We start from the raw sequence: 144,179 nt of genomic DNA on the forward strand, positions 1-144,179 counted from the left end.
TGACTTTAATAAGCATCTATACTGAGCTGAAAGTTGAACCTTGAATTGAAACCTTGGCATGTGAGTAACTGAGACTTTAAAAGCATGAATTTACAGTTTGTCAAAATATCAAGGAGATGCTGCTGATGAAACAACATCTATTCTGTGTACTAAATCATAATACACTTAGTGAAACACAGTGTCTCTTGAAAGAAAAGACCTATTGAAAACTAGCCACATGTTGAACAAGGGTCATCCATTTGCACAGATTTTAATAGTGGCCACTTACACCTGAACAGCTGGAAGATGACAGAATTCAAAATGCTTGCGGCAAATGCCACTGAAGGAACATACAGTCAAATCAGCGCTCACTGCAAAAGAGGCATCTGTGTCTATACACTGATTGATGGAGCTGATGGAGAGGGAGCAAAATGATGAGCTGAGGAGATGCGGTGACTAAAGTATAACTGATGAGAGGTCAAATAAGATTTAAAAAAAAGGAAAAGAATAGCACTAATGTCAGCTGTCACAAAAAAAAGAAAAATGAACAAGCAGGTGTAATGAGAAAATAGCCATGTTGCAATTAACAGAATTTGAACAATCTGAAGTTGATCAGACCATTGTGGAGAAAAATCATAGACAGGGTACCAGGGAAGACTTTCTTCTTTGTTTCCTCTCAAAACTTAAATTTTACAGATCTACTGTCTTCAAGATTTTATTCTTGGTCCAGTGTTCTTAAATATGTGCATTAATTGCACCTCAGTTACCTTTGAATTTTTCACTAGCCTAATTACTCTTAGATTTTTGCTCATGTTTAGCCTAAACTTCTCCTTCCTTTGCTTATGGCCATTACTTCTTTTTCTCTTTTCTTCTGAGACTTGGTGTAATTTCCTTCCTTCATTTACATTCCTACCTTGAAGCTATTTACAAGCTGTGTTCATTTCTCTCCTGAGGTTTCTGTTTTCCCGTGTGTTGCTCTCTTCTGTTCCGTTCTTTTTTCTTCTCCTTCCCTAAATTGTATGCTCCCCATCTTTTTTTTTAATCACCAGTACAGCTAATAATTTCGACTAATTTTACATGTAATCTTGTTCTCATATGTTTAAGACTAGTAGTTAAGTAGCAGAACTGACCTTAAAATGCTAAGGGACATTTCCACCAAAATACTGCATAATATTCTCTCTTATAGCACACTGTTTTGTGCTTTTGATGTCCATCAGCAGCAAACATCTGTATTGCTAAGCCAGCTGCTGCAGTTATGCAAAAAAAAAAAAAACAACAAAACAAAAACAACACAACAAACTATTGCCTTCATTTTTTTTCAAGTAGGACTTTATATTCCCATTGCTTTAATTTCTCACTGGTGCATATCTTATTTGCAAGCTGCCCAGACTTCTGCATAAAGTGTGGCAGATGTACGAGTCTGGGCCGTGCATTTGAACAAGCAGGCAGAGTCTGTGCTCCCCAATTAAAACTCAAGAACGGCATTCGGTGTGCATGTCCTGCTTTGGATACTTTTCCATTTAAGAAAGGTTTACAGCTATATTTACGCACATTGACCTGCATGTAAATGTCTAGTAGGATTTTCAGAAGTGACTAGGCAGGCTGGGTTCCTAATCCTTAATTTCATTATTTTACCAGTTTACAGCTGAACTGCTTTGGACATCTGCTACCTGTGTTTGGTAAGTTTGCTGGGGTGGGAACTGCCATTTTCTCCGTGCAGTGCGAAGAATAGCAGAGCCCTGCCCTTACCAGTTCCTCAGCAGTACCAACCTGAAAACGCCTGACAGCAGCAAAACAAAACCAGAGTGATGCCAAGGGGTCGTGCAGTGGGAATTAATATGAAGTAGAAGGAGCCAAGCAAAAAGACACCATGTGATCAGTTCATCTGACGATGAGAGAGTGAAGAACTGGCGATCAGAAACATCTGGCTTAACAACTCAAGATCAGGCATTGACTTTCCCTTCTTTGCAAACAGACTGATTAAAAATACTCCCAAATAAAGAAATAGGTTGGATGTATAAAAAGTGCAAGAATATACTTTTCCTTGCAATCTCTGGCCTTGTATTTGTTTATAAAGATGATCTAATAGTGGGACAGCTGCCATCTGAGAATGTGCCTGTGCTGGCAATATGCTTCCAGGGAATGGGAATCTCGAGTCTGTCAGAAAAAGGGACATGTATAGCAACCTCCAAGCTCAAGAAGACGAAGCTCCTTCACCCTGAAGCCCCTGTAGTCAGTGGCTGCTGTCAGCCAAAGGGTTTGGTTTCAATGTTGTGAGAAACCTTAGGCAATCTCACACAATGCAAGTGGGAAAATGACAGCCCTCTGATGATGCAGCCAGTTTTCCCGATCAGCGTGATTGTGTGAGAGTGCTGTACTTAGTTATATTGATTTGTCTCTGAGAGCTCTTTCTGCCACATAAATCTCATCGAAAATCTTTAAAGATCTTGCCCCAGAAGGCCACTATGTTTTCTTTCTCAGTAAAAAGAAGCAGAGCCAGGAATTAATTTCTCAAAGTTTCAACTAGAATGGTCCATTTATGAGGCAGGTCTGAATGCCTCTCTATTTTACATTTTGAAACATTTAAAACCAGCACTGCACTTTATGATTAAATTTTGCATCTAAGCAGTACTACAAAGAGCTGTATCTATCTCCTCTCCCTTTCTTTCTTAGTTTGAGAGGCTTGGATAAAGAAAATTACCTTTCTTTTAGATGTGGGAATTTGAAAGAACATTGTGCTTATTGTAGCTCAAGCCTTAAGTACAATAGGCAACGTATTATATTATTTGTGACACTCTAGTTAAAAAGACTGATAGTTCTTCCCTGATTAAATTTTTCTTTTGTAGTAACTAAGATGAATTTTAAAAATAAATAAATATTTTAAATTAAGAATCAAATCTTTCAACTCAGCCAGAGCTAAGGAAGCACAAAATGCGAATTCATACTAATTCTCCATAGAATTATCAACAAGTCTGAGTCATCAAGTGTGTCTTTATGTCTGGCAGAATCATTTCTTCTGGCACAAACAGAAGTAAATATAAGAAAACACAAGAAGTTTGATCCTTTTTTTCCCTGACAAAAATACTTTTTTTTTAAAAAAAAGTGATTATTGAATCTGAGTTTTCTGTGACACATAAAGAACTTCTTTATGTAAACATACACGTGTGTGAGTTTTAGGCTGTTCAGGTGCAGAATAGCTTTGATGATGTGGCTATAAATGTCTTAGTAACACTAAATATGTGGTAACATCATTATTTTTTCCTCTTTAATAGCCTGGTAAATTATTCCTTGGCTTGCTCTGTCACTCTGCACAAAGGCGGGGGTCTGTCCACATGTTGTAATAGGACACTGGAAACTTCACTTCCTTCTTTTTTTTTCTTCTAAACAAACTTAACTCCAAGACCTTTTACAACGAACATATGCCACAATGTCATTTATTCATTTAAACTGTGCAGCCCAGTGCAACTTAAATATAATTGCTGCACAGCAGAACAAAGCTGACTTCATAAAACAAGGACAAGCAGTCTCCTACAGGTGCAGAACAAAGGAGGGTATTGTATTAATCCAGGATTCAACAGGAAATTAAACAGGTCATCATTTCGTCACTTATTGCAGAGGGATACACCAGGACATTTGTATGGAGATGATTTCAAAGAAATGAGCACTGTAGCCATCCCCTCAAATGGAGCAAGTTTGTGAGCATGGCACTAATTGTGTTAATGAACCCTGGCCTAGAGTGTATTCACATGTTTGAGAGTTTTCTCCAAAGCTTCTTTGTGTACCTATTCTTATTCTGACTTCATGGGAAATGAAGTTGCTACAACAAATGGATGAGAAATCTAATGCAGGGAAGCAGCATGGTTTTTAAGGACTGGAACGGACATTGCCTAGCAGTACATGTGATAATTTTGTCATGAGTATAAACTCTCATACCTGCAGCGTATCAACATCTCTTCACAAGTGTGGAAGAGTTTTTTTTTTTTTCAAATAACAGTTTGGACTTATTAGAGGTTGAATCCTTGTCCCAGACTTGAAGAAAATAAGGCATAAATCTTGCCTCGATTTATGCATAATTTTGATTTTATGCACCAGAACTAGTGCCTTTGGTTTCAGTGAACTGACAGACTGAATAATCATAAAATAAAAAAAAAAAATCAAAGTCAGTTTCTGAGCCCCATCAGGTTCTAGAAGCCAACTCCATGTTTTCTGGAGCAGTCTTTGGATTTCTGGGTTCCTCTTGATCAGCTCCTGTGTGCCTGCGATGTCAATGGTTCAGGTTTATGGAAGACATGTAAATATGCCCATTAACCCTTTACAACAGTCCAAGTTATATTTCTGTCAGGAACAACGTTTCTCCATCTGACCCTCAGCACTCCTTTATGTTTCCTTCAGTGCCAATCCGTTTTGTCCTTAGGAGAGACAAATAGAGACTCTGGTCTCCCTTTCCCATGGTTGGTACTAAGGGGATGGAGAGGTAGGAAGAGAGCACTAGCTGGCCACTCTTTTCATAGGAAAAAGGGCTTCCTCAAGCTACTTTCTGGACCTTCCCTTCAGTGTTGGAGGAATTATATTTCTATCTCCCTTTCCTGTATTCAATGCCCCTCACACAAAACTAAAAGTGCATCTTATTTGCTAAGAGGCCTAGAAAGAGTTCTGGTGCCCTCTAACTCACTGCTGTCCCAAAGAGACTAAGCAGTGAAAAAGCAGTCTAAGTGGAAAGAGTTTTCCCTTGAGTGATCAAAATATCTTCTGGAGTTTTCATTTTCTCACTTAATCACAATACTAGCTCCAGCAATGACAGGAATGAATAACTTGCATGCTGGCAGTACCGCACTACAGAAAAGGTCTTTTGGACATTACCAAAGATTAAAAAGAACCTACTGAGTACCCAGAACTATGTGCATTGGTGAAGTGTGACTAGTCCATTCACGCTTGTAGGAGTAAACCAGAGTGTGCGCTGAGTACCCAGCAGGGTTTCAAAAGACAAGATGGAGTAAAATGATAAGACTGGGTAATTATTAGTGTAATAGCTTTATATGTATGTTGATAGTATATACTGCAAATGTTTGTGAATGTATGTAGGCTACCCAGAGGATAAAAGAAAGGAGGTGTAGAAACAAGAGCTGAATTAAGTAAATTTTGCTGTTCAGCTTTCGTCCAGCTGGCCTAGAGGCTGGGTATGCAGAAGGGGTGGCCAGAGCTGGCATGAAGCAAGCACTGCCTGCAGCAGGGACCTGACCTTCCAGCGGAGAGGAGTTGAGAGAGAGAGAGAGGAGACAGCTGACAGGATTTGATGATGTCTTAGCCGACACACAATGAGAGGGATTTTTTTTTGTTTTTGCAAGATAATTGATAATGGCCAATAAAATGAAATGCTGAAGTCTTTGCACAATAATTTACACATACTCCTGCCAGATAACTTTGTTCACATGTGGTTCTTTTATTTCATAGTCCTCAGGAGGAACATCTATAATCCGAGTCCCTTTGTCCTCTGCTGCTCTTTGTTCTGGTCATTGAACAGTTAACCTGTATTGGTTTTCAGGAGTCCCATTTCACTTCTGCCAGAATCAATGATAAAATTCTGGCTGCGCAAGCAAGCCCATGGGCCAGATGGATATTTGGTATCAAAACATTCGAAAGGCTCTTTCTGCAATAAAGAGCTATATGAAGTATTTGCTCTAAAGAAAAGAACCAATCTCTTGTCTCCAGGGCATTTGTAATCGATATTGTATTACAGGTTGATTAAATACCAAGATATTAGAACGGTGAATCTCAAAGTGTAGTTTTGACTTTTCTTTGTTACTCAAAAACAACTGTAAAAACTGTCTAGAGGAATGTTGACAATACCAGAAAACAACAAAATCAAAATAGCATCATAGTTACTATTCTGAACGTGTAAACTTGGCAAGGTGGAAACACAAGTCATTGGATTGGTCCCTGGCAGATGCTGTAGGTGGGCAGAATATTGCAACCCTGTGGGATAAATATTTTTAAATATTTTTATTGTGTGCTCTGTGCAAGTAGATAGAATGTGTGGCATAATTTCTATGCACCGCTTTTTAGGTTAGTATCCAGCATGTACATAAAAGGTAGGTGCCTCTCAAAAAGCTGGTGGTATCCATGGGAAGCCAAATAGAAATGTTGAAATCTGCTGCCTTCACAGATACGTAATAAGGGGTGTAACTAGTACAGGGAACTCTAGATTTGATACATTTAACACTGTGACAAAAAATAGGTAAGTAAGAGAAAGAAGGCCATGTGAAGAGGCGTGGCTAACCCAGACATAATTCAGAGCAGTAATGAGTGCTTTGCCCTTTTGTCACTGGTTTCCCTCTGTCCCTTTAGCCTTTCTGTCTTTGGCAATTGGTATTAGGTTCATGTCCATCTGAACATGAGTGATAAAGTCTGGTACTGGTGTGAGAAGGAAAAGGATTCATACTCTATGAAAAAGTTGGGCCATTAAAAATGTCCAACAGTGGCAAAACAAAGGTGCACCTAGCTCTGTTTTTTGATTCTGACAGGGACACCTTGGTACATGGAGCAGAAATGTACATGAAATGAGTAACAGGATGAACAGTGCACCCTCTGTGAGCCAACAGTAAACAGACTTACAGGAATGCTGTCAGAGGCTGAGCCAGTTGGACCCCCACTTTCTCCTGCTGTCCTTACACCAGCTTCCTCGCTCTTTTACTTACTAGAGCTCTTTTATCCAGTCTTCTTGAAAATTTTAAGTTTGTTCTTTGGGAGCCTTTTTGGTTTTATTTTATTTTGTTAAAGGAGATGTGCGAGTATGTTTATTCTAGTAAGCTGGAGCTGTAATTGGGAAATGGGTTAAGCTTGCTTCCAATTAAGATAATTGACGTGAAATACCCAATTGCATCCTCAGAGAGAGAGAAATAAGTTCCCCAGCCGAGTTGTAGAAGAGAGCAGCTTTATCTAATGATGTAGGTAGAAGCAGCTGTTTAGAAAAACATGTAAAAGCAATAGGGAGGGGATTTATTCATTTGTTTATTAATTAAGATGCATGCATGAGCAGACAGCCAGCAAAGTTCCAAGTTAAGAAAGGCAAAGTTCCAGCAGTGAGTAAAAGGAACAGGTGATTCTTGTTTTTGGGGTGGTGTGGTTTTGTCTTTTTGTGGTTTTTTTTAGAAAGGAGAAACCACTCCAAAGCTTTTTGCAAGATTCAGGCCAGCATGTCCCCTTGCATATAGTCTTCCTGAAGCTGTTCCCCTGACCCTAGTAAGCTTTTTCTCTTTTACTTAAATGAAGTAAGATACGTTATAAGGTCCTATCAGGTCATGAGTATCTCCACAGCTACTAAAAATATACATTTGTGCACTCTGTGGTTTGCCAAGGTTAAAAAAATGCATAATAGAATGATTCTGAAATAGTGAGTGACTGAGGACTTCTGATAACCATAGAATCATAGAATAGTTAGGGTTGAAAGGGACCTTTAAAGGTCATCTAGTCCAACCCCCCTGCAAGGAGCAGGGACATCCCCAAGTAGATCAGGTTGCACAGAGCCCCCTCCAGCCTGGCCTTGAATGTTTCCAGGGATGGGGCATCTACAACCTCTCTGGGCAACCTGTTCCAGTGTTTCACCACCCTCATTGCAAAAAAAAAATTTTCCTAATTTCCAATCTAAATCTACCCCCCTCTATTTTAAAACCATTACCCCTCATTCTATTGCAACAACCCCTGCTAAAAAGTTTTGCTCTGTTTTTCTTATAAGCCCCCTTAGGTAGTGGAAGGCCACTATAAGGTCTCCCCGGAGCCTCCTCTTCTCCAGGCTGAACAGCCCCAACTCTCTCAGCCTGTCCTCATAGGAAAGGTGCTCCAGCCCTCTGATCATCTTCATGGCCCTCCTCTGGACTCACTCCAACAGGTCCATGTCCTTTTTATGTTGGGGGCTCCAGAGCTGGACACAGTACTCCAGGTGGGGTCTTACAATAGCAGAGGAGAGAGGGAGAATCACCTCCCTCGACCTGTTGGCTACCCCTCTTTTGATGCAGCCCAGGATGCAGTTGGCTTTATGGGCTGCAAGCGCACATTCCTGGGTCATGTTGAGACTCTTGTCCACCAGCACTCCCAAGTCCTTCTCCTCAGGGCTGCTCTCAATCCATTCTCCACCCAGCCTGTATTTGTGCCTGGGATTGCCCTGACCCATGTGCCGGACCTTGCACTTCGCCTAGTTGAACTTCATGAGGTTTATACAGACCCACCTCTCCAGCCTGTCAAGGTCCCTCTGGATGGCATCCCTCCCTTCCAGCATGTTGACCGCACTACATAGCTTGGTGTCGTCAGTGAACTTGCTGAGGGTGCACTCTATCCCACTGTCCATGTCACTGACAAAGATGTTAACAGGGCTGGCCCCAATACCAACCCCTGAGGAACACCACTCGTGTGTCTCCACCTGGACATTGAGCCGTTGACCACAACTCTTTGAGTGTGGCCGTCCAGCCAATTCCTTATCTACTGAGTGATCTGTCCATCAAATCCATGTCCCTCCAGTTTAGAGACAAGGGTGTAATCTGGGATAGTGTCAAATGCTTTGCACAAGCCCAAGTAGATGACATCAGTTGGTTGTCCTCTGTCCACCGTTGTAGAAGGCCACCAAATTGGTCAGGCACGATCTGCCCTTAGTGAAGCCATGTTGGCTGTCACAAATCACCTCCTTATTTTCCATGCGCCTTAGCATAGTTTCCAGGAGAATCTGCTCCATGACCTTGCCAGGCACAGAGGTCAAACTCACTGGCCTGTTGTTCCTTGAGTATTCCTTGTTTCTCTTATTAAAAATGATGGTTATATTTGCCCTTTTCCAGTCAGTAGCAACCTCAAGAGACTGCCATGACTTCTCAAATATGATGGACAGCAGCTTGGCAACATTATCTACCAGTTCCCTCAGGACTTACGTATGCATCTCATCAGATCCCATGGACTTGTGCACCTTCAGGTTCCTTAGATCTTCCTGAACTTGCTGTTCTGCTACAGTGGGCAGTTCTTCATTCCTCCAGTCCCTGTTTTTGCCTTCTGCGACTTGGGTGATGTGGCTAGAGCCTGCACCGGTGAAGACTGAGGCAAAAAAGTCATGGAGTACCTCAGCCTTCTCCATATTCTGGATAGCCAAGTCTCCCGTTTCCTCCCCGAGAGAGGTCACATTCTCCCCGGTCTTCCTTTTATCTCCAACATAGCTAAATAAGCTTTTCTTGTTGCCCTTGACGTCCCTGGCCAGATTTAATTCTGTCGGAGCTTTAGCTTTCCTAACCTGATCCCTGACCGCTTGGAGAACATCTCCACAATATTACCAGGCTACTTGTCCTTGCTTTCACCCTCTGTAGATTTCCTTTTTTTTTTTTTTTTTTTTGGTTCATCCAGGAGCTCCTTGTCCATCCATCCATGGAGGAACAGATATGCTTGGGGATCTGATGTGGGGACAGACAGCTGCTGAGAACCTGTTAGTTGGTGTGGTCAGTTTGGAGAAAAGAAAATGTAGAGGGTGGGTAGCTGCTAGACAGCTGGCTGTGCTAAAAACTGAAAGATGTACTAGTGCTGGTAAGAAAGAGGAAAGGCTTCAAAGGCTTTGGATAAGAATATGTATTTTTTTTTTTAATGTCGGTACTTTATCCAACAAACTTGCATTTAATTTACAGCATCAAAAGTAACATTATCTGAGATTAAAATTGGAAGGACCAACACTGAATTCTCTTGGCTGCTCATATAAGTGATCATTCCTGCAATTTTTATGCAAGTACTAAAGCATCAGTTAAATATATTGCTCTTTTCTTTGGTTTCTTTATATGAGCTGTCCTTGAAATTCAACAAAGGCCAGTTAAACTTTTTTGAAGTAAGAGACTGTAGGCTTTAACGGATTGTCTAGCTAACTTGTCTCTGTCATTACTTTAGTATTATTAATGAAAGATGAACTCTGTATGTTTGCTTGTTGGGGGAGGGATATATAGATAAACCTGGTAAACTAATGTCTTTGTATGTTGCTTGTTGGGGGAGGAATATATAGATAAACCTGGTAAACTAATGTCTCAGAGTCAAACATGTTTTCTGGCTGAAACACTAGCCTTTAGTTGACATTTCTTAGAGATTGAGGTGTTCTTTGATTCAGTAAATCAAATAAGAGGCTAAGAAATACAGCAGATTCCTCTTTCACGTAAATAAAAGTGGTGGAGTCCTTCTGGTCTGCTTCTGGCACTCAGGGCCTCAGTACATGGGGAGGGTTGCAGAGCCTGGGCCACCTCTCGGCAGGTGGACAACCAGGATTCCTGCTGCTGGTAGTGTTTCTGTTTAGAAGATGAAAAGCTCAAGCTGATATTTTGTGAAGTCTTGTAGGGCTGCTCTAATGCAAAAAGTAAAAGCGCCAAGAGATGGGGTAACTGCAGCCTCTGTATGCTTGCACCTGCAAGTGTGCATTCTTACTGGAGGGTGTGGAGGGGAAGCAGATACATCCTCTGTGCACAGTGCAGTGCTCAGTTTCTGTGATTTGGTGTTCAGATAATGAGATAGTTAAAAATAAAAATAATCTCTTTTTATTACTATGTAGACCTATGTATTTATAGCCTTATGAACTATTATTGAGCATCTAAAAAAGCTGGTTTCTTGGGCTATTTATATAGAAGTTTTCTTCTGGAGGTCCATCAAAGATTGCAGATGGATGTTTAGGCTAATCCCTTCTCATCAGTTACAAAAGCAACGCAGTTCTTCCATAAACAACATACGGGTGTCAGTGTTAAACTGGTTGATTTTTGTGGTTCATTTTAACACTTTTGAAAAAGTACTGCTTTGCTATGAGCTTTCCCACTCTTTTCTTTGTCATTATATTTAGGAAGAAATTTAAACATGATGGAATTTCTGGAGATGTAGACAGATCTTTTATTAAGGAAGTGTCAAAATGAATAATTTTCTCTGGAGGTTGTTCTCCTTGTAAAAAGATGTTGCAAATGATATTTGGACTCTCCATAAGGGAACTAAGACTTTAAGTCTTTTTTTGGACCTCATACAATGAAAGGAAAATAACTCAACAGTGCTACTATAAATTCTATGATCTTTACATGCTTCAAGGAAGGTATTCCACATAGTTTAGTTGGGCAAAGCTCCTGCTGACTTCCTGGGAAACCTTGGCTAGTCAAAATTTGGCATGTGATCATAGACTAATATCCTTCTCATAGTAAGCATCACTAAATGATGACTTCTGAAATTATATCACTCTTTTGGGAGGCCTCACTGATCCCAGAATAGTGATCCTACTGCTTGTACAGCATGTTACAGGTCAGATGCTTACAAATGGCATTTGAAAAACTGAGCCAATTTACCCGTGTCTTCAAGTGATGGCAGAATCTTATCTTTATGATACCTTGTAAATATAAACCATAGGTTGAGAGAATTAGGAGGAAAAAAAAAAGCAACTTAGAAAAAACAATTTATTAAGTAGTATCATATAAATAACTTGTTACAAAAATCAATTTGCAAAAAGGCAAATCCACTCTATCTGTGAGAAATTGTTGTTCAAATTGGTTTCTCAGTAAATCCTTAAATTTCATTTCCCTCTGCCCCCCACCCCCAAAAAAGAAGCCAGCATGGTGAACAGGAAATATAAGGGAGAGAGTGAACACTTGCTATCTGATCGTAACAAATCGCCCATCCATGCTGCAGAAGAGATATTCATTCCAGCATGGGTCCCTTTGCAACATAGGAAAGCTTCTAGGTGTAAATCTCTTGGATGACAGAAGTCTTATCGCCTGTAAATGTCCCTCTGTGCTGAGCAGTGACCAGATCTGTACGATGCTGAGGGTCCCTTGGCACAACCAGGGGATGACATCGCGAGAGACTGTGTGGCTTGAGCATGCCAGCAAGTAAATCTTCCCAGGTGGTGGCATCAGTTTCAATTTATTCTTGGAAGTATTTTCAATTTAAAAAAAAATCGATGCTGAAAAGCATTTATTTTAAGGGTTTAAAATTACAAATTGCAATAGGATTTTTCCAGATTGATTTCGCTCAGTAACACAGTTACGATGCACATAGCATTTATTATAAGGCCTTTCTTTTAAGTTTAATTTTTCAAAGCAATGAAAGTAATCACAGAATTAAAACAGTACAGTGATTCCGAAGAGCTTTTTATGTGTCAAAATCCAAAACAATTTTGTGTTTGCAGTGTTGTTTCTTTGTTGTGTTCACCTGAATGCTTAATAATTCTATACATTTATTTCCTTAATAAACACTAAAGTAATAGATCGTAGAAAACTAAAAGCTTATAGAAAGTGTCTCCAGGTATATTTACATAAATAGTGCAGTCTCATAGGAAAGGTCAAAAGCCCATGGGAGTGGAAAGGATTTATCTATATGCTGGACTTATGCCTTACTTGTCAAATCAACTTTGTGGAAGGAAAAATTTGAAGTTAGTAGCTTCTTTTTTTTTTTCTTCCTTTTTTTTTAAAGAAAGTAAAAGACATATGCAAGGAAAAAAAAAAAAAAGCAGGTTCTGTAAAAGCTCCTTTGAAATCCAGTCACTCTATGCATAATATGACAGCTTTGTGGCTTTTAAGTGCCACGAGCCTTCCTTCCATATGACTGATTACCTACCCCCCCGCTTTCCCCCTCCCTGCTCCCTGCAATCCACTTTCTGTTCTTCTTCCTGAAACTCCCAGTTCTCTGCCTCTTGTACTCCCTGTAACCCCAGCCATGGCTTTTGGATACCTACTGCTGAATTTTACGAACTGCTCAGGAAAGTGTTCAGTTTACGACAAATACAACTCTGGGCTGAAAAGTGTAATACTGCAAAATGATGGGCCGGATAGAGATTGTCTGAGGTGTGCCTAAATAAAACTGCTGAGGGGAGAGACTAGCATTAGCCCATTGCATTGGCGCCTGTGTTTTTTCCCCTCCTTCTGGAGCAATGTGCGAGGCTGTAGATGTTAATATGCTTTTGTTCCTCTTCTTTCTTAAGTACAGAAAAAATCTCTAAGAAAACAAGTCTTTCTGAAGACTAAACTAAAAATAAAAACCATTGTGGCTTTGACATTCATTGGAGGAGGCTGCTGTTTCACAGGTCTAGAGGGGCTGGAAAAACACCCTGCCTTTCACAACTTACGACATAGTTCATACTCACTGGAAGTAGCGTAACGAGTGTTAATTTGTCAGCTCTCATTTGACAAGGGAGCTTGGACCGCTGTGTTAATTGAAACACAAAAGGGCAGGGGATGGCAGCATCCAGTTGGGACAGTGGTCTGCTGAAACACTTCAATACCACTTACAGCCAAGGGAAACATGAAGAGATTTAAAATAGATGGTGGCAGGAAGAGATAACAGTGGTGTTCACAGAGTTACCTGCTCAGACTCACTGTACATAATTCACCCTGCAGATAGATCTGCTGCAGAAATTTAACACGTTTTAATAATAATAATGAGAAAGGGACTTTCCTTGCTAGAGACTTGCATGGAAATGGCATGATTTTAGTTTGCTTGGTCTGAAAAAGATGATGTCTGTCTTCCTATCCATGCAAATCTCCCTCTGGCTGCTGTAGGAAATCTGGGAGTGTTAGAAGTGACTATGCACTATTGCCCTTGTTCGACATCGGTAGGTGTGATTTTGAAACATGGCCAGCTTCCAACGCTCCTTATTTCCCTTCTTTTTATTCATACTGTGCACGTGCAGACACACATTCCCTGCTGTACTTCTTTATGACCATTCTGCTTTTTGTGGTACTACAAACTTCCAGTTAGTTGGCTGTTGTGAGGGTTTTTGTTTGCTTTGTGACAGAGAAATGGAAACGTTATACTTTGTAATGTAGCCTGCCACTTCCAAAACTGGATCATTTGAAGGTTGCCTCTCCCACTCATATTTAACAGCTAGGAAATACCTGTCCATAAAATGAAATAAGACCTGACAACTAATGACTTAAAAAAAAAAAAGTCAGAAAAATATATCTGTTTCTTAGGACAAATTTAGAAAATATTGATGTTCATAAAAGTGAGGTGTTTCTCTTCTACTTCAAATTTTTCCCAGCATTTTTTTTTACAAGCAATAACTGAAATACACAGATAACTTGATTTTCTCATGGTTAGACAGCATATCTGTCACCATCAGGTTTGGGAACACATCCCAGTCCTGTGGTACTGCCAGTAGAGCACTGTGGAGACCCCTGAATTCCTTTCTTCAGAGCTCAATGGAAGTTTCTGCCTCAGATCCCTTCCAAGCACCTGTCTACATAGAACGTTGTCCTGCCACAACTGCAGTGGAGGCATGTGTTGCTGTGTCTCCCCACACTGTGGGACAGAATAATTTTTAACCCAAAATAATTATTCTTCTGGAGTAAAAAATCCTTTTTCTTGAATAAAGTGGCTGTTTTGGGAGCTGGGATGGAATAGCTTTACTAGAAACCGTACTCCATTTCAGGTGTAAAGATGTTATTGTTCTGCAGTGGCAAGGCTGGAAACGTCTCCCATGTAAGCACGCCTCTGTATCACGTGAACTCCACTGAAGTCCTTGGAATCTTTTAATAGGCCCCCTGTTCTTAAATCAGATGTTTTTCCACATTAAAAGCCCACTGCACTGCTCATCTCTCCAGCTGGCTTAGCTAAACTTCCTCATAATATTTCTTTTTCTCAAATAGGTGCAGTTGTAAGAAGAGCAGGCTTAAAACAGCCTTGAAACCCACTTCATAGCCCATGGTCTAACACTTGTTTATCTATAAACAGCAATTCTAGCATTGTGTGAAAGTATTGTTAAATACTCATTTTTATCATCTAGCACGCCGGCATGCAACAAGGTACAAAGAAATACTACTGAAAAGTTTTGTATTCACTGCAATATGGCACTTTAAATATTTAATATGCAGTACTGATTTTATAAATTGCACTTTGTGGTACTGCCAAACAAGAAGAAAAGACAGAATTGAAGTCTTCTTGCTGTGTGAGAGATGCTAAATCTGTTTAATTTGCAGGGAAAAAATAGACCTTAAAACCTAGATGCATAAATAATAATTTAGATGAGAGTTTGCCTTGAATAATCTTAGAACCATTTGCTATTCAGGCACCATATTTGTGGTGACATAACATAATTTTATATATAATATATTTACACAACAGGCACGAGTAGCCACTCTCTATTATTTACTGTGTCACTTAATGGACAAGATAAAACCAGCTTTCAATTCAGAGAAAGAAAAATATTTAAAAAAAAAAAAACTTGAGCTTGGATTGCTACTAACAATCACTAAATCAGACAAAATCACTGTACAGACGTAGGAAAGTAGTTATAAGATCAGTGATCCTCCTGTCTTGGTATTCCTCCCCAAGGAGTGCCTAATGCGAGCTGACCTGCAGGGTGCCCCAGCCCTTTTGGGGTGCAAGGTATGTCCTCAGCCAAGCGACAGTGAATCCCTCTTCCCTGTGAGCTGGGGACGGCTTGCAGGGCCAAATATGTATCTGATTTCACAGCCACCTCTGCCATCTCCTCTGTGAACAAATCTGTTTCCCTGGGGCCTGAGGGGGGAAGGAAGAGTTCACTGGCTCGCTTTGAGCACCCAGCTGGACTCGGAGCTTGAGGCAATTTGCACTCCATGCAGTGAAAGGTGATATACAGGTGCGTGGTAGCAGGCAATTTGAAAGAGCCCCCTGAGGGGTACACTGTCTTCATTGGCTGTATGAGGAGAGCTTCTCCAAGTGAGGGACCTGTGGCAGATGGTGCTGAGCATCTGCTGCTCCTCCATGTATCTGAAATCCAGCTGGCCCCTCCTGTGTGCCAGAGCCAGGTTTCGGACAGGTTGCCTCCTGGATGCTCTGATTTCAAGGAAGTAATGAAGGGCTAGACTTTCAAAGGCTTTTATCATCTTAAATTACTGAGGCACCCTCAGGAGGACATGAAAAAGGCCTAGTCATACCATTGCCATGGTGATGGGCACCACAGGCTCAGCCCCCTCTAAGCGATGGGGTTGGGGACCTCGCTCCGCTGGACCGAAGCACCGTGAGAGACCTCCATCAGTAAAACCAGGGACTCAGCTCCCTTTGAAACTCTGGGTTCCTCCACTCTGAAAACCCATCTGACCTATCTTGCTGGGCATCTGCAAGCCATTAGCTGCTCTACCCTGAACCTGTCAGCGCTCTGCACTGCAAAGAAGCCCTTGCCAGGCTGGGCTGTGCACCGCACTGTGGCTGCCTCCTCTTCTTCACTGTGAGCCAGTTCGCAAAACCTGAAATTGTGTCGTCGTGCTTGTAAAAGTCTAATACTTGGGAGTCCTACCACTCTCTTTATTTAACTCTCTAGGAGTAATGAATTCCAGGGATTAATTTTTAATCTCTTTTAATTTTCTGTTTATTAACTTTTCCCATTTTTCTCTTTATTTTTAGAGTAAACTGGAGATGTTGTTTGGTTTTCAAACTGACTCATTTAAGATTTGGGGGAGGGGGAAAACAGATCCAAGCCTGTAATTCTCATATTAAATACTGTTTCAAAATTAAATACATGAGATTACTTATGTATGAGGTATATTTAAAAAAAAAAAAATCCTTCTTTCCTTGGCACAGTGCCATGGGCTCTGTTCCTACTTTGGGATGAAGGGTAGCTTTTAGCTCCTGGTACTGGATATGTCCCATGGAAGCTCCTTAGGATTGTCTCCAGATAGCCTCTCCTAGATGGCTGGATTTGAAGAGCAGCAGCTGCATGCATTTGACAAACTAACAGAAATACTGAGTGGTGCACAAGCTGTAAAGAAAATTGTTTTGGCCTGAGACTATGGCATCTTCCCCTACCCCACCCCTGGACAAAAATTACTTAGCTTGGCAAAGCAGATATAAACACACACAGAGAGACTTGCAATTAAAATTTTACCTTTTGGTGAAGTCTTTAACAACCCCGTCTGAGTAGTTTATTTTAAAAAATGAGTTATAGCTGTAAACCCTACTTTTCAGGCCACTGGAATGGTAATTGATTCTCACTTACTTGTGCATTCAGGACTTGAATCTGGAGAAAAAAAAAAACAATGCAAAACAAAAAAAACCCAACTACCTAAAAGCATGAGAAATTACTTCCTCTGGCAGAATGCCAGCATTTTCCATCTCTAAAGCATTTTCCAAATGACTTATATAATTCTTGCAACATCCTGATGAGGTAGGCATTATTTCCCCACTTTACAGATAGCAGAACTGGGCAGAGAGTCAGCCAGGAAGCCACCCTGGGCATCCAGGCAGGGAAGGTCAGGACAAAACAAGCACTCTTTCCTCCTTTGCGCTTGCTTCTTTTGCCCCAGTGTGTGGCAGTCACCTTGAGGGTACTACTCCACTCCTGCACATGAGACCAGGCAGAAGGAGATGAATATGAAAAGCCTGACTCCCACTCCCCCAGCACAGTGGCCATCTGTGAACTGGAGAAAGTATGAAGAAAAGTACAGTTATGATCTGCTCCTTCCTCCAAGTCATGATCTAATCTGGAGTTGAATTAGATAACTTTCCCCATCACAAAGAAAGTCTGGGTTAGAACTGGGAAACTATCTAAGAATTAGATACTGGGGCTACTGACTGCACGCACATGCACGCACACACATCTCTCCAGCAAGGCCAGGTCAGAAGAATATATACATAGCAGTCAATGAACTATATAAATGTGTGTGTTAGTACGATTCAGTGCATTAGGGGCAATGGTGAGTTCTAGAAAAACACTTAGATTTAAATGACCGCCTTTTTACCCTCCTCATGAGTAAAATGCGTTTGATGTTTTTTTCTTGGCTGATTCTACTCATATAATAAACCTTCATTCCATCACCACTACTTTTGACTATAATACATAGGGTAAACTAGGGTACCTCATTACACTGGGATGTGCAATGCACAATTGACAGAACAGTTGTCTGAGCTGAATAGTTTGAATACAAGCAAAAAGAGCAAGTGAGCTTAAACAGTAATATACTCCAATTTACAATATAAGCAGAAGAAGTAAAAATATTGCTCCCCATCTGATCCTTTTTTTCCCCTCCACTACTGCTGTGCCTGTAAGACTGGCTTGGTAAACTGGATGCACTAAAAAATAAGAACTTTGCCTCTTGGAAGCTCATAAAATGATACCAGAAAAAGTTTTCTGACAGCTGATCCACACAGACTGCAGTCATTAGACAATTTGAATGGGTAGAATAGAGAACCCTTTCACACAGCTGTGGAGAAATAGAAAGAAATAGCCACTTCACATATCTCAATACTCTTTCTGAAAAATGAGGAAGGGAAAAAAAAAAAAAGAAAACCAAAAAAGGCAACATATTAAGAGTCTTTGTCACTGTCCATTGTGCCATACATATCTGCCAGCTTTTTAAACCGAGGTCCCCAGTCACTGAGGTAATCATAGTCCTGATCTCCATCCGTGGTCACCGACTCCAAGGAGCTGAGTGACTCGGCCACAGAACCATTACCTTCATACGCATAGGTTGCTAACGAGTCGTATGGGGGTGCTGTTGGATCTATATCATTTTCCTTTAACCTTTGGTTAATGAAATCTCTGACATCCGTGTTATCTCGTGCTGTTGCAGTCCGCCGTGGCATAAAAAGTGTTTCTGGCACAATGTCTCTGCGTAATTTATTATCGTCTATGGCTTCGGGATTCCTCAGCGTGCCGATATCAAACGCTTGGGTGTCTTCCTCTCCACCACCTTCATCATTATAACTGACAATGTTGTCTCTGATGTCTTCTTTGGAAATAATCAAAGGCTCTTTCTTCCGCTGCCGTCTCAGTGCTGCAAACAACACCACTGTAACTGGAAACAAAAATAACAGGGGAAGAGAAAGGGAAAGGTTAATCCCTGACTCCATTAAAACCCAGAAGAAATGCTCTGCCTGTGCTTGAACTCAAAGTTTTAAAAGATGTTTTACAAAACTGCAAATGCACACGTCAGATTTCCAGACTGTGCTTGCTCTGTTTGTGAGTACCTTGGGAGATGAAATGGCATGGATCCGCACTAGAATAAAGGAGACGTCAAGCTTGTAAGAAGCCAAGTGGAGTCTCTTCTTGTCAGTAGGCACATTTTTACCCAGAGTCATACAGCAATTTTATTGCCTTGAGAAGAGAACTAGTTTCATGAGAGTTGGGAAGGAAGAAACACTTTCTCCAAAATAACTAACATCAGGTGTTACTTACCTTGAACCCCTGGGACGAGATGCAACTCGTGCTACGAGCAAGACTAGTATCTACTGGGCTATGATAAAAGGTTAGTGTCGTAGTTCAGCCCTGATCGGACCAGACTACGCAGTCTCTCTCTCACTCCCCCCACACTCCGAGAGAACAGGGAGAGAAAATATAAGGAAAAACGGCTCAAGGTTTGAGATAAGGACAGGGAGAAATCCTTAAAGTTACCGTCACGGGCAAAACAGACTCGACTTGGGGAAAACTATTCATTTATTACTACAAACAGCAGGATAATGAGACAGAGAACAAGATAACCTCCATCCACCCCTCCCTCTTCCCAAGCTTAACATTATCTCTACTACCTTCCCCCCCCGAGCGGCACAGGGGGGAAGAGGGAATGGGGGTTGCAGTCAGTTCATCATATGTTGTTCTACGCCGCTGCTTCATGGTCGGGGGAAGAACTCCTCACATTCCTCCCCTGCTCCAGCGTGGGGTCCCTCCCACGGGCCACAGTCCTTCGTGGAACTGCTCTGGCGTGGGTCATCTCTTCCACGGGTGCAGTCCCTCTAGAACAGCTGTCCCAGCGGGCCCTCCACGGGCCACAGCTGCCTTCAGGCATCCACCTCCCCCGGTACGGGGTCCTTCACAGGCTCCAAGTGGATCTCTGCTCCTCCGTGGACCTCCATGGGCTGCAGGGGGACAACCTGCTCCACCATGGTCGTCACCACAGGCTGCAGGGGAATCTTGGCCAGGAGCCGCATTACTCCTCCCCCTCCTTCTGAACTGACCTTGGCGTCTGCAGCCGTTCCTCACAACAGGCTGGTAGATGTCTCTCAGGATCTTTTTTTACATCTTATTCACTTCTCATCTCCTTTCCACTTCTTGCAGCCGGGCCGGACCAAGTCGGGCCCAATCGGCTGCCTGGCGAGAGGCCAGAGGGTGAGGCCTGCAAGGCCCATGAGGCCTGCGCCTCCCCCTCTGCGCCTCTGCCCCCGCTCAGCTCCTTCACATCTTCTCTCCTCTCTCTTTTTTTCTGTTTTCCCATTCTTAAATACGTTATCGCAGAGGCGTTATCACGAGACATTCTGCTACCAATCGGCTCGGCCTTGGCCAGCAGTGGGTCTGCCCTAGGCCTGGCCAAGTCCCCTGAACAAAGGGGAGCGACTTCTAGCAGTTTCCTACAGAAGCTACCACCTTAGGCCCCCCCTCACTAAACAAAACCATGACAGTTAGCAAAGCTGCATTTCAAGATAAGTAAATCTATCCTCCTCTGGAAAAAAAGTTTGGAATATGGAGTGGATTTCAGCCACCACAAAGTCAAAGTTTTATTAAATTCCTTGTTTTTACAATGTACATCACCTTAAAAAAATACATGGCTTAAATCTTAGACTGATGAACTATGGTAATGGTATCATTTAATCTGCCAAAAGCATGAGATTTCTCAAATAGGTAATTTTATGCCTTTCTTTCCAAAGTGTATATATATGTGTGTATAAGTATATATGTATTTCATTTATTTGGAGGGCAGGAACTGTTTCCAAGGCCCTGACCCAAATTTAAATATTTTTACTCAACAATGATCCCCAGTACTGTTGGAGAAGTGGGCACAGAGAGTGGGAGATGATACGTTCAACACTTTATTTCCTTCAGAAGCTAATTTCAGATTTCTTAGCTGGATTCTTCCTTAAGATGGTAAATGACTGAGCAAGGAGCAGGGGTGTATTACTACTAGCACTGTTGCTTTCGTATCTGAGGTCCACAGGGCTCAGTTATTTCAGCTCTGCTGTGTAAACTCCAAGACACATCTTAATGTCTTTATAGTTCTTTCATAGCAAAGGAAATCAGAAAATGCCTAAACTCATTGATATGAGATGATAAGGTGGATCAAAATTATCTTTCATATCAGCTGTTTTTCTAAAATGGTATGTGAGTCAAAGTACAGTAACTGTTAAGCTGGAGAAAATTCCAGAGAACTTAAAAAGAACAGTGTTGATTTCGAATGGGCTTCCAGAATAGCGACCAGTAGAACGATCCAAGAAAGCAAAGGAATGATAGTTTTTATGTGTAAGGATACTTTGCTGAAGTATCTCATTAACAAAAAAAAAAAAAAAGATGTTATACAGAATATGCAAGGATCCAACTTGGACAATTATGTCACATCTCTGATACTTGGGTTTTCTTATTTTGTGCTGAACTTCTAGGCAAAAAAAACCCCATTAGATGTTACACGTTAAAGTATATCACCTTTATTTGCCTGTCAGTGTTTAGCAGTATCTGAGGCCTCCTGATAAGCTGCTAGCCTTTCTCAAACTGCAGATAAACCTAGCAATTTATAAGCAGTTCTTGTTGCCGCTAAATTTTAAGTTGTGGTTCGGGTCTGCTCAGAGTATTGTTTTTCACTCGGCAGTGGTTGCACATGCAAACCCTGCAACCAGCCTGAAAATAGAAAATTATATAGCTGAGTTAATTGAAAATCTGCTTATAGTGCATGGTGGTGTGAGCAGTAATTGACATAAAGTGCTGCTTAGCACACAGAATCAATTATTTTTGATTGACATAAAACAGGAAATCGTTTAATGTCAGATTGATATTAATGAGCACAGTTGCACTAACGAGTGGAAGACTATCTGCAGCACTAGATTTATTTTTCTGGTAAGGAACTTGATACAAAGTGAGCTCAGATTGAAAATGGGATAATGCTTATTTGGGCAACCCATTACTGTATTGTTAAAATCTGAGAATCACAACGTGGTCTTTGACTCATCACTGGAGCGGGAAATTTTTTTAATACTAAAGATGAGGATGATTCTGCAATGGTAATGAGTATGTCCAAGGGAGATACAAGTATGGTGGAAAGAAGTGGAATAACTGACGAAACATTTTCTCCCTTGTTTGACCCTACTGCTGTAAAATTGGTCTGACTCCCTTCTTTCCTGGGCAGATAATAAAGGTGACTAATAAAGTCTCCCTGAGAACTGCCTGTGTTGTATTGTACAGTTCTCCCTAGATGAATATACTATAACTATTGGCTGAGGGACCAATCGTCTCTGTTTTACAAGAGGAGTGGAACTTGAGTGAGAGGAATGTGAGAGACGTTGCAAGCTTTCCTTATTTTTATTAAAAAATACATATTGACCATCGGTAAGTGCTGTAGCCAGAGATCTCTACATCCTCCACACTCAGGATCCAACCTCTTAATATTCACAGGTGCCTGAAAGGGAGAACCCTGCAGCTTTTGAGAAAGTGCTTTAGTAGCCACTCCATTTCAGCATCTTTTTCCAAAGGAACAGAAGCACTGAGATTTGTTTCTTCTCCGTTTTCTTCCTCATGGGAAGTTCATTGCTTAAACCTAAGTTATCTGGCCTCCTCCTATGGTCAATAGAAAGACACAGACATCTGCAGAGGGTAATTAGTCTGGTGCACCTCAGATACCAATACGGGAATGCGATTAATGTCTTTCTAGAGGTGCCTGTCTCTTTCCATTGACCAGAGGGCGTAGCCCAGCTGCCCCTTCTAGCTTGGACATTGCTAACTTTTAGACAACTAAGATTAGATAGGATGGGTTCTATACACTGTATCTGTAGCAACCCTCAGAGGAGGAAATACAATAATATAAATGAAGGATAAGACAAAAATTGCTTTGCTTTGCTCTTGTCCTAGCCTTGGTATAATCACTTGCAGCAATGCAAAATAACCATGAAAGGAACAAAATGCCTGAGCTACTTACCGAGTAATATAATGATACAGAGAAGAATGGCAATAAGAGCCCCGGTGCTAAGACCAGTAGGATGAATCAAGGCTTCTGCATTACAAGACAGCATCTTTCCTCGATGGTCACAAGCACATACTCGAATAGTCACTGTTTCAGTGCTGCTCTGGATAGGGTAGTCATTGTCTGATATTACCACTGGCAAGAAGTAGGTACTCATTTCATGCCGGTTATATCTGGTTTTTCGGGTGAAAATCCCTGCTGTGTTGTCTGGAAACACAAAGCACGCATTAAAGCTTCATCTGAAGACTGAAAGCAAGAATGAGATAATAAAGAAAAATCTTCCTAGAAATTCACCTCTATTGTCCTGTAATGTAAAGTTCGAGCTGCTGGCTGCCTCCGGAGCTAAGGAGAATGAAAACTGATGTCCACTGTAAGAGTCATCTTTATCAACAGCACTTAATGTTTGTATCAGCTGAAACAATAAGAACAAAATTATCTTCAAAGTCAGTGGACCTTAAGCTTATTTATGTACTCTAGGATTGTAAAGCAATCTTACTGTATTTATTTTTTTCCTTCTGTTTTAAGGCAGCAGATGCTGCTATGGTAAGCCTAACAAAAGCAATCCATGTGCTGCCGATGCTGTTTAGGATCGCCATGCTACTATATCCCACAGCATTAGCCAGTAACATAATGAATTTGAAAGCTGGCAGGAAAATCATGTTGAATTCAAGAGCAGGCTTGGGTTGATGGCACTCCAGATGGGTAGGAAACCTTTGCATGTGACAAGCAACAGAGGTGAAAGGTGAGACAGTCCAAGCTGACTGTATATTTGTCTAACCAAATCTCATGTCACAGGAATTGCCTGGCTGAATCTTCCAAATTGTCTGCTCCTTTGAACCATTTACCAACAGAGCTGCTAGACGGAGAGTTATCTGGCAGGAAATAGTTACATCACAGACAGGACCTGTAACAGTTATGGACCTGAAATTGTTTTTGAGGGAGACAGTGGAGGTGCTTGAATAAAGCCAAGAATCACAGAATTAAAATGAATTATGAATAACAAGGTGCAGTACAGAAAACAGCAGTGTAAAACATACTGTCACATTAGCTGCAAGAATACTAAATGTAATCAGATACTGTGCAGCCACTGTTTAGTTTAATTTTGAAAAACTGACAGTCTGATGCAATGCGAAGTATACCTCTTGATGAGGTGATGCAAGAGTAGTAGTAAAACTCAATTAATTTGGAATATTTTCTTAGTACAAGCAGACAACACACCTGTTCTGCCTTCGCGTTTTCACAGACGAAGGTCTCGTAAAACATGGCAAACTCTGGAGCATTGTCATTTACATCCAAAACCTTAATGAACACTGGGACACGGCTGCTTTGCTTTGGGTTGTCTGAAATGATAAAGCCAGAAAGAACAGAGATTTTATTTAGCCTAGCTACTGACTCAGTGCAGTAGAAGAAAAGGACAGACTTAGGGGTTCATTGCCTTAATTCTCCTCACTCACAACACGCCACTTATATTCTGTTGATTCCTAGAGATTGCGTTATGGGGTGAATTCCACAAAATCATGCTGTGTTATCATTACTCTGATTCTGCATAAGCTATACAGTTAAGATGGGGTAGGGTCCAGGATTTACAAATTGCTTTGAACACTCCAAATTATGAATGATTATGAATGTATGTGTGATACATGTGTAATTATGTACATAAAAGTATAATACCAGAATTAAATTAAATATTTAGTCTAAGAGAAATATTAGCCTAAGTGATACAGTTTGGTGGCAACAAAGTTTCTAGAACATATTTCTTTCCTTAACTCTGAAACAGGAAGATTGAAGAGTCATGAAGACAGGATTGAATATTTTTTTCCTCTACACCTGTTATATATAATATTCTATCATCCCCTACGAATGTTGTGACACAGTTCCTTAAGCTACTGTGATTACTATTATGTTAAATAAGTAGTAACTGCAGCTATGATTTTCTAATCTGATGTGAATTGATTTGGCTGATATTCTAGACTTGAATCTAAAATGTATCAGTTGAAGAACATAAGCACTATATAGTATCTGCAGATCCCCATATGTAAACTTGTTTTTTTTTCCCTGTAAAGACTGTATAGTGCCAAGAGATTGAATTTGACAAAGATATTCCTGAGCATAAAATACTGATGAAAATATTGTTATCTTTCTAGATAGAAACGAAAACATGTGGAAATGCACCACATTGTATAGACTATTCCTTGTCCTGTTGGACTATTGATCCTGTTGGACTATTCCTCTTCATGTTGGAGGGAGAAAGGCTTTAGTCATGAAGATATACAAAATAAGGAAGAAAGACAACAGGCAGCAACCTTACTTACGAGCCATGACTGGTGAAATAGGCAAGATTCTAAGAGAAAAAGTCACATCATAACAACCGTTGACTCCTAAAAGGTAGAAGACCTGCCCCCAAACCAATTTGTCATCACCAATCAAAAGGAAACCAAGAGACATTGCCAGAACTTGGTCTGTGTCCTTTGTGCTCCTTATGACACAAAAGATGATCTAAGTCAGGTCACTCAGACAAACCCATCTCAGTGCCTGGGATTATGTGGGTGTGGGAATGAGAGAGAGTGAAATCTATGAGCAAATGAGTGTGACTGAGATGATTAGTTTCATTTAAAATAAATACCTTCCCCCTCCCTTTCATGAGGGCTCACACTGAGTTTTGCTACGTTAATTTCCTACCTGTGTTAATATAGTTTATGAATGCATTTTAACCTATGACTCAAGTGAAAAATATAGTGCAATAAAACGTAGCAGATCTAAGACTCTGTATGCTTCTATAAGCATTCATTATAGTAGCTCGTTGAGTTAGGCTTTAATAAAAGCCCTATTACTATGTTTATCATACTTTTATAAATTCGAAAGTGCATTCTCCAAAATTGGCAATGTATATTTTTATTACAGAGCTCAGTCATTTGCACAAAATACTGCGCTTTAAAGCTCCACAGTCCCATCGGAGTTAATATGATTCCATTAGGCATAAACCACTTTCTAATATGAACCATTGGGTTACATTCATTCAATGTATAAAATAGCAGGTTATGCATAGCATAGTCTAGGCTGAATTCCGTGCTAAAATACATCAATACAAATGTTGAATTTTTATAATAGGCTGAAATAAAAGGTACTCACTTGAAGTTGCAGAACTATTAGCAAGACTATTTTATAAGGGCATACCTTTCTAACAAATACATTCAAATATTGGCAAACATGTTTTTTTTCCTCTCAAGGAAATTGTTTTCTTTCCTGCTTTTTGAACGATTAACTATGTATTTTCACTTTACTTCTATGTAATTAAGATTCTTACAATTTAAAATGATACTGTAATAAACAGAAGCTTCATAAAAACGTTATGCTTTGTGGACATGGGCCTTTTTTTTCTGATTTAATGGAAATGTAAATTGAAAAATATGTATGCATCTTAAAGTATTTTATTGTAATCTTTCCAATTATTTTTGCAAATTAATTGGTATAAGTGAATTTGCATTATCCTTTAATTTGGACTCCATCTCCAAAAAAAGCTCCAGAGACTCAACGAACTGCTAAAATCTATTAACGTCTACAGTAGTATGTTTTCTGTTGAGCCAGCAATCAAACTGTTTTTTTTTTTTTCTGAATATAGCCTCAAAGTCCTGCCAATGTTTGATTTACCCTTAAGTATTAAGTAAAGAATACTTAAAAATACTCTGAGAATTCTGTCCAGTAAATAATCTGTAATTCTGCAGCTGTGAATCAGTAGCCATGTGCACTGAGTTTTACCGCCAGTTTGCCGTCTGACTATGGCAGATGTACTGACCCAGTGTTTCACCAACTATATGTTTGCAACACTCACAGCATGACTCCCCGGACTGCTGCACAACTGCAGCTTACACTGGTGAAAAAGAAGAACCTTCTAAAATTGAGCTATCTACACATACTGGCAGTTCTAGGCCATGAAAGGCAAAACAACTTCCATATTTTCATTATTTTTCTACTGTAAAATAAAATCAAGAAGAGTCATCACTGAAAGGTGTTTCTCTTTATGACTTTACCTTTTTTTTTAACTTTTTTTTTTATATCAAAGGAAACAGCCATCCATCTGAATGTGCATCCTGACTGTAACTTGACTGGATATTTCTTTTAGATTACTTTAGTGAAATATACGTTGAGTTTGATGTGATGGTAGGTCACTGAGAGATGATTAGCTGGAATTTAGTGGAACAGGACTTTAGCTAGCCTTGCTAGAAATGACTGGTTTTAGCTAGAAGCATTAAGCAGTCGTGCTTTACAGTCTAGCCTCTTGAGACTAAAATTAGAGAAGTAGCTTGGATCAGACCAAGGCTTGTTTCAACAATAGCTGCGTTTCATCCAAGAAAATTGCCTTTGGAAGGCATCTACCCCAGTTATGCCAAGCTCAGTCTAGGCTCAGCGAAGCACAGCCTGGGAAGTAGCTTGTTGCACCCTGGAAGGATTCAGACTAAAGAGGAATGGAAATTAAGACAGAAGCCTGTGTCAGACACAAAAGCTTTAGTTGAGAGCACCTGGCCCAATAGAAGGTCTGTCCTTAGGGGAGGAGGCAAAGAATTCAATGTGTATTTCATATAGATGCTAAGTTGGTTTTTAGACAGTATACAATTTTCTATACTGCATATTATTTCAGCTCTGCTAAGATGATGCAAGTGTGCTTCCTAAATGTTATTGCTATTCTTTCATTTTTAGGTGTTTATTTTTCCCCTTCTCCTCTACCCAGGAGCTCAGTCTGTAGCATACAACTCTTGACCTTAGATCATTCCTTCAAAGACTTAAGAGAAGCACAAACTTTGATTAACAGGCAGCCTAGATGCCAGTGTTTGGTATGCTGAAACCACATATTTAGAATTAAAAGTGCAAGTTTTCAAGAGAGGGAAAAAACTATTACGAAGCATCAGTACTCTAGGCTCTAGCCCACTACCCTTTTACATATACCCATCTGCTTGCCTCAATAGGACTGTTCCACCTCAGTTTTCAGTTTTAAAAATACCTATAGAACAAAAAGAAAACTGGAGTCAAGTACTCCTTAGTTATACTCTTCTCACCATTTAGCAGCTGCTTGAGCCATATACATATGCATGCAACATAAGAAAGCAGAGCTTATATTGTTTAAGATTTTATATATATATATATATATATATATAAAAGTCATTTAGCCTCTGAGTCGCACAAAGACTTTGTGATGGTCATAGAGCTGGTGTTTATATTAGATCTATCCACCATTCCACCATGCTTCACAATCACAGAGATTGTGACTCCGCAAAAGCAGAGTAGAGAATAGAATTGCATTCCCTAGTATTTGAGTATGTCACATGCTTATAGCTAACGTATTAAAATAAAGAGGATTATTTATTGACGTCACCTAGTATACACATCCTTATCTAGACCCCTGGCATTTCAGCTCCTAAGATGAACATGACTAGTATTATAACAAGATTACTTCTGCTGAGTAATCCTAAACTAAGTAACACACTGATCTGTAACTATGGCTTGCAATTTCAAAGGATATGAAAGAAGTAAAAAATGGAAATCCTTAAAACTGATTAAGATCTGGGGACCCAGTTCAGCCCAGCCACCTTAGCCTTACTTGAAAACATCCAGCTTGTGCTATATTCAGTCTGGATCAGACTGAATTCAGTCACAGAATGCAGCTTGGCTTTAAATCATCGTGCCTGCTGAACACCAATTTCAGAATTCAACAATCACTTTCAAAATTAAAAATGGCTGTTACTGATTAGAAAACGCAGAATTGGTACCTCCCCTCCCTGCTCAGCTAAGTTACCTCTTCGTGAACTGTATCCCCAGAAAACATAAAACTGCAGACCACCTCTTACAGAGTTTCCGCTTCTTCGTTAGTACTGAGTGGAGTATCCATACAGCCTGACATCTGTCCAGCCATGCTTTCCAGGCGCTCAGCTAGAATGCTAAATTCATTACATCAGGGACAGCAGTGGTATTTAGGTTTGACTTACTGATCTCTGCTGCTATTACTGTAATGTTGTGCCATAGCAGTGTTTCCCGGTCAAGGAGTTTTGAAGTAAATATCGACCCATTTCCTGAATTGATGTTGAATACTCTGTCCATGTCAGTGTGCCGATCTACAGAGTACCTGCAAATACAGAGGCAGGGGTTAGGAGAATGCTTTTAATTTCTGTGTTCTTAAACAGTTTTCTAAGATGAGACATCAAACAGCTAGTAAATGGAGTTGTCTTTTGTTTTCAGCAGAGACTTCAGAGTCTTTATATATTCACACAAAGAACTAGTTCTGAGCTACTGGATAATGACACATTGGAGGTTTGATTTCGAAGGTGGAGCATTGTCACTGAATAAATGAATTAGTGCAGAATTTACATACCTCTGAGAATCATCAAAGCTTTGTTTTTAGTGAGAAAAGTGAAGTCTGTGTCCTGAAAGATATGAAGTTTATTTTAAGGCTAAGTTGGCTTTCCCATTATAAAACCCTCTTTCTATGGTTTGATACCTCAACTGTTCCAAATAATTTCTGATATAAAATTTGACACCTGGGGTCCATTTCTGCCTTTCACTTCCCAGTGTTTAAAAAGACTACTCCCCAAAAACAAGTCAGCATGGAACAGAGATTCATTATTCCACGGTACATATCACATAAAGGTTTGCTGTAATTCATTAAAACTAACATGCTCAGCTCTGCTTGATAGTATCTAAATGTGAAAATGAATGCTAACAAGCTTAGGAGGAGCTCACAGTCTAAATTTGGATTCAAATTCTGAATCTGATCTTTTGCTTTTTCTGCTGAACCGAATTCAACTTCAAAAGCAGAACTCTCCAGTTCACAGGAGAGGATGCTACCACCGCAGTCTAAATGCTGTGACTCGGTTTTGTCTCTCATGAAGAGAAAATTCTTGCATAAATTATGGTGGTCTTAACGGAACTATGTCTCTGATGTTGCTAAAGCAAGAATACAATTGCATTATTCTGCTCATTTCAAGCCCAAATGTGTGCTCATGTGCAATCCAGGACAGACCCCTAGGAAGCCTAGTCTGCTCCCTTGTTCTCCTTGCAGCGTGCGTCAATGGAGACTAGGCAGCTACTGCTCTCCCTTGTGTCCAGGCAAGGATAAAGATATGGCTGACCTGATATGAAGTCAGATGAAAACCGGGCCAGGAGAATGACTGGCAGAGTTTACTGCCACTACAGAATTGAGGGCCATGCATGGGCTGAAGAAAAATTTCCGTTCCCTGCTCTGCCCTAGGAGCAGCTGTGCGACATGTCCTGCATTCTGCACCGATTTCCCAGTGCCTGTGCAGTGTCTCTTAACTTCTGAGCAAGATCTTGCATGGAAGAAGGAGTGAACAGAAGAGTCCAGTTGAAACATGTGATTTTGACAAAGGTTTAAAATGAACTAACTTGCTAACTATCTTGTAACTGCATTTTTTTTCCTTTTCAAGTTAAAAAAAAAAAAGGGGTATAATATCCACAGCAAATTAGTTCAGTCTTATTCTAAAATGAGAATTTTAGGGTAGCCTACCTTCCCAAAAAAAACTATAGCAAGTACTAATTGTTTGCAATAAACTGTTTTTGGTTTTCCACATTAAATTCCTGTGGAAACAACCAAATGGGTTTCCAAGGTACTTGCACAGCTAACTTTTTTTTTTGGTAGGACTTGCACAGGCACACCTTGCTAGTTTTTCAGGAGTTGATTTAGTATTTATTCCTTGCTATCGCTTGACTAACAGTACCACAATTTCAGCTGCATGAAGTCAGCTGTGGTGTCACTAACCTAGTTCCTTTATGGAGCATTGTAATGCTATCATCAGCTTGAAAAGAGTATGTGAGAAGGTATGTAAGAGGCAATGCTGACTGATAGGACAGCTCCAGCAAGCTGTGTTGTTTTGTCCAAATCTAAACAGTACATTTGAATTTATTGACTTAGCTGAAATGTTTGATGGAAACAAGTTTATACAAACTGGTCTGACTCTTATATTTTGACAAAGTAAGTACTTGATATGGTAAACCTTTCGTTTTAACTTTCATTCATTCAGGCTTTTATATGATATTATGTTGGTATTTTGTGAATTCAATTATTTTTCAGATATTGTGTAACTCATTTCCATATCTCTCAGCTGAAATACTTTGGTATTTCCATTTTGCAGTGAATCTACATTCTACATTCATATTTGAAATGAACTATCAGGATTTTCCATAGATTAACCGTTCTAGCCAACTGTAATATTATGTTTCAGGCTTTTACTCAGCAAGATATTTAAGTAAGCAACTAGCTTTAGGCATGAGTTGTCCATTTGTTGGGTTTTTTTCTTCAATTATGCTTTCACTCATGCTTCATATTATGAATGGACTTAAAATCTCTTACTGCCTTAGCATGTTTTACTGCCTTGATATATTGTAATCATTATCATTAATTCATAAGATTCCCCAGATTCAGTCGGTGGTACAGTATTTGAAAGAAATGAAAAAAAAAAATTCTCTAGACTTTTTCTAAGGTTACCAGAGCTGTAAATTTGAGGATTTCTTTAAGTAATTAAGAATTTTAAAATATAAGTCCTTGTAAAAGCATCTGTATGGTCAGTCATTTGTACAGTGGAAAGTTAAACTCACAAAAAAAAAAAAAAAAAATGAACCAGAGAACAACTTCTTAATGAAATGTTAATTTTATTTCATCATATTCAAAAGAAAATACATATAAGGTCAATGCAGTTAAAGTACTTTAATTACACCATTAACCTGGTCTAGAAGGATGATTTTAATAAGCTAGACTGTCACTTCTGTTTCTCAGTTTGTATAATCCACTCTTTTTTGATCAAGGACTATTAATTATGTTGAATCGGTGGTGATTCTGATTTATGGATCATAACCTAGTAAGAATTAAGCAGACAACATCAAGCTCCTTTTTACATTTATTTAATGAAATTACTGATGCGTGTTTATCAGATTTCAGGACTTCATCCCTTTCAAACCTTGAGGAATTGACAAACTAGGAAGTTAAAAGGTATCTATGTACATTCCAGTCTCTCCTTGTACATAAGAGGAAGAAGGGGAGGGTGAAAGAGAGAATCTAACACATGCAAATATGTTGTCAGTAAAATACACAAACAAAATTAAGCCTTACATTTGTTTGCAGATCATTTTCATCTGGGATACTTTAGTAAATCAAATCACAGCAGGGAGACAGTTCCAGTGACTGATGAACTTCATTATGCCTCTGAGGAGTTACTATAGCAAAAAAACTCAACTAGCAATTTAAAAAGATCTGATGTACAATACAGCAGTGCCAGTTGCAGTATTATTTTTTTTCAATATGCAGTGTTTCATAATATTTCTTTTTAGATGAAGCACAAGCAGAATGCAAATTTTTTTTTATTACATGGCCGGACAATGGAGTGTTACTCAGGAGTGTATTAATGTTGCTGCGCATGGATGCATATTCATATATAGCCAAACATCTATTTGTGTATTTTTGTATTTTCTTAATGTCATGTCACAGCAAATCTTATTTATAATGGCTGGACTGATGAAATGTAGCTCCACCAACACACAGGCAATGAACGATTATGCACTCTTACAACCAAGACAGATATCCGCTTCATATTTTGCTATTGCTTCATTGTCTTCTGATGTTCAGCAGCTTGCTGTATAATGTAACCGCAAGTCAGGAAGATTTGTGGGTCAGGAAGGGATGTGTGTGTGTGAATTTTTCATAATGCATTTTCATAATGATATTGTGAAGGTTTCCTTTAATGGAAGATCAAAGGGACTTTCATCTAACAGAGTTAGGGTTCAGTTTGTTTAAAAAGAGAAATCTTCACTCGAGTAGAGGAGAAAATGGAAGGTTTTCATTGTAATATCAAGTGTCTAAAGATCTTATTTTTAACTGTCAAGAAAAATTGACAAGCAAGTGACAAGTCATATATATATACAGTCTAATTGCATTTTCCCTGAAGCTCATAGTGAAAATCAGATTTAGCATCTCTATTGCATGATGGAAGAAAAAAATCACCCTGTCAAAAAGATGCAGACTCAACCCATGCCCCTAAATTCTAGGAGATATTCAAGATACTAGCACCATAAAATTACATTTATTACAAGCTAACATCTCTCAGGCTACTGCGCTCTGCTGATTTCCTTCCCCTGTTACTGATTTTCATGTTTTTTCTTGCTGTGTTTATTTCTGTTACTCTAACCTCTTCCTCATTTTTTCTTTTTCTTCTCCTTTTACCTTGATTGCTGCATGCTATTAGAGTATAAAGGAAACAAGTTTTCTGCTGCAATGTATCAATTTTGACATCTCTGCTAAATTTTGCTCAATAATTATCTGATACTTTAACACACAAGGTACCTATACTGTGTTAAAGAACTGCCCTTTGAAAGACAGGTAAGTTTTAGCACACACATTCAATTAATAGAAAAGAGCCAGTAGGCAGTACTCAACAATGAGCAGCATAATCCCTATCCACTGTAAATCACTTATAATTAGGAGTTAGTGCTGGTGTGAAATGCAAATGGTTGTAGTTATCACCACAGGGAAGCAGGGAATCACTCCCCTCACTTTCCAGTGCCATTAGACATAAAAAAAAGCAGGTTCATATGAAGACTGGAAGGGGCCTGAGTATCAGCCCAACCAATTTTTCATCTTTATGCTAGCATACCCATGAAGACATGATATAGAAGGTGTTTATTCTGTTCCTGGGCTTCACCAAACGCAAAGCAGTATGTTGCTGTGAGAGCTTAAAACTTACTCATGTCTCATAAACATTGTAAGATATCTTGATGAAAGATAGTTGTTTGCAGAAGTGCAAAGTATTGATGGATTAAGTTTTTATTAAATCTGCATTGTTCTATTTTGATCTTAAGACTGCTATTGCATTTCCAATGTGCCCAACCCAGAGACATGTTGAAAATTGACCTGGATTTCATATTGCAGTATTTTTAATTTCCTCCTTCTACTGCCTTGTCAGTAGCAATGAACTTTAATTAAAGCACACAACTACTTAAAAGTTCTTTTGTACTCTATCCAGTGTGACTTAAGTACTCCAGTATGCTTTCAAATGTACTGAAACAATGCACCTGTTAACTTACAAAAAACAAAGGCTTAGGTTTAGCTACTCCAACATTAACATTTCCTCCACTTCCTCTATGACTAGTTTATTGATTCACAGCAGGTGTTACTTATGAAATCCATGAGACTGATTCTTATCTTACTAACCTTACACTGATACAAGTGAGATCAGAGTCCGTAGGTGCACATGAGCTGCTTTAAACACATTTCTGCTTGCAGTTTAGAGAAGGTAACTGTGAACTCTGTCAAGCAGATCTGGACGGATGGGAGAATTAAGGGCTGCTGAATCACCTGCCTGTCATATAGGCAAGAGGATGCACCACACTGCACAGGAAAATGTTAAAGGAGGGAGGAGAACACTATCATGTTCTTAGTGCTCTTTTTGCAGTAAATTCTTCCATGGTGGAAATAACCACAAACAGAGCATAGGATGTAATTCAAGATGCAAAGATCATGCAAATACAGTCACATATACATAGATATGCCCACATGTGAGAGATCATTTACCACCTACAATACTTCATATTTAAGCACACCAGAACAATTTCACTGTTAAAAGTGATAATTTTTTTTTTGTGCTGACATGAATAAAGCAAAATCAAAGCTATAAATATTCACACACAAGCTGAAATAGTCTATGCTTACTTGACAGGGTTCTTGGCAGCATCTGGATCCTGAGCAGTTACTGTTCCTATTACACTGTTTATCGGAATATCTTCTTTCACTTCCATTATGTATGCTGGTCTGCTGAACACAGGGGGTTCATCTACATCCTCCACCTGAATTCTGACTGTCGCTGAGTCCTTGAATGGTCCCAGGTAGAGGAATCGAGGGTCCACATGAGTATTGGTAGCTTCCACTTTCAGAATATACAGGTTTTTGTTTTCGAAATCCAATGCCTGGGAAGAGGAAGAAAAAGTTTCAGAGGTCTGTGGGGACTGTTGTGGCTTGCAGACAGGTGAGCCAAATGAATGGAGAGATGTCATGGAGAGGCCTGTGCTAGATAACAGGAGGCTGAACTGGAATTAAAATGCCAGCAGAAAGAAGAAAGACAGGGCTCTATGCCAATGACGACACGGTACAGAAAAAGACACCTTTTCAGGGAATTCTATGCCTGGAACTCCTAAACATCAGTTAATTTTTCCTTCTGAAATAGACTTAGCTCTTCATTATTTTATTCTGTAATTTTTGGCATGCTGATGTTTTCTTGTCTATTCTTTGCCCCTAAGCACCACACTTGAAAGGGGGGAAGATTTTCCAGGAGTTGCTTTTTTAAATATTCCATTACTGAAATAAAACACACTGACATCTAGTGTCTGGACATCGAAGACCACCCATCAAGGAAAACACGATTTTATGACAGGCTATGACCATATCACACTCTATTAAAATTATGAAGAAGCAGTATTTAGCAACTTTTTGTTACAGTACTTAGAGAAACGTGGGGAGAGAGTAGTCACCCCGTTTTTCCATTATTCACAGCTTCTGTCAGCAACAGACGGAAACGCAAACAGAGTTAGACTGATATCATAAATAGCCCCTGGAAGGCATCTCCTAAAAAACAAGTAGTGACAGGTGTCGCACTGATATCAACAAGCAAGTGCATGTTTGGAAAATCTACAAAATGTCTATCTAGTGATGACTGAACTTGAACTGATGGAGGGTGATATCTGTAACCTTATCAAGCTTGCCTGATAACCCACTGTAAACAATATTTCGCAAACCTTTTCTGACAGCCAATGTGCAATATAGTAGATGATGTCCATTGTGATCTAGCAAGGTGCTGTGATATTTTTCTAAAGCAAACGCATGATGATGGATTTATTAATTACATTTTTACAAAATGTGAGTCAAAAGAAATTTCTCCATGTACTTTAAAACATCATAGCTATACAACTCAACATCTTCTTATAGTACAAAATAGGCAATGTGATACTGATTATTTCTGTGGTCTTCACACAGCATCTTCTAGTAAGTGAGCAAATCCTGTAAGCATCAGAGGCAGAAAACCACAGTTGGATGGTGGTGCCTCCTTGAATTATTCTGTGGATATGTTCAGACTGTAGAATTTTTTCTGAGTTCCTATCCCACTCCTTAGCTTATTTACTCTCTCAAGTCCTCCAAAGCATGTGCATTGGTTTAGTAAAGAAGGATGTAAGAAGAAGGACTCCAATTGCTTGTATAAAAGAAACTTTACACAGGTAATGTAGAGATTCCTAATAGATAGCATTCAAATTAATAAGCAACAAATGTTGCTCTAAAAATGGAAAACAAATATGTGCTAGATAAAGTTTTGACTGGTATTTCAGAGGCTGGAGTTAAGTGTGTTAAGATGGGTACCTTTTTGACAGTTATAATTCCTTCCTGTGTGTCCTTGTCTGTGATAATTCCAAACATGTCATATCCATCCCCCTCAATGATGCTGTATTCAATCTCTGCATTTTCATCCACGTCAGCATCATTAGCTTTTATCCTGCCAATAGGTGAGTCAGGTGGCGTAGACTCGGGAGCTCTGAATTGGTATGTGCCTACAGCAGAGAGAGAAGGATATTTTGTCAGTGAGTCTCACGTACTTTGGACACCATCTCTCAGCCCACTGTCCATGCTGGGCACACACAGATGACTTAGCAAGTTGCTGTGTCTTCAGGCCTTCTTGGGGCAACAGCCTTCAGCTTCTGCCTTAATTTCACGTGGATAAGAGTAACTTCTATTTCTATCTGTTTTCTAGTATGAAGAATAGGCATTTTGCTTTCCTGCATACATGTATCTTTAGCAACATATGTCCCTTTCCAGACATTATCAGGGTCTTGTTGGCCATATTGAAACTGTATATGAAAAATGTTTTGAGGCCAAAAGACAAATCTTAACAACTGCCAGAGGCCAATGCAGCTTAGTAACACTAAAACTAAATCCAGTCTAAATGCCTATTAATAATGTGCTACATCAAATTCTCCTCTGAAAAAAACTCTACTAGGGGAATGTTGGCATTATAAAGCTGGATCTTTGGCTTTTATATTGAAGACACTTACTTATGTCCAGAGATATATAATTAACTCATTGGAGGCAGAGTGTTATATTTTCTCTTAAGTTGTGCTAATTTAAATGGAAACACTTTGCCCACAGCTAAGAACAGACTTTGAACTTAAATGACAAGTTGCTTCCAATAACTTTCCCAGTGACTTAACCGCCAAAGCTTGCTGATTTGTCTGATAGTATCTGCAATTATTTTCTCTTAACAGCTGCTCTTGACTTTGACACACACTGACACTGTGATATACACACATCACCACAGAGCAGTGGTTAGACAAAGCAAAAAAAGAAGAAGAAGGGAGAGAGAAAGAAGGAAGAAAAGAAAGAAAGATAGAAGGAATGAAAGAGAGAGAAAGAGAAGTGGATGAAAACCAAATCACTTTGAATCATTTATGGCCATGAATGGTCATTAATAGAAATTACTGATTCCCTTAAATATCTCAAAGACATCTACCAAATGATCTGAGACAGGGGAAGGAAAATAGGCAGAAATATCTCAGATACTCACGTAAGTGCTTTTGTTTCTGTATGCAAAGAATATAGGAAAATCCATTGAGGGAAATGTTTCCTGGGTGCAAGTATTCATTTTGATAGAATGGGATCATTTTACATACTTAAATAAATGTTTCAAAACTTAAATCTGTTAGAAAAGATATCTTAAAATGCAGTCAACCACAAGGTCTGATAGAAATAATACTGATAAAGAAATACAGAATATATCAGTCAAAGCCATTTAATGGGTAGGAAAAATAATGTTTCTGTTTGTTAATTCACCTCTCAGAATATCTACTGCAATTGGAGCAAAAATATTAAATATATGTCCATTTTAATGTAAAGACATAGAATGTAAATGTTCCATACTCTGGGGGAAGCGAGGTGGATTGTCGTTTACATCAGTCAATGTGATGTTCACGGTGGTGGTTCCTGATAATCCGCCCATCTGGCCTCCCATGTCCTTAGCCTGGATGACCACTTGGTATTGTTCCCTGTTTTCACGGTCCATGTTTAGCAAAGCAGTTTTAATAATGCCTGAAAACATAAACATTAAAGAGAGGGAATTCACAAGTAAGGTACTGACTTTGATGGAAATTCTTGTTAAAAAATCCCCACAGCCTAAAGAACAAAACAATCTCTGTGTAATAACTAAACTTTGCCCAGTACAAATATTTACTGTTATGAGATGGCACATTAAATTACAGACTTGTCATATCATATCTCAGGTGCTGCCTATGTGACAGACACAATGTTAGTGGCATTCCCAGAAAGATGTTCTACATATTTGTGAGCAGTGTTATTTTTACATAACTATTAACCCCCTTTCAGTTCCACGCTAAAATCTCTCACTGAACTGGAAAAAGGCTCTTTGCTCATTATAATGTGCTCCATCTTTTCTCTCCTGTTCTGTCAATATTTTTATTTTGACAAACATGGTAAAAAAAAAAAAAAAAAGAGCTAACTTTAGCAAGACATCATTAAAGAGGCAGTACAACAACATTAAATGGGAGAAGAGAAATTAATTAAGAAAATTATGAGCATCCAAGCATGCCCAAGTATATCTATATTTCTATTTATACATTGATTGAATCTATATTGCCAGTCACTTCCTTCTTCAAAGGCACAAATATAAGTTATGAGGCCAACTCCTATTGAAATTCAATCATTCAGATTTACCATGAAGTAAAATGTTTGCATTCTCACTGTGCTAAGAACTGACTCCTTTGTAGGCAAAAGGGGTGAAATTCAAGTACTGAAATCCATGGCAGAATTCACAGCAGCTTTGACAGAGGCTTATTTCAGTCTAGGAGTTTTGCAATTGATTTCCAAGACAGGAAGATCAAGTCTGCGGTTTACCTTGCTTCACCTCTGTGCTCCATACAACTCTTTTGCTAAAAGATTATTACTGAGGAACTCCCAGCTACATTATCCATATTCTAATTCTAGATAGAAGAGCACATAGTGTACAGTCCAAGTCAGAATGAGTGCATCAGTGCAAAAATCCTTTCTTGCATTATCTAATACCTTATGCTTGAAGAGAAGCTCCCTTTGATCTTGGCTTTCTCTCATTTCAGAATTACGTACATTTTTTCACCTCTGGTTTGTCTTCAGGATATTTAATCTCTCCCTCCTTCTTCCTGCCTGAGTCTCTAAGATTTGTTTAAGAAACAATGCTAAAACCTAATTGTCTGAGGTAATCCATTCCTCAGGTAAGGATGCTGAGGAGAATCGATTTATCTAGCTTCCAGCAACCTATCACAGTGAATGTTCCCATTTAAGGAGTTTATTGAGATCCTTTGTTTCTTATTGGAGAATTTTGTTATAAATCTTGGGAAGAGACTATTTATGTAGTCAGATAGTCAACGGTATAGCAGATTCAGTCAGCTAGAATTCTGTGTTTTATGTGTACAGATTCCAAAGCTGCCTGTTATTTAGACCATAAAAAATTCCAGTCACTGTATATAATTTAAACATCTTCCAAAACTAGGACTCAGAAGTTTGAGATTCTATTTGTGATCTTCTAGTGTAGCGTAACAGCCAATTTTACCTCTTCTATCATTATTCTTAATTAAGATTTCTTTCGTAAAATTAGCATTAAAGTGATATGTTGCAGATGTACAGAAATTATAATTACTTTAAACAAGTTTTGAAGATGCAGAAGGAGGAAAAAAACCTACCTGAACAAACCCTCAGTCTTAATTTAGCCATTATGAAGATCTATGAGGATTAAACACTTCTTTCCACACCCACCTGTTTCCCATTTTCATCTAAAAGCCAACCTATTTGGTTTAATTTAAGCATCCATGGAAGTTGCTGTACCCACTGCTTGTTAAAAAATGATTGAAAACTGGTTCACATCCAGTACTAATTATATTTATTAGACTTTGCTGGTAAGATTAAAATAATGTAGGTGTCATGTTTACAGATGTATCACTCTATTAAGTTTGTCAGATTTTGCACCAAGTAAGATACGATCTCTTTGAAGTTTTTGTCTAATATGTCCTAGCTTGGCTTAGCAAGTAATTCTGAATTACAGACACAGTCACAGAATGACAGATGAGGTCCTCTGACCTGTCTCAGATTCGACAGAGAAATATGGTTGTCCCTGGAGAATGCTGTAGACAACTTTAGCACTGTTCCCATATGTAGGATCATCGGCATCAGTTGCGGTGACTTGCACAACAAAGGTTCCTGCAATGACAAATGAAAGAAAATAAAAATCCACACTTTTTTTTTTTTCATGGCCAAGACAGTTTATGATATAGAAAAAGCATCATTAATGTTCAGATCAAACTTGTGGCAAAAAGTTTGAGACATTATTATTTTGTAGAAATTTCTCTGTTCACAAAGAACATAGATAAAAAACCAAAATGATAGTTGGCTTTTTCTCAGGTCATTAAAATAAACAGTTATTGATTTGATATGTAGATCCTTCACCATATTTCTTATGAAGACATCAGAAATGCACCCTTCCCTAGATATTGAAGACATTCAGATTTTGAATCTAGGTCAAGAATATACTTTTGCAAATTTACTTATGCTTGTAAGGTATTTGACATAGGAATGTAAATCTGTTTTTTCATGCATCTTCTAGAGAAAGAAATGGTGTTGAATCCTAGGCAAACATCAAAAATGAGCTTAGGATTTGGCATTTAAAACAGATTTGTGAATAAAGTATTCACTTCACATATTGAAATGTGAATATTAGGTTCTCTCTTCACCAGATGAGGTTTCATCCATATGACAAGTCTCATGAATGAGAGGAGAGAGTACACCCCAAAGTCTTTACTTTCAAATTGCTTGAGCTTTATTTTAATCTCATTCTTGATTACGATTAATTAATGCCTCTCTCCCTGGATACAATTTCAGATTAGAAATATCCTTCTTACAGTTCAACCATCCATCGCTCTCTGACAAAGAAACCAAAATGACCTCCCTACGAATCAGAGACAAAGAATCAAAACCTGTCAACTTCTCTGGAAAAGATCCAGTCTTAAAATCATATTTCACGGAAGTTATTTTCTTTTCTTTTATTGATTGATTCTTAGTGCTTGATATATTTTAAATCAATAGAAAGATTTCAATGGACTTAATGGACTTTGGAGCTCTTTTATTTTGCATGAAAAGAGCAACAAAGGTCATAGGAAGCTAATGGCATATCTCAGAACCAGTGATAAGTTGACTCAGGTGATGGTTTTTGCTCCTGAAGTGTGTGCAACCACTTCTGCACCTGCCCTTTTCCAATTTTTTTACATTCCTCAAGTAAGATGGGTTGCTGAACAGATCCAGGAATGGTACGGACCACACATTTTGGTGACCATGGATTACTATATTATTACATTGCTACTAAATCATGTTAATAAAGCATATTAAACTCTTTAAAGGTGTCGTGTATCACAGCTTAGCTCAGCTCACTTTCCCAGTAAGCTAAACTAGATTGTATTAACTTGCATTTTTTTTTTTGTGTTACAACAGAGGGAGTGGACTTCACTCAGCTGACACCTCTGATTCTAGCAAACTGTTTTCACTATTTTCCTGAAGTTAGATATTTTTTTTTTAATATGGCTGAGGTGCCTTTACCTCAGACTTAAACAGCGGATGTCTGTATTCAGTGTCTGTAAACTTTGGGCCTTTCAATAACTTCACAAAAAGAACCCAGACCAGGCACTGAAATCAATCATTAGTTAGCACCTACCAACATCTGACATTTCAGGAATGCTGGCATTGTAAACGTCCTTTGTAAACATCGGCTCATTGTCATTGATATCATGGATCTTAATGATGAACTCAGATTCTGGTTCCACTGGTCTTCCAGTCCTCCTGTTTATAGCCTGGGCACGGAGTATGTATACAGGTTTTTCTTCTCTGTCTAGTCTCTTTGTGGCCTGGATGTCACCAGTGTTTTCATTGATAATGAAGAGGTCTCCTGCTCCATCTCCAGAAAGGATATACTTAAGTGATCCATCTCCTTTATCCTGGTCTGAATGCAGCTGGTGGTGAAATGGGGATTAAAAAAAAGGAAGGAAAATAAATAATTGTGATACAATTCTAGATACTTTAACTGATACCATGATCCATGCTTTACTGTTTTTACACCCAGTTACAAGACTGTACACTTTTTGGGAAACAAGATACTGATACCACAGTAGAAGCAATTAATTGATAGAGTTGTGTCTTGATGTTGGCATTGAAATAGTCTGCAATATTATAAGAAATTGCCTGAGGAAAACCACCAACTGAAGCTGCAGATCACTTTCTCAAGCTAGGCATACATCAATCAGATCTAAATGCTAGTGGCTTAGGTGGAATCCTAGGAATATGTAGGACAGTGAGATCCTACAATGGAAAAAACATTGGATTCAGGAATTGCAGTAAGCAAAGAATTAAAAAGTGGTCAGGCCAGCCACTTAAGTTTAAATTCTGGGTGCTCTGCTTTTACACCCCATGGACACTATGTAACATAACACACAGTGCACAACATAACAACATATTAAATACATTCATGAATAGCAGATAAATACATGTGTTCACAGATGTAGCAAACTAAGAGCAGAGGCAGGCAGGCAATACTAGACCACTACAGCACTGGCAATGAAGAGATCAGTTGCTTTATCCAAAGGGACACAGACCAAGGTGAAATACGGTGGGGGCAGGGGAAATAGGAGAATGACGGTAATTAACACACAAAACATGAGGTCCCTATACCATTATATTTTTTCCCAGGAGAGTTCCACGTCTCTTGAAATGCAAATACACAAAGTATGACCGATTAAATCACACACCCATGGCTGTTCCTTTGATAAAGGCTTATTTATACCCTCTGGCCTCAAAATCAAGGCTAATCCACTACAATTTATTTTGTTGTTACATTAAAGAAAATAAAAATTTAAAACATGAAACATTAAAATGGATTCTAAAGTCAGGGCATAGGTGATTAAATCAATGGGGGGAAAATGAATCTATTAGGTAGCAGATTCCTTTGATAAAGGCTTATTTATACCCTCTGGCCTCAAAATCAAGGCTAATCCACTACAATTTATTTTGTTGTTACATTAAAGAAAATAAAAATTTAAAAAATGAAACACTAAAATGGATTCTAAAGTCAGGGCATAGGTGATTAAATCAATGGGGGAAAAATATTAGGTAGCAGATTCCTAGAAATTGTTGATTTCATAGAAAAGACATATTTATGAGTCAGGAGAGCTGGACTTCCTCAACCAGCTCTTTGCTTCTCTTTTTCTGCATACAAATTAGAAAAAATAAAACAAAACAACAACCTAGATGTCTATGTGGCAAAGTACATAGCATTGCTGGATGGCATGTTGTGTAAAAGAGACAGATTTGTAGGAATAATACAAAAAATCTTTGCATAGTCTTTACCTATGCCTGACTATGCCCCTACCATGCTGAAAGGGCAGCCTCCAGCACAACCATATGGTCAATGTTTTGGGCTTCCTCCAAGTTTCTGCCCAGATCAGTCCTATGCTGGCAGCCCACAGACAACCCACTTGGTGGCACAGTGCTCCACAATGTGTGCTTATGCCTTTGGTCCCTAAGGAAAGCATGCTCCAATCAACAAGTCTGCCTTTAATGGCAAAACACAGATTCCAAAAGTGTCCAATAATACAAAATATGAGAACTGTGGCACGGTTAATTGTTAGTAGATGTGCTGAGGCACTCTTCTTAATTTTCTCTTTCAGGGAGAAAATGGGCATTCCATGTAATTTTGCAGAGAGCCCTTTCTCTTGATAATAAGAATACCAGTAAGTAGCTTGCTGCAGCATTTTTCATTAGTACATTTCAAAATCCTTCACAAAAGCAGCCAATACCATTTGATTTGGTTTTTAGATAACAAAGCATAGAAACTTGAAGTTTCCCAGAAGGCTAGTCTTGAAACTTGGAATAGAGTTCAGGACTCCTGAGTCCCATTCAGTTGGCCAATACACTCAGCCGTAGGGCCTAGAAGAATTACATGATTTACTAGATATAGTCTCAGCCTCTGATTAATATGTGTTAGACCTGGTTGTTAAGAAGTTAAACTACAAGTCTACTGCAGGAAGTAATTTCAATAGGTTATTTGAGTATAATTTTCCTCAAAGGCATTCTGCAACAGAAAAGGCATGAAAAGTATTTTGTCTTTAAAACTGTGTATTTTTTGAGTTTTTCACATCAAAAATTCAACTTTTGTTTGCCTTGACAGTCTCTTTAACTTTGTCTGTATCATACTGGAACAAAACCAGCCCTCAGTAACAGACTGTCATTAACTCATATGAATCATGGAACTGAACTCCCAAACTCATTTTTATCATCATTTTAATTAAATCTGGTTTCAACGAACAAGGTAGCAAAAAAGGTCACGCTAGAAAAGGTGTTGAAACCACTGAGAATTGTCTTCCATAATATTCTTTACCCAGCCCCAACCACCTAAAGAGCTAAAAATGGAAACGTGTGTGATTTTTTTTTCAAGTAAATTTTAAATGAAATTACCAGTCCTCTTCCACAATTAATCTATCTGTATAAGACCGACTGTGACTTTGGATATCAAGACAAAGTATATCGCAGTGTAATGACTCACCAATATTGAGAATGAGGTGGTCTTCATCAAAAGATCAATATCTAGCCCTTCAGCAAAAGAACTAACTTTTGAAAACAAATGTTCCCTCTGACAAGATCTTTTCTAATTTTAATACCTCCAGTTTTACAACTGTCCTAAGACATGACAGAACTAAGTGCTCAGTTGGCCAGGCAGTTAAGTGGATTATTTACTGTAATAGCAAGACCTGAGGGAGGTCATGTCCCATACACCAGTGTATACTATGTAGAGCTGAGGCTGGCTGAATGGCTGCTCTTCAAAGCAACAGCAATCATACAGGGTGTCACCATGTGTGGCCTCAAGACCCTGGTTCATGAAGAGTCTCAAAAGGTACAATCTCTTTGATTTCAGTAAACTAGAAGAGTTCTCTAACGGCTTGTCATCAGGGCTTTTGTGGGATAGGCCTGTATTACAACACCAGCATCAACTGCTTAATAGATGGTCCAAAATAGTTTGAATTTTGTTCCTTTTTTTTTTTTCCCACAAAAAAAAAAAAAAAGGTTTTATATATTAGAAAAAAAAAAGCAGATCTCTAGAAAAGCCTCTCATAGATGATAAATTTGTACCATTCACTTGTGGGGAAAATATCTGAAAAAATAATTTATTATTTTAGATTACGTTATCTGTCCTTGACCATTTCCTTGGCAGAAATGTTTTATCCAGGCAAAGACAATCAGCTGTTTTATTTTTTTTAAGTGTTAGTTTATCTTGGAAGCAATATTTTATCTGTCTGACCTATACGAAGGGGAAAATTGTTACTGTAATGAGGTTAAAAAAAAAGGGAATAAAATTAAAGGAGAAATAAATGGTGTAAGTTCAGGCCAAAAAAAAAAGGTCTGGAGAAAAGATCCACTTAAAAATACAGCTGATGTTTTTGTATATAAAAATTAACACCATTGTTAGGTTATGAGGACAAAATGAATAGTAATAACCACCTCCCCCTTTCCTTTCAAGCTGAAGCTATTTTTCACTACCCAGACATCTCACGGCAAAGGAATTTTGCTGTGGTGAGATATGCGTATAAATTACACTGCAGGTACATTTAGCAGGACCAATCCTAGACAATGCAAGATACTATAGTTTCACTCTGTGTGCTAACCCATGCTGTAAAAGAGTGTCCATTATCCTCTGCATAAAGTTGGTCATGGGACAGGTAAATGGGCCATGGCAGACAGTCATGATAGAGAATAAAATGTCTTGGGACATAGTGCTCATGTCAGCTGTGCTGTCTCGTATCACCATTCCTCAACACAAAGTTACTTCAGCCACAGGTTTTTAGGGCTCCACTCAAATGTAGATTTTTTTATTTCCTTAGAAACCCAGTGTCACTCAGTGGCATTCATTTCAATTGGTAACTGAACAGAGCAATACCCCAAAGGTAAGCAAAATTGCGAAGAAGAAAGTCTATGCAATAAAAAGTAAATGCATCAGCAATTGCACTGTATTAATATTATAGTAAATTGATTCATTTAGAATCTAATCTGAACACCTTTGTGAAATCGTCCATCAATCACTGGCTAAGTCTGAGGACAAACGACAAATGAAAGATTTTATTATGCCCTAGGCATACTTTTACTCATTTTACTTTAATACCACTGTTACGTGAACCATCTGGTTTGCTTTTAATGACTTACACTCAGATAAAAACTACCCAGCCTTTGTCTTTCTTCTCCCCTCCTCAAATATCCTGGCCTGAAAACAGGGAAGGCTTCATGCATCCAGGAAGAGGCATTTAAAATGCATGCAGGACTGCAGCTTTAGCTACTTGTATTTGACATTCTGCTTCTTGTCATATACATAATTACTTTAAAGAAGAGGATGTATTTTTTTTTTTCCCCAAAGTAGTCACAATCTGGAGTAGCCTCGTTCTCCGCAGTGTTGCTGGCAGAGCCCTCCGAAAGCACCAAGGGGGCGGCAATGGGATGTCTTCAGCAGGACGAAAAGGGAAAGGCAAATGAAAGCTGTGCTCAAAGTATTTGTGCCTTGAGCTTTTTTTTTTACCTGCCTCAAGTGAATATATTTACAGCATTTGTGGTCCCCTCCAATAGAAAGTATTGTTTCACTTTAAAACAACACTCCAGGAAAATGTCACCAAGGTTTTAAAAAGTGAGTTGGACCCATGCTGCACACAGATGAATTACTTCAGCAGAGAATGTGGGAAGAATGTAAGGGCATCTTTCATGTGCTTTTGCAATAGGACTATAAACTGATACAGCATGAAAACAGCAGATCTGACTGGCATTAAGTTGTACAATTCATAATTGTCCATCCCTAATATTATAAAGTCATGAGCTATCCTCCAAAATGCCGGCAGCACTTACGAAAGCAGCAGCGTCAGTGTGTTTGAACAGAAGCGAAGGACGGTGGCTCCCCAGGCGAGACATAGCAGGGCCTGGCAGCCAGGGCCCATCCCACTATGCCAGCAAGGAGCAGGGTAGCCAGGGGTACTGGGGCAGCCCCAGCATCAGGGGATAGGGAGCCCCGGGGGGCTGACATGGGGTCCCGGGCCGTAGGCAGGGTAGGGGGAGCCTCGGGGGCTGGGCTGGGACAGTGAGGGCTAGTGGTGCCTCAGGGCCCTTTTCTGACCATGCTAAATTCACCTTGATACAAAACTGTATGAAACAGCAGTACAAAAACTGTATAATGGAAGTGAGATCCCATATATTAGAACAGATTAAGGCTAAGCTCTAACTTCTTTGTATGTTTATTAGAGAGAAGGGGCTTTCTACCATGCATACTTGTAACAAGCTTGTACCGAAAATGTGCTTTCATAGCTGTGGTAATTAAATTCCAAAAAACTGAAATTGCAGGCTGTGGATATTCTCCAGAATGAAATAACATCCCTCCTCTACCTCACTCTGTAACACTAATTTAAATAGCATAGTTAATCTCATTTATGAAGTGGCTTTAGGTTATGCAAGACAGCTTTAAATTGCAGTTTAGCTCCCACTAATGTCATATTACTGGTTATGATACCTGGCAATTTGGTGGGTAAGATGGTTTTCCACTTACCCCGCAGACCAATTTCTGTTTCCTGTTGTGAATATAACACCCTACTCACTGAATTTCAGAGTGGTTACTGAACCTCTGCAAAGATCAAAGTCCGTTGACCTTGGGATGTACACACTGAGCCATCAACCTACAATTATCCAGAAATAAGCTGCCTGTTGCATCTTATTATTTGTTTGTATTTATAAGAGGAACTTGCTCTTCCGGGGTTGCTGTGGTCACATTTTTGTCTTCTAACACAATAATGAAATAGACACTAATTATCAAAGTAGTAAGTAGGTGGCTGGTAGGTAACTAACAAAGAGAATCATGGCTTACTCTTGGCAGTATTCATAGCACATGATTTCACTCCATATTGAATACATCCAAACAGCAGAGTCCTGTCTAGTAATGAAAAATTCAATCACATATATTGCTTGAGGTTGCATAGTGCAATGCTACAGCATTCAGAAAAACTAAAGCACTCAAAATGAAACTGCTAATACTATAATCTTGCACACAGTTTCTATTTCAGAATAGTAACAACCTTGCACACCTCCGTCTCTCTTCTGGTTCTCTCTATCCCCATAGCATCAACCAGCCTCCTCAATTAAAATCATAATCAACACCATTAATATTATCAAATAATCAGCACTAAAGTTTTTGCTCCACTTGGTGACTCTGTATTAAAAGGAAAATGGCATTGTTTTTGCATATTAGGTAATAACTATTTATGTATATTTTGCTGAAGTTTAAGTATAGACTTCTTCCTAATGCACAAAAAAATACTCCTAAAACACTATATATGTGTTCCATATACCTATATATACACATGCTGTCATCAGGGCAAATACCTACACAATTTATTTCAAGCCATAAAAGATCCTTTCTTCTAAAAAGATATCCCACAAGAACTGCAGAGAGATCCAGCATCACCAGAAATGACAGATTTCCTATGGACGCGTGTGCCATGTTCTTATGGCCTCAATTATGCTAAGCTCTGGTTCCTTTCATGGTCCACATAACCTCTTTGTCTGACTCACCCCTAAGGCAAATCATCCTGCTCTCTCTCATATCACTTAGCCTACTGCATGGTATTTTATATTTCCTTCTCCAGCCCATGTTCTCAAAACCTCTTGACTGTAAAATGCTGCTACTTCTTGTGTTCCCTAAATATTGAGTGGAGAAGAGATAGCATGGGCTGCAGCTGGTGGTAGCTTATATGTGTATTTATGAAACAACCAGCTGACCAAACAGGCAAGGCACAATGTAGGTTTATTTGCCTTATGCAAAGCTCTTCCAAATGGTACAAAACACATATGGTTTTGACACATTTATTCCTCTACAAAATTTAATTTAAAGCAGTTAATGGATTAAAAAAATTATTTAGAGGTGGCCAATGGAGAAAGATAGAGGCTAGAGCGCTGAAGCTAGTTATATGCTCAGGTCAGATATCTGGAAGGTAGGTCCCTAAGTCTTGACATAATCTTCCAGATATCCTTGGAATAACCACTATTTCAAAAATGTAGCTTAAATTTATGTTAAAAATGGGAGGATAGATGCTAAAAAAAGAGTTTGGAAGACCATAGGAGAAAGATGCTACAAAGCTTCAAACTTTTCTTGGTGTTTAGAGAAACTAGAAGAGGTGATTCCATTCTTATATAAAGTATTTTGAAGATTATATGAAGATTTATACTCCACATCCTCAAAACAGCTGAAGAGCCAGAGTTTGAACTAAGATTCAAGCACTGTCATTTTCAAAGAAAATAAAACAACAAAAAAATATTTTACAAGATTAAAAAAGAAACGCAAATAGACCACAGCACCATGATTCTAGATGTACAGCTGTCAGAAACAGCACTTCCACACAGGGGCTGTTAGACTGCCACAACAGGCACTTAAAGTAGATTCTGACTTTTTCATATCTCCTCACTAACCCAAGATCTGCTGTCTTAAGCAATCAGCAATCTTCATTGTTCATCACTTTCTTGAACTTATAAATGCCATAGTTTATAGAATACTTAAATTAGTTAACCATAGAAAGTGACTAGTTTACTATGGATAGTATAGTTACTGTACTATAGTTAATACACTAAAACTGAATATGGCTCAGTCTGATTGATTCCTAAGTGTTTCACTTTGTTACTGTAGTTTTAACTTGCTTGCTTCTAACTATGCCTAGCAAAGAAAAATGTGCAACAGGTACACAGTTGCTACTTGAAGAAATCACTGCTCTGGTGATTAGAAAGAATCTCATTTTCCAGATTAGATGTGCTGTTCTTGTGCCAGCATTGTTTTTCTGTTTAGAGAACCTCCTCCCACATACATACATTCTTCCTCACCCAACATTTATAGATAATAATCCCATATGCTCTCATTATTTTTCTTTGCTGGGCTACTAGTCTATATACAGTCTTTGCTTGCAAAATAGGCACTTCTGAGTCCTCAGCTGGAATCCTGTTTACAAGCCCAGTCGCTCGTTTTCAAGTCAAGTGGATTCCAAAAAAAGCCGGTGAAGAAAAGGCCAGATATGAAGGGCTGATGATCTTAGTCGTTTTTCTGTAATTTCCACGTCAATTGGCCTTCCTTCTGTATGAACGGACACAAGTCTTTGAACAATGATGTTAATATTTTCCTATCTCTATCAGAAATTAGTACAAACATTTGCCATTTTCATTGCCATATCAAACTATCTTCTTCCTGTCATCCCATGACTGACTAAAACACTTGCATTTTTCTCCTTTTCTTGCTGTTTCTAATTTATGACCATTCATTGTGTATTTAAAAAAAAAAAAAATCTCCTATCTCAAGAACATTGCATTTTTATCCTGTTTCTATTCCTTCCATTTTGAAGGGCATCCTTTCCTTCCTGTATGATATTCTGGTCAGCAGTAAAGGATAAGATTCAGTACTGAAATCAGGCATGTGAACATTAAATCTGTAGTAAATTAATGAAATAGAGCACTGAAGAATTACTGAGGTTATACGGGATTTCTGCATTTTGGAGTGTTGGTTTCTTCGGAGGTACTGGAAAATACAATATATGCTTACTTTTTGGGGTTTTGTCTATAAGAAGTTGTACAGCAGAATCTAAAGTACTTTAAACCCTGCTTATTCAGCTGTGGAATCCTATTAATTTAATATATAACAGGCTATGTTTTTATATAAAGTCCATACCGGCAAGCTACTTTTTCTAAGGAAAGTGTATCAGCTCTGATTGCATGGAATCGGGTATATTAGAAGAAAAATTCAGTAAAAAAAAATAAAAAAAAAATTAAAGGATACAGGGATTCAATACTTGGATTATTAAAATGCAAAATAAATGTTTTATTAAGATAACCACCTCAGGAGTACACCAGGGAAAGGGAAAAACAATAATGCCCCCTAAGGGCCTCCTTTAACCTAAGTACTGGTTCTTAGCTCTAACCCTGAGATTTTACAAAAAAAAAATTCCATGAGATTAAAAAAAAAATGAAAAAAAATGCTAACATTACACCCACTGCAAATGAAAAAAAAAAAAAAAAGCCAGATATCAGATAGAAGTGTTCAGTTACAGCAGCATCATCTGCAAAAAAAGGCTGTCCTGATATCAAGAACTATAGGAGGGAAAAAAAACACTTAGGAAAAAAAAAATACAAATACCAAAGTGATGCTATATTTCTATTTCTTGGGAGTATCAAAATGTCAGTGATCTTTCTTATTCTCTCTCAAAAGTAGGAGTGCCAATCTGTTCCCTGTAAATGAATGACACTAAGAGAAGCTAAAAACCAGGTTTGTGCTGCTGAACAACTTTAGGAAATGAATGGACTAAAAAGCACTAAGAACATTTCAATATTCAGAAGCAACCAGGTACTCAAAAGGCAAACTGAGAATAAAAGATGGTGGCATCTGATTTCAAAACAAACAAACAAAACACAGAAAAGGCACTATAATAACAGTAAAGGGTGCTGAAGTGAAAATAAAGGAGTAAGAAATAGAGTATAAAGAGCCCTGGAAATAAGAATTTGTCATTTGACCAGGAATTGGAGGAAAAGGGCTCTCATCTTGGACACTCCAAGCAAGCTGGAAGGCTCCCTTTCATTCTCTTTTTATGAGGGTTATACGTGAGGCTGCATGGCCTGAGATAGACAAGGACAACAGTTTGGCTGATGTTGTGATCCTTGGTTTACGGAACAGGCTGCCCAAACAGTAGTTGGGAACCTATTGTTCTATTTTAAACTTATGAAGCTAAGAATAAACATCCATACCTTGGTGACTCACACCTTTATTACACACCCTTCAAAATCACAAATGGGTTTTCTAACCTGAAGTGCAAACATGCAGCTGCAGCTAATCAGCTTTGGAAAAAATCAATTGGAAAGTGTCAATCCTTTCAACATTGCCTAGGGCCTATCACTTGGGTTCTTCAACTGCTGCTCTTCATTGTGACTAAACAGGGACAATGGCACAAGAGCTTTTGTCCGCACTGCAGTACCTTAAACTAGACAGGTCCCTTATTCTGTTGGCCCTTCTCTCTAGGGGCAACTGGTTATCAGATCTTAATGAATATTTAGCAAAGCTACAAACCAGGTAACGGTGTCTCCATGTTCTCCTGAGCTGAGCTCTGCTTAGCTCTTCCGTGGTAATGCAGTTTGATTTGTTCCTCTTCCTATTATCTCTAAGCACAATTATAGCAAGAATTTGCAAAGTTTGCCTTTACAAAGACAAACAGGTCTTTAATTTATAAGGCACAAGAGACTGTGGGATTTGATCTCTATATTTATGTGCCCTTGAATTTCATGTTCTTTTATCAAATTTCTTGCTTTTCTTTGAACTACTGTATAACAGTAAGAAAGATAGCCCATCTTCCATTTAGACTCTAAGGAACTCAAAACAATTCTGCCTCTGAGTAATAACTCACCTCTCACTTACAAAAAAAAAAAAAAAACAACAAACAAACCTTGGTTAGAAACTGAATTTTCACAGTTTTACTTACAGCTGGGTTTCATTATGCCTTTGTCTGAAAGATTAAAGAGCCCTCTCCAGCTGAACAGTAGTGATGGTAACAAGAGAGCATTGTACAGACTTCTGCAATTACCCTCACAAAAGCATAGAGATCTGGTTGTTCTCTGAAGGAAGGCCAAGGCAGTTAAAAAAAAAAAAAAACAACAAAAAAAACCCAACCAAACTTGTTTATGCTTTTTGGTCCATCTATTTCAGCATTTAGCATTTCTTTGTCATAGTGATCATCACCCCTTTTTGCCAGTGTTTTTAAACTGTGTGGTAGCAACAGTACCTGGTAGACATGAGGAATGGTTTTAGTTGAGGCATCATCACTCACTTACTAAAAAGCATAAAGGACTAAGCCACCCCTAGACTTGTCACACCCTAGCTCAGGTATGAAGAATACTCCCTTACATGAATATCTGAGCAGAAGATTAGGAGAGATTAAAAGTTATTTTCTTACCTAGTGCATACACTCCAGTGATCAGGAACGAAAACTGAAGCCTTTGAATGCTTGAAAGCCACAAAGAGCTGCACAAGTTATTTTGTTTCAGGCGACAAACTTTCTCATCACTGCAAATTTACCACCATAACTGAACAGTCAGTCACTGGATTCAAGTATGAGTCTTAAAGACTAAACAGGAAAATTAGTTTGAGGCATCACTCATGATTTCCTTGGTATAAAAAAAAAAAAAACAAACCCAAAAAACAAGGAGTGAAGCACATCAAAGCGTGTCTCTAACAAAACACAAGATATGCAAGGGGAAGATAGGCTTGTAGCTGCAAATACAGGACTGGCAGGTTTTAATATTGTCCCTGTCACAGTCCTCCTGTCTGATCTTGGATGGATCACTATTTGATGCTTCTACATTCTCCCCGCAGTAAAATGTGGGCTGTTAACAATGTCCAGTTATGTATGTAATGATTCTAACATGATTTGAGAGCCCTGGGTGTAATTTGTTCTCTGTTAGTTTGCAGAAAGACTGAAGATTTTTTAACTGGAGTAAAGATTAGCAATACTGTAGCTTTGCCACAGCCTGCTGCATTTAGAGGATGAGGAGATGTCCTATTCCTAATCCAGATGCAAAATTGCTCTCAGATGTTTGTTATTATCCACCACTGAAGGTTACTGTCACCACAGGGTAGGTAAGGGATGGGGTAGATCTGAGAGTTTCTGCACTCTGGGGCTGGCTCTCTTAGCTCAAATAACATTTGGAGGTATCTTAAGACTTTGTGGTAAAGTGAAAAGAAATATATGTGCCTTCACTTCTACTAGGTGAGTTGTGAGGTTAAGGAAAATTAAGTATCTAACTTGTATTTACTTTCAATGGGAATACAGTGAGTCTCTAAAGGGATGTGTGATTGCCTGGGAAATCTCTCCCCTAAACTCTCATTTTTTCAATGAGAATTGTGCATACAATTCAAGAGCACCTACTTTTCTTATAGCTTTTTACAAATCAGAGCAACGCAGTTCCAATATTCTGATATCCTTGTATCTAAAAGACAGGTATGTGCATAGAAAAAGGTACCTACAGCATAGTTAATGTACCTCCAATGTTTAAGCTTACTAATTAAGATATAAATTATGTCCCAATTTCCTTTCTGCAAGAAGAGATACTCACTGAGACAAAAGACCCAGATACATATCTCATCTTTTAAAAATTATGTTGGAAAAAAAACATCATATGAGGTTTTTTGTGTACCCAGACATTTTATGGCAGAATGCTTTTATAGGTTTGAGCTAAACATTTTTCAGTTAATTTGAAGGTCTCCGGCTGACTATAATGGGACTTCTGTCCTGTACTGCATTACTCAATCAAAAAGAGAACTCACATAGTAGTAATGACAGCAAGTATTCTACTGAGATTAGGAGAAAATATGTTTTTCAGAAAAGAGTACATTCAACAAACACACATTTCTGTAATTAATAATTTAGTATATGTCCCTTAATCTCTAAATCATGTAATGTGTATAGTTAGTTAAATCAATCTATACTATATGTCCAGCTTTGATTGCCTTTGATTTCTCGGGGAATTGACCCAGAGACAGTTGCTTACTCTTTATCAGTGGTCAGAATTATCCATTTCATCACTGAGAAAATGCTTTCTTTGGACTCATGAACTTTCAAAAATGCCTCAAAATTAAATGGTAGGCAAACACAGCACCTTAATTAAGGTATATAAACAAGTGCCTTTCTAATTCAGTGAAAATCTCTTCTCCAGTGGGGGTAGGGGAGAATATATCTTAAAGATGAACTAGGAAAAAAACATAAAAACAAAAGGAAACAAAAAACCTCTTAGCCTAATATGCAGAAATGTTTTTGCTGGGATATAGTTGAATAAAACATCAAGCTTCTTCAGCAAGTAACAGCTTCTGACTACTCCCTGATGGATGCGCTTGAAAGCAAATGCTCATCCTTTGCTTACTGACAAAGGTGACCCTTTGATATTCTGAGTACTTGATGCTGACAATCAAATCCTGAAATATGTGTATGAATTTTATATGCTATATGAAAGTGTGTGTGGCAGGGAGGAAAGCAGGCGGATAGAGAAGGGAGGATATAGACAAACAAGCAAATGAGAACCCATATTCAGATTTAAATGAAGACTTAACAAGAAGGAAATTAATTCATATCCACAGGTTCAGTTGAGTCTTTAATCCATTTGCATGCCTGCATCATCTAGTTCTACAGTTCAGAAGCTGGGGAAAGGAAAAATATCTCCCTGCTGTCACGTTCCCCAACTTTGTTTCTAAACAAAAGTTTGTGTTGTGTAAAAAGATAATCAAGGATTTATGTGAGACTGCAGGTACAATCTAAAAGGCTGCAGATTTAAATCTCAACAGGACCCTCTTGAGGAAGGCTGCTCAACGAAGAATATGTTTATGGGAAGCCTCAGCCAAGGCTACCACTGAGTAGATTCTTATTTCAAAAAAGTATTCCTCAAAGCGCATTACTCAGGATGTGAAGGGATAGCTCACATGATTTGAATGCTGCCACAGAAGGATGTAGGCCCTTTAGAAAGGTCAGGCCAGGAAGGCAATGAGGTGCATTAGCAAAAGATCAATTCTGGTAGATGTAGCTTTGCTTTCGAACAGATGACAAATCAGTCAAGAGCTTGTGAATAAGAGGACGGACCAACACAAGACATCACAGTAGGCATCTGCTACAGACTGCCTGCTCAAAGAGACAAAGTATGTGAAGCCCTCTTTAGATAGATTGAGGAAACTCTATGATTGCAGGCCATAGTATCATGGGGAACTTCAATCATTCTGGTGTCTTCTGGAAGGGCAATATGGCTGTGTGTAAGCAACCTAGGTTTCTACAGAACGTCATAAGACAATTTCTTGTCACAGGTGATTGATGAGTTGACCAGAGGATGTATTATGTTGGACTTATTACTCATGAATAAAGAAGCTATGTGAAAGTGCAATTTGCTCACAGGCCCCAAAGATCCTTGAGCCTAGCAGAAAATTCTAGCAGAGTGAAGCATTATCCACAGCAGACAAAAACCATAAATTAGAAGCCTTTTAAGTAAATTGGACAAACTCAGTTCCGCAGGACAATATTGGATGCATCCAAGGACGGTGACAGAATGTTTTCTGTCGATAATATCTGAAAAGTCATAGTCATTGGGGAAGGTTCTTAAATTCAGACAATAGGGAAAGTCACATCAATTCTAAACAAGGGCAGGAAGAAGTATCTGGAACTAGAGACTGGCCAGCTATACTTCAGTTGCATGGAAGGTTATGAAGCAAAGCTTCTTGGAAGTTAAATCTAGGCACATGAAGAAAAAGAAGGTGATTTGGAACAACTAATATGGATTTAGTACTGGAAAACCATGCTTAACTAACCTAATTGCCTTCCACAACGGTGTATATTGCATGAATTTAGCAAGGCCTTTGACACAGTCTCCCATAGCATCCTGATAGACAGATCAGTGAGATACGGACTGGATGAAGGTCCAAAAAGGTAGGTGGAAAATTGGCTGGATAGCTGAGCTCAAAGAGTTTTGATCTGTGGCATGAAATCTGACTGGTAGCTGATTACTAATGATTTGCACAGGCAAATACAACGTCCTGCATCTGTGCTTGAATAATCCCTTGCAGCCATATAGGCTGCATAGATAACCGTTTTGCAGCAAAGGATCCGAGCGTTCTGGTAGACAGGAAGTTGAACATGAATCAGAAATGTGTCCTTGCTGAGAAGAAAGCCAACTAGTTTGTTTTAGCAAAAGTATAGCCTGTTGATTGAGGGCATTGATCATTCTCCTCCATTCAGAGCTTGTGAGAACACAACTGGAGTACTGAATTTAGTTTTGCCCCTCCTCTGTACAAGAAAGACATCAAAGTATTGCAGTGAGTGTATAGAAGGGTCACCAAGAGGGTTAGGGAGGCTGGAGCATATGATGTGTGAGGAGAGGAGAGAGAAATGGTTTTGTTTAGATTTAAGAAGAGAAGGCTTATTGTTTTTTACATCTTCCTAATATGAGGGTGTAGAGAAAGCAGAGCTAGAGAAGACAATGACAAAGACAATGTCCTTGACTGGACACAGCCCCGAGCAACTTGCTTCAATCAGACCAGCTTTGAGCAGGGAATTGGAACAGATTGCCTCTAGAGATTTCTTCTTATGTCAATTATTACGTGATTCTATCTGGCAGGAGTGATATTCATTCCCAGGCTTCAGGTAATAGTTCCAAATCCAATGTTTCCTGTCTAGGAATGAGGGCTCATTTTGACTGGAAAGCCTGGAATTCTTTTGGTGAGAATATTTGTGCCTATGCTCTCCAAATTATATCGTATCTAGCATTTGTGAAACAAAATAATTCTTTCTGAAGCATATATAATTGCTATGATCCAATCAGTATAAATAATCTAAAAGCAATCTTAAGTAAAATATTTTCTGTAGGTGAAATAACAGATATTTGCATAAGATATAATGTGAATGATATAGATCCCAACAAACTTTGTTACTTGGAAGAAGCATGAGGCTCAAGCTCACATCAATTTAGGATTACCGTGAATATACATGCAAGAGGTTTCATGCACAGGGCATTAACTCTCGGCCCACAACCCCCTTGGCAGTTGTTTTTCCCTACATGTACAGGACATTCTTTGAGGAATTTCAGTGGCTGTAAGCAGCATTAACTCTGCTTTAAACAACTGACCTGAAAAGTGTAAAACCATAGAAAGAGCATGGAGTGGAAAGAAACTATGAATGCTCTGACACCTCTGTTTTCATGCCCTTTAAATCCTCTGCCGATACTCTGACCAGCTTGATTGCAAGAGCTGCTAAGCAGGAGGAAGCATGTCTTAGAGCCAAAAGTACAGTTCTATTGTTTAATTCCATCTTTTAGGGAGAACTAAAACTTCCATGAATGATAACATGATGCTAAACACAGAAGTTACACAAATGACTTGACTTAACTTGACATTGCCTTACAACATGAAGATATAGTATGGGCAAAGCTGAGAAACTTGCTCAAGATGACTGAATGTTCATTAAGTGAGCCTGTGTGGGACAGTAAAACCTTCCTTGTTCCAATAGACATCTAATGATGAAATATTTCTTGATGTTTCACAAAGAGACAAAGTAAGAAATAGTGCCAGATAGATTATATTCCTGTATAGAGAGGCCATTCCAGCTGAGCTCTTCTGAGGAACTCTCTGTACAACACAACATATGCAAGTTGGGGATAGAAGGGCTGCAGTCTTCTTTGGATTATATGACTCCAAAACAAACAACTCTGGAAAGAGAACACTGGGAATGACAGTTCCAGCATAAACATTTGCTGATCTGTTTTTCCCCTTCTCCTTTAATGTACATTTTAAACTCCCAGCTCACTCAGTGTTTTATTTCTTCACAGCCTTTGTTGTTGTGAGTTTTTCTTGTGAAATTAGAAGAGAAGCAAGAAAGGATTGATACTTTTATTTTCTTCGTTCCTTCATCTGCCAGCTCAGACTTTCACGATAACTACAAGCTTCACTGAACCCTTAAGTACTTGCAAGTGCATGCTGAGGTTTGTTTCACCCCATTAATGGTGAAAGCAAGCCACAGTCTGCATTAGCGCATACAGATCAACAGTAGCTCTTCACGTCACAACACATTTTCAGTTCGTGTTTTGAAATGTTACACTGACTGGCCACAACTCTCAGTCTGCTGCTGCCCCACTGCGAACCTGTGCTCACCAGTGAGGGAAACAGCAGCAAAAACAAGGGAGTCACAGACAATATGAGTTTAATTTAATAAAGAGATTTCTCTAAGCTTTATGGTTTAATATTTTTGGTGATCCTACTGTAAAACAACAAATGGTGGAATTAACAACAATTCTTTGTCTTGAGCCTGAAAGAGGGATTTTTTTTTTTTGCTGTTGCTAGCCTACCAGTTCTGTATTCATGACATTGCAGCTTTACAGTGAGGACTTTACCATGCTATAGAAAAAATAAGAAAATGGTAATCACGGCTCCAAAGACCAGTGATCTAAGTAACTTTCCTTAGGGAGGAAGATTAATGTGTTCAGCTATTTTTCTATAGCCAGAAGTCTAAGGGCACACAATTTAAGACATGGCTGACAAGGGCAGGACAAGATGATCTGTGAAAAGATGTGGCCCAAAATGCAAGCACTGGTCTGGGCAGGTTATTAGCATATGGAAAACAAAATTGTTTAGTTTGGGGCACAAAAAATGAAAAATAAGAATTAAGAGAAATATTAGCTTGAGAGTCCCAGGATTTGCCAGCTTCTGTAGGCAGAATGGGAAGAAGAGGAGGAGGTTATGTACCGTTACACTGTAAGTACCATCATGTGCCATAATGTAGGAAACGTGCTATGTTTGAAGCAGATGGTTGTAAGGCTCTTATATTGTGTAATATATTTGGGTACAAGGATGATGCCAAGTAGGCTCACGATTATGATGATCATAAACATTAACCATGCTATATTTCCTGCCTTTTAATTTTCTGAATAACATTCTTACCCATCCCACCCATTTCTCATTATCTCCTTTCTTAGCCCCCATATGACGGTTTAAAATCTGCAAGCTGTTTCTGGATTGTCGTCCCGGGCCTCTAACCTCTCAACTGTCCCTCATTTCAGAGTTATCTCTATTCCACAGAGACCGACAGTACAGAGAACTTCTATCAGCACCAGTAAATCTTTCAAAGAGGAATATAAGACAAGTGTGTGTATGTGTGTGCAATTCAATATAGGAATGAAGGGCAGTTGGGAAAGTCAAGTGGTGGAACATAAAATATGAATGATGGATGAGGAATAAAGGAAGTGCAGATGCGCCACGGCATTTGTTCTACCTTTTAAGAGAATGACAAGTATTCAGCCTATTGAAGCAGGAGGTAGGTGACCTAGTCATTTAAACAGGGGAAAAGGGGTGGAATGGGCTAAGAACTCTGATTTTTTTTTTTTTTTTAATCTAGGTTTAGAAATTTCTGACTTTTAGCTGTGCATAAAGTCATTTAACCTTCCTCTATGTCAGTTTAACCTCATCTGTAAAGGGCTGGTCTTAATGCTTCTTTCACCACAGAATTAAACAAATCATTGCCATTAACTAATATTGGTACACGTAAAGGACCTTGTGACTTTCTCATCAGGAACAAGGGCAGGACTGCCATAAATGGCCCACAAAAGCTCTATGCCCTGCTAAGAGAGAAGTTCCTCTGCAGAGAGTGGTGCAGACAGCCATTAGTGCTCCCCAAGGACCACAGCACCCCCACACAGATGGCATGCTAGAGGGAGCCTAAATCTGGAAAGGTGCAAAACTTTAGTCCTGCTCCTTCTGCATGGTAAAGGGTGCGGAGGTCCCCTGAGAGGCACAGTATAATGTCAAATTTCATGTGCACATTTAGCTGTGAGAGCAGACTGTTGAGGACTTGCCAGCAACAGGGGTCCAGCCCAAACCCTTGTGTACACCGTGGACAATGCTGCAACCCACAGAGCACCTCAGATTGACTGATGCAACTTAGGGATGACTGATAGCTGTCTTCAGTTTTGCTGTGAGCCACTTCAAGCCCAGGAATTGTTCAGGACTGAGAGGTCATTCAGACACTTAAAGGCTGGCTCTTGTGCAGCCAGTTCTCCTGGTAACAGAGTGCAGAATCTAGACCTGGAGAAAGGATATTCTCAGCATGAAAAATAAACTGAAAACTGTTTTGAGTAGACTCCCTGAATAAATATAAGTCACAAGTAGAACTTTTAATTTTAGGCCTCGTAAAGATAACAAATAGTCACTGTGTTTGGAACAGGAAGCTGAAGGCATCAGGTGTATATCACAGTGCAAGGTACAAGGTAAAGAAAACAAATACTGAGCAAGTGTTTGCTAATAAAACTGCATAAAGGACATTAAAAGTGCAGATGGAAAGAGTCATTTTAGCTAGACTTTTCACATTTTGCTTCTTTTGGGAATGAACATTTTGATGATAAATACAGAATGCTAGCATACTAAAGATCTGAGAAAATGAAGGTTTCTCTTGCTAGTTATCATGTCATCGGATCAAGATATGATACCTTTTAACCATTGGAGTAATGTGACCCATTACTGCCTCAAATGCTGAAAATGCACAGACTGTATTAAATGACAATAATTGTCCTTGTTTAAATAGCCCCCTGTGTGCGCTCACAGCCTGATATTTTTGTCTCAGTGTGTGACTTAGTCTCACTACTTGCAATGGTTTGGAGATATTCTACCTTTTGTTTGATTTGCTTCTGGTGAAACACACTGCAAGGGATGGCTCTGCTTGCCTTCAGAACAGTTGTAGCCCGAAGTAAAATCAGGCAAAAGAAAGAAAAACAGTACTGAAACTGTATTGTGATATCATTTAGTTCATCCCCTCCTCCTCCAAAGCAAGGTCAACTGTATCTTAAACCATTCCTGATAGAGGGGAATTTATCCTTCCTAGTGGTTCTTTCAACACCAAACAAAAGCATTCTGGCTTTGCCTAGAGTAATGCAGTATCCTTTCTGTTTTGCCAAGCCACATAGTAGCAGGACTTTGACTTCATCTTCCTTGAAAAACGGAGTTGTCAGCAGAGGATGATTGCTTATGATGGGTTGTACAGGTAGTAACATCAGATAGCTTCCAGGCGAGCATACTGCTTGAACTATATGAACAGCAATAAGACACAGCAAAAATGAAAAGTATGTCTGGAAGTTTCCTTTTAGTGGCAGACAGACAGAATGTGACAAAACTGTTCCACAGTTGTGCCTGTTGTTATCAGGAAAGCAAGTAGCTCCTTTCCACTGTAGGCTGCCAGAAGCTGTTTCTGGGTTAATGAATAAGATTTAAGACTTGTTCAGATCTTTCTTTAGCCTAAAAGAGAGAGGCATCCTATCCCTTTATGTAACAATGATTTGCAGGTTTGTGCTCTGACAAGACCACTCAGTGATGGATGCCAGTACATGGATTTTATGTAGCCAACGGGACAGCTGTGCTAAGCCATCAAGTGCATACAAATGGTAACTATACCTTTGAGTACAATCTTGGAACAGGGCAGATTTTTTTTTCACTCTTTTGCCCAGCAATATCTGAAAACCTTTATGGAACATAGCATCTATTTCTATATACAGCTGCACTACCGCTTCATCATTTACCTGTGGTTTAGGGATGCATTCACCCCAGCCCTTTAGAGTTGTACTAAGAAGCCACAGGTACAATGAGATCTCTTTCAAAACGGAACTCAAATGTGGCAGATTTTGGCTAGGTAGTAGTGCTGAGTACTTCTCTACTTAGATGCTCATGCAATCCTTTTATTTTATTTTGGGATTGAGTCCCTGCCATAATTTCTGAACCAGAAGAAAAGATATCTTCAGGTTAAAATGTCACTGTGCCCATCAATCACACTTCAATGAATGGCTGTAATTCACAAGTTATTCAGCAGTGCAATGAATAATTCCAGTCTAGAACTTTTCCGCAAGTTCCTTATATTATTCTGTCTGAGACTAACCAAGACTGGAGGTGTGAATTTCTACTCTTATTAAAAGTCTTTATTTAATTAATATACAGGACTGAAACTCCGGAATACTAGAACCAGATAACAAAATGGTGGATTTGGTGTCAGCACCACAGCATACAATCAGCTTGCATTGGTAATACTGGGAGCTTCTTGCTGGCAGCCGCATATTCTTGTCCAGTGCGATACAGCAGCATATTTAGGCAGACAGTAAAATGCGTACCATACAAAACTGGGGAACACTTTTCAACAGCTGACAGCATCCATAGGTACCAAAAAAGGGCTACTTTGTTTCGTATGTGCTTAGGCAATTACCTCCTAAAGGATGGAAAATACTTGGATTCACTGGATATAGAGTATACAGGGTATGGAGCACAGTAGTGCTCTGGTTCATCACTTGGATGATGCTTCAGCATTGTCTTCAGTTCTGTCTTGAGCTCTATCTTCAGAGAGATTACCTTTCTTTTTTTATTATCTCAAACCTGAATGCATTCCCCTTCACTTTTCTTCTCCTTCTCTCTAAAACTATTATGATATAAATGTGGATTTTTTAGTATAAACAGTTATAGGATTTTACAACTGTAATTCAGGCAGTTTATAGAAATAATATTTTTAGAATCTTTCACAACAGACTTCTTATATCTTAAATTCTGATGTAGAACTTGAATTAAACAGATGTTAACAAATGAAAAGACAAAAGTAAAACAGAGTAATTTTTTTTCTCATTACTTATATAATTTTTTGTAATTATGATGTTAATGTGCACCAGCTTTAACTACCAAACACACAAAAAAAACCAGAAGATCCAGGTCTGACTGCTTATACAGGAAGACATAAGCACAATTCCCCTTTACATGCATATATTCCTATTGTTTTAAAAGATTCTTCTGTTCACATTTCTTTATGATGTAAGAGAATAAAAAGACAATAACCAAATATTCTTACCATTTTATGTTCATGTTTAAGGTTAACATTTAGTCCTCAGAGAAAAAAAAACATGCTTCATAAATATCTTCATTATCTTCATTTGCCCACACCAATCAAGTTTAATTGCTCAGTTAAATTGCCTGGCTACCTCGATTTGGAGACATTCAGCTGTTTCTATCATTTATCCTCACACTAGTACTCAACTTTCTCTAATAATAAATGGCTGCTCTTCCATGCCTCTTGGCTAATTGTTCAATTACAAGGGTGTGAGCAGTTCTGGCATTTGAAAGACATGTGAAAGGCCACTTGTGAACAGCCTAGGGACACAGAATCAATGACATTTATACATTATGGGTCATTTCTATGCTGTGTATTAAAGTACAAACAGGCAGAACAACAACTTTTAAAAATAAAATCCTTTTTTTTTTTTCTCTTTCAATGACTCCAGCTCAAACTTCCTTCATTTTCTGGTCCAATTAGACCATTTTTAAACTGTCTCTCAGCAAACTTGTCCTGCAGGAATATTCACTCCCCCATCAGCCCCTCTGAAGCCAATAGCTTCTACTCAAATTCTGAAGTGGGGAGAATGGGAAACTTGAGGCTGAGCAAGTTTAATGTCAAAATTCATAGTGAAAATAACAAGCAGTAGGACTTACCTCAGCACCACATGATTTATCTTTGGAGAAAGAGATCCCCGTTACCCTGACCTGCCAAGTAGACTGTGAGACAGGACAGTGTGTGGAGGACTGCTGTCTTTTGTTTTCTTTTTCTTTTTTCCCCTTGATTCCATATTTCTTATCTGTTGTGGTTTTTTTTTTTCCTTCCTGTTTCATCTTCTGTTTTTATTTGTGCTCTCTTTAGGTAACCTTTTTCTCCCGACTCCTATCCTCTACCCCCATTTGATGTCCCTTTCCTCTCCTCTATCTTGATTTCTCTTTGTGAAGTTTCCTTTCCATCCACCTCTGTCTTTCTAGTTCTTCCCTCTTACTCTCTTCTGGCTTTTTTTCTTACCCTCTTATCTTCCCTCTCTACTTCTCTCTGAGGACTCTCTGCCTTTGGCTTTTTCCTGTAGATTGGACTCAATGGTACCCTTCATGAATGCTGATTATCCTGGTCGGAGCTCTCTGAGTATTACAGCAGCTAAGTAGCTCTTCATTTGAATCATGCCTTGCAGCCATTTAGCAGGAAAGGAGTGTCACATCCAGCTTTGACTGACAGCTGACTGGCAGGCGAGAAAAGCAGCCACCATTTCTCATGGGAATGCTCAGAAGCTTGCAGAGGGAGATAAAATGTCAAACCACTGTGATCTCCAGCCTTTGCTAAGAGGCTTGAGTGATCAGACTAGATCAGACACAGTCCCATTTTAGTTTGGAAAAGTAAACTGTGTTGTTTCTACTTTGAATGTCATCATCAATAGCATAATATCTGCATTCTGCAACAGTGACTCCTATAGACTATGGCACCTTGGGCAGCGTAGACTCTCTCTAGACTTACCACAGGTGCATTGGCTCTACAAGTCACATACAAGTTGTTACCCACATGGGGGTATGCTGCTCAGAGAGGTAGTCACTGTGATTTAAAAAAAAAAAATATTATTTTTTATAGATTCTTTTCTAACTGTCAGCATGCTTTGACTTAGAAATTTTCAGCTGCCTGTTGCTTCTTAGTACGTAAGAACAGTGTGCTTCAATTCTCTGTAACAGCTTGGCTTGTGGTGCTATGCTCATGTCACAGAGTCCTCAGTGGGACCACAAAACCTCATCAGAAGATGGCTGCAGCATTTCTGTGTACAGTGGGGAATAAAAAGGGAAATGGTTGCCTTTTGATGAGTGGGGAGAATCCTCATCAAAATACAGGTACTGTGAATCCTAAATATCTTGGACCAAAACCCCTTCTGGTTTATGTAGTTTGAGTCTAGCAAAATTAATGAGTATGAGGGAAAATGCAGATTACATTTTAAAGCTAAAAATCTGGCCTAGACAACCCTATAATTAAGCTGCACTATTTCCAGACAATAATAAAAAGGAAAATCTTTAATGTAATTGTGCATGATTGGCCTTGGGACTTGCTGGTTAAAAGAGGAACTTCCTGTTGCTGGTTACAATTTGAAGCCGAAGTGTTACTAACCTTTCCACTGAATTGCTCCTCAGCAGAAGCTGAGCAGACGGGAAGGTGTACTAAAAGTTGTAGCAGGCACTGTTCTTACCTACTTGCTATTGCTGGCTTTCTAGTGCTTCTAAAATCAAAACATAGATGCGTATGAAAGAATCTTACCTTGCCAACATACTGGTAGTCAGTTCCTGTGTATTCCTCCAATAAAAAGAACTGATTCCACATCCAGCTCCTTTTGGAACGATGGAGGTCTCGTCTGCTGTTTCCAGACAACACAAAAACCTTTTCCTTCTCTGGAAAACCACTAATCCTTTTGGATAATGGAGTCAAGAAACTTTGGTGGGGCTGACCAGCCCAAAACAGCAGCCAGAAGCAATGGTAAGTTCTCATCACGGCAACACAAGAAGGCCTAAATAATGACTTTTTTTCTTGTCCTCAAACTAACCTACTTTACTGCACTGAATCCAATCTCATGCTGTCTTCCTTCTTTAAATAGTCTTTGCAGTCTCAAAGGATATCTGAAAACAAAAATAACAACTTTTTAATCAAAGATACTTAATATTCATCACTACAACAAGTAAGTCTAAAAAGTAAAAGGGTAATAATGATTGTTGAAAACCTGGGCTATTTCTGGTTCAGAATGTTGCAAGTGGTCCTTCAAATAATCTGAGTGAATTTATACTGAGTAGGAGGAGGGAGTTCTGATGTTTGGGCTTGTGGAGGGTTTTTTCCCCCTTTAACTCCATTTACTTCCATTCATTGACTAAGGCGAACCAGGCTTTTATCTTTTTACTGCCTTAACTTTGGGATGTAACTGATTAGTTTCTGACTGGGGATCTTGATGAGGTTACCTTATTACATCGAAGAAGGGCTAGCAAGAGTGCATACTGTCTTCCCAGGAGGCATTCTGTTGCTATAGTTATGGGCTGAAGAGCCTGGATTTAGATAACTCCATGATTTTTCCCCCACATGTAAGGAGTTTTGCCTTTGAATTTATTTAGGAAGGGTCAGGTAAACAGGTTAGTGAAATATATGTGCACATTTGTCAGTATCTCCCACATACTAGACCTGTTTGATACTGCATAGGAAGTTAACTGGACATTAAGTGCATGGGGAAAAACTCTTCAGCAGGGCCTGTTGTGATAGGACAAGGGGTAATGGTTTAAAAATAGAGGGAGGTAGATTTAGATTAGATATTAGGAAACCATTTTGTACAATGAGGGTGGTAGAACACTGGAACAGGTTGCCCAGAGAGGTGGTGGATGCCCCATCCCTGGAAACATTCAAACCCAGGTTGGATGAGGCTCTGAGCAACCTGATCTAGTTGGGAGATGTCCCTGCTCCTTGCAGGGGGGTTGGACTAGAGGACCTTTAAAGGTCCCTTCCAACCCAAACTATTCTATGATTCTGCGATTCTGTGATTTTGGTTTCCTCAGTTACCTACCACCGGAGTTTTTTACTGAGTTTTGGATCTTCAAATACACAGTTAGATATGTAAATGCTTTGATTAATAAGTTCTAAAAATAATAATAAAAAAAATCAGCTAGTTCATCTCTACCTGTGGGTTCGTACTAGCTACTGCTTCCTACTATTATAAATACTAAACATATGTGCACCTACAAAATAATAATGAAAATGATCCCTATCTCTGAAGATTGCATGATTTTCATCATGAAAAAATGCTATACATACAGTACCACAGTGTAGTGTGGACAGTTCTTCTGCTTTTAAAAAAGTTGAAAGCTTCTGTTCGGGAAGAAGAAATGATACTATGTGTCTCAAGTAACCATTCATGTAAAATATCTAATGAACAACTTTGGAACATTTTAAAATCTGAAGAAATCAGAATTAGTTGACGGAAACATTCCACAACATATATTTTTCATAAACACTTTGTTAAATTTTTAGTCCGAACAAATCCATACTCTTAGAGAAGGATCATTTGATTTCAAATAGATGCTCTTTGGAAAAGTTATTTTTTCATTATCCTGATCAAAAAACCATAAATCATTCTGAACCAGTTCAAAATTCAACACAGCAGCTCTCAATATTTGTAAATAAAGATTGTGGAATGACGGTCTGACTACATTAAATTGAAAAGATCAATTTTTGTTTGTTTTATTTTGTAAGCATTTCACACAACACTGCTTGGATCGTATTCTGTATCAAAGGCCAATTTTTTCCTTATACTATGTCTGTTTGGTTTTTAAAGGCGTAAATCAGGCAGAATTTAGCCTTTGAGCTACACTGACGGAGTTAAAGCATTTACAATGCCTTAGGTTAGCCACTCTTCTGGTTGTCATTACTCTTAGTAATAAATTGTATAAAATAACCTCAAGTCTCTTACAGTTCCTCTTAGTAAATCATTTTCTATAAAGTAATACCACTTAGCTTTTAGATGGATAATAGGTAATGGAATAGGGTTGTTCAAACAATATTGTTTTACTGCTTCACAAAGTAAAATACCATAAAAAGGTAACTTCTGGGTGAGAAGCAGTCAGTTTTTTAGCATTTAGAGGAAGAATGGAAAAGGTACAATTAATTCTGAAGCACTGTAGTTTCCTCTGGAGAAGAGGGAAGATTTCTTGTTAGCTCTCATTAATGCCAGTGAACTTTATCTAGGTGAAAACAACTCTGTCCTGCAGGTCACAGGAGCTGTATCCTCCTAAGGCTTTGAGTGTTGTGAGATAGACATGAACACATAGGTGTATACATCCTCACATACATGTAAACATGCACACATATAACGCACACATATAACAGCAAGAACAGACCCTCTGCCCACCACAGGAAGTCCTTCACAGAGGAGAAACCAAAGAAAAACAGTGTGTCTGAGCTTTAGGATGTGTTCTGCAGTTGCCTTCAGTGCAATTCATGGAGCGCCGGCAAATAAATATGCAGGTCTCTAGAGGGGTACATGGGCAGATTCAGGCACCGGGCTAGGGAGAACTGAGGTGGCTTTAACACTACACCAGTTTTTCTAGTCTCTCTTCTCCTCCTCCTGTACTCTTCTGACCTGCGTAGGGTCTTGTCCTTTACAGCTCTCCCAACATCCACTCCTCTAAGCCCCAGATCTGAGTGGAGTCTGCTCTGGCAGGCATCTTCCCTGATGTGACATGAGAGAGGAGATTATCTCTCACACAATATTTTTTTACTTCCATTTCCTTGCCAGGTTTCTTTGCGGGGAGGCTGGGGCCTGCCCAGGTAAGTTAATTAGTGCCCCGGGGTAGCGAACAGCCCTGGCAAGCTGCCATGTAACGGCCCGCTGGTCGTGATCTCTGCTTGGAGCGCAGGCGTGAAAAGAGGGATGAGAGGATCGCTCTGGCTGTGCCCAAGCAGCCTGCCTTATCAGGGAGGCAGGGTCTGAGGTAGGGAGCACAGCACATGAGCAAACCTATTATTTTGTTATTAGCGAAGGCTGCATGGATTGCTGAGGTGTGAGGGAGTGAAAATAATCTCTTGACAGGCTCCCTTGGTGCTCATCTCATTATCCCTATGGCCAAATCCCACAGTGGGGCTCCATTCCTCTGCTCCTGCATGTGACGTTTCCTGAGCAGTGCTGCCTGGAGCAGTGTTACCTGGACAGGATTTGTGCCAGCCTTTTAAGGGATCAGTCCGTCAAATGTCAATTGCCAGGAAACAATTATTCCTGAGGGGGAATTTTCTGCACTCAAAGTCAGCTATATTTCACAGCTCTGATGTCATGGGAGAGCTTTTATAGCAGCTCATGCTGAAATATAGCTTACGAGAATGATATCATAGCTGTGAAATACAGCCTTTTACTCTTCTCTGCAAAGATGTGTCTAAAATGCTGAAATAAGGGTGTGATCCCATAATGCCCTTCTTGACTGGGTAGTCTTCATGAAGCAGCAGAGCAGCTAAGCCCAGGCAGCTACCCTGCAACTGGCAAGAGAGGAGACATCTTCACACAGCTCGGCGTAAGTGAGCAATTGGGGTAAGTACCAACTGAAGGCCAGGGCGTCTTTGCCCTATAGGTACTGATAACTATTTTACAGGTCATAATGATAAATTCAGTTGAGAGAGTGAAAAGAACAAGAGGACTATACTCTGAGCTAAGCCTTTACTAAAGGAGTGAGCTCCTGTGGCTCTTAAATGCCATTTTGTGCTCCAGTCCCAATGTCTCATGCTCCAGAGAGGTCTCTGCAATGTAACAGTTTTTCTCATACAATCTCCTTCCTTTATTTTGAAAACAAGTCATTCACCAGGGATATTTTATTTTCTTTAAATGGACACATGCAAATATAGCTGATGGGACCTTGGGAGGAAGGCTAAAATTTCTTAGTTTTCTTCACATCAGACAAAGACAGGCAATAAGACGACTGGGGTGCTTCAGACATGGTATTTCTCTCAACCATCAGCTGGTCAGCTGGTTGGGGAACTCGCTGTGTTAATCAACCATCAAGAGTGAAAAATTATTTTACTGTACAACAGCCTCAGACAACAACCTTAGCTCTGTCAGCCCAAATATATAGCAAATATGGGCTTTTTACAGGAGAACAAGGAATCTGCACACGCAAGCTTAAAAAAAGCCCCAGTCTAACTTTAGGTATGATGATTGTTAACATAAAAGCAATGTCACTTGCAGTCACAGAACTGTCTTCAGTGTGACAAGTCACAGATTTAAAGTTTATGTTCATCCCTCTTTGAAGGAACAAAACCTCAAACAATTCCTTAATCACTATAAATATCAACTTACTTTAAAATTATTTCCCCTAGGTGATGATATTAATAGTCAACCTTTATATTTACCCCCCCCCTTACCCCTGGCATCTCGTTAATGTAGGTAATGTGTTAATGCCAACAATGTGAGAATTCAGTGCAAATTTACACCCTTCCAGAGAAATACTTAATTATTTCCACTTTAAATCAAAGAGGAAGTGCATCCATTGGAGTCACTCCCATGACTCAGGGCGCTCTGCCCTGGAGATGCCTTTCTGGCACAGTGACAGGCATTGGCTGCAGGTTCTTGACATGAAGAACCCCAAAGAGGTTGCACCTCTGCTCCCATTCAGCAGTGTGGGTTATGCTGCTCATACTAGCTGGTGGTTAAATAAACCATACTAGCAAAGAGCCTTCCCACAAGAGGCATCAGCAAGGAGAGGAAAAACATTTTTTCTCCGTTCCTTTCTGTTCAGCCCCATAGTACTCCCCCCTCAGTAGACTCTCAAAGGAATACGCTTTATAAAGTGTCCTAGACTCTGGACTTGAGCATAATTTCTTTTCAGATCCCATGAATTCAATTACATTTCTGTATGTATTTATACATCTCAGACGTTATGAGCTGCTGATTATTAGATTTTAAATAGCCTCTAAATATGCCAGCAACCATCAGTGTCTCTAAAGTTTCTGATGTAACCTTTATTCAAACAGAACAGCTAGCATAATAGATCTTTTATTCCCTAGTCATCTAGGTACAGCTTCATTGTTTGAGGGTTGGGTACAAAGCTTCACACATTAGGATTAAGGTCCATTAGTACACTGGAATGAACATTAATTGTATTTTCAAGAATTGATAATGTACTGTTATTCTCACACCGAGACTGAATGAGGTGAAAGTTAATACATGATGCGGCATAGTAATTTAGGAAACTGAGCACTGGAAATTATACTGATATACCCTGGGTGAGTGTAATATGTATCTGAAAATTCAGCTAACAGGAATAGTTAGTTTTAGTGTCAGGTTTGGGGGTTTTTTTTTGTGTTTTTTTTTTTTTTTTTTTTTTTTTTTAATTTATGTGACACAATAAACTGCATCCATCCTCATGGAGATTGGGAAAAAATGCACAAAGGATGAGAACAGACCCTGCTCTTTCATTCTAGCAGATTACGCTATGAATGCACCAGTGTATGTGCCTTTACTGCCCCCAAATCAGATCTGATTTATGGCTGGTGATGGAAGGACACAGACTAGTCCCTGACTTTATCAACAGGGGTATTATATGGAGTGCCTACCACTGCCTTTGGAAGAAAATGAGGGTTCTGCCCTGGAAGTTTTAATTTATATTTAATTTTGTAGACGATATGGGGATATAATAAAAATATTCTGATACTTTATCTTCCAGATACCTTCCCAGCAAACTGACCATGCTTAAATCCCAAACAATTCTACAGAGCAAACTGCCAGCTACAGTAACTGGACAGCAGGCTTCAGCTTCAGTTTCCCTTTGCGGGAGAGTCAGTTGTGAGTCCTAGAGAGACCATGCAGTCAGAGATCCTCTCCGTACTCACATGGTCCTACTGGAAGGACCTTCCCCTAGCTCAAACATCAGCTGCAAGTGTTTAGTTCATCAACTCCGAGAGAGATGAAAACATCACCACTTCATTGTCAAAGCCTGAGGAAAGAAAGGTGGGGAAAGCATTAATGGGAGAGGAGGATAATGGCCAGCTAGGGAGTCCTGTGTTTGCTGTGTAAGGTGTGACAGTTTGTGGTTTTGAATGAGGCATGCTAGATAAGGATCTGGTGATTATTCCCTTGGATTTTACCTTGTTGCAAAGCCACAAAAAAGAATCAATGCCCAAGTCTTTAAAAGAACATGGATGACCCAGAGAAGGCAGGAAGCCAGGCTGTTGTTGGTGCTGTTCTCACAAATGTGAAGTATGTGGTTCTGCTACCCCTTAGGCAAGTCTGCAAGGAAAGGATTAAGGCTGTAAGGAAAAACCTGCAGAAAAAAATTACTTTCTCATCATGGGGTGGGGGAAAGGTTAAAATAGCAATAGCTGCACAAAGAAAGGAAAGTATTCCAGTGAACTTCAAAAAACAGAGGATTCAAAATTTATCATATTCAGTTCTTTTCAGCGTCATATATTAATATATTTAATATATCATATTGATGCATTTTTATATACAGCAAAGAATTCCTTTCTAGATATTTTCAGTAATAGTTAAGTTCCATACACTCAGAAGCTGTAACACTGCAGACTTTTGTCCATAATTGACTTGGACTTAAAAAGCAGTTGTTGAGTTTGAGCTTACTTTACAATTATGTCTCTCTTGTGACCAGTCAGATCTGAAAGTCTTCATCTAATAATTTTCTCAAGTGTGAATCAGATTTTACAGCTCTGAAATCCAAATGCCCTTTTTCCTTCATTGTCCATGAGGCATTCATTTGTAAATATCAGTCATAAACAGAAAAAAAAAGTCAAACTTCCAGTGTAAAGATAGCTGATGAAATTTTAATCTTCTCATGTCCTTTTTTTTTTTTTATATCTCTTTGTTATATAAAACTGTATGCTCTAGTGATCATTCCTGTAAATACACCTCTGAAATAACAAAACAGAACAGAGCCAAGAGAGAATTCAAACTGGAAGATTTGTGGTTTTAAACTAGAGGTACTTTCTGAAGACATCAAGTACACAAAGTAATTGCAGCCAGCAGTGGTTGATTATATTGTCTTTCAAAGTCTTTTTTTTTTTTATTCAGTTCTCTCAGCACGAAAAAAAAAAAGGTCCAGAACTATAAAAATAACTAAATGCAGCAGAAATGTTGATAGCTACTACCTCCATCCTGCATTGGGATCTATTAACATGGCCCTTTTGAACAATGCAACTGCCTTAACCCTAGTGAACCTGAATGCACACAAACACCAGCCTTCACAAAAGCACACATTGACAAAAGAGAGAAAGTGAGAAGTATATCTGCTTCTTTAGTTGATGAATGGTGGTGGCAGACAGCATGACTTTATTCAGTGGCTGGTGTGTGAATTGATGATGTTGTTTGTCTGCTATCAGATATTTTGATTTTTTTCCACCTGGTATTTGAAAAGAGCCTTAGTATCATCTTGTTTCAGAGATGCCCACTCTAGGTCTCTGCATTTAGCCACACTGGAAGCGTATCTTTTATCCACTATGGATAAACAGTCTCAACACACAAGACAGAGGAATGGCAGGCACAGAAAGGGAAATTTCTTTCCATTGTATGGTTGTGTTAAGTGATTTCTCTGTGGTCATTCAAGAATATCTGTGGCTGGGGCTAGAACCTAGACTTAGATTTCCTGAGTCATACAGCAGCATTTTAATCACAAGGTTATTCTTCCTCATTTCTGGTGGTGTGCCAATCCAGGGTGTAATATCTGTGCTTTAACCACCATGTGCACCTTTGCTGCATGTACCGGCTGGTGTATGCTGGAGGATGTGTGGACACTGTAGCTGGAGCACCTGGAAAAGGATCTGCTGTTCCCTGGGTGTGCAGGCAAGAGCAGCAACCTTATGTAGGTGTCACAGGCTAGTCACCTCTGCAAGCAGATATAAAGATGAGGAAGGACAGACCCAGCTCTAGCTGATCCTGTCCTCTTTGTGAGCTACCACTGTGTGGCATGAACAGGAAGCGAGAGCTGGTCTTGTGAAAGGCTTCTAGCTGCTTCTGCCTTTTGCAGGAGATGTAGGGACAGGCCTCTGTGGTATTTCATTGTCCCCCTGCGGAGGGAAGCATTCTGCTAATGCTGCATTATAATCTAAACCAGAGGACAGGTATGAGACTAGTAGTCACAATACAGAATAATACTGTAAATTATATTAAGTTGTTCTTTGATGGAGAGAAGACTAAAACAGTTAAGCAATCAACTACATTTAGTAGGAGAACAAAGCAGTAGCACTCCTGCTGTGCATATCCGGTGCATGGGTCTCTTATTCCTGACCAACACCTTAATGGCAGAGAGTAGCAGATGTACATGGAATCATAACCAAAGGGATTTCAGCAGCAACAAAAGTATCCTTGAAGCCATGAAAATGTTGTAGGAAAACCTTATTCCTTGTTGCAGCACTTGATGGAAGTCTGCAGGGTTGCCATCCTGTTGTGAAAGTTACTGTTGTTTTCAGACATGCAATAATAAGCTACTATCAAACTTACAGTTGCTTTTATGAAGTTGGGGTTTTCCCTAACCCTATTTATTTATTTATTTAAGGATAAGAAACTAGCAGGTTCTTCAAAGCAGGAGTGTCATCAAAAAGAAACTCAGTCTACCTTATGCACTGCAATTTGATGTCTGAAAAGAAGTGTAGTCTCCCTACCCAGTTAAGAGAAAGAGGAAGGCTCCTGGGTGACTTGAAGTGCTCAAGTTAAAGCATTTTGTCTCTCCACTGAAAAAGCTACATGGTTTAAATACCTCTTATTCTGTTTCTTTTTCAGATACTTGAAAGTCTTCTAGACAGGCTCTTAGAAGTGATCAGTGACTTCTTAGGCTTTTCGTTGTAAAGCAAAAATAGAGCTATTTTTAACAAGATTCCATTCTGAAGAAAGGTATTGAGATGCCACCACTGAAAAAATCTCTAGTAAGGGAAGTATACCAAATCTTGAGATGCATTAAAAAAAAAAACAACAAAAAAACCAAACAAAAACAAAAACAAAACAACAACAAAAAAAAACATACCAAAAAAACCCCCACCAAAAAACACCACAAAACCTGCTCAGCTTCTGCCCGGAAATTGTTTTCCTTAATATAAGTGAGATGTACACTCAGCCTACGATTTATTAGGCACCTACCTCCATGCCATCAGAGGAAAATTATCTCCAAGCTCCCATAAATGAGACAGAACCATAGACAGCAGATCCTTTCTGTGCTGATCAGCAATTACTCAAAGCCAAGGTGTCAGCGATACTCTCTAAACACAAGAGAAAACACTGGGCTGGCAGCTCTTTTAGTGTCATTGCTGTTCTCCCTCAAGTATTGCAGTGTGATAATGAAAGCAGAGGCTATACGGCCACACGCATAGCCAGGAATAAAAGAAAGGAGGAGGTAAGGTTTCTCTTTCAACAGGCATCAGCATATCTTCCCACCAAGGACTGACTATTTTTGACAGTAGTAATTAGGCAGTTCAATAACAGACACAAGAAAATTCTTTGACAGGAATGTTTTGCTTGTGCTTTGGGCAGTGTATATTGTTGTCAAACATGACATTAATTGCTAAAATCCTGATTTATTTCCTACAGAAGAAAGTCACAGACTGAGATAACAGAATTGTTATAGCAAGTGATGTAACTGAGGGCAAACAGGTAAGCAGAGTTCACCTGATTCTTATTTAGCTATATTAGAGCTTATGCACTTTTCATATGTACAAAAGAGATTGTTCTTTTTCTATTTTTTTATTTACAACTGTCTGTAACTTCACATTTCTAGGATAGCCACAATCCTACATGCGATTGTTACCAGATTTCTGCTTGTTTTTTTGGCAACCCTAAATCCCTTCTGCAGTTCCCCCCATACAGGGACTCTCCTCCCTACCCGCATTCCCAGCACGCCCCATTTCATCTGTGGGTAGAGCAAAGCAGTTGTCTGTCTTAGGCAGTTTTCCATTCACCAGCTGCTGTCTGCTTCTTTCTCTCTGCTAGAGGCTTAGCGCTCACTAGATTTTTCTTTACTTCTCTCCTGAAATGTATGCTAATTTCCCACTCTGAAGTTAGGCAAAAATAATCACTAGGTGAGACGTAAAGTACTGGACCTGGGGAGGACAGAAATAGCTAAACTTTGGCTTTGTATTTGATTGTCAAGGGCCTTCTTATTTCTCATAGACTTTCATGGCCATTTACCACCATGAAATGGATGCAGAGTGCTACAAAATCAGAAATGCCTGCAACGCTCAGCTTATTGTGGGCAAGTGAAGTCCATTTGTGCAAATATGCTCCAACAGGAGCAATCAACTGGAAAATAGAGGGATGCCCATTAAGACTCATTTCATTACGAATGTGCTATTAAAAGAACTGCAGATTAGTAGGTCATGTCTCTCTTTTGATGAGAAAGTCTATTATTTCTTTGATCGTGATAGTAACTGCCTATACTAAAACACTATAGCTTCTTTAAAAGCCTCTTAATGTTACGGCTATTAACTGCACAGCTTAAGAAGCTGTCGCAAAAGACAGGAGAGGAGCTACTGTAGATATGCTGGCCTCCCTTCTCAGTCCTCTTGATCCTACTTGAGAACCTCACGGAGGCTTACAGGAAAGACAGGGAGAGACTGTTCAGTAGGGCCTGTTGTGACAGGACTAGGGGTAATGGTTTCAAAATAGAGCGAGGTAGATTTAGATTAGGTATTAGGAAAAAGTTTTTTACAATGAGGGTGGTAGAACACTGGAACAGGTTGTCCAGAGAGATGGTAGATGCCCCATCCCTGGAAACATTCAAGGACAGGTTAGATAAGGCTCTGAGCAACCTGATCTGGTTGGAGATGTCCCTGCTCCTTGCAGGGGGGTTGGACTAGATGACCTCTGAAGGTCCCTTCCAACCCTAACCATTCTATGATTCTATCCTATTAAAGATCTAGGAGATCTTCTCAAGCAGGACTCGACTGGATGGCAGAGGGTGGAAATATCCATGGCTCACTTCATGGCTAGGATTAAAAAAAGGTGGAGCAGTGAGAGGAACGGAGCCCTTTCTGAGTGATGTCAGAGTTACTAGGACTGAATAATAACTATTTAAATAGGAATAAGGCATGCTTGCGGTTCATCCAGGGTGAATGAATACCACGCCACAATGGCAGGGATGTTCTAGCACTCTAACTAGCAGGACACTGTTGTCCAGGCAGGATGACATTTATTCATCATACAACCGCATGCCAGAAACATCTACACTCTGCCTGTGACTTCAGATGAGGCAATAAACTTTACTGCTTCACTGTGTATTTCCAAACTCATTACTTAACTGAGGTTTTGTGAACAGTGAGTGATGTTTCTGAAACTCTTGAAGTTTCTTGAATAGGAAACCTGCACTTGCTTTTCAAATTGCTAATCTGAGAGGTGGCTTTCTTCTTTGAAAAGGGCCTTTTAATATGTTTTTTTTTCTAGTAATTTTAGGTGTCTCAGAATATGAAAATGTATAAAAGAATAATGTTACTTGTGAATGAGTAGCTTCTGAAGTATTTAATAATGCCACTTATGTCACTAGTTCTTTGAAAAAACGTAATGAGTTGTTTAATTAGGAATATTAAGAAAATTTGAATCACACAATTTTTTTTTTCTTCTTCTCTCTTGGTTCACATAACTCTGCATACATACGCTGTGAGCATCAAATACTGTACGGGTGACTAACCTCTTTGTTTGTATTATTAAAGCATACTCTTCTGGCCATGGAAACCAGTAAGAAAGTTCCTTTCACTGGTATGTGATCAGATCCCTGTTAAACATGTTGCTGCTTAGGAGTTGAAAAAAAATCTGGGAAATATTCTGATCTGACCTAAAACAATCAGTGTTAATAGTATTCTTAAATTCTTTGCCATGATATGTGGAATCTCTTTGGGATATAAACAGAATGTATATATTTTTTTGGAAGTGGAATCTCTAATGAAATTACTGAAATCTTCCCCTTGCGTAATGGAGACTTGAATATGGTGCTTTATTTTTAAAATCTGTTCCAGACAGACTCTTTGTTATTGTTTTCCTTGGAAGGGAGTGGGAATCATGCTGCAGCTCTTAACTATACATATGACACCAAGCTGTGTGGTGCCATCGACACACTGGAGGGGAGGGATGCCATCCAGAGGGACCTTGACAGGCTGGAGAGGTGAGCCCATGCCAACCTCCTGAAGTTCAACCAGGCCAAGTGCAAGGTCCTGCACCTGGGTCATGGCAATCCCAGGCACAAATACAGGCTGGGCGGGGAACGGATCAAGAGCAGCCCTGAGGAGAAGGACTTGGGAGTGCTGGTGGACGAGAAGCTTAACATGAGCCAGCAATGGGCACTTGCGGCCCAGAAGGCCAACTGCATCCTGGGTTGCATCAAAAGAAGCGTGGCCAGCAGGTCGAGGGAGGTGATTCTCCCCCTCTACTCTGCCCTGGTGAGACCCCACCTGGAGTACTGTGTCCAGTTCTGGAGCCCCCAACACAAGAAGGACATGGACCAGTTGGACAAGGTCCAGAGGAGGGCCACGAAGATGATAAAAGGGCTGGAGCACCTCTCCTATGAGGGGAGACTGAGAGAGTTGGGGCTGTTCAGCCTGGAGAAGAGGAGGCTCTGGGGAGACCTTATAGCGGTCTTCCAGTACCTCAAGGGGGCCTACAAGAAAGATGGGGAGAGGCTGTTTAGTAGGGCCTGTTGTGATAGGATGAGGGGTAATGGTTTTAAGACAGAGGGAGGTAGATTTAGATTGGGTATTAGGAAAAAATTTTTTACCACGAGGGTTGTAGAACACTGGAACAGGTTGCCCAGAGAGATGGTGGAAGCCCCATCCCTGGAAACATTCAAGGCCAGGTTGGATGAGGCTCTGAGCAACCTGATCTAGTCGGGGATGTCCCTGCTCCTTGCAGGGGGTTTGGACTAGATGTCCTTTGAAGGTCCCTTCCAACTCTAACCATTCTATGATTCTATGATTCTATACTGTTAATGCTAAATAACAATGTGATCATCATATGCAGCAAACTGGGGATTAGAAGCTTCTAGGGCAGTTCTGCTCTCATGTTTTAGACAACTGAAGGAGCTAATCTTAAACACACAATACGGGTGATGCAAGTGGTTGTTCTCTGTCCAGGATTCAGCAGAATGTTACTTTGTGCAAACCACTGAAGACAGCAAAATTGCCCTTCTTTGCTCAATGGGTTTTTGGTTTTGATTCTGAATTAATTCCATGGAGTTGCCAGGATTGATAGCCAAGATCAAAAACACTGGATAAGTGGTTTGGGAGGAGTAGAATTAAAAGAAACTATTTCTGCATAATTTGTACTTTCATGCCTGTAAACAGATGTCTCTGTTTAAAAAAACAAAGAGATACTAATCTGGACAAGAGAGACTTCCTTTTTATTTCAGAAAATCCTTTTCATCTAAAAGGTATTCTCCTGAGCAGTTAATGCTCAAGAAAAGTTATTTCCAGTAAGAAACAAAACTTGACCAACTGAGATGTTAGTACAATCTCTGACACTGCTCTTTACTTCAGAGAGGGGTAAATCTGCTATTCTTCTATTACTGGAAAGACTATGTATGTCTGTCTTGCTGTATGTCTTACGTATTTTCTTAAGCCAAACCTAAACTTCTTTGATTCTCTTACAGAAAGTGGTGGACAGAAACAACCAGCCTCGGTCTTTTTGAAACTGATAAGAATTTTGTGTCATTAGGGCCAACGTGTCACACTGAATTTTATTTTATTTTTTTAATGTTTCTTAGTTCTACTACTGCTTCCTTCAATTGTTGCTATTCTTTTTATTGCCCAAATTTCTGTAGCTTGGTTTTAGTGACTACAGCTGCCTTTTAATTAAATCTCAAACATTCCTAAAAATTGCATTTATTTGTACTCAGAATATGTTCCACCCCAGTATCTTAAATATTGCATGCACTTCTAGTGCATTGTGACTGTCGTCAGCTGAGGCTGCTTCCTTCTGGAGAGATAAAAGCCTCCTTCCTGTCAAGGTCACTTAGCTTTGATCCGAAAGTCCTCCCACTTTCTGCTTTCCTGTTTCCTTCTCACCTCTAATTATGGGTAAGCTGATGTAAGCTGAATATTGTCAAATTGCCCTGAAGGCAAACAAGAGTGTTTATTCACCTAAGATACCCGCATAGTCTCAATTACCAAGGAGTTCGATCACTTAATAATCTTTAGTGTATTTATCCTCAGAGTAATTTTGTGAGAATTGCGAAGTTACTATTCCTGAACGTGGAAACAGACTGAATGTAAAGACCAGACCTTCAAAGGCATTTAGAAACCTAACTCTTACTGCAGTCAGGTCAATGGCATTTAAGCCTCTTATCCCGTGACGTTTTAGCACTAACTCAAAATGAGAAGACAGCATGGACACTGAAAAATCTGAGGAATGACTGAAAACTGAACATGGATAAACTCACAAACACTTTAATGTGTATCCTTCTCATTACTCTGTAATGTTTCATGTATTTCTACTCAAGTCTTGACAATGTTGGTTTTAATGATCTTTTCTCAGATAAGCTGTAAGACATTTAGACTTTTATGAGATTTCTCACCCACTGGATGGAGACAGTTTGAAAACAAAATAAAAATTACACCAGTGATTTATTAGCTCCATCTACACATTATCTATTGAATTGATTGTCTTGTAATGAAATCTTGTTTTTCCAGTTATATAACCAATCCATAATTCATCTGTTTTAAACCAGAAATTAGATTCTCTTTATTTAAAGCCCTTGCAACCTAGCAACAATGCAGGTGTTAGGTACATGCAGGTAATACGAAGGGAAGTCTGCCCTGGAGTTATCTGCCTCTGCTCCCTCCCCACAATTTCTAACCAATACTCCTTCTGATTTACTGTAGGTTATTTTACACTGTAGGTTGTAAGAGGAGTTATTTTCAAGTATGGGCGCCTATGAAGCAGTAGGGATTATCCGGGATTCAGGCTGTCTACGAAAAAATATGGTATTTCATTAAATGGGCAATAAAAGATTTATGATTTTAGATTTTCATTCCTTTCTGTTCATAAATGCCTGAAGTTTGTCAAAAGTGTGATATATTGTCACTTAGTACCATATTCCAAGTATTGAGCTTACATGTATATATAATAAGAATATATTTAATATATATATATTTATGCCCACATCTGTGTGCTGTATGCTACTACCTATACTAATGGCTATAGTGATGCTCCTGTTGCTGGTGGGAATTGAACTTTGATTTCAGCGCTGAAGGGCTAAAGTGTTTCCTTGACATTAGTATCCAGAACAGGATGGAGGCTTAAAACGACAAGCTGCTGTTCCTTGAAATGAAAGTGTGACTCTATCAGATGTGAATAGAGCTGAGCAGCTTCAGCTTGAAAGAAAACCTCAGGTGTTTGGGGGAATAACATCTAACACTTTGACTGCAGTCTATTTCACTGTAACTGGAAAAAGATTGGTAAGCAGAGTTTTACCGACAAAAGCATTGACGTAATTGGTGCGTACGCTTGTTTGGAGGAGAGTGCGCATGCATCAGCAGTAGCAGTGTGAACACAGCTTTTGTAGCCCTGTGCCTTAGGAAATAAGATGTTGCCATTGCTACTGACAGATTGCAGACTTTGTTTTACCTTAACAGAGGCCACTTGAGGCCTTCTCTGGTCCCGAGCTTACGTTAGCTTGTTTTAGCTGAACCAAACAGTAATTGCCCAACAGGTGACTAATGTCCAACTTATTTTTTATGTTAGCTTAACTCTGTCAAATTGCATGATTTTACCATGAAGAAATTGTACCATGTATGTTGTTCCTAAGTGAACATTCTGTAAGTAAAGTTGGGCACCAATTAAAAAAGCAATAGCAACAGACTGCGTGAAGAGCCCATGCAGAGCCAGGACCGAGAAGGAGGAAACTCTGAGCATCCACAGCATACTCCTCCCAGTGAGGAACTTAGGACACTAATTACTCGCTGTTGCTACTCCTCAGAAAGGTGAGCATAACAGGACAAAAAGAGGTAGACCAGGAAGTCGGTGACTAACAAATTGGATTCTACTATTAATGGGAATTAGCAATAATTAGATAATATGGACTACAAATGTTAGCATCATCATAACTAGACTTAGAATAACTGTTTGATTAATTTTGATTTCAATGTTGAAACATTAATTAGACTAACAATAAACTCTAATTGTTGGCTCTGCATGTAAGGTGTGTTCCCCTGTGCCCATAATGAGATTTTGACTGCAACACTCTTTGTCAGATGGGCAATTTTTATGCAGCGGAAGTGTGGAAAAAAGGAAAATGATGAGAAGTAGCAGCAAGGAGAAAGAGAAGGAGTGGCAGCAGAGAGGCTCCTAGCTTGGCAGTGCTTCAGAGCTGGGTTGCAGCTGGTTATCCAGCTGTGAGCCTGGAACACAGCCAGACGAGAGAGACTCAGGGCACACCCCCCAGATGTACCTTTTCACTGCATTTATATTAAGCTCTTACCAGTGGCACTCTGACATATCTACCGGCATTGCAGGGGTCAGTTTTCTTCTTAGGCTCCAGCCCTGGCAAGGAATTTGTGAGGGTGTCCCCCCCGCTGTGCAGTCCACAGGGAGCAGCATCAAAGGCAGGGGACTACATGCAGAACTGAGGGCTGCGATCGCCCTCTCGGTCACAGCATCAATTTTGCTTTTGAAGCAGCCCCCTATTTTCACGCAGTTTTGCACTGCAGGGACAAGCTCTGTGCCAAAACAGACAGCATCAATTCATTACTCAAGGCTGACTGAAATTTGGAGCCTCATCTCAGAGGTGCAGCACCTAATTTGGAGGCCTGAGAGAAAGGTGGATGAGGGTGACTTCAACCAGCCTTGCTTTCTGGAGTGCTCTGGGGCCAGAAGTGGCCCCTGACAAAGCCTAGGCGGTCCTGGGGAGCTCTGTAGTCACTACAGCATCCTGTACTTTGCTACGTAGTCTCTACCTCCCCAAACCTCTGCATCTAGAAACTGCAGACCAAGACCATCCTGAATATGCTCCCTGTACTTATATATACGTGAGCAGAGCTGCTGGAGTTCAGTTCCTGTGCAAATGATGAAGTCCAGGGGAATGTGTCCTTCCTGGTGGTGTCTGGGGCTTTTAAGACTCTTTTACTGGCTCCTTAAATAGAGACTCTTCCGTAAGCACAGGGAATCTGGGGGAGTGATGGATGGATGGCTCCCTATTCGTGTCCAATTGCAACGTATAATGTGACACATGAGTTGGTTTTCTCAATCATAAAAAAAAAGAAAAAAACCAACATGCCTCACTGCTCTTGAAAGCTAAATAGGGAAAGGGAGCATTTAACTTCAGTGGAGTTGTGTACCCGTTGGACTGAGATGGCGGGGAAAGGGCTGGGGGATGGTTCCTGTGGGGGGTCCCAGTTAAAAGGCACCTGAGCCATGCGTCCTGAATAAGCATATGAAGGAAAATGAGCTGTCTTCAAGGAAAAATGGCAATGTCTGCCCTGCCTTGCTATTCCTTCTCAAATGAGGGAGTACAATATATCATCCCTGCCTAAACACTGCATATTGAGTTAAGCCTAACATTTGGATTTATTAATAGTACAACTTCCCTCCTCTGTTCCCCCAGGATAAGAATTCAATCTTTTTTTTTTTCCCATGAGCTGCATTTTTATGCATACTTATGGGCAGGCAAGGTTCGCAGAAGGTGACTCCCTACAGAGAATGTGTGGCTGCTTAATGTCAATTTGTTTCTGCATTTGCTGGAAGACCCTGTAGTAATTTGGATGAATACTTGCGCTAAATTGATAACAAAATATGATGTCCTAGAAAGTATATGCTAGCATGAAACATGAGGGAAAAAGAATCCCCATTCCATTTAAAATTAGCAAAGTTGTTACAAAACTGAGAGATTTCCCTTTGTGTTCTGAAATAATTTATATGGGCCTTTTTTTTTTTTTTTTTATTACAGCTGTTTGGTGAGTGGGATGAGAAAGAGACAGATAATTGATGAATGTGCTTTTTCTGACATAGGGGGATGTAAGCACAGCTTGTGGCTGAGGGAGAAAGGAGGATTAATTGTCAGTTGCTCTATTGTGTAAAACTTTGACAAACTTGAACAGTGTTGAATCTACACTTTTTAAATGTCTGTCTTTTTCTTTCCCTGGATATATGTGAATGTAATACTCATAATTCTAGATGTGGCAGTAAGGATATTAAAATGCAAGACTGTAGGAAGAAACTCAGAAGTGGAATGGGTCACCATTTTACTTCAGAACATTTCAGAGCCTGGGAGGGATGGGAAAGGAGTGACAGACAACTTTGGCTTGGTCAAACAGAATTTCCTCTGGGGTTTAAAAGGCAGTTTGTGCTGCCATCACATCTCTTTAAGCCACTCTGAGGGGACAGTACCCCATGAGCACTCTGAGTATCTAACCCTCCTCCTTGTAGTATTGGCTGGGTAATATGAACCTTGTGGCTGTGGGTCCTCTTCTGTCTTTTGCCTGCAGCTGCACTTGTTTTAGTCACAATTAGGGTTTTTTTTTTTTTCCTGAATTGCTTCTAATTGCACTTTAAGGCTGTTGTAACCTACTTTATTTCCATCTTCATAGCAGAAGGGCAAAATCCATAAATTCTATTTTAGACAAGGAAAAAAGCTCTGAACAATTTTTAAACTGTTTTTCTTACTTGCTGTTATTTATAGGCTTGATCTCCAACCCCCATGCCCCGGCTCACCTCTGTACCAAACCACATTAAGTCTTAACAAGAAAATCTTTAGGGTGAGATCATAACAAATAAGTAGCTGTTTACCCATGAGTCCTTTCTACTGTTTCTCTTTTTTTTTGTGTGTGTGTGTGTTGTGGTATTTCTGTGGTCTGATAGGATCAAAGTAGTCTGCCTTTCGTATTCCCACAGCTGGTCACAGGTTATATGAACATTTTTCAAATTCAACCTTCCACCCAGGACATGTACTAGCTCTCGAGGAGGCATAAAGGAAACATCCCAATTCAATGACTGCTGCAGATGTGTTCAATAAAAGAAGAGCTGTAACTACACAAATTACCTTTGCGAAGCTGCAGGGTGCTGCAGAACTCCTGGAATGAGTTTCTCCCTGCTACACTTTTCATTCTCTCTGCTGGTTCTGAATGAATACAAATTAAGAAGAAATCCCTGAAATAGGTTATAGGCCTATACAAATATCTTACAAGAGAATTGGGCTGCTCATGCAGCTTATTTTTCACACTGCTGAAAGTTTTAGGAAGAAAGGGATGCTACCTCTTTAGAAGCCTGCATGAGTAGGGCAGGAATGTGAGACGTTCAGCCCAGCCAACTGGCAATTCCATTACAAGCCTTGCAATAATTGATATTTTAATTAAAAGCCCCAGCTCCTGGAGATGGGTGATTGTCAGAGAAAGTCAATTTTCATTTAGGAAAGCATGTTTCTAGTCTGATGTTTGCCAAACAATATTTGGAAATATAACCTGTGTCCTAGCCACCCCAGAGCTAGAACGCAATGAAAGCCAATCTGTGCTTACAACGTGTTTTCATTGTTTGAGACAAAATACCTCCTGAGTGGAAGGCCAAACTAATACACTTTGGGGCTGGGACCCAGATTTTCAAGTGTGGCATGGTTAATTCTGCACGTTTAAATTCATGATCTGAAATGTGCTGAGATTCAGAAGAGCAGATGGATGGAGCCACGGCAGCCTGTTGTGGGGAGCAGAGTGGAGGGGGGTGCGAATACGTGTTGCGACCAGGAGGAATACAATAGTTGTAGCAAACTCTATCTGCTAGCTGCATCCCCAGGAGGAGCAAAAGCATGCTCTCTGTCAGAGAATGAAAAGCTGACAGAGAAAAATTGCTGTGTTACCCTCTACTGAGGAACAGTTTCTTTCAAAGATTGATTTACTTCACCTTCTGGCTCCAAAATGCCATTAAACAGTGTATTCAAAACTATGTGATAAAACCTGGGCCCTGGTTTCAGTCCACAGACAACCCAGACTCTTTCCAGACCTCTATACCTGGCTAAGGCTCAGCCTGGTTCTTGAACCAGTGGCATCGTCAGCTCTGTAGTGTTTTAAGAAATCCTCCCGCTTCTTCTCTGGCAGAGGTGCAGAGAGGAACTGGTTCTATTTTGGCTTCGTAGGTGTAAAAGCAGGATTTAAACTGTTCTTCCATACTTACAGGTCTCTTTTATTTCTCCTAGCAACTACTTTGCAGAGCCCCTCCTGCTGCAGAATGCTGGGAAATGAGACCAGGAGTTTACCTACATGAGAGATATATGCTGCCATGATTTTTCTGTTGTTTATGAATTTGCTATGCACAATCAATTTCAAAATGCTATAAAAAGAGCCGACATGAAAGAAATTCAAAACCCTTACTGGAGTGTTGCCTTTAAAAATAACAACATTTTGGCTTCAGGCCAAGCACACTGAGAACAAATGGAAGAAAAATTCTCTTAAAATATTTAACATTACACAGTGGATTACACTGGATTACAAATAATCAAATGTCTGTTTATTTTTAAAAAGACATTAATGTCAAGTGCAGTTCTGTAGCTTCCATGTTTGTTTGTTACCACTCAATGATATTTTAGTAAAAGCCTCTTACCGGCCAGAAAATAATACTTCATTCTTTATTGGTTTTTGCCTTTTTCTTATATCTACTTAAACTGAGAGGACTTCTTGCATGGACTTCAAGAAGAGTACAGTGGAATCCATTTCCAGTTAGCAAATGGTACTTTCTTCTTCCTTTCCTATCTCATGAAACATGTCACGTTACACACACAAGGATGGTCACGGAGTGACCTAGTTTGTTGTACTGAATCACTGGTGTGAATATAACCAGTTTTACATACAATCTGCCCTGGTATGAGCTGACAGCATAGGTAATCTGATGCCTTTTTTTTCTCCCAAACGTGTCTGATAACAGTCTCCACTTACATAATTGGCAGAGTTTTGGGAACAAGCTTTATTAATCTATCCTCTTTTAAAAGGATGAGTACATCAGGAAAGAAAAAAAATATGGGAGAAAGGAATGGAGTAAGAGTGGTTGTTACGTGGGATTTTTAATGGATTAGTGACATTTGAGGGACAAAGTGGCTTGAGAACTGCAAAAGCAACTTTTAAATTATGGAAGTGATATTTTTCCAGCCATTGAAATAAAACAGTCAACAGGATCAATTCAGGAACAGTCAATAGGACCAATTCTTCTGTCTTGTCTCCTAGACAGAGAACCTGGGCCCTGAAGCTCAGTATTTGGAGCCTTTGAACCTTTACTCAGCTGCCAGCTGACCCTGGCAGTGCCAGAATTCCCTGGGCACTCATGCTTCTGCCATCAAAGCCCTCCAGGTGCATGCACTTCTGCTATTGAGAAAGGGCAAAATTATGCAAATCTGATGCAGGCAGGCAATGTGGCAGCTAATGCTTGGCACAATTCACAAGCTAGACTCTCCTTTTCCTATTTCCCCTCAGGAGCCTCAGCTGGGACATCAAAATGTGTCCATCACGTTGGAACAGCATTCAAGCCCATTTCCCACCTCCAGCCACTGTGCTCCGGTGGGGCTCTCTGAGCTGGATCCTTTTCCGTTTGTTGCGCTAAGGCTGTGCGATGCACTCTAATATTCATAGCACCCAGGCCGTCCATCTGTCTGCTCTAACCATCATATCTAAGCCTCCTCTCCAGCCTTTCTTTGGCCCAGTAGCAAAGGGAAAGTTTTGGCTCAAGTTCTTTCTCCCGTCTGGTTGTTTTCCTTTTCCTTGCTCCTGCCTAAACGAATAGAGCACAAACTGCACTGCAGCTCTACCTTACACAACCAAATGGGCTCAGATGGGGGAGCGAGGTCTTGTCCACATGTTCTCTCTCAGCCACAGCTGTGTTGGCTTAAGAGCCTTTTCGTCACCACACACCCTGCCAGGAGAGGAGTTTCTTAGCTGTAACACATCTTAAACAGTTTCAGTCAAAAATAAGGTAATTGTACCTTGCGGATCTCTAGCAAATCTATACAGTCTTGACACAAAGGAGGTGGAGGTGGACACAAAGGCACCTGGGAAGGTGCCTTGCAGGTGGAGGAGCGGTTTCTCCTTTCCACTAGTGCAGCCAGAAGAGGATGTAGGAACAAGACTTCAGCCACATTATAAAATGAGGGTTGATGCAGCTTCTGTGCAGAATAGATGAAGACACTGAGTTGTGTCTGAACCCCTGTGCTTGCTTGTATTTCCTGGCCTGGTCTGCAAGATGCCAATTTAGTTATTAAGGTCTAATAACAAAATGGAACGCTCAATTATAAAAGATGAAATGTTACATTAGAGGTTAATAGAATGGTCTGATAAACAAATCGGTTGCTGTATTTCATCTCCCTGTTACCAAGTTCCTGGTTTGTCAGTTGTATGCTTCTACCCTTCCCTACTCTCTGTGGTTTTTGTTTGTAATGCAGCTGCTTTATATATTATCTGTCTTCTCTTTGAAGATAACACAGTATAACTAAGACTTAGCTACATTGCTTTAACTAAAATATCTCCTGTTCTTTTATCCCTCAAACCATATCTCTTGCTTCAGTCATGCAGAAATGGATGAAATGGGAATCAGACTTGGGGGATTTAATTGCAGTGCCAAAAGGCACGGAGAGCTCTGGGGATTCAGCACCCTCTTTTAGCCATATGATGTTGACACCATGGAAATTTGAGATGAATGTATCTGATAGAACAGAGCTTGCGCTTCATCTCCATAAAAATCCTAACTGTTTCCAGTTTCACTGAATGCTGTACACTTAGGCACTTCTGCCAGAGTTGAAAAGCACTTTATAGGCACTGAGTGGAGCCTTGCAACGCATCTTTATGCTAAGTGCTATCTTTATTTAAAAAAAAAAATTGAAGGAGGGAGGAGAAGAGGGAAGGGAAGCCAAGAGGGATTAGTGCCAAGAGGGACTTACAAAAATACTTGCACGAGTTAACTTAATGGGAATTAGGCACCCGGCTGACTTCAGTGCATCCCGTGAAGGCATCTCACTCCCACAGATGAACTCCCTCAGGGACTTTTGCAAGTCTCTTGAAGTAACATTAAATCTTTGTAAATCTCCTACAGAAGACTGTGTCAAGCCTGAGTGAACTGTGACTAGGGCTCAATGTTTCTACCTCTCATTGAAGTAAATGGGACTTGGGGCTATATAAGAGGTCAGCCTATACAACTCTAAGGGGATAACAGCAAGCCTGAATAATCCAGGAGCCCGCCAAACTAGTGCACTTGTCAGCCACATGTGCTTGGACACGAGAGGTTTATGTGCTCTGGCTGTGTGTTCAGGATCAGTATTTACCTGGTACTGAGGGTGGCCCTGGGTAGCCCCCAAAAGGCTGACACCTCTGTGGCGACTTGCACATGCCACTCTGTAACAGAGCAGGAAATAAAATGCAGTTCATTTTACAGCAGCCATGGAGACAGTGCTGCTTCTTGGCGTAGTTTGTGGCAGGGCAGGGAAGGAGCCGAGACAGTAAAGACTACAAGGAAGTAACCTGCTCTTCCTGAAGTACTGAGATATCTAGTGGCTCTTTTGTGGCCAAAAGTTCAGAAATGCTCAATATTTGCAATGTTAAGGTTTTTTCTCCTTCTGATCCTCTGATCTCTGTGATTACACACAGCCTCTACAAGGCTTTTGAATTAGAGGATTATGTTTTAAAATCTCATTGTCTTTTCAAAAATCAAACAACATCTCCCTCCCTCCAGAATCTCAGCAAGACAACTGACAAATCCACGCTTACAGACAAAAAGTACAGAAACTCAAAAAGTGCATAGACAACACAGAGTAAGGTAGGAATTCAACAATATGTAGCGTACTGCACTCCCTGAGCACAACTACAATGCCAGTTCAGTATAGATGGGAAACTGTCAGAGCTTTTGAAATCTCTTCATACATTTTACAGTGTGCTGCAAAACTAGCAGGCTTGGCCCCAGTGTTTCTCTGATCACGAAGCAAAGAGAAAAGCAACAGCAGAAATGAGAGCTACATCTGCCGATATAGTGAAGGCTATATAACCTGCTGGATCATTGCTGATACAGGGCTGCATGTAAAAGTGTGTGTGTTTGCTCAGGTGTGAATATATGTATTCCCTCCCTTTATTTACATGGATGCTTTTGTTTCCTGTGTTTATATAAGCTTGTTTTAAAGGCTGGCACATCTCCTCTTTGAAGCTGTGAATCCCTCAGATTCCACCGAAGCACACTGCCAGCAATCCACAGCTGTACACAGCACGCGCAAGTGAATAAAACAAGTGCGGCTGGAAGGAAAGCAGTGCTGCTTTGCTCTTGTGTGAGCTTTCTCTTTAGTCCTGTGAAGGACCCAATTTAGCAGAGCACTTTACTTTCAAACTGTATGCTTTTACTGAAGGCTGCTAGCAGACCTAAAGATAAAGATGTACCTGAACGCTTTGCTGAATTGAGGCCTAAGAAGCAGAGCATAACAGAGAAAATGTTGATCATTATCCAAGAAATGATGGGCTGGCATCATGCTGATAGAAGTACTTTTTCAGTGCACATAAAAACAGTAGGGATTACAGGTGAGGAATGGATTTCTGCATCTTCTCTCTCACTCATTGAAATAAATAGTTTCCTGTTTCCAGCAAGTTTATTTAACTTACTCCTTCCAAACAGGCAGTTTGTGTTTGAGCCAGGTAAGGAAGTAGGTGAATGGACTCTTCTGATTGTTCTGCAAGTTCAGGGCAGCCTTAGTTTTTCTCCAGCGACACATCTGTAAGTATGGTGGAAGGCTCCGTGTGGGAAGAAACTTCATACTGAGACTTTCACTTTGCCAAATGGCAAAGAACGTTTTCTCTTCTAATGGATTGGTAGACCGGCAGCAAGGCAACTCAGTTTATTGTCTATACTGGAGACCACTGCACCTCGCCATTCCCAAAGTATAATAGTGTTTCTGAAACTGGGAAAAGGAAAGAGTGATCTGGTAACATAAATGTCTTCCCTGAGTTAATAATTTCCCTTCCAGGGAAAGAGAAGGCAGAAGAGAATTTGAATTTGAATGTGGCCCCCTCCATATACACACACACACATATGTACCTCCTGCCAAAAGATGCATCTGGTTCTATAAAAATCCCGGATCCTCTTGCGCGAATGCAATCTGAAGTCATAGGTTTGCATAAGAACCAAATCCTCAGCCAGAGGGCTGTGAAGTATCTGTCAGCTCGTCAGCTGGATACGTACCGAGCGAGCTATTTAGAGCTGATGTTGCTACTTGGAAGAGAGGGACTTGGTTATCCTCTTATGTCTGTGCACCTGTGGCCTATCTGGCTTATTTCATAATGCTTCTACTTGCTTTTACCTCACCTTGTTTGAGCTAAGGGCAACTCCAAAGTAAGTAGCTACTGTTTGGGTGGTCTAACCCTTACGTGTGGCAAACATTTACCCAGGGACAGGGAGGCAGCGCAGAGCCAAGGTGCTGTCTCGTGAGTTGGGGAGGGAGAGACCTACGTGGACGGAGAGACCAAGGAGTGTCAGGGAGAGAAGCAGTCAGGAAAGCCAAGAGGAGTGAAGCTGATCCAGTGATCTGACCCATAAGATCTGCAGGGAGGGGGCTTGGGGAAGGTTTGCTTTTATAAGGGAAGCAACTGCAGTGCAATGAGAGCCATGTGAAATCGTATTAGATGAAATTCACCAGAACCTCCCACCCTTGTCTCAGGTGAGCCTCAATTTCTGGTTCAAGCAAACGACAGGCTTTGAACAAAAATTCAGCCAAAACGATGCAGGTTAAGCAAACAGGCTTTCAGAAAACCATAATGCATGGCTGACCATGTCATTCCGCACATAACCACCTTCGTAACAGAGGGCAATGACACTACTGACTCTCTTACCCTTTTAGCAAATAAAAGTAATAAAATAAACCATGCTTTTGGTCCCATTGTCTCTGGATCAGCTACAAGTCTCTACAGGAAGCTCTTGGAGGAGACGCTGCAATGCCTGTAATGCATTGTAATGCTGTCTGGGAAACCTGAAATTAAATCCCACTGTGAGGTTCTTTTTCCTATTCCACTGAAACAAATGGGATAGTGGTTCACTGCTGACTTCTTCTCAAAGTATGGTCTGTGACAGTGATCTTGGAAACCGGTCTGTGAGGCAAGCTCTCCCGTTCCTGCTCTGAAGTGCTCTAGCAGATTAAAAACAGTGGGATGGAGAAGGGGAGGTTGCTGAGCAGTTAATGGCACTAGAATGGGAAGACTGCATGTTGTAATGAACATTGCCATAGTTTGTGACCTCGCCTGGTGCATGTGGTGCTGATTATACTGAAGGATCAAGCAGATGTGAAGGAAAATTGAGTTTCATCTCCTCCCAGCTATCACAGGCCCTCTTTGGTAAGTGGAGGATTATGATACTTTAGGAAAATAATGTATATATCTGTGTGTGGCTGCAATAATGATGGATTTTTTTTTTCCCCAACCCAAGTAACTGTGATTGATGCAGCTGGCTGCAACCTATAACGAACACTAAGGTTAATTGGAGCCAAGGGCACAGCAGTCCTTAAGTAGCATTATTCTGTGGTGCACTCACATGCTGTCATTAATTTTCCTATTTGTTTGACTTTACAAAAACAGATAGAAAAAAAATCTGAAAAGAACACAAAGAAGAGCTCAATTATACCTCTTACGAGGCAGTACTGAGGATGGGGAGGAGCTGAATCACCCGAGCGCTTGATGACATTATGCTTTGGTACAGCGTAACGCCTCCAGGTAACTGGAGAGCATACTGTGCAGTAGCATTTGCTACATCTGTGCTCTTCTGTCTCTTCTAGCTGGTGCATTAAAAGATTGGGCATCATAACACTTCCAGGCCACAGCTATTTTATTACAGCAGAGTTCAACCCGGGTCAGAATTTGAACTCCCGAGGCACTGAAAAAATATATGGAACATAGCATTAGAGCCATTGTGATGTATGAGAATGAACACATGGTAGATCTAATCTGGTATCTGTCCTCTGAAGGTGGCCAGCATCTGGCGGATGGTTGGCATCCAGAAGGTAAACTAAATTCAGATTACAGGGAAAATTAGGTCCCTATGATCCACCTTAAGTGATACCCTGACTTCTAAAACCTTTACAAGATTTCAGGGCAAACAATAACATGTCAAGTGCAAAACCTACTGCCCAGTTCATTCCATGATGATGGCCAAATTACAATGTTTGGCCACCAAAAATAAATACATACACTAAGAAAAATGATGAGTGTCTCTGTGCTGCCTAAGAGTAACTCTGTATTTGTACTTTTTCACACTTGCATCCTTACAGCATATTGCAAGCTTGTGAGGGAGAGGAGGAAATGGGAGCGGGGGTAGGATTCTTGCATGTTACAGATACTGCTAACAGTTTTTTTTTTAGTCTTTCCGTAAGACCTTCTGGTTGCTGTATTTCATACATGAGAAAATTTCAAGATCCTTGCCTTGTTATCACTTATTTTAACAGCTAGGTGTGCCGTGAGGAGACTATTTTCTTGGATACATTCTTATTAATGCTCTTAAACATGTATTTTGATATGCCCCTTTTGGCTCAACTGCAGCACAAACTCTAAATGTACTGGAAAATGAGGATGTAAACTTTTTCAGACTTCCACAAACAGGCAGACTTCTGAAGAAGATGAATTATTATTACTTTTGGACTACTGTTTTCTTGGGACATTTATTGGATCAGCAATAACCTGCCATAGTCAGTCTAACTAATAAGCAATGGAAAAGCTGGCAAGTAAAATTCAAGCTCCTGAAAATAATTTCTGAATATATTTCACATTCACATTTTCAATTATTCATTAAAAGAATCCAGAATGACTGACAGGATCACAATCCTTTTCAGTGGGCCCTTAAAATAATCAAGATATTAACTCTGCCCATGGAGGGCTTTTTAGTTGAAATGTAGCAAGAAAGTAGGAAAAGCAGAGGTACAATTTGAAACAGTACATTCCTTAGGCATTATTTTCATGTATTATAAAGAGAGTAGAAGAGTGTTCACATTCCATATGAGGCTGTATTTTATACAGGGATATATTGACAGGGACATAAGATTTGGGGCAGTACATAACCACAGTGAGCAGGATCTTGCTTCTGGCCAGTACTGAATGAAACGATTTTATCATGCGTTTTTCAGCTTATCAGTATGACGTTACGTGATCCAGCAGAAACCATATGGCACAAACTCCTACACAGTTGCGAAGCACTTGGGCTTTAAAATGAGTGCCACAAGTCTTTTTGCCAATGCTTTGTACTTCCAGAAAGGATTACAAAGTTAGCATTGCACAAAAGCAGCACAGGGGAGCCTGACTCATTCCAAGCTGTGGCTTAAGAGCAGCTTGAGGAGCAAAGGCAAGGTTAAAGGTGGCTTTAAGCCGTCCTTATAGACTACTAGTCCTCCGTCAGTTTCTGCAGATCATACCCTTGATCTCTTCCTTTTCTTTATTGCAACATTTGGCCATTTTTAAGCTTCTTCTGCATCTTTTACTTCAAGTCTCAGGTGGGTTATAGGACATAGTGAAGGGTGAAGTGTGCTGTGCACTCCTGCAAACTACACATCTATTATGCAGACGCTTGTGATTATGGGAGAGCTGGACTTGGTGCCCGAAATGTATGCTCCTAGTGCTATGTTCCCACAAAATTCAGCAATATTTACAGTAGCCTGAAGGCTATTTTAAGTTGTGCCAGCTGCTAGACACAGCAGGGATTTAACAGGGTGATAAAGGACATTTTAGGCCAAGTTCTGACTTATACACTCTGCAGAGTGTAATACAAAAACTGCTAGGGAAGCTCTGCTCAGTCTGAGAATTCACTTATTTTGGGATAAGCCTTCCAGGGCTGAGGGAGGGCAGATTCATACTAGAGGAATAGTGCCAATCTGCGCTGATGCAAACACGGTCTGACTGTGGAAAGGGAATAACAGTAGCAGAATTATTGAAGGCCAAAGGTTGCTATCTGACACCTAGCTAGCTGGAGGCTGGGCTCTTTGGTCTTTGATTTTTTCATTCATTAAACGGATAACTTAACCCATTTTCAGTCCCTGTTAATGCAACTCAATTGCATGAATGCTTTACCAAGCCATTAAAGGAACCACCTTATAGAAACTGATGGGCAAAATTGTGTCCATATTACTGCACTGTGCCTCTGATCACAGGCATAATGTACTGAGTATGATATAGTGCTCCTTCAGTACTCTCACTGGGGCTAGTGAAAAGTAAAGAAAGGATGGGATGTTAGAGGGGAAAATCTCTAAGCCCTGCATTTTCACATGTGACTCAAAAGCCAGGATTTTGAAATAACACTAGCCAGGTATAAATTGAAGTTGCAAGAAGTAGCAGTATGTCCAGATAAAAGCACGCTGCCTTGTTATACGTATCGAAAGAAGGATAAAGAAAAACTTGGGGAAAGAGTTGATGCTATCAGCCCGTGTAACTTCCTGTGCTTGCTGTCCTGGTTAATTTTTTTTTTACTTGCCAGAAGACATATTTATGCCCCGTGGCCTGCATGGTGCTAATACAAGTGGTGGCGAGGGGCCAAAGACACTGCCTCGCTCTTCATGGAGGACGCAGGCTGACCCAAGACACAGGTGCTGGAGCTGACCGAGGCAAGGGCTGTAGTCAGACGGTGGAGGTATCTCTGCCAGGTTCAGACCAAAGGGTCAGTCACAGCACCTCAGCAGGAAGTCTTTGCCCCTGTGCCTAAACACAGAGAGCCCTACAGGGGCGCAGGCCTCAGCCACTCTGGGACAAAGCCACTCTGCAGACTTAATTTATACATCAGGGGAGGCTGGTTTGAGCAAGTCCAGGCGATTTTGTGCTGATTTATTGCTGTCTATCAATACTAACCTCTGATAGCAGCATGGCAACACATGGCCGGTGGCAAAAAACCTTTTAAACCATTTCCACAGCGCCGTTTTGTCCCGCGGCTGAATGCCTTTGCTTTAAACGCTCAGTGGAAAGATACGGTATTTTTAGCCCCGCCGTGCTTCTAGCCTTCGCTGTGTTTACCCCCCATCTGTCTGGCAAGACAACACAGCCCTCCTTCATGGAGCTCCTCTTCTCTTCTCAAGGGCCGTGACCCGGCCTGACAACTGCCATGGCACCCACGGCCCACCCTGGGTCACACCAAAGGCCTGCGGCCCCCAGGGCCACTCCGGGCTGGCAATGAGACACAACCCGGGGGGATGACTCAGACCACCAAAGTCTTAAGAAACTGCTCTTTGGGGGAATTTGTTCCCCCAAGGAGAAAACCTTGCAGCAAGACTAGGCTGGGTAAAAACAGTGGAAAAAAAGGTTTGGCTTTAAAAAAAAATTAATTAAACGCGGTGCTGCAGTATCCATTTTAACGACGCATGTGTGCATCTGATGGCAGGGCTGAATTTTTGCTCAAAATTCCGAGGTGGGGGGAAGCCCGCCCCCTTCCCGCTCCCGCTCCCATTCCCGTTCCCGCTCCCGGCCCCGTTCCCGCTCCCGCTCACCACGCGGGGGAGCTCCAGGCCTTGCAGAGGCCGCCGGCCCGGGACTAACCCTGTCCTCGGACTCGGTCCGCTGTTAGTTTAAAAGAAAATATATATCTATTAAAGCGGTGCTTTGAGGGCATAGGTAACTCGGCAAACAATTTTAAAGGTAGCAGGGAAAGGGCTGCCGGTCTTTAAAAAAAAAAAAAAAAACACCACATTTTAAAAATTTTACACATTTTAAAACACAAACGGCTAGTCCTTTCACTGTTCCCTACTTAAGTATTTAACTGTGACAAAAAAAAAAAAAAAAAAAGTGGTTTTTTTGAGCACTTTAAACAGCTCAGCTGGAAGCACAGAAATTAGCATGAAGTGAAATATTTATAGGCCCTTAATACAGTTTAAGATCGTTATTTTCTCTGCCATAAGACACCAGGGCCAATTAGCTATTTCCAATTAAGTAGCCTAAAACAAAACAGAGCAAGAAACAGCAGCCAAGTGGTTATGATTGAACTGTGGAATGAAGAGAGATTGACCCTGAATGAGAGGCAACTAATTTTCTGATATCAAAACATAAAACTACGATAGCATGAAAAGGCAACAATTGGATGAAAGAATGAGAAGGGAAAATCATGTTCAGCATTGACGTTGTTAAGTACTGTTCTCTTCAAACCCCGTCCATTAAACATGAAGCCTTTTGTTTGTCTAGATGTACGACATACTGCATCGCATAAGTCTGCTACACAAACGTGTAAAGGAATGCATTCCTCTCTACCCACGTGCCAAAGTCCAACGTTTGGTCATTTTTTGTGAGATTTCTATATAGAACAAGTTAAACATACACAGTGAGAGAAATGTATTTAGTTTTGTCTTTGAATTACTCAAAATTAATCTAATCAGCATGTCACCAGGCTGCAGTTATACGCGTTTTATTACTCCAGATTTTTAAAAATTATTTTTTATCACGTTTAATGTTTTTGGCATCTAAACAGTTGGCATCGGAGTTGGCAGTTTTTATCTCAGGGAAGAAAGTTAAAATTCCTCTGAAATGGATGAGGTAATGTTTACATATTCACAACCAGGCTGTTGCTTGCGCTGTTGTTTGCTCTTCAAGGTTGGGTTAACAGTCTAACTGCCATGGTGACTCTCTGGAAACCTAGAAATGCAGAACAGCACTTCAGCAACTGAAAAAGACAGAAACCTCATGTTAGATTACAGGATACTTCATAGCAAAGTGAAAATTTTGGAAGAAATCCTGCAATCCCAGAGGTTGTGTTTATTTTCACATTGTTGATTTATGATGACAATTTTCTCACACTTTGTAATGACACCTCAGGTAAACTGTCTTGCTCACAACACAGAGTTTGGCCGCAATGGGCAGAAAAAGTGCACTGCAGCCTCACAGGTAGAGCCTGACAAAAATCTTAAGATGCTCTGCTACTTCTGCGTGCTAAAAAAGCAAGCTCAGAGTGGCTTTCCAAATGACAAATGTTTTCCTGTGAGCCTGGGATGAATATATACATCAGCGGTTATTTTTCAACTGCCTTTTTTCACAGTTCAGTGAAACTTTGAGTTATTTGTGTTGGAACAGTATCTTAAAGAGACCTAAAAAGGTGTGAGTTTAAGCTACGCTGTAATGATGATCTTCCTTACGATCATTGCATGTAATGATTAGATCTTCCTCTGAATGATAAGGAAGTGGCTACACACGTAAATGCTCAAAACTATTTATATCTCTAAAAATATATCTGTGCATAAGTATTTGTAAGATTGGGCTCATCTTGTCTAACCTGCTACCACCATAGCTAATATTACTTCTAGCTTAAATTAAATTCTTTTTGCACTCGTAACTGTCCTTTGTCCATTACCCTGATAGCTTTGTCTTGCTTTTATTAAAAAAAAAGCAGCGACTTCAATTGCAATTCGGCATGACAAATTTTCCAAACTTCAGAGGTGGAAAAGGTTTGCCTTGACCTCGCATCCACGTCTCACAGTGCTGGAGAGCTCTTGCTCACGCGCTCCTGTTCTGGTCCGAACCTGGGATAAAGCGCTGCACAGCGCTTGCTGCCTGTCATCCTACGGAGCCATGCTTTTTGTCTGCAGCACTTGTAAGGGCATGCTTACAGGGCTGTACAGCGGTGCGCGATGCGGAGAGCTCCCAGCCCTCCCAGGCGCTGCCAGCAACCCTGCCGTACCAGCACTGCGCTGCACCTTGCCTCATCCATCCTGCTGACAAGCAGAGTCGACCAGCGTGGACGCGGCACAGGGCTGGTACAGCTTGGCTGCTGTTGTGGGTTCTCTGCCTGGCACTGGGCTCTGCCCTTGCGCGGGTACCAGTGAGCCCTGGGACCTGCGGCACAGCACCGAACCTCTCCATAAAGATGTTCTTATCACCTCGGTATCAAAATCAACAGTACCGCTATCAAACGCTGCCTGGGAGAGACATCTGCTATTTAAATGTGCTACAGCAGATGAAAGGAATTGAAGCACAAAAAACAAACACATGCCTTTTTCCTAATATAATCAGTATTTTTAAGCAGTTTATCTGCTTAATAGGAAGGTTTTAAAACATTTTGCTTGAGCTGACATTCTTTAATTATAATATTCACACTGCTGAATACGCAGTCACGCCAGCAGAAGCTCCATTGTGAAAGAACGCACAGATTCAATCTGTTTCTTTCTCTGAATTTTTCTGACTTGGTTGTATTTTTCCATTCATCATTATTTTTTTGTTTGCTTCTCATATTTCTTCTTAAATGTGTAGAGTTTTTCCTCTTACTCTGTTGTTCCACTTGAAAACACCAGGATTAGCATGCAGATGTTTTTTTGATCAGAGATTTATTTTTTTTAATCATTCCCATTTTCCACAATCTATTTGATAGCTGGGGATTTTTTGTTTGTTTGTTTTTGACCTCGTCTTGATGTTGGTTTTTTTTTTCTGTTAAATGCATTACCCTGGTCTTCTGAGTATAAACACCTTCTGTTTTTCTATTGTTTCTTTAAAACAGCTTTTTAGAAAATTAAATATTTCTTCTAGTTAAATAAATCTCAGGCTATGCTAACTATGCCAAGAAAATAGTATCTTCCATGTTTTTAGTGCTTTGCTAACTGTGAAAGCTTAAGTCAAAGAGATACTGTTTTAGGAAGGTTTTGGGGGGAAAGAAAAAAAAAAGGATAAGTTTTCAGCATGTCTGTTATCTGTTGTAAAATTGTGCTGTAATACCTTTAAAAATTGGTTTTAGAATTCACCCAAGTTATAGGGTTTACTGAACATAGAGTAGATGGAGAAGAAAAGTAATCATAATTCTTGCTAGTAAGAAAGGACCAACTTTTTTATTTATTTAAAGAGAATAATGACCTCTTTAAATAAGCATCAATTGGAATTTTGGCTATCTTGTAATCTGCAGGCTAACATTCACAGGAGTTGAATTACACTTAATTTTTAGAAAGCTGAGAGGAGAAAAAAGCTGTTCAGCAGCTTGTTCTGGGGAAGCTGCCATCGAATGCCACTTAAGCAGGGACCAGCAGAAAGAATACAACCCGAGTTGTTACCATCAGTGAAACTGGCAACATCCACCTTCATAAAATCCACATTATAAACACTGAAGAGGTTCAGAAATGCCTTCTCTCTTGCATTAGAACAAGTAATCAATGAACTTTACAGGGCTGATATTTCAATATAAATTTTTAATGTTAAGAAACTAAAGTTGAGGGGCAGTGCTCTTCCATAACCCTGAACATTGCCAGTAACTAGGGTACCCACCACTGCCATTTAGCGGCTGTATATTTTTTTAAGAACTTCTAATGCCCAGAGCACCCATGGAGAGGGAAGCTCACCTATACACCATCCCTTACAAGGAAAAGCAAAATTGCCTTCAATGAAGTGTGCTGGGCAACCACACATGCCATAAACTTCAGTTGTTTGGGAGCTTGGCCAAGTCAATGGAATATCCTGCTTGTTTCCAAAGCTCCTTTAATGCCTAAAACTTCATTGCTTAACAGTTCCCTTTCATCCGGAATGACCTCGTCATTCCCTGGTGGGCAAAGGCAATTCTGTCGCCATGTCCCGGAACCCCCCAGGAGCAGCTCCAGGGCAGCTCCACAGAGCCTGGAGAGAGGTCAGTTCAGCAGAGACAAAGCACAACCCACAGAAGTTAGTTGCCTCTTAGAAAGCATCTGCCACCACCTTTTCCATGTAGTGGACTTAATTCCTGAAAGGGGCTATCAGCTGAAGTTAAAAAACAAGACAACACTGAGATGTGAATTATCCTTTGAAAGTTCTTCTACAAATAAGTAAATGCAAAAGTCCATGGATGATGCTTTTTTTTTCTTTTCTTTGTTGCTAGACACTTCATAAAAAATTTGTAACTTTTTAAAACAAGCTATCTTTTCTCCCGCGAGAAAAAACAGATTATCTGTTACCTGTAGCTATAATTAGGTTAATATTACAAATCTGCTTTTTTTCCCTGCAATCCTATTTCTTTTCGCTCAAGTAATTAATTTTTTGTGACAACACATACTTCAAGGAGAAAACACAAGATGACTCTGCTGCAGCGGTATGAGCAGAGCAACAAAGCAGGGATTTTTTTTTTTCTTTCTTGCTCTGCAGTATGTAACTGAAAATGCTTTGGGGGTTAGTCAGCTTTCTTTAAACCTGCGGCAGTTAAAAAGTGTTTTCCCAACCCTTCTTCTGCATCCTACCACAAACAGACAAAGGGAGAAGTTACTGTAGCCCTGCAGCCCCTTTGCACTGATACAACTGAAGCAAAGGCAATGCAGGCAAGGTAAAAACCTCTCCTGAAAAAAGAGTAGGTGTTTGTTTGGAAGTCTACATGTGTGCCATCTCCAGTGAGGGACCTGAGTACACGAGGTTAGAGAGGGATTATCCTAAAGCTGCCTCTTTCTATCTTGTTATCGAGTCATTTCCTATCCCAGCACAGCAGTTTATTACAGTAAGGACACAATTTAGCATCTCTCTGAACCTACCATTATTACTGAACGTATTGTAATTAGTTCCTGCTTGAGAAGCACTTGGACACGGAGGAACATGTAAGTGTTAAGTGTTACAGTCATTATCATTCACCTTTACTTGATACATTTCCATTTTATTTAGCCGCTTGTGACCAAGGCATCTGCCTGTCTTTGGCCAGACCGTACACGGGTGAGCCAGTGAGACCACAGGAACAGAGAGGGAGAGTCCTGAAATTTGCCTTGCTCCAGAACACTGAGAGGTAAGTTTGCTGGTAATGTAATAAGCTACTAGCTAGCAAGGAAGCAATAAATTATTGCAATTAAATTAACTGTATTGCCAACTCCGAGTCTCCAAATAAATCATAAGTTGCACTGACTTAAAAATATCTTAAGATTTCTCTTTTATATTTTTTTTCCCCTTGGTAGACTTCATGTTTTCAAGGCTTTCTTTATACACAAGAGCTAGGAGTTTCTTTTTTAGTGATAATTAAAATCCCTGTATAATGACATCTTTACCTTAACAGGTCACCTTAAGGAAAGTGAATGCTAAGAGTGGACAACAGTGAATGGCATATGCAGTGGATTTTGAGATGAAATAAACACTGCCAAAAACTAAAATCTAACAGCCTGATTCATTGCTACTTGTCACATAAGCTGAGAATAATTTCACTAAAATCTACGGGTAAAATCTCAACCTCCCAAACTGATAGAAGTCCACTGAAAACATTGCCAGGATCTCCAGTGGAGAGGGAAAACCAATAATCCAATGTAAATAAGAGCGAATGTAGGTCCTGTCATTTGACCAGACACTCTAAATAACAGAAAACAGGATCATGTCCTCAGCTGTTATAAATTTAATTTGGTTTTGCTTTGCCTTTTCCTTGGGAGGATACTGATTCGCCTGTCTGATGAACTGAAACTTAAGGCTGAGCTTTAGGTCTGACTTAGATTTAAGTGGAAGAAAATGGTGTCTGCATGGGATGAACAGCTATATGCATTTTAGATGCATATACATCTATTCGTGTGAGGGCAAAATCTGTTCTATTTACAAATGTGTGCCATATGGTCTCTTTTTGCATGCCTGTGCTTCTGTTAAGGTGCATGTCTACAAAGCTTGAATACTCAGAGAATCTTCAAACCCCAGTGTCCAGGTCTGCCAACTCCTATTCAAGTGAGTCAGCACTGGCTTCATGAAATAATTTTTCCATTGTAAATTTACAAATAATCTGCTCTGGGGTATAAAGACCTTAAAAGATAGTGATAAAACACACTTCATAAAAAAATTTGAACTCAATATGAGTAAGGATTACTCATGAAAGGAAGGGCACTGACACAAAAACCTTGTGTTATCCAATACCTTTTTAAAAACTGGCCTCTAATGAGTGGTTGCAAAACTGTGCCTTTTGTCCCTTTCCTTCCATTGCAAGAGATATTGCAAGTCAAAGTTTTATGATTTAAAAATGTGGCCTAAATGCATCAGTTATATTCACTACAAGTCTTTCACTGCATGGCTAGAGTGTAGGAAAAGTGAATTCCACTCTGAGATAAGAGAACTTCCGTGCTTGTAGTTCTCTGCAGACACGAGAAAACACAGGCTACGGGCTCTTCCAGTAACTCAGGGGCCCAAAAGTTCAGGAATCCTTCCCGTGCCTGCCTCCACAGCAGATCAGCTACCTTGGAATGAGATTGCTTTTTTTTTTTCCTTTTTCTTTTAGATCTCTATAGTGATGCAATGCTTCTGCAGTGTAGACACTGGCAGCTGCAGAGGCTGAAGGCTTTTATTTGTCCACAGAACAGGTAACAGATAAACTGCAGCAGTGAGAGTTTCTTCAGCCCACACCACCAAGGAGCCTAGAGCTCGTTTTGCAGTGCCGCCCCCATGCCACTTCTGCCACTGGTTCACGGGCCAGCACCACTGAAGTTCTCAACAGATGATGCTATCAATACAACCCCCTACTATTTATTTTCTTTTCTGCATGAAAGGGAATGGAAATACTTGTTTTGCTTACACAGACCTCTGAAGAGCCATTAGGTGGTACGAATGGTGCTTTTGACTGCTGGCATCTGTTCTAGCTGGGGTGTGAGTAGGGGCCTGGAAGGCAGAGGGCTTTCAAAAACCCCTTTGCTTGCCAATCCCCTGAGGAATACCAGCTATGTTGGTATCAACATACTGAGAGATGTGTGATACCAGCCAGCAAGCCAGGTGCTCTCAATGGCAGAGTAGTAGTTTATTGAAAGAGACAGGCATGTGAGGGTGAGCCATGAAGTACAGACGCAAAATTTCCCTTGTGAGGCCTTTTAAACACTCTTACTGAACTACTTTGTCCAAGTAAGGTTAGTTAAAAGCTTTTGGAGAGTGTTCTGTTCTGTTTCCAGATCCCTCCCCCAGAGGCATGTACCAATCCATTATACTGTGAGGAAATGATAAATGCTAAGAGTTTCTTTTCTTCTTTTTGAAAATTGAGAGAATTTTAGAAGTAAAATATAATAATATTCTTTATAAATTCTTGCCATTCTACATTTCTTTCCTTGACAGTCCTGTATTTCTTTTCAGTGTCAGTGGCCTGAATAGTAATGGTGTATCATGAGCCAGGCTGTCACACACTACTCATCCTGAGCAGGAGTCAGGTTAAAATGCTCACTCAAGTGTCCAAAAGAATTGGCATTGTTATTGTAATCTTTTAAGGTTGGTTTGTCTTTTTGTCTTTGTTTTTTTTTTTTTTTTTCTGATAGAGCAAAAATCCCACAGACAACCAAAATATTCTCTCTGGTGTGAGATGGTCCCACATCCTTTTCCCTCTTTGCTTATGGCTTTTTTAAAGAGATCTTTTCTGCAGGAGCTAGGGCTCAGCTTCCTGGTTTTGGCACAGTGTCCACGCTTCTGACTTTGCATGGGAAGCGTTGGAGCTGAGAAAGCAAGGCTGAGTATTTATATGACAAGGTATGTGACTTGTGCCTTGAGCCAAGCAGCCAGAAGTGCAGAAGGCTTGCAGTGCGTAGGTATACAGCCCGTTCTGCACAAGGGACAACAACCAGAAGGCTGCCTCCATGACAACGTACTCGCTCCCTTTGGCATCCTTTCAGTCAGGCAGAAACAACGCATAGCCCAAATGCTCCAAAGCATCCTCAGCTTTGCAGTCGCAGAGGCCTGTTCATCAGTGGATAAAGGCAATGACAGTTCCCTAAAGTTACTAGAGTTACACATGGATTTACTCCCATTAACGACTTGGCCCAGATTCTTCTTTTTTTTTTTTTTTTTTTTAATGCATTAGCAGATGGCAAATATGCACTGAGCACAGACAAACTACTGGTTTTTGAGGGCAACAGTTGCTTGCAATGCTAATTTGGGGCTTTATGTTTACGCAAGCTAACCTGGAGGGACACATTTCAGAGCTGGATTGAAGTGGCAGAAAGACTTGAGCTGGAAAGTGCAGAGCTGGCTACCAGTAGTCCATTTAAAGCTGGGGTGTGTGGATGCAGGGCTGGGCGTCTGGTCCTGAAGAGATTCAGAAAATAAGGCCAGAGCAGATGTTACAAGATCACAACTTCATGCGTGTCCCTCATTCAGTCCTGTCAAGATGAGGCCACTTGCGCAACACGGACCTCAGTTCAGTCACCAAACACCTGCATCGTGTGAAGGTATTTGGCTTTATGCTTTGGATTCAGGCCAGCTGACACTCCAGTGCAAGCTGATATCCACATGTTCTCCTGGAAATGACGTCCACATGAGAAAATTTTAGTGCACTGGTGCGTGGTGGAACTTGATTAGTAATGAGCATCCAGAAGTAGAGGTTGAGAGAGGTGTACAAACCAGGTGTTAGGAGATTTTTTTCATTTAGCAATTCTTTTGATCCATACACCATGTCTATATCTGCAAACTGTGATGTGTTGTTGCAGACTCATGCGGAAGAAAGACGACATTTCCCACAAAATTCTGCTGTCTTTGCTGCAGAAAGCAACCTGGGATAACCATAAAATACCTATTGACTAGTTAGTGCCTACTTCAGACTGGGCAGTCACAGCATAGGAAAAAAATGAAAAACAAAGCAAAGAGGAGGCCATTTTCCTGGCAACAGTCCTACCCACAAATACAGTGGAAAAATGTGTGACATTCAGGGCAGAATTCATCCTGAAGACTACTGAAGGCACACATCATGGTCTCCACTGACCTACAGGAGCTCCCAGCAAATGTTTTCTACCTCACTTTTTATTTCCTAGTTCTTTCTCTTACTTTCATGAAATAATTTTTATATACTTCTGTTAGGCCTGATACCATGTTGTTCCTCCACATAAGATATTCTTGTGTGTTATAGTCAGACCCACTTTTTTTTTTTCATTTCTGATTCTTTTAAGGGAACTGAGAAGCAATCGTTGTGAGTGAAAATCCCATTGACTTCACCTGAAAATTCTGTACACAGAAAATCATTCCAGTGGTTACAGAATGATTCATAATATAGTAGGCATTCAGCTTTTTTTTTTTTCTTTTAATAGCTGTGCTTTAATTGGACAAAAGCACAGCTGACATGTTTAACTTACACATCTATTACAGGGTAGAACTCACTTAACTACTCTGTTCTAATATGATTTCCTGTGAAGCTAGCCACATTTTGGTCAAATAATCCGGCAGCCAAGACTGATTTCTCTGAACATATTTGCCAGCTGGGACTCTATTAGGTTAAAGCACCGCTTCACTCAATTAGGACCTGTGGGCACTAATGTCATACAAAAAAATAATAACATGTTGCTGTAGAACAGTTTGGATAAATAATTCATCACATAGATTAAGTATGAACTATTTGCTCACACTGTTGTTTGCTGTGTCACTGGCCACAGAAGTCCCATGATATCGCTCCTGCTCTCTGGCTACATGGCTGAGGATTTTTTAACAGGAGAATGAGGTGACAGTGGAGGGAGCTGACTGCACTCAGTTCATGGGCATGTCCACCGATGATAATTTATCCATGCATTTTTTTCTGCTTGCTTGATCCAGTTTTCCAGTTCATGTTTACCATTACAGCTCCTTGGAAGTCAATGGAATAATCATAGAATCATAGAATGGTTAGAGTTGGAAGGGACCTTGAAAGGTCATCTAGTCCAACCCCCCTGCAAGAAGCAGGGACATCCCTGACTATTCATGTGTCCTCTTTTGACTGAGAATGTGACTAGGTAAAATTTCAGTCAGGAACTGAAGAATAAGATAGAAACCTTGAGTGTTGCTAATCTCAAATCTAAGGGCCTTATTCCTCACAGATACTGCTCAGTCCCTGATTCAGCACAATCTTTTGTGCGTTTGCTTAAATCCCACTGACAGTAATGGCCCACAAGCACAGACCGAACGCAAGCGCCACAAGAAAATGTTCTGGTGGCTGTTCTCAGAGTCCTTCTAACAGTAGATCCTTGAAATGTGTATGCAGCCCTAAACTAAAATTCAGTTTATCACATCCTAAAAAGCCAGGAAAATGAGAAATCTTCCTCTGAATGTGTTAATGCTTGTTTTTACTTCGAAGAACCAGCAGTTTTTAGATTATGGCTCTAGTATGTTAAAACTTAAAGCCCTCAAGTCCAAGACAAAAACTAAGCTATTGATTAAAAGAAAAGCCATGGAGATGTTGAGAGTTCAAATAAAGCAATGAAAATGCTTAAATATCAGCATTTCTTTTGAGCCTTTTAGTGTCTTACTGACTAGAGAAGCTCAAGAAGACAAAAATAACATCTCCCTTGCTGTGAGCCAGTGGAGCTCACAGCTCCTAGCTGACAATCTTTTCCCTTAGCTCTACAGGCTACGACCACCACATTCAGCCCTTGGTGAAATGAATGTTAAATCCACTGAAGAGTATCAGAAAAGGAAATGCACAGGAAAAAAAAAAAAAAAGAAAATACGCTGTACAATTTTTTGAAGCAACTGAACCTGAGAAGACTAAGTCAAGGGGGGGCATTAGGTCAATTTGAAAACAGATAACAGAACAGAACACTGTTATTATTTTCTATTTGAACATTTAAAAATTTTTAGAAATCAAAAATAGCTTTGCCAAAAGTGGAATAAATTCCACACTGTTGCACTAAGCTGCACGTCTTTGGCCTGATTTTATACTTAGGAGAGTGAGCAAAGTTTGGCCAGCAGATTTACTGGTATCTACTACCCACCCCCTTCCCACCTGGTACCATGCTCCTTCCTGGGCTGCCCCTGTAATAGCAAAAAGCAACATTTCCTCCTCCGTTACTTCCCAGAATATAGCAGCAGGATCACCCCCTGCCTCCTCTCCTAGCAGAGGCTGCCCAGCAGTTACTTAATAAGCAGGGCTGGGAGGCTTATAGAAAAACATCGCTGAGATAGATGCGACTAGCTGCACAAAGTAAATGTCAAAAAAAGAAAACTCCTCTCTGGGAAGGTACGTCAGGCAAGCCTTGGTCACGTACATCTGGATTTCATTCTCTAAAGTAATGTTAGCTGGACAACGTTCAGCTCCTGGGCTTGCAGATCGTGGCCTGCCTTTGCCAAGTGCCAATCAGCCTCCATCCCAATGGACTTCAGGGACAGTGAAAGGCAACTGAGCCCAGCAGGAGATAAAAAGCCGTCATTTTGCAGGATGAAGCCCATTGCATGACGCAACAGGCCAGTTTTCCCTCTGACACATGTGAGGGGATGAGGTACTAAAAGATCAGTACAACAAACTGGTGCCTGCAATGTTCACAGAAGCAATGTTTTGGAGGCAGCAATAGTAATAATAAAAATAATAAATAATGAAAATATAAACCTGGGTATGGTTTCTTTTAGATGCAAATTAAGATTTAAATATAAAAATGATAGGCTTCTGCTAATCCCTCTTAGGAAGTCATAAATTTTTAATCAGACCTTAGGCGGTGTTGTTTAATACCAACTTTAATAAAATAGCTGCCTGAAGCAGAAAGACAGTTGGGATCCTGACTCTAAAACTTCGGTAGCCTCATCCACATTTTTGTAGCCTGAGGCTCTTACACTACCATTGATACCAACTCCTTTGAAATATGCTCATTTTTTAGGCTGCTAAATTATTAAACACCTTATTAGTAGAGAGATTAGATGGAAGAAAAGTCATCTCTGTATGACGGAAAATGGATTGGAAGAGGAAGGAAAAGTTGAGGGAATATTTACATAAAAGATACAGTTCTGTTGTTGATATACAGAGGTAATCCATAATCCATAATTCATTTAAGAAATGAACCCATCAAATTACATCACAATGCATGACAAATTGGTACTGTTGAGGTATCCTACAATAAATTACATAGAATCATCCCTGTCAAGAGTAAAACTTGTTTGAGACTAAAAAAGCAATGTCGCTACAAGGTTATTTTCCCAGTTGTTCCATAGGATTTGTCTATCACACAAAACGTCTCACATTTTCATCATATACTTGGACAGGGGTAGCAAAAGTTCCCTTGCACGGGGTAACCACAAAGTCTGCCAAATTAAAACTGCTTTGAAAATCATAAGAAATAGGAAAGGAAGAAAAAGGAGAAATGTTTCTTCCTTTTTATTCTTTAGTAATGTTTCTCAATCAGGTGAGCAGACCTTTAGACTAAAAAAATAAGCAGCAGTCATTTCCTTAAGTGCAATGCCTTTTCACTGTATGTCCAGAGCAGCTTGTTAGCATGCTAATTGTTTAGTTTTATATGCAATAGAGAGCACACTTACTACTTTGAAGTGCTTATTCATGATGTCATGGATATTAGTGTATATTTCTTAATTACACAACAGGACAATCTTTCCCCCCTTCAACTTACACTTTCCGTTGCTCTGATTGGTTTCCCTAACTAGCCAGAATAATCATTTTGCCACACAGAAGCAGATAAGGAAAAAAAAAGTAAACAATTTTAAAAGCCACTTTAATTTAGTAACAAATTGGGAGCTGTACTTTGTGTTAAATTAGCACTGCAAGCCTCATATCAATTCAAGGCAAGGTTCCTTGTTCGTTACTGCTTAATTAATCAGTCCTGTTTCCATCTAAATGAAAAGTTTTCTCTCTCTCCTCTATCATCTCTAATATCTCATTTCAGGCAGCACATCAAGTTAATCTTGCTTACATTAGCAACTTATTTCTAATGGCTTAGCTCAGTTATTTACAATCATTCATCCTATCCCAGCTTGCAGCTGAATCCTCCGTGGTCTCTTTGCTCTGTTCGGACAGTTGGAATCGACGGTAAAACAGCCAGTGCAGCGCAAGCTCATCCATCCCTGTGACGCAGTGTGCGAGGACAAAGACCTACTTCCAATACACTGATGTCTACTGAACTTTTGGCTTCCCGGCGTGCCTCGTGTTCCCAGAGGCAACATGGTGCTCAGGGGCATGGTTCAGTGGTGGAGTTGGCAGTGTTAGGTTAACAGTTGGACTTGATGATCTTAAAGGTCTTTTCCAACCTGAACAGTCCTATGATTCTAACACGCACAGAGTTGGGCAAAGGATGGTTACCTTACAAGACAAAAACTGAGCATGAAACAGTCCAACAGAAGAAGAGAAACATGTAAGAGAAGGAGAACATAGAAGGTTGGGTAGTGCCTGAAAACATGTCCTCATTATCCTTTTTACAGCACATCCCATAAGTAAAGCCTTGATAACCATGAGTCCCACACTACCATCAGTAGTGTATATACAAAATATCAAACCTTCCACCATGTCACCTTTGAAGGAAGTGAAGAACGGGACTTGAATCACCAGCCGGCTGAGTATCCCCTTCTTGTGCACACCTCACTGTTCCCAGAGCTAGAAACTGCTGCCACTGCCATAATCTGGTACTTTCTATCACCACCATAGCCAAGCACACTAAGTTTGGAACTTAACAAAAGCCCTCTGGTCTTTTTGGATGGCACTAACCTGGCCCCAGTCAAACACTTGCAGAAACTGTGATCACTGGTAGCCATCTAGTTTATGTGCTCAGCGTTGCTAAGTTCAGCCTCCAGAAATAAGTTTTTTGGCTGCCTCCTGGGGCTGGGATGCCTGCCCATTTCAGGATGCCTGTTGCTAACCACCCCCCCCACCCACCAGGCAACACCTCCTTCCCGCAGTGACCCACAGCCTCTGAGACGTAACAGATACTTGCTCAGGTCAGGGCTCGAAACTAAATCTGCACCTGAGGTTCCTGCATCACATGAAGGCTAGTTTTAATGCCAGTGTGACCAAATATAAATACCTCTTTCATAAACACAAAATACATTTAATATTAAATAAGCCATTCCAAGAGGAAAAAACCTGTTTCTTCCTAAGTAACCCTAGTATTTACTTTTGCTCATCCAGGATTCAGGATGGTATTGCAACAGGAAACGAGGATGTGCAGTGTATTTTAACCTCCTAGATTTGCGGCAACCAGCTTCTGACCTCCCATTTACCAGCCTGGTTGAAATTACAACCTGTTGCTAAGGAAAACTCTGTCATACCTTAATGTAACTGCGATATCAAATAGCACTGAGATATCTGACAAATTAATTACGGTAGATTAATGAGAAGCCGCTTCAGAAATCCTGCAAAAGACACCGTAACTTGTTACAGTATGATAAACACTTAATAACTATATAAATTCTACGCTGAGAAAAATGGAAGTCTGTTTTTGTGTTGTTTTGTTTGTGTTTTTTTTTTTTTTCCAAGAGGATGAGAAATCCTTTCTACAAATCAGAGTGCACACTTCTGTTTCTGATGGGAAACGCTGCTCTGAAAAGCACTGAATTTCAAAGCCGCTGAGATTAGATTGTCTACAGAATTGTGCTGATGGCTGTAAATATTAATAAATAAGATATACTGGGCCAGCATTTTCCCCTCAGATGCTTATACACTGCTTCCTCTTAAGTGCAGGTGACCTAAAGACACAAGCACTAGAAGGAGGAATCTGAGCTAAGAACTGGCTTTAGAGATGAAACGCACAGCGACACTTGCACAAAGGAAAGATGCTCCTGCTGTGTTCCAGCAGACCCAGCCAGCAAGCGACAATCTCGGTCCAGTCCTCTGCATCCCTGCTGCAACTGGCCCCAGCTGCTGATAGAAGCAGAAGGATGGCAGAGAGTCCATCTCCGTGCTGCAGAAATGAGCCAGGGCTATATTGCTGAAAGGGCTGCAAGGGGAAATGATGATCATTCCTCACACAGGTTTTTTTTTTCCATCCCCACTTCTCCTAGTCTACTATTTAGGGAGACCTAGTATACAAATTTTTGGAGGTCACGGTTTGGTCACCATGGAAGTAAGCGCAAAGTTGTAAACACTTCATTACAAGATCCTGACATCTTGATCCACAAAGGCACGTAAGTATTCAAACACTCTTGTGGACTTCAGTGCAGTTTATTGGTATGTTTAAAAGTAAACTGCTCTGGGACCAGGTATGATAAGGCAATGAGAGAGAACACTGCTTTGTTTATAGCAGAAATAACTTGGTAATTATCAGCAGTGAGAAGGGAAATACCATAGCAGCGCATTCATATTATTTAGACTTAAATGGAGTTTAGATGAAATACAGGGTTTTATAAAACTAGTTGGCACAGAAAGAGTTGTTTAAAGGGATGTAGCTGGTGGACTTAAAAGTTGCTTCTGCATCTTTTTCTCTTTCAGGAGCGACAGCTAAATTGAGCACCAATTTCACCAAAGGAATTTGCTTCCTGAAAGGGATTCTAACTCTATATATTCCTGCTCTGTGATCTGCCAGAGCACTCTTCACACTGTGAAAATGAGGAAATGGGCTCTCCTGAATTCTTGTAGTGGTCGATCATTTTGCAAGGCCAGCTCCAAAAGCATTAGGGCATAGTAGGTGGCACGCAGCTCAGAACCTGGTACTACTTGGATCTAATCCTGCCATACAACTTCTAAATTTAATGTGTCTTTTTTAGGTGTCTTTTTCTACTTTTCCCTCTATTTATTTATACTAGAATCAATACCCATGCCAGGGGTATTGGTGTACTCCGTGTCCTTATTCGAGTAACTTCCCATTGACTCACTTTCATATCTATGCACTAGGAATACTACTCCTTAGATGTCTACAAAGCAGGAGTGCTTTGAAATTAATTCATACAGGCACGGACGTGAACAAGAGAGAGTGTGGTGTGACCTCTGGCTGCCCCAAACCACAGGCAGCAGCATGCAGAAAAGGTAGCTTTTTGTAAGGCTTTTTTATCCCCTTCTCTCCCACAGGCATAAGTAGGTGGGAATGGAGGAGGCAGGGAACGGTAAAGAAACTCCATGGCCAGTCCAACTGGACCAATGCAGACAGGAAGGTCATCGCCACCTTGCTTGGGGACAGCTCAGATTACTTTCTCCCGGGAATAAGATATTCAGTCTTGTCCTAGACGGCTCTGGAGTTACCCAGCATTCCCCTTCCCCTCCACACAGAACACGGCCAAAGAAACAAGCAAAAAACATCCAGAAAATCCTTTGGGGAGAGAGTGTCAAAGCGCCTGCAAGGAGTCCTTGAGAAAAATAATTGGCTTTCTTCTGGATGAAAAAAAGAGACCCAAATCTGATTTTTCTCCCCATCCATTCTTTGATCAGCTCCAACAACTCGAGTGAGCAGCAGAGAGGCAGGAGGGTTGACTGCAAGCTGTACTTGCTGTAAGATCCTGGTTCAGCATCCCTGCTGTGCTATGGCCTCCTCGCGTGACCTTGGGCAAGTCACTCACCTCTGTTGTGAAATTGCTTCCCCCTGCTGTAAAAAAAGGCCAGCTATACAGGCCAGTCTCACAGGAGGGCCGAGTGGTAAAGACGTATTTTTTAGACATTGCGGAATACTTGAACAGCTTTTGAGTCAAGACCCCACCTTGAACAACTATGCCTTGTCCCTTACTTGAAGCACGACTCCCAATGTCCACAGAGCATCTCACAATGATAGTGGGTTGTTTTGTTTGATTTTTTTCAGGATGCTATAAGCTATTTCATTTTCTTTTTGCCTATGAAGATGCTTTTGTCAAATAACGATTGCCAGACTAATGACACCCTAAAGTTACAAACCACCAGGCACTCAAAGAGAATCAATTCAGCAAGGAAAGAGATTCCACCTGAACGCTTAGAGCAAAACTAAAAGCAACTGTGCTTTTAATTATTTTTGTTAATGCATTGGAACTGGAGGGGATGAGGGAGGAGGACACACGGATATCTTTCTAAGCGGGAGGGCTTTCCCTCGGGTGAGAGTGTCAGAACGGAGGCTGGCCCTCGCATCAGCAGCCCGGCTGGGACCCACAAGCATACATAGTTCTCCCACCACCCCACATGCAGGACAGGTCTGGATCCCTATAACCTTCAAGAACACAAAGTTACTGTCAGAGGCAAGTGTTTTCTTTGAGTTTGGTCTTACCCTTCACACCAAAGAGGAGCTACATGCTAATGATCGCGTTGATTAAGAAGCCTTTGTGCTTATGGAAGCTATTCCCTGACGACTGAAATGCAGCAGATAGGGAGTAGGCAGCTGTGCCTTACACCCGGACAAGCACACACCTGCGGTACCTGGGGAAACTCGACTACTGTTTAATTTCTGTGCTAATTTTCAATTCCTGCTGACCCTTCCCCTAGGTTCTCCTGCTCTGGCTCTGTGATTAGATGCAGAAGTGGGAATGCTGGAAAGATAAACTACCTATTATCTCGTAGGCAGCCCTAAACATTACAGGAAGATAATGGAATTAGTTTAGCTGAGGAATTAAGGTACCCAGATAGTACAGGACCGATCTCATTCATGAAGTGCTCTCTTCTGCGCATTGTGGTGTGTCGCTAGGGAAGAGCTGAGGGGTTATGATGGGTATTTACGTTGCACATCAAATCTAATAGTCACATTCTGGCTAGAACTAAGCACTTTCTGACTATATATAAATATGTATGTATATCCTGACAAGACAGGGTAATTAATCCGTAAAATATTTGCCCACAACACCAGAATAAAGCCATTATTGAACAGGTTACTTAAAACGTATCAAGGTTGGCACTGTTCCTGAATTGCGACCAGGTGGAAATGCTCTTTTGTCTGTGCGCTTGGCAAAGGGGAGAGTATGGAGAGAGTGTCTGTGGGTGGTTGTGAAGAAAGATAATGCAGTATCAGTGCAATCCTGCATGTTTCAGCACAGTGCTCTGGCACCGTCACAGTTAAAGCTTCTTTTTGGAAGTCCAACACTGTAACTCATGAAGGACATCATGTCAGACCTGCCCTTTCCATCTTGGCAGGGCTTGCAGGCTCCCCTCACCAGAGAGACACAGTTTCCCTTCCCCATTAGCATTGCTCCTCGCCGCTGTTAAGGGGGTTGCAGCTGCAGGAAAAACTGTCTTTTCTAGTTTGTTTTGAAAGAGGAAAATACTCAAGGAGTGGGCAGCTCCACAAGACTGGATACACCAACCAGTAACATTAATTCACACCACTCTAAACAGTGCTGAACTACAGTTATCCTAGTTTCTTCTGGGAATGCTCCTGTTAACAAACAAACAAAAGCATAAATACAAATATTCACAGCATTTGTTTGGGCCTTTCAGTGCCAAGTGCACAACTGGGAAAATAAATCAAGTGGAAGACAATGTTGGCTACCAGCCACACCTGGACTAAGTATAGGAGATGGTCACGGGTGCAAGGCGGGATAACGCTGCCTGAAATGGGGAGGGGAAGCCGCTGATGGGTGATAAGGATTAGGACACACAGCAGTGCCCTGGAGAAGCTTAGGAACCCAAGGCTGGATGGACTCCTGACAGTTATCAGCCAGTCACTAGGGAAGGATGAGAGAGGGGCTCTTAGGCTGATATTTATGGCAAGAAAAACCCAAATGGCTGTGAGGAGAAGTACTCAAACTCAAACTTTAAAAATGCTTTTATCCAGCACTTTCTCCACCTAGTTCCACTGCAGCATCACTCACAACACAACCCAGAGAGGGATGACTTTTTTGGCTGATGTTTTGCATTAATTATGCATTCTTCAAGGGTGTTTTTAAAACTCAGGGACTAATAATCTGCCCTGTACCTTTTGTTAAGCAATAAGGACGGATAACAGCTGAGCTGAATCGCACTAAACATTCCCTCTATATCTCTTCTCTCCGCATCCCAAACGAAACAAGGCAAGATGTCATAACATCTCACTCCTCACAGAGCCTAGTTTCTCCAGACTCCTCGGAAAGGGCTGCCATGACTAAGCAAGCAGCATGAGCAAACCAGCTGCTACTGGATTTTTATCTCAACCAGAATACATTTAAACTTGAGAACCATGTTTATACTACAAGTTGAATCCTGCACAGAGTCAGCAGAAGAGATTGGGTTCAGTGGCACACAGAGCTGTTGACTTCACATGCAAGATGGGGGACTTGCTTTAAAGGTTTACGTTGACAAGGTCCTGAATTTGGCCCCCCCATGGCAGTCAGGATAATCACAACTAAGTGTATCAATCAGCCCTGTTTCTGAGAGTTGTGAGTCCAAGTAATTATTTAGAAAAAAATAAAAGGAAAAAGAAGCAAACCCCAAATGACGCAAAGCCTTTGAAGAAATCAGAACAGTTACGGCAGCTAACTAGGTCTTTAAGGGGTTAATGAAGAAGTCTCTCTAACACCCACTTTCCAAGGCACAGCCTCTCCATGGCATTTGCCTCACGCTTATGATAATCAAAAGATACTGAAAACCAATTCTACTTTTTTTCTGGTATAATTGCAGCAGAGCCACTAGAGGAATTGCAACCATTATGTAAGATGAGGCACCATCACAGTGGGGCCTGCTGTTTCCAATGGATTCTACCCACTCGTTTTTATAGATTTCAGCTACCTTTCATTTTAGTAATTAGCCAGCATTTCCAAGGAGATCCATAAGCAATTTCCTGCCTATCTTCAGCCATAGCGCTACAAGATTGCACTAGAAAGGGAACACAGTATACACCTAGTCAACAAAGGGCAGATGGTACACTAAAAAGTTCAGTTAAGCGAGAGGGGGAGACCACCATGTCATTTAACAACCGCTAAATGTTGATGCCCTCTAGATCTGCTTGACCACTACACAGCGCACAGGCATCCACTGGAATACCCGACAGCGATTTGTTCCAAACCCCAAAATACTGCAGGAGTCTATTAACAAGCAGCAGATGGGTGTGCTGAGATCTTCAGTCAAAGGGAAAATGATGCAGCAGACCCGAGGGGACAGTGGACTGGAGGGAGGATCCTGCTCTGAGCAACCCAGCGTACCCTTGAATAGAGGGGTTGCTGACAGAGACAAGGTGGTCTGGCAGGATCTCAGCTGGTGAGAGCACAGGCATGTTCATAACTTAAGTTTGCACTAGTTTTGAGATCTTGAGCAGAAAAGAGGGGGGGAAAAAACCCACAACATTTTTTAACGTGTGTGTTTTGCTTTCAAGGAAGTCTCTCAACTAAATATTATTGAAACAGCAGATGGCAAAATGCAAACTTTATGAAAGGGAAGGCTGCTTTGAGCGGCAGGTTACCGTTTGCATAGGAGAGCTGTGCGAGGGAGGGAGGGAGGAAGAGTCAGAAGTTAAGATGCATATTTCTAGCTGAACAACTTAGTTAGAAAATGATGCCCATGTCTATGAATGTAATGTTGGGAGTGCCGGCATGGAGATATGCAAGAGCTGTGAACTGGTGTGAAAACTAAAATACCTAGAGGGACTAATAAGTCCCTGTGGGGACCCCTGTTCCTTAAATGGCTGCAAAGGATAATTGCAGAAAACTACAACAGGACTGAATCAATGCCATTTTCCCTGGGGAAAAAAAAAAAAAAAAAAGTATTGCTGCGTCTGATTACGTTATTCTGAAAAGACTAGCTGCTTTCCCCCTCACTCCTCCAGCTCAAAAGTCAACTGCAAGCCACTAGAAATATGTCCAGAAAGATTATGGTGCAGCTGAAAGCCAGAAGCATATGAGATTATATATTTACCGGTGCTGTGTCAGATAACATCTGAGAGGAGAGGAAAAAGAGATTCAGCCCTGCAGTCTTTATTAGCACGTTTGGGCTGTTTAAAGGAGCTATCCAATTGTGTCATTGCTGCCAGGCCTTTAAAAGTGTATATAACTGTGATAAAGGAATCTACTTGATCTTGATCACAAGCCTCCAAGCCCTGCTGACTCTCCTGTGACATGCAAACTTATTGCCTTTAAACAGGAATTAGAAAAAAAGCAATGAATAGGGATGCACCATTACCCATAGCACTATATTGCTCAGGAACAGATGTTAATCAATTTTATGGAATGCTTTAAGTAATATGCAAGCACTTTTGTACAGAACTGACTGCATAATAGAGATTTCAGCCCAGCAAATACACGAGATAAGCCTTTATCTTGACTGGGAGAGTTACGTCTGTTTTGATTAAAACCAAAGAGGTCTGCACGTTCAAGCAATTTTATTCCCTTGGAATTATGTCATTTCCAGGGTGCTATTACATACGGTCCTATGACAAAACAGAATGGAAATAACCTTGCTCTTGATTGTAGTGCTCTCTTTGCGCATATGTTCACACGCACAGCTCATGAAGTACACATGGAGGATGTATGTACCATCCTCGCAGATTCCTGAATAGACAGGAACAACTGCGCTCTCTATTCCAGCTGTGCTGAAAGAGCAGTAAATTTGGAGAAAGGACCGACCTTACACTCTATAAGTAATTTTCGCTACACAGTCTGCCATGCAGTGCTAACAGAACTTTAAAATCCCACACCACCCACAAGTACAAGGAAAAAGGTGCCCCATCTCCTCAATTTGTATAAAAGTAGCAGCTGTGCCATCGTGCTGGGAGTAATTTTGGTCATTAAACTTCTTGATCCTTGAATGTCATCAGGAGTTACTTAGGTGACCATCCACTTGCACTTACAAAGTACTGCATTTAACTCTCCATAAAATATGGATTTTATTGCAGCAGTGACAAGACTTCTTTCCACAGCCACTGACCTCTACTGCTATTGCTTATCTCGACACAACCTTTTGCATGAAAATATACATGGTATACATACTGTGTACTGGTCTCCCTGTGTGCACATGTAGGTGTTACATACACGTGAATATATAAATAATTCAATCTATCTGACATACGAAGTATGTTACCAGCTCCTTAGAAACATTTACAACATAAGCAAATTCAGCACTTTCTTTCTGCAATTATCCAACTTCTCTCCTGAAAAATGCCTGTACGCCTACCCCCTTTCTTCCACCACATCCATCACTCCCCAACCCGTTCTTTTATCAAATAAAAGATTTCACATTTGTCAGTCCCTCTAAGGTCCCCAGATCTGCCCCCTCTGCCCCCTCCTTTTCGCTGAGGGAGCGCCTCATTTCAACTGCGCTCCACATTTCAGCTCTGCACTTTGCCTCGGATTTCGCTCATCATCCGAAGGGTTTTTGCCCCCTATCCATTTCACAGCAATCAGGCAGCGTCAAGAAACCAAGACAGAGGGTTTTTTTATTACTACTGTTTTCTAGTTATTCATCACGCTTCTCCTTTTGTTTTTGTTGTTATCATTAATTATTCCCTTCCCAACACGCACGACCCTCCTCGGGCTCTCGCCATCTCCCCCCCGACCGAAGTGTCTTTCGCTGCCGGTAACAATTCCCAGGAAAACGCCGCATCCCTTCGCCCGCCTGAAAATGACAGCAAAGGTGGTCCCCGCACGCCCCCGAGCCGCCGGGCAAGCCGCGGAGCCCCGGGGGTGGAAGGTGGGGAGAGGCACCCCGGGGCTTTGGTGGGGTGCAGAGCCCTCCTCAAAACAGCTGCCAACTTTGCAAAATAAGTGTGTATCCCCACCCCCGCCGCCCCCTCCTTAATTAGCATTCCCAGTAAGCACGGGGGAAAGGAAAAGGGGAAGAAGGCAGCTGCCTGCCTGGCGGCAGCTGGAACTTGGCGCTAGGGAAGTGCGGAGCCGCGTCTCCTTACCGGCAAAGCGGGGACGGCGGGGCCGAGCCTCGCCCGGGTCGGCAGCGCGGCGGCAGCCCGTCTCCCCGGCCCCTTCCTCCTCCCGGCCCCTTCCACCACCACCACCTCCTCCTCCTCCTCCACCTCCTCCTCCTCCCCGCCGCTCAGCCTCCCCGCCTCTCACTGGGGCTCCCGCTCGGCCAGCAGCACTTTTTAACTCCAGCATGCAGGCAGCCCAAGCCGAGGAGGCTCTCTATCTGATTGGTTTCCATTCAGTGCTTCTGATTAATTAAAAAAAAAAAAAAAGGAGGGGGGGGGGAGAGGGGGCAGGGAAAAGAAGGGGGGAACAAAAAAAAAAGCCAAACTCCTCCCTCCCTGCCTGCCTCCCAGCCAGGCGCGCGCACACACACACACGCACCCGCACTCCTGGCGCTGCGGATGCCGGAGCTGCCGCACTGGGGATGGGGAGGCGCGGAGCGGGCGCGGGCGCGGAGCTGGCTCCTGCGGGCGGGCAGAGATTTGCAAGCGAATGCGGTGGGAGGGCAGAGGGGGAGGGCTGGGCTGGGGAGCCCCCCCCCACTTCCCTGTCCCTCGAGAGCCGCCAGCTTCTTCCCAAGTGATGGTAAAGGCAGAATAAAATCGAGGGAGGTCGGGGGGATACAGAGGAGGGAGAGGCGCGCTCCTCTCGTGAACTGCGTGTTTGTGCCGTGCGTTTTCTCATTCTGGGACCTGGGTTTAAGTCCTCTCGCCACCAGAGATGCCCGGCTGGTCTTTTCCCACACTTCCTGGGAACTTCCTGGACTTGATGAATCAAGAATTTCAGTGAATTATTAATGGAGATGACACTTCGTGGGGGTGATCACACGCGGCGGTTTCTGTGTGAACGGGAAGCAGCGGAGGAGGATTTTCCAGGTGCTTGCCTCTGCTCAGGCCCCTCTTCCCAGAGGGCTCCCCACTCACGAGGTTATGGCTAATCTTCATGCAGAAAGACCCGAAATCTCGGCTTTTGCCGTGGGACTCATGGAACCCCTCTGCGCACACACATGTTGTACAGGCTCCTCTCCAGCCACGTCTAGCCTTAAATAAGAGTTTAGGTGTTTTAATCTAAATATTAAATGATAAGATGGAAATTGCCTGCCAGTGTCTTATTTACCTGACAGGGTTCCACTTCAATTCAGCTGCACGGTGTCCCCGTAAGACTCATGGCAAATGGTGCAAGAAGTGAAGCTTTCTGCCATTTGCCTCTCACATCTCCACAGTCTTAGGTTTGACCTTTATGATGTATTTTTTCCCCTTGCTAGTCAATCTTAAGCCAGTTTTTTTTTTCCTTTTTTTTTTTTTTCCCCTTTTCCTCCCCTTCCTTTTACCCACCTCTCACAATTTCTGCTTGCTGCATGGCTTAAAGGAGAGGTCTGTGCTGGCTCTAAGCCACCTTTGTGTCCTCCTGTTTCTGGACCATTTCAAAGCTCTTAGTGTAATTTAAATACTCTGAGCACCAGAAGTTCAGGTAACGATCTTGTTGCTTGTGCTGTCATTTCTACAGTGCTGCAGCACAGTCTCCACGGCATAGCTGTTAGCCCTGAAACTGGTACCCAGCATAGCTGTTATCCTTGCAACTGGTACTGGGCACCTTAAGGAAGCCTTCAAACTATTCTCTACAGCCACTGTGTTGGCAGAGTCCTTCTTCAGTGCAAAATCGAGCTTTTAAGGACTGTGTATGATACCTACAAAAGCCAACGCAGTGTAAAGATGCTGGATTCTGCTTTTCATATGTGTTTGAACTCTACTTAAGCAAATCACCCAGAAAAAACATGTAGGTACCACTGCTATTATCTAACCATTTTAGTCTTTCCACACAGGTGAGGTTTTTCTAGCCTGCAGATCATTCTGATTGCTCTTCTTTGAACTTCTTCTAGTTCCCACTTTTTTTTTCTTTTTTTTTTTTTTTGGCAGTGACAGGTCAGGAGCTCAGTGAGTATTTGCAGAGTATTCCCACGAGAGCCTTCAAGACACATTCTGTCTCTCCTTTATGACAGACCTCATTTGCAGGCTTTCTTTTGCTCTGCCATATTGCATTGTCAATGTCTGATTCACTGCCCACTCTGACTCTGAGGTCTCCTTGGGCACTATCCATTCCTGGATGTGTCTCATTCTGGTTAACTTTAATAAGGTTGCTTCTTCTTTTTTTTTTTTCTTTTTTTTTTTTTCCCCCTTGTTTTTGGAATTATTTCCTCAGACAGAACAGGGTTATTTGTATCCAAGATGGATGTCTGTATTTCTGTCAAAATGGAAGAATTAGTACAAGAACTGTTGTGTTCTCCAGAGCATGTGCATGAGATTTTTTCTTCTCATTAATTGCATGAATTTGTGGTTGACAATTTTAAGTCCATAGCTGTGTGAGGAAAACTTTTTTTTTCATTTTTGAGGGACATTGTCAAGACGATGCTCTTCCTCCTCAACCCTCTTCTGTTGACAGCTATAATGATATTAGAATTCCCAGACTAGATCAGGTCATTAGCCCATGAAGTGTCCTGTACCTGACACATTAGCTGAGTGAAAGGCTCAGCTAGGCTTCTGAAAATTAATCAAGATCAGCATTGGTTGAAATCAATTTCCCTGTCATGAGGGGGAGAATTTAAGAAGATTTGAAGAAGGACTGAACGTTTATGAGTGTAGCTAAGACTGGAAAGGAGATAAAACTTTCTTTTCAGCTCTTGAACCAATCTAATATTTGGAAATTGGAACGAGTGCTCCATATAAAACATGCTGTCTCACACCTGTCTTGTCTGTAGCTGTTCTCTGAAGCAAGTATTCCTGCCCATGGACAGACATAGCACTGAATTAGTGAGAACGAAGATCCAAAGTGGCAACTTCTGCCTCTGCCTCTGCAGTCTCTGTGGAATGCCCAGACCCTACAGTCTGTGACTGAGATGTTCACGAATCTCAGCCATCAGTGTAAAACCAAAATATAACATGAGCTAGGAATATGTGCTGGTTTTCTCTAAGCTATTCAGGAGAAATCCTGTTTCCAAACACTGAAATATGTCCATATGGGATTTAAGGACTAAGAAGAAAATCCTAAAGCTGGTGAAAAGCCACCTATGGTTCACTACAAGCTGCAGTATCTATGAAATAATCTGAAGGTCTCACTGTGGAACTCCTCGCATGAATCGGGCACTTCAGAGTCTTCCCAGCCCTGCTTATTTTCCAAAAATGTGGAGGGAACTTATTCTGAATTTATAAAGGGGAAACCTCAGTCTAAGAGAACTTTCTGGGTTTTTTGTTTTTTTTTTTTTTTTGAGGCGGAAGTGGGAGGGGGAGGTACAGGGAGACAGAAAACATTCCAGAAAATAGTATGGCTACAGTTTCACATCACTGCAGCAGAAGGGAAAAAAAAAAAGTACATTGAACATGGTAGGCATCAGATGATGTAAAAATTTTTGAGGTAGAATGTATTATTAACTTGGTGTCACATCATTATGGCTGCTCAATATCCAGATTTTTAAAAATCTACAGCTTAACACTTCTGATCTTCTGTGATAATGAATCTCACAGGTGAACTGCATACAGCATAAACGTGTCTTTGTTTCTTTGTTTGCTTTATATTTATGCCCTTTTAATTTTGGCATCAGTTTTATATTTTTTCATTTATTCCTGCTAACAGAATTCAAATTGTTTTAATTTCTACTTTTCCAAGCTTGAATGCCATGTCTTCTAAGTCTCTAAACCCAGTCTTGTGGATCTATGTGCGGTGATCAAGGATTAGCCAGGCAATTGTAAGGGGCTGAGACAACATGTCACCATTTACCATTCCTCAAGCGAGACATGGCTCTCATAGCACTGAAACTGACCCCTTGTGTTTTCCTAGTCCCCATCTATTGCAAATACAAAAGAAACAGGTTAGCTCCAACCACTTTCCTGTCTTCTCCTGTCCATACCTCTGGTCTGCTGGCCCACTGGAGGAGCGATGGTTTGCCAGATGGATCCCAGTGGTCGCATGCAACCCTGCATTGCATATTTGTTCCCCTTTTCTGGACAGTTTTGTTCTTTGCTGATGTCCTTCATCCAATGAGGCCCCCAAAATTAGAGAAAGAGGTTATTCCAGCAAATATGAGTGCCTTATTCTGATTTGAGTTTGTTAGATGTTTTAGCCCCTTCTAAACACGATGAAAAAAAGGAGGTGGTGGCTTGACTGATTGCTTCATTAGTCACATAAGGAACTACTCCATTTTTGCCGATTCCATATTTTAAAGTGGAAAAGATTCCTATTACAAGGTACAAAAGAACAAAGAAGCAAAATTTGCATCAGAGCTTGCTGATTTCATGGAAGGATTATGAAACCTGGCTGGTTTTTCTTAGCTTGCTGTCTGAACCTCTCAGCTCCCTCCTGAGTAGGGAACCTGGAACTGCAAATTCTTGCAGTTTCATGGCTTCCTGAGTGTCTGTCTGTCCCATTTCAGCAGTGAAAGTCAGGAAATGAAGGTAATTAGAAAATAGTAATAACATTTTTGGTTTATCCTTGAAACAGTTGTGTTTATTCATTACTAACGTATCTCCTTTTAACAATCGGGAACTTCTGTCTTTTTGTATTGGTTGAAGATGAGACTTTAATTTTAAAGTTGTTCTGGAAATTCGATTTCCCAGTCAATTCCCATGCCAACCATTCCTCTGCTGCTCTGTGTCCATCTGAACTGTTCCAAATAGCACCATTTTTCTTTAAGAAATAGTTATTACTTCCAAACTGAATAATCCTGACCATCCTGACCACTACCAATTTTTCCTCTGTTGTCTAGTCCATGTCTTTTTTGCCTAGGGATGACAAAAACAGTTTCATTTTGAGTTAAACTCTTACTGAAACAGATAATTTCGAAGCTGTCATACACCCCTGAATTTCTTACCTCTTCTAATTCCAGTGGTATTAAAATATCACAAGAACAGCTGTTGTTATATTGCTTCTGGAGTCTGTAATTACAGAATTGTGTTGTGAAAGTAACAAACTAAAGAGTGGCAGAGAAGTTTCGCATACATCTAGTCTGGGTATCTTCAGCTGAACTGAACTGTTGCATTTCAGAGTTCACCCCTCACGCATTGCAAACTACAAGGAAATTCTGGTGTTAAAGAATGACAGTATGGGAGTACTTCACCTCTGCTTTAGCAGTATGTCTGATTGATCATTCCTGGCAGAAGCATAAAAATGTAAGCATAGCAAATATGACATATAAATACCCACTAATGCCTCCAGAGTTTCATTGCCTCCACAGGTACATGAAGTTTTAATTGCTCTAATCAGCACTCCCACAAGCAGCTAGCACTTCTACTTGCCATAAAAGAGGCCTGAAAGGGCAGAAACGTCTTCCATTCAAAACACCATAGAGATCAAACACATCGCAACCAGTTTAAAATAAAAAACTTGCACCATTAGGATAAGTGAGGAGCCAACACACATCTGCATGCATGGGATAGCAGCAAATGGGAAATCAGATTCTATCCCTCTAGCTGAATAATCACGGTACAATAAAATCAGTTCATGACCAAATTTCACTGTAAGTCATTTGGCTACAGTCAGAATCTTGATAGCTTCCCTGTAACTGATAAGAAATGTTATCAGCGATCCTCTGATGCTGCTGTTGTGGGAGTTGTTAGTCATGGGCACTAGTCAGACTCTGTAGATGTTACTTCTTTCCACATACAATATTATTGCAGTAAAATTCAAAGGTAATGCCGTTTTGCCAGCTCTGTCAAAGTTTCAGATACTTTGAGAATATTTTACAAAATGCACATAGAATGGTTAGATTTGGAAAGGACCTTCAAAGGTCATCTAGTCCAACCCCCCTGCAACGAGCAGGGACATCTCCAACTAGATCAGGTTGCTCAGAGCCTCATCCAGCCTGGCCTTGAACGTTTCCAGGGCATCCACCACCTCTCTGGGCAACCTGTTCCAGTGTTCTACAACTTGCATACATAAGTATTTTTCAATAAATGCTTCATTTTCTGAAAAAAAACCCTCCCTTTAATTTATTACGTAACCAGAAGAACTCTTCTGCAGGTTGCCTTTGCCATCAAAATGCCCCGCTTTGGCGATGAAACCTATTATTTATTTGTGTGACAGTAACATTCTTATCAGGGTCTTATCTGTTTGTATCCATTGATTCTCTCTTCTCTTAGGGCTCAAACTTTCTGTGTAAGTTACCATGGTTTAACCAGTTTCTCCTTACTGCCTGAGCCACAGTAATTGTCTGTGAGTACTCTCAGATGGTAGAGGACACCATGCAATTTGACTCTGTCAATCCTTTTTTTGCTGGGGACTGGGCTAAAAATAATTATCTTCCATTTGTTCCTGGCTAAGAGTGCCTATGTGAACAGTTACTATGCTTCAGCTAATGTTGGGTACTCACTGTGCAGTAATAACTTGCTCGTGAGTCTGACATTAACATACTTTATATTTTAATAACCTCTGGAGAATTGACTGTCTTTTCTACCTCTGCTTGCACAGCACCCTGCACAATGGGAGAAAAAGCACTAAAAAAGTCATGCAAATAATGAATACATCACAATCACAGTGTTATTTTTAAGTAGTACACGCACGCACACATCCACTCGCAGATTTTCTGGCCCAGGGAGTTTGTCACCTAAGTAGAGCTGAAGGGTAAATGCTGAAAAGGAAAATGAAGAGATGAAGTGAGTTAAGCTTCACGCAGCAGGTTGGTTTATATCTGGGCATAAAATCCAATCAGATTCCTACTCCACTCTAGCTCACACCAGTGTCTCTTCTTCACAGTGCCTGCCACGTCTGGTTCCTACCAAAGGTAGGCATATCTTTCTCAAGGTTGAGATAAGTGTTGCTGAGAACCACAGGTTGCTCCTTCCTCCCATCTGATCAATACCTTCTTCTCAGGATTATGACTTAGTCCAAATCTTCACGTTTCCTGATAACACTATTGATGCATATACCCATCTATGTGTTAGGTTAGGTCACCTACACAAGGAATAGTAGATAATTTTTGAGTAGTTTTCTAAAATGTGATGCTTTGCTTCCCCCATCTCAATTTTTTTTTTATTTGATTCCTATAGTCCCAAGTATATTCCTTGCATGGGTGCAATGATGTATGGGGTTACACCAGGACTGACTTCTGGAATACACACAACTTATGCTAAGGTTGCAAATCCACATTGCATCTTTCTTTACAAAGCAGTTTAAGTCATTTTCCCCTCCTCTACCTGAGGGCTAGTCACTCCTGCCTCTGCCCCAGCTCACCTCTCTGCAGAGTTTTGTCATCAATATCATCTGTGGGATGTGCTGTAACCTGGTCACAGAAACTGGTGTGGTTAAAAATGACTGTTGCCAAAGTCAGTTTTGTAACTTAGATCATTTGAGTCACCTGTTGCAGTGGTAAACCTGAGAGAATAGTGAACTACTGCATTTCTGCGTATGTGCGGGTGAATGGTGGTTGGGGGAAACTTCTTAAGTGACTGTGTCATTGGAAAAAATGTAGTCTCATATCACACATTAAAAGGTACATTCCCTTTTCAGGAGAAATTATATGGTAGCATAGTAATAAAAATGATGAAAAGTCCCCAGGACATTTGTGAAAGATATTTCTCTAGCTATATACAGAATTTGCAAAGTGGGGTACAGTTTTGTATTAGCATTTACTTGAGCTAATCAGCAAATCTGCCTTTCTACTTGCCAACTGATATTGTCATCCCGGAGAAAACAAATACCCTTTACACCACAGCTTTGTGTTTTTTCCATATGCCGCTCACTTTATCTAAGCAATATAACTTGATGTTCCTGATGTTCGGCTGAAGGCAGCGGCCTAGCAAAGTTCTTAATGAAATTTCATGTGAGCTATTTTATTATTCCCCACAATATGTCTCATCTGCCTCCTCACAAAAGCTTCATCTGAAGAGTGGAAATTGCAGCTCCTTGTGCCTAGCTTCAAAGCTGCTGGGTGGACTAGTCATTAGAGACCTATTTGTGATCCCAGTTTTTGGAATTCAGTGACCAGAACATTTTAATATCTTTCTTGTCTCTACGTCTTGAGGATGTAAAAGTCTTGTTACTGTAAAAGAGTGACACTAATCTAAGTCTCTATCTTGTGAAAGTAGAGGTATTTTGTATTTAAGTGGATGTTTAAATTTCAAATGAAGATGTAATTGCAATTCCTACCTGAAAAGGTAGGAATGCCTGTGCAGTGTTTGTAAATACATATACTTTTCCTAGGAGGCTACAGCATTTTTTTAATTTACAGCTCATCTGCTTCCATGCTGGTTGCTTGTAACCCCTCATCCTAATCCGTCAAGGTTACTTACACAGTTGCCCAGTCATCCTGCATCCTCTGTTCTTCAAGCCCTGGCCCTTTCAGGGAACTTGTAGAAACCAGGAGCCAAACTCTTGGCAGATTTTTTTATGACTCCCTTCATATGGAGTTGCACAACTACACGTGTGCATGACATTTGGAGCACAGTCCCTAAGGATGTGACAAATCACTGCACGTTGCCATGCAATGCAATGGAAATATTTAAACTTCATAATGCAGTTGGCTACTCAGCCTGGTATTAATATAATTTTGGTTCTTTTTTTTTTCTTAAATGAACAGAAACATTCTCTCCATTGTAAAGGATTTCCAGTCACGAGGAGAAGTAGCAACCTTTTATTTTGCATTTAATGAGAATAGCCCCCCACTAGAAAAGAGCATATTGTCAGGACCTTTTTTATTTACTTTCTTAATTAGTAGCAAACTGTGATAGTAATTCACAAGAGAGTTAACACACTGGCTTCTGCATTTCACTGTCTTCTCTTCCTGTAGCTATTTTAGGAACTGCAGTGCTGTGGGATATACCTAGTTCCCATTAATAGGTACTGTGCTGAAAAGGAGAGAACTAAACATTTTCTACTTGATCCTCTTTCTAATCTCTCATTCAGTGGGCCTTCTAGCAGAGTGGGAAACATTTTAGCAGGACTTAGAGTGATGCAAGTGGGCTTCTGTAAGAAAAATCCATCTTGTAGTTGTGTGAAAATAAGTAGACTAGCGAGCGCTCATGATAAAACATAGGAAAACAATAGCTGCTCTTGGATTCCTGTTGGAAATGTTAGTTTATTGACTTAGGTTGTAGCTCTGCAAGTTAATTAGAAACAGACTGAGCTATGGGCACCTGAGCAGTCTCCCCAAGGCTGGAAGGACTGTCTTACATCTTCATTGAAGCAGAGCTTGAGGTGCTGTGTGCATTAGCACTATAGTAAGCTCCTTGCAGACTATGAAGAGTTAAAAAATTCTGTTTACATGTTCTCCTTGAATTGGGTGCAGAAATATTTCCTGAAACCACAGGCTTTGTTTCACACTTTAAATAGTGTATAGCCTATTTGAATATTTTTTTTTAGCGCTTAACATTAGCATCTCTCACACAGTTTACATTACTTTGACTTATGGAGGTCCCACTGTGGAGGACTGGGAAAAACTAAAGTTCTGTATTAGTAAGCCTGTGACAGAAAAAGAGGCAATTATTTCTTGCTTTAAAAGCTCCAAAGTGTAATTCTTGCAATTAATTCCTATAAGCTTCAGAGAATCTAGACTGAATTTGGTTTGTGGTATATATTTACATTCTCTTTGGATTGGCTATATGCTTATATATGAGAACAGTAATTTCAATAACAATCTTCTACTTAAACTTGCAAATCGAATAGACCCTATGGGGCATCTGATGTAAATTAGTGAACTGTTGTTAGAGGTCCAGCTGAGTATCTGATGCTATGGACAAAAATAGGTTTCTTGGCATGTCTTTGACTAAAAAAAAAGAAGTTTATAAGGCTCTTTCTTGCTAGAATTAATTCCCTCTTCTGTTTTCTCCAGTATCATTAGTTATGTATTAGCTAAAGGCCACAGTAGGGAAAATATCTAACAACTATTTGGAGATATAAAGCCAATCTAGTATCACACACACTCATAGAAGCTGTTGGAGTGGAGCCTTAGGAAAGAGCCATAATTTATAATTGGCCACTGTTCATCTGACAAAAAAAAAAGAGAAAAATTCTGAGTTCAAAAGGGACTTAAAAATGTGAACCTGTCAGAGCCTATGCATTGTATTTGCCTTGGATAGTGCATTAACATCTCTAGCAAAGCTTATGCTATTTTGAGTGATGGAGGTCCTACTGTGTAGGGCTGGGGAGAAAAAAAATAAAAGTTCTGTATTAGTAAGCATGGGACTGGAAAAAAAGGCAATTATCTCTTTCTTTAAGAGCTACAAAGTACAGTGGTGGTAGCTTCTGACAAGAGTAAACTAGATGTGCACAGCTTAAAGGCAAACTGAGGACATGCAGATGAGAAGTTCATCCCTCTCTTCCTTTCCCCCCACCTTCCTTTACCCATTCTTGTGATCTCTTTGCTACAGTTTGAGAGAAAATCTGGGGCACTTGTTTCTTTTATTTCTTCCAGATTGTTATTTTATCTTCATTTTTGGTAGAGTGGTAATGATATCCAGTGGCTGCTTAGGTGAATCACTGATAGATATTCGTTAGGGATATTCTAGAAAAATGCATCCCAGCCCGGATTTATTTCCTAAGTCACAGCATGAATTTGAAACCTATACAGTTTGTCAACAGTCATCAGCTCCTGTCACTGGTCAGGTTTCCGTTATTCCTTTCCTCAAACTCTTCTGCAACCCTTCTATTTCCTCCACCCCCACCAGCAATTAAAGGCTGCAGTGAATCTCTCTTGTGTTTAAGAAGGTGAGCACACACACAGGATCCTTTCCTACCTTTGCATTTTACCTCCAGAATATTACAGGGTTTTTGTTTTTGTTTTTTTCTTTTTTTCCCTTTGCACTCACTAGCTTATGCTGGCTTTGTTTGGGATTTACAGGATACTTCCATTTCTTTTCTTGGGTACTTTGCAAGAGGAAAACTGGCTATGTGTTTCTTCTCTTCGACTTCTGCAAGGAGTAGAGGCATAGTCAATAGGAAAAGAAAGGATTGGGAATATTATAGTGAAAAAAACGAGTAAGCTCTAGTCAGGGATACAAAATCTTGAAATGAAAAATGACATGTGCAAAGGCTCTACATCAGTAAGGAGGTGAAGGCTGCTGCTGTGTTCAGTGGTTGCTTCTGAAAGTGCAATTTCCCCAAAGTGCAGACTGTGTCACAAAATGACCTAACGGCTCCAGAAGGGGTTTGTCCTGTTACTTCTGAACCAGTCATCTGAATTTGGACCATGCCGGTAGCAATGAGGACGGTTTGAAACGGGGAACTGATTGTCACAAAAGCTGCTCCAGGCGTGTCACAAAACCTCCCTGCAAAATCTCCTAGCTGCAGCGTTGCCTTTTATGGAAAAGATCCTCTCCCAGTTCAGCTTTTGGCCTTTCCAGCTGGCCTTTGCCGGTTGCATCAGTTGACTGTTAGAAAGCAATCCGTCACTGCTTTCACTCTGTTACGCAGTGGGCAAATTTCTAAGGAAGAACGCCCTTAGAGCTGGCTGAAAATAATTTCCCCGAATTGCATCACAATTTATCTGTTACCGTAGCAGTACCAAGAGCTCCGGCGGCTGAGCTGATGCGATGTTGAGCGAATTCTGCTGGCTTCCTGGTGTGTGCCTGTCCTGTTGTCACGGCCACGGCTGCCAGGGGGCTGGGCCGAGCCAGGCGCAAGGCACGGGGAGGGAGCAAGGCTGCCTTCACTCTGGCATTGCCCAGCCTGGCATTCTGCGCTCCCCAGCAGCTGGATCGCTGCACAACAGGCGTCTGACCTGGATTAAGAACAATTGGATCACAGTTGCTTTTTTCTTTTTGTTGAACTAGAGCATATATTCATAGTAATGGATGGCTGTGTGGTGGCACAGCGCCTGCGTATTGGCTATAGGGCAACAGACAACTGCTGATACATCCAACTGGTAAAAATTCACCTGTCACAACTGGCAGAGTGAGTTAATAGCCAATCATCTCTACGTCCAAGAGCTATGATGAACTCTGAAGCCACATGTATTGTACTGCCAAAACATGGCCTTCTTATTTGTGGGATTCTTGGCCAAAGGCATACAGCTTCTAGGGCTGCAGAGGCTGAGGAGGGTGCAATTGCACATTACGTTTGGGGAGGATGCTTGAGAACTGCTGAAGACTGCATTGCAGTTTGCCATCCCAACTCCCCCAGCTGTGCTGACACAGCTCAATGAGAGCTGAACCGGTGAGCTAGGTCACTGAAGTTATTCTGCTGTTACTTTTCTGGCTTACTGTTAACCCCAAGCGTTTGAGTGGTCTGGTTTACAGAGCAGTCAGACAGACAGTTGCCACGGCACACTGGGGAGGGTAAGACCGCACTGTGAGGTGAGAGGCAGAGCGGGTAAGGATGCTGACCCAATTGCTCCGTTTCGAGCTCTCTGGCCATCCCTCTGTCAGAGTTGAAGAATACGGTGTCTATTTTGCAGCATTACTCCCAGAGGTATGAGTAACTTAGGAACGGTGTACTGTTAAACTGGCACTTCTCACTGCACAGTGTTCGTCTGAAAATAGACAGAGCAGGCTAAAAGATGTTTGTTTACAGTAAAACAAAAGCTCTAGATGGAGCAAATTAGTCTTGTGGTATTTAATTTGTGATTTCAGGCTCACCTATGATTCTTTCTGCTTCTCTGCAATTAAAACAGCGTGTAACTGCACATAAACATTTTGCCTAGTCAGACTTGGGCGCCAAATTTCTCTTGCTTTTCAGTGGCATTTGGGTGGTAAAGTGTTATTTCTTCCTCTAAAAGCAACCTCAGGATTCAAGGTGGTGGGGGTTTTTTTTCCCCCTTTCTTTTTCTGCCTGTGTTTTAACTGGTAGAGATCAAGTAAATATTATACAATTCTCCCACTAGTATTGCAATAGCAACTCCTTAGAGTATGGGCACTTCTGTAGCAAAAAAAAGCCACACTCCTACACTTAATTTTTTTTAGCAGATCCTAGCTAACTAGTATATTTCCAGGATGCCATGTCATGATTAAAAACTTGTGTTATTATCTCTGTAGGAAAGCCCCAATGAGGTCACATTACATTACCCCCTGCTGAGGATTTTCTTTCTCATGTCTCCTGCTTGGGGCTAAAAAGATTGTAAGCTGGGTGTTCAGTGTCCCATGGAATTAACCAAAATGCCAGACTAGAAAGCAGTTATTTCTGCTTATTTTAATCAACTTTGTACCGGTTTGGTTTTTCATCCTTTCAACAAAAGGATTGTTTATCTCATTTTTGTTATTAGATCTCAAATTAGTATCTTCCAGGGGAAGCACAGAAACTAATTGCAATAATAAATGTACTGATATTTGCCGATACATTTTAGCATACTACAATTCAGATACAACACATATGAATAGTATTTAATAAAAGTTTGCCTAATGTGACATGTACTAAAATAATACTCTTTTTTTTTCTTTGGATCTGACTATAGTGATGTGATTTCTCATGTTATATTTTTCTCTGTCTTTCTAGCTCTTTATACTGCTGATGAGCAGGAGGCAGAGGAGGTAAGGTCACTCTTCTTTTCCTGTATCACTGTCATCACCAGCAACTGATGTAGTTGCAACAGAAAGAGTACTATTCTTGTTTGTTCTCCCCTCTGAGAACATAGAGAAACTCTTCTGAATGTTAACAAAAGACTTGAGTGTCTGTCTGGTATGTACAGAAAGGCCTCTGTCATCCTGTTTCCTCCTCCTTAATATTGAAAGTAACTGCCAGAATCATAAGCCCAGCATGGTGGCAGTTGCTTCGCACAGTGACTCCGTTTATTTTGTTTGCATGGAGCTTTGAAGTCATGTCCTTATTGCCTTTTAATCAGCAGAAACTCATTGACTTTTTAGACTTCACCTTCAAACACTGAGTTATCCAAGATGTGGGATCAAAGACATGGTGTGGAGCAGGCAAAAGCTGAAAAACACAAATGTGATGTCTCCTAATGGGATGTTTGGATGACTAGAAAGTTGAGAAGTACACAAGCATCCTTTTCATTTCCTCCTCGGTGCTTGGTCCCCTGCTACTGTGTAGGTGGTAGATACATTGCTAGCCATTCATGCCCATGATGTATTGTTGTGGCCAACTAGGAGATGTTACTGGGCTGCAAGACACTCTTCTGTTATTGGCTTTCTAAGCACAGAAAAAAAAATTGTTATGAGTCCTTTGTAGGGAAGAGCAAAATTTTTTTCTTTCTGTCTTTCCATATTACCTTACCATAATCTGTTTTCAGAAGTATGTGCTTTCTCTGGAACAGACTCACTGATGAGGAGCAAATCCGTCTCACTGCTTTGTATCCATTAATTCTTACTGATATTGTGCAGATGCCCTCAAATCTAAGAAAAAAAAAAAACCAAAACAACCCGAACCCAGGCTCGCTTTGTAAATATAGTCACCATACTTCTTTTATTTACAGATTTTATTGTAGTTAGAAAGGCTGTTGCTTGCATCAGTTATCACCAATCCAATTTTTGCAGATCAGGGCTCCACTCCCTTACTATGCCCATGGGAGACTGCCTGTGTACTGTTTTGCTTTGCTTTTTTTTTAATCTCTGCCTGTGAATTGAAACAAAGTTCAAGGGTACCAATATATTTTTCTGATACTGGTATGTATGAGTGGGATTAATGACTGGCCTGGTAGATGAGGGGAGAGTAGCAGATATTTTCTGCTTGGACTTCAGTAAGACCTTTGACAATGTATCCCATGAGACCCTCATGGAGAAGCTGTCCATGTGCAGACTTGATGAGCAGTGAGGTGGATTACAAACTGACTGAACAAACAGGCCCAGAGCATGGCAATGAAGGGGACAAACTCCAGTTGGAGGTTGGTAACTAGAGGTGTACCCCAGGTGTCAATATGGGGTCCAACCCTGTTTAACATCTTGATTAATGATCTGGATGATGGGGCAGAGTGTACCCTCGACAAGTTTGCTGATGACACAGAGTTGGGTAGGAGTGGCTGATAGGCCAGAGGGCTGTGCTGCCATCCAGACGAACCTTGACAGGCTGGAGAAATGGTCTGACAGGAATCTCATGCAGTTCAACAAGGGGAAATTCAAAGTCCTGTACCTGGTGAGGAACAACACTATGCACCAATATATACCGGGGGCCACACAGCTGGAAAGCAGCGTTGCAGAAAAAGATGTGGGGTCCTGGTGAACACCAAGTTGAACATGATTCAGCAATATGCCCTTGCAGAAAGAAGGTTAATGGTATCCTGGGTTGCATTTTGCAAAGTACAGCCAGGAGGTGGAGGAATGTGATCCTTACCCTGTATTCAGTGCTCATGAGGCCACATCTGGAGTGCTGTGTCTGGTTCTGGACTCCTCAGTACAAGAAACGCATGGACCTATTGGAGAGAGTCCAATGAAGGGTCACAAAGATGATTAAGGAACTGGAGCCTTCCTACGATGGAAGGCTGAGAGAGCCAGGACTGTTCAGCCTGGTGAAGAGCAGACTCAGAGGTGAGTCTTATCAATGTGTATAGATATCTGAAGGGAGGGTGCACAGAAGATGGAGCCAGCCTCTTCCCAGTGGTGCCCAGTAACAGGAACAGAGGCAATGGGCACAAACTGAAACTCAGGAGATTCCCTCTGAACATGAGGAAACACTTTTTCGCTGTGAGGGTGACCAAGCACTGACTCAGGTTGCCCAGAAAGGTGGTGGAGTCTCCATCTTTGGAGATACTCAGAAACTGGACATGGTCCTGAGCAACTAACTATAGATGCTTGAGCAGGGAGTATTGGACCAGATGACCTCCAGAGGTCCCTTCCAACCTCAACCATTCTGTGATTGTGTGACTCTGGATTGGTTATTCTCCTAGAAGGTGTACATATCTACTGTTTAATCAGACACGAACAATCTGTGGTCATGCAAATTAGCCTCTTCCGAAACATTGCTCCTGAAAAACCCTCACCTAAGAAATGTTTCTGTCATTTGTCAGAACAACTCTGTGTTTTCACTTCTGCCCTGCCACTGCATGCAAATCGAGGACATTTCAATTCTGCAATAAAGTTTTAAAGAACATCAAGACTTTTCCAGTTCCACAGGCCATTACTAGTTCCAGTTCAGGCCATTACTAGTAGTCGAGGTGTATGAACAAAGGGTGAAGTTGCACATTAAATCAGCAAACCTTATTGTCAAGAAGATGCAATTCCACATACTCCTGCAGGGCAGTGGAGTGGAGACAAGGTTACCCAGGTCTCTTTCCCACTCACGGCACTGCGGGAAGGTTTACTTCACAGTAGATCTAGGAACTAGGAATGCTTCTATGGCAGGAGTGGCATCTGCCCAAAGAATGCAGTTCAAAATACCTCAGCAGTTGTCATTATCTTCCTGTTGTCCCCTATTAATGGGAAATGGAAAAAACACTTCCCCTGTTCCCCTGTCCCAGGCTCACTGAGGAATTAGGCTGTAGGCTGCCAGGTGGATTATACTGTAGAGTGAGCTGAACAATACAATCTTTTTTTTTTTTTTTCATACAGCTCTATAATTTTCAACCATAAATTTAAGTGGAGAGGTTAAGGATAAGAGTGCGCTAAAAGTGAAGTGGTTTGAAAGTTATCAACTGAAGTAAAAGGAATTGTGAGCTAAGCAGGGATCTCAATTGTGAAAAAGAAAATTAAGCTATCTATTTAATTATTTGCATGGGTAATATCATCAATACAGATATTATGAATCTTCTGAGTTCGCTGTAGTCTCATCAGAAAAAGTTCATGTTTTGATCCAAAGTGAGAGCAGTATCAAGCTCACTAAAGATGTGCAACACTTCTGCCACTGAACTACGTATGAATTTTGCCATCTGTGGAAGCTGGCTGTGGCTGCCAACATTATGAAAGTATTAGCCTACAGCCACATACAGGTAGGGATGATGGAATTAAAAGAATATGAAAATAACCCATCACATTTATAATATTTTTATTACTCTTCTCAACAGTCACTGCAACTGTGCCTTAGAGCATTTTTGCTCCATAGGATCAGCAGCTGGACTACAAAGCTGAGATGTGAGGCATTTGCTTTATGTTAGGTCACGGTCCTGTACGAAGAGACTTACAGGGCCAGAGGAAGCCCTTGGAGAGGGGAGCAGGAGATTGATTCTTTCCAACTGATGAACTGAGGCTATCCAGGGAGAGAAGACTTTGGAGGAGGGGGCAGGTACAAGGGACTGGAACACTCCTGAAGTGGAGCAGGGGCAAACACAGTGCCAGGCCTCAGAGGTGGCAGAAGGAAAAAAAGCTTTTCCTGGGGAGCAGAGGGATGGTGTAGAGTTTTCTGCATCTCTGAACAGATGGACTGAAAGCAAGCCTAGAGTCATGGAGCTCTCTTTAAGGATACAGTCAATAGTATGGAGATTTGACTATTTATTTTGCTTCTGCCTCACTAATTCTTCTGGTAACTGCACTTGACAAGTTCAAATTTATGCCAGGCTTCCTGTATTTAGAAAGTTGTTTGTCTTACTTTATACTACAGGGCATTTTGATTTTGGGTGGAGTTCACTTCAAGTTAAAGGTGTAGGTAGAGCACCCTCAAAGCTCTTGCTGATATGGGTTCCCTCCTGTTTTTTCACACTGAAGGTATTAAAACCAAACTTTTCCATAAACTACAGTAGTATGGACAAAAACAGGAGAAAAGAAACAATTTGAAGGAAATTACATAGATGTGATACAAGTTTGGGAGCAGTCTTATAATGAGAACTGCTTGCAGATAAATGGTTCTATGCAAACTGTGCTACTTCTGTACATGTCTGTCAGTTTTGTGTGTAGTGATTCACAAACTGCTGAACTTTCAGCCAAGAAGCAATTTTCTTTCTGTTTGTGTGCTTTTCCCCTATATATTATGTGTTTAAGTACTTCAAACCAAGCAAATTCTGGTTACTAAAATATTATGCATCATAAACGAGAGAAGGTGAAAGGTGTTTATAGAGTACTTGGATTCTTGCTGCACCCAGTGGTTTCAAATGTGGAAACGGCAAGCAGATGAAAGGCACTGGTGGTGGAGGTGGCAGGATGCAGTGGGTAGTCTGGTAGTGCCACTGGAAGTTAGAAGGCATCACTGATGTTCCTGCAATGCTGCTGCAGGTGTGCAGATTTTGAGTGTTTGCAGGTATGTTTAATATAGACTGTTGCCACCTGAGTAGAAGTGAGTATCCGGAACCCAGACCAGCAGAAGCATACTTTTTTGAAGCCTATCCAGTTGTGTTTTCCTTGCTTATCATACACAGGCTGGCCCATATTGGGGTACGTGTGTTATGGTCTCGCATCTCATATCATCAAACTCTGCAAGGAGGACTGGGATTAGAGAGAATGGATGACAGACAGAGAGGATGAAAGTATGTGGATTTATATTCAGATTTTTATTCAGGATTTCTGTTCCACTAGTACTTTACATTGACTACATCTGGTACGTTATCACGAAAGGACTAGTTTGGGTTCGAGGCAGTTCAGTGTGGATGAATAACCTGCATTGGCCTCCATGTAATTGTGTCAAGTTTATTATGTCTGATATTTGTTCTAGTTGGATGGAAGCTAGATTAAGTATCTCCATACTCTGGTGAAGCCATGTCTGAAGCTGCAATGTTGAACTATACATGAAGCTCTTCTAATGCCAAGGGTATGGACTTCACTGGTCCAAGTCCTTGTTACGCAGTCAGCAGTGTAGGGGCCCAGCACTAGCCATAATGTTTGATAGCTACAAAAATCTCTAAGCTTTATAAACATCTGGGATTTTTTTTTTTTTTAAAGAGTAGTTCAGAAGACTATGTTTTGAACTATTTACAAAGGCATTATGTGGCAACTTCGGATCCAGGAATCTTAACTGCTGTTTCTAAGCTGGTAGTTATAGTCTCTTTAAAAAACATATGGACATTTCCCTGTGCTGGAAGGAAGGTAGTCCATGAGCACTGGAAGCAAGCCTTCTTCCCTAGGAGTGGGTGATTTGAGGCTGGAGAACTGTATCTTATGATTAGGTCACAGCCTTTCAGTGATCCTTTCAGTAGCAGGTTCTCTCTCCTTACCCTGTCATCTCTTTTCATCAAACTCAGAGGAATTTAAGACTTTTCCAGCCTATGTCCTTTTGTCAAGCTTGTCTAAATTTGGCCAGTGTGTTTAAAAGTCATGGTGAAGACAAGGTCTTAAAGAGATGAATATCCACACAAACAGCAAAATCACTTTGGAAAACACATTTGAAAACACATTTGAAAACAATACCACACTACAATAGAGAAGGCTGCCTTGGTTTGTGGAGCATAGTAATAGAGTTGCCTGAAAAACTGATCTGTCTGGGCAACAGTTTCACTGAAGTAGGATTTTATGAAATTTTACGGAGATAGAGCTCGTTTACCTATGATTAGTATGATAACTCAAGCATTTGTTTTAAATTTCCAGAAACTGTAATTCCTACATATATAAATCCACCTGGCAGTCAGAATAGCTATCAGAAATCCCACCAAACGCTTGTTCTTTTTAATCCAATATCCAGGCAAGAACCCAAACTGTTCAACAGTTTGGACACTGCGCTTTGTCAGCTCAAGAGCTGAATCTATGCCGGGTCCAAATAAGCAGTGTGTTGCTACTGTTGTTTTATATGGTCAGCTTTAACTCTACATTGCACTCTCCAAGGCCCACAGCTGCTCATTTTAGTGGTACCAGTCCTGACTCAGCAACAGTGGGGATGAAGCAGCCCTGCCTTCACAACAAGGTAAGCATGCAGGCAGGATGAGTGGGTGTAAAGCAGCTTTATCCACTCTGATCAACAGTGGCCACCAAACTGTACACTATTAAGAAATGATGGGAACATCCCAGCCAAATCTAAGGAAAGAATCTAACAAAAAGGCTCCCAAAGGCTCTTGTGAGTGCTGTGAAATTGTACTTGTATCAATGAATGGCCTGGGGTAGTCTGACCAAAGCTGACACGTAATGAATCTGACTTGATTTACGTGAATAATTTGAGTAATAACTTCTTCCAGCTGACGACTAAGGCTCTGGCAAGAATGATCACGTCATAATTTATCAATGAAATGGGCTTCCAGCATGCAGAGTCAGCAGGATCTTTTCTTTAGCCCAGTTAACAGATATTGTTACCTCTTGCTTGGTCAGAGGTGAGATACTGCTCTTTTGGCCTCATTAAGCTTATCAGAGAGCCTCTGGGTTATTTAGTTGGACTTTAAATAAAACTCAACTGGAAATCCATTGCTGCTTAGGGACTTACTGTTTTTCTCACAGTTAGGTCTATTGCTGTGAAATGCAGTCAGCTTCCCAGGTGTTCTTTCCAGGCTATTTTATATGGAAAGCCATGAAGGAATTAACCAAAGCTGACCATAGGTTTTTGTTCAGTCTATGTAGTAAAAAGTTTATCCATCTGCTTCTCTATGCTTTCTATAATTTTTAGTTAAGGCAAAATAAAACATAATCTATTCCTTTTCTGCCATGTTTTCTAAGCTATTACCTCATTTGTTTAATGATTTTTAATTTGTAGTGTTTTGGCATGATCTTGGTATAAATTTAAACATTTCAAGTACAGATGCCAATTTTTTTATTAGCCTTCATGAAGACTTTTTTTTCTGTTACTGGAGAGTATGCTATAATTCTGTCACATAATCATTTGCCATATCTTAGAATACTGCATATGTCAGGGATGCAAAAGTATTTAGTTCAATAGTCTCCCATTCATCAATCCTGAAAGTCACAAAGGCCACGACCATAAGAAGCAGCTTAGCTTCTCTGCCTTCCTGGGAAAATCACCTCCCACATAAGAGATGTTCAAATTGCTGTTCTTGCAGTCTGATCTTGAAATTATCTTCATTGCTGCATCACTTGCAATTCCAGCTACCTAGTGATATGTTAGAAGATAAGCCTCAAAGAGAAAAGGTTTTCTTCCTGATAATAGAATGTGTTAAGTCTCCTGGTGTCTACCTGGTTGCTTGCCAGGACTGGCTATGGCACTATCAGGAGATAGTGCGATTGTGCCAGTAAGCACCATATAAAGCCTAACCACTGGCAGTCTTTAGGGACATGCACAACCGATGAAAGGAAAACAATGGATGAAAGGAAGACAAACCTAATGTTATAGATGGCATTCAGCTATACACTGTGGAGTTTTGCAGGAGGAGTTTTTTTCTTGCATCCGGGATGCAAAGTGCACAGCCAGAAGAAACACTTTGGTGAGCCATTTCTTCTGACCTCATTAATTATGCAGGCCATAGGACTTGCCTAATTGACTTAACTATCACCTGAGCTTGTGAAAAAAAGTCCAACCAAAAAAAAAACCCTGAAGATATCCCATCCTTACTGAAACATTTCCAGGGATGGAGATTCTACCCTGTAATACTTCTAATATTCTGGTGGTTAATAAACCTCACTGTTAAAAATGTCTGCCTTGTGAATGGCTTGAATTTTGTCTGGTTCCAACCTTCAGACTTTGGCTTTTCTTATGTTTTTGTTTGCTAAGTTGAGATAATGAAGAGACAGTTATAAAGAGCCCTCAGGTAGTGCTGCTCTGCCTTTGATCAAATCATACCTCCATCTCATTGTCATTAGGCTAAGAAATGTCACCATAGTGGATGTGTTTCAGTGCATTTAATCATCCAAGCAGCTCTTCTCATAACCTTTGTCAATTTATTATCATCCCCCCTGTAGCGTGGGCATCTGAACAGGACAGTGTTCTGACTTTAGTCGCACACCATGCAAAATACCAATATCCTATACCTTAATCTCAGTTGGGATTCTTCTGCTTATTTACTGAACAACAGCATGAAGAACTGAATTCGTTTAACAGAGGCTTTTGTCAGAGTTGTATCCTGGAAACTGTTCATGTCTATCACGCAGCTTGCACAGAGTAGCTAAACATTTAATGAGGCATTTCCTGGTTTGTATTTTGCTGTGGCTAACACCATGAATAGTATGTATTTACTTTTCAACACTTTTGGAACAATTCTTTACAGGAATATGCCTTTCTTTTCTAGCTTGCCACATGTTCCAGTTCTCCTGAGCAATACTTGTACAGTTGTACGTTTAAGTAGGTTAGTAATAGTTATCCTAGGTCAATCACCTTGCAGAAGCTCACAGGTGATTTTCCTGCTTCCCTCTCAGTGCCATTAATCTCAAGATCTACTTCAAGGGCTTCAAGCTTGAGATGTCTTCCCCTTTCTACTCATCAGGAACAGCAACACTCCTAACTTTATATTTTCCTTATTTGTTTTATAACCTTGTCCTACAAGGTCTTCATTGCTTTGGAATTTTCCTCTGCTTTGCGTCTGTCTTACCACTTTTAACCTGAAAGCAAAACATGAATTCCTCTGACTCAGTAATTTACTTTTCAAGTCCAACTTTGTGTATTTTGAAATAAGAGATGCAGGTGTAGTGTCATAGTTCAGCCCTGATCGGGACCAGACTACGCAGACTACTCTCACTCCCCCCACCCTCCGAGAGAACAGAGGGAGATGATATAGAAAAAACGGCTCAAGGTTTGAGATAAGGATGGGGAGAAATCCTTAAAGTTACCGTTATGGGCAAAACGGACTCGACTTGGGGAAAAACACTTATTTATTTCTAAAATTAGCAGGAGAATGAGACAGGGAACAAGATAACCTCCCCCCACCCCTCCCTCTTCCCAGGCTTAACATTATCTCTACTACCTCCCCTCCCGAGCGGCACGGGGTGGGGGGGGAAGGGAATGGGGGTCGCGGTCAGTTCATCACGCGTTGTTTTACGCCGCTGTATCATCGTCAGGGGAAGAACTCCTCGCATTCCTCCTCTGCTCCAGTGTGGGGTCCCTCCAACGGGCCACAGTCCTTCGTGAAACTGCTCCGGCGTGGGTCACCTCTTCCACGGGGTGCAGTCCCTTCAGAACAGCTGTCCCAGCGGGCCCTCCACGGGCCACAGCCTCCTTCAGGCTTCCACCTTCTCCAGCCTGGGGTCCTCCACAGGCTGCAGGTGGATCTCTGCCCCTCCGTGGACCTCCATGGGCTGCAGGGGAACAACCTGCTCCACCATGGTCATCACCACGAGTTGCAGAGAAATCTTGGCCAGGAGCCGCATTACTCTTCCCCCTCCTTCTTCACTGACCTTGGCCTCTGCAGCCGTTCCTCAAAACAGGCTGGCAGACGCCTCTCAGGATCCTTTTTACATCTTGTTCACTTCTCATCTCCTCTCCACTTCTTGCAGCCAGGCCGGGCCGAGTTGGGCCCAGTCGGCTGCCTGGCGAGAGGCCAGAGGGTGAGGCCTGCAAGGCCCACGAGGCTCGCGCCTCCCCCTCTCTGCCCCCCGCTCAGCTGCTTCACATCTTCTCCTCCTTTTTTTCCTGTTTTCCCCTTCTTAAATACGTTATCGCAGAGGCATTATCACGAGACATTCTGCTACCAATTGGCTCAGCCTTGGCCAGCAGCAGGTCCGCCCTAGGCCCGGCCGAGTCCACTAAACAAAGGGGAGCAACTTCTAGCCGTTTCCTAGAGAAGCTACCACCTTAGGCCCCCCCTCACTAACGAAACCAGAACATGTAGAAAGATGGAATATAAACTTTGTCTTATCAAGAGTGAATCATCTGATCCACTCTCTAAGTCAGCTGAGTTCCAAGATAAGATAGGGCTTCTTTTAAAGCAGTTTTCTAGGGGGGACATCTACTTTGTCCAGGGGTGTTTGAGCCCCTTCTCTTTGGGAGGAGGACCATAAAGGAAGTCCTTTCTCTTGTTGTGGCAAGCCTCAAGGCTACATAGTATGTGAACCTGAGTCCTTCTGTGTCTAGAGTGCATACCCATAATCTGGGTAGGGATTGTTAATGTCTTGATGAAGAAGAAAGATTATATACATTAGGCTGAGGGAAGTTGGACAGGACAATTTCAATGCACTAGTAACTTGACTTTCTTCCACTGCTTTCCATTACGAGTTTCACAAAGTTTCTTTTAACTGTCATGGTGCCCTTGGGGAGTATAAAATTGGTCTGGAAATCTTGATGCCCTTTTTTTTTTAAATTTTTTTTTTTTTAAGAGATTTCTAGTATTTTCTTCTCCAGCTGAGTGTAACAGCAGCTTTTGTCTTCTTATTTTGGCATCTTCACTTCTACTCCCAGCTGGAAGTGCGAAATGCACTAGCAAATGAGATTGAAAAATAACAAGGACAAAATGGGAAAAAAAAAAAAAAAACGAGTCACAAAGGGTTCATATGTTGTGTTGTGTGTCTTCTTCCTGAGGTGGGTCTTGATCCTGCCAACTGCTCCCTCTGTAAGAAAGTTTATGCCTGTGGGTACTCCTGCTGAGTTCAAAGTTACTCACATGAATAATTGATTGCAGGGTCTGGGACAGAGTTTGCAATTCTTTTTTTAAGATAAGTTCATTATCATCAGATCTCAGCTTGCTCTGAACATTCCTGGGTTAGGGACAAGTAGGTCAAATGGATACCTGACTTTTTTTGTTGCAGGAAGAGCAAGCAACTGGCAACCTGAAACAGTGGTTTAATAATAATAATGGAAAAAAAAAGTCTCTGTCACTCTTTTGTTGGGGTAGATTTTTATCAGAGTGGTGTGCTTTGAACAGCTTGTTCAACAAGAGTTCAAGTCCCAGGGGAAGGAGAAGAGCTCAGAAAAGCTTTACGTTTTACAAATGTTTAAGTGGTATTATTCATGGCATAATACACTACCCCGGTGTGTGCTTCAGAGCTCTGCTGCTACATCTTCTGCTATATAATTTTCCAGAAGTCATACATCTCCAAATTTATATTCAAGGTAATCAGTGTATCATAGAGAAATTAAGTAATAATTGAGGTGGATACTAACTGCTTCAGCACAATGGGTCTTATTTGGATATATTTTTAGCAGTTGGTGTACCACATTGATACAGTAACACCAACTCACTGAACTGAGAGAGGGGAAAAAAAAAGTGCAGAGTTGTAGAGGATGTGAGAAGGAAGAAAAGAACAAAGAGGACTTTTCTCCAATCAAATGCAAATAGAAATGACCCTAAAGATTCTGGGAACACAAGCTTTCTCCTGACAATGAAGATTTTCATGCAGTGAAATCCATTTTTGAGACTCATTAACAAATGCTGTGATCTTGCTTATTTTCTATAGCAGTGTCTAGTTATTTCAAATTGATTAGGAAACCTCTGATGTAAGGGAGTGAATCATGAGCTATTCCAGGTATCTCTGTAATTGGTTATCATACTTAATTACAAATGTT

At 40.6% G+C, this 144,179-nt stretch overlaps 1 protein-coding gene across 1 annotated transcript; it reads right to left on the minus strand.

Annotated features, from left to right (window-relative positions):
* Window positions 1–16,765: 16,765 nt before the first annotated feature.
* Window positions 16,766–119,120, minus strand: LOC104483955 (cadherin-6). Its single transcript, XM_086740347.1, has 12 exons — window positions 119,072–119,120; window positions 65,667–66,022; window positions 41,642–41,936; window positions 40,018–40,137; window positions 37,813–37,980; window positions 36,262–36,449; window positions 34,567–34,820; window positions 28,841–28,977; window positions 24,081–24,202; window positions 23,157–23,274; window positions 22,818–23,069; window positions 16,766–18,722 (listed from the first exon to the last, which is right to left on the minus strand). Exons 2-12 carry the CDS (start codon window positions 65,892–65,894, stop codon window positions 18,232–18,234), a joined length of 2,373 nt encoding a protein of 790 aa, XP_086596473.1. The 5' UTR covers window positions 65,895–66,022; window positions 119,072–119,120; the 3' UTR covers window positions 16,766–18,231.
* Window positions 119,121–144,179: the final 25,059 nt, after the last annotated feature.

Source organism: Chlamydotis macqueenii, chromosome 2 (assembly GCF_036417535.1).
Source record: "Chlamydotis macqueenii isolate bChlMac1 chromosome 2, bChlMac1.mat, whole genome shotgun sequence".
In the NCBI taxonomy this organism is placed as follows: Eukaryota; Metazoa; Chordata; class Aves; order Otidiformes; family Otididae; genus Chlamydotis; species Chlamydotis macqueenii.

Bases quoted from the DNA above. Each gene is read 5' to 3' on its own strand.
- LOC104483955 (XM_086740347.1), bottom strand. From the start codon at position 65,894: ATGAGAACTTACCATTGCTTCTGGCTGCTGTTTTGGGCTGGTCAGCCC. The intron at 28,978-34,566 runs GTAAGCATAGAC...CTGTATTTGCAG, and splicing joins GCTGCCAAGAACCCTGTCAA to GTACTCTGTAGATCGGCACA. The intron at 24,203-28,840 runs GTAAGTCAAACC...TTATCATTTCAG, and splicing joins AGTAATAGCAGCAGAGATCA to ACAACCCAAAGCAAAGCAGC.